Below are 137,118 nucleotides of genomic sequence, written 5' to 3'. Positions count from 1 at the left end.
TAAGACCTTGTATGTGATGAGCAGGATTTTGAATTCAATTCTGGACTTAACAGGAAGCCAATGAAGGGAAGCCAAAACAGGAGAAATATGCTCTCTCTTTCTAGTCCCTGTCAGTACTCTTGCTGCAGCATTTTGGATTAGCTGAAGGCTTTTCAGTGAGTTTTTTGGACATCCTGATAATAATGAATTACAGTAGTCCAGCCTGGAAGTAATAAATGCATGAACTAGTTTTTCAGCATCACTCTGAGACAGGATATTTCTAATTTTAGAGATGTTGCGCAAATGGAAGCAAGCAGTCTTACATATTTGTTTAATATGTGCGTTGAAGGACATGTTCTGGTCAAAAATGACTCCAGGGTTCTTCACAGTGTTACTGGAGGCCAAGGTAATGCCATCCAGAGTAAGAATCTGGTTAGATACCATATTTCTAAGATTTTCAGGGCCGAGTACAATAACCTCAGTTTTATCTGAATTAAGAAGCAGAAAGTTAGCGGCCATCCAGGTCTTTATGTCTTTAAGACATTCCTGCAGTTTAACTAATTGGTACACCAATTAGTATGTTATCTGGCTTCATGGACAGATAGAGCTGGGTGTCATCTCCATAGCAGTGAAAATTTATGCTATGTCTTCTAATGATGCTGCCTAGGGGAAGCATGTATAGTGTAAACAGAATTGGTCCTAGCACTGAACCCTGTGGAACTCCATAATTGACCTTAGTGTGTGAAAAGGACTCTCCATTTACATGAACAAATTGGAGTCTATTAGATAGATATGATACAAACCACTGCAGTACAGTACCTGTAATACCTACAGCATGTTCTAATCGCTCTAATAGGATATTATGGCCAACAGTATCGAACGCTGCACTAAGGTCTAGCAGGACAAGCACAGAGATGAGTCCACTGTCAGAGGCCATAAGAAGATCATTTGTAACCTTCACTAAAGCTGTTTCTGTGCTGTGCTGAGCTCTGAAACCTGACTGAAACTCTTCAAATAAGCCATTCCTCTGCAGATGATCTGTTAGCTGTTTGACAACTACTCTTTCAAGGATTTTTGATATGAAAGGAAGGTTGGAGATTGGCACATAATTAGCTAATCTCTAGACTGCTGGGTCTAGAGATGGCTTTTTGAGTAAAGGTTTAACTACAGCCAGCTTGAAGGCCTGTGGTACATAGCCGATTATTAGAGATAGGTTGATCATATTTAAGATCGAAGCATTAATTAACGGCAGGACTTCTTTGAGCAGTTTTGTAGGAATGGGGTCTAAAAGACACGTTGATGGTTTGGAGGAAGTAATTATTGAAGTTAACTCAGAAAGATCAACTGGAGAAAAAGAGTCTAACTTAACATCAATGGTACTAAAAGTAGCTGTAGATAATATTACATCTGTGGGATGATTATTGGTAATTTTTTCTCTAATGATAAAAATTTTATTTGTGAAGAAGTTCATGAAGTCAGGGATGGTTGGCTCAAAAGAGCTCTGACTTTTTGTCAGCCTGGCTACAGAGTGCTGAAGAGAAACCTGGGGTTGTTCTTATTTTCTTCAATCAGTGACGAATAGTAAGATGTTCTGGCTTTGCGGAGGGCTTTCTTATAAAGCAACAAACTATTTATCCAGGCTAAATGATGATCCTCTAAATTTGTGACAGAGGTTTGTATTTGTGTGACAGAAGAAGATGCAAGGAATAGGTTGAGATGGAAGCAGATGATCGTCTAAAGGGAGCCAGAAGACATCGAATAAGATTTGGACAACAACGAGAACATTTGAAGTATAAAAACGCAAGAAAAAGATTTGTGTACTCGAATTTTTATACGTTAGCTGAACAGAAGAAAACCTGGTGCTGCATCACTGTGGTCAAAGCAGCCGCCCCTAAACCAGGGGCATGAAAAGGGAAAAAAACAAACAAACAATGCTTGGACACTGCTAGCAGGGGCGCCTACACAAACGCAAAGCAGGAGATGAAGCATAGCTGAATATGTTTCCAAACCAACATCATTCTAAGCCAAAGACTAGAAAATATGGCGAAGCATATCTTCCCTTTGGCTTCACCTGCACAAGTGCCAAGGTAGGTCTCCCCTGCAGAATTGGTTTTCCCTTGGCCTGGAGCACCGCTGGGCTGTTTAAATCACAGACAAACAGTATCCCACATTCTTGATTTTTAGTTCACAAACAGTTGTTGTAATGACTAACTACTCCTGATGTTAGCTCTTTATACAGTAAAGTTACAGTGGGATACAAATAACATCAGGCTGATCCTGCCACGATTTGTTCCCCCTGTCTAAATCATGGACAAACAGTATCCTACAGCTGTTTATGTTTTTAAACCCATTTTGCACAGAGAGGCATTTTTTTTTGACAAATGTATTGATAGCAATGTTGAATATTATTACACAGGAAAAAAACAACTACATGTTAAATAATTACACCTTGATGCCTCTGCCTTTCTAAATGGAGGGACAGTAACTGCATGTTTATATGCAAGCATGTAAAACCTGAAGATAGAGACAAAATACTGTTAATCTGACTATCTGCCATTCTGCAATTCCTCTCATGTAAGCAATAACGTGGCGCACAGCTGACGTGAAAAAAGGCAAGTAGCTTTAACATTGCACGAAGAACTCTGTATTCCTTGTCCACAGTAAATGCAAAAAAATAGTTTTAAAAAATCTCCGTTTTTGGTGATTCGAAACGCCGTTTACGTGTGGACGAAACAGCTGTGTTTTCAAAAAATACCCGTGTAGGTGTGGACGTAGCGTAAAAGAGTTAGTTTATTTTATTACTACCTCCAGATTACTTGTATTTGCTTAATTGTTTACTAAATGTTTGAGGTGTGAAATAAACCGCAATTGAGCAAAATATGGGTGTGTGTGGTTGGAGGATGTGTTAGTGCGTGCGTGTGGGCGCGCGCGCGAGGCGTGGGCGCGAACATTTTTCTGTAAAACAAAGGGGGGCCCAGCGAAAAAGGTTTGGGAACCACTGATTTATGCAATCTGTATGAGTCCTGCTGTACAATGAAGATGATATCCTGAGTACAAATATATACTGAATACAAAAGGCTGTCTCCGTCTACCATGGAAAGGTGATTCCTGTATCACGGACCTGTGACAATATCATTCGAAAACATCACATTATTCTGTGAACAAACAAGACCAACGCACATATGATGTGCACAGCGCTCAAATTATCAAGAAAAAAAAATTAAATATCAAAAACATTTATTCTGGGTGCCAGCAGGATAGCGGTAATGAAGCTGGGACAGCAGGCGACGTACAGGTAACAAACGTCGCAGACCTCTTGGGCCCCTCCCATCCTCTGAGCAGCTGAGTTCACGGCGCAAGTGGAGAAATCTACACGTAACGAATATGGCTGCTGCAGTCGGGATGAGGACGTCGAGCTGTCCAACTAGAGGACTTAACTGTCCGTGGATGGTGTTTTCTGTAATTATACTCAACATTATCAATGGAGCTGTTGCAGCGCCAGAGTCAGGGCTTTGGACAATAACTGTTGTTAATGTGAGTATCTTCCTAAAAACGCTGAATACTCTGGATAACTGCAGCACCCTTAGCTAGCGTTAGCTACATTATCCTTGTTATGGTAACTCGCTGACAGCTGTGAATGTGGTGAGAGGCTTGTAACTCACACTAACGGTATCTCTTTAGCCTTTCTTAGCCAGTCTTTATAAACCGTGATAAACGAAAGAGCAGAGAAATGTTTTGCATAATTAGCCGTTAGCCATGCCAAGAACTGTTAATAATAATTAGGTACTTCAAGGGTAGCAGTCAACTAGCTGACTGGTTATAGTTTAACAGACTAAAGTGAAAATCCCAAAAGCTTATTTTCTTTTTGTCTGCCACTGTCTCTGGACTAAAACCTGCGAGTTTAGGTTGTGTGTGTTCAGGTTATGTCACACATTGTAACATATAAAAACATTCTTAAAGTCGATCTTCAGACAGGTGCTTGTACAGTTCACTCCCTCTTTTTGTTTATTAATGATAAGGCACAGCTCCTACAGTTAGCCCACAGAGACGTGTATAGCTCAATAATCAATAATTTACATGCTAAGACGTTTCAGTTTCCACTCTGTTATCCTCTTTCCAGTAGCAGTAAAACCTGCATTTGCAGGTTCATTCTGAATAGGTGACAGGTCAGACAGCTAGAAAAACACACTTATGGTTAATATTTCTTATATTAATAATATTTTTTATATTATAATATAAGGTTCTTTTTCCACTTTGCAAAGACACAGAGTCCAGCTTGTTTGGATCCGAGAGATCAAAAGAGTACCAATGATCAGTTAGTTTGCCTAACTAAATTGATCAGTATGAAAAATAATAATAAATAAATGTATTACTCCGTAGACCTCAAGAGCATTGCTGTTAAGGAAATCAATGTATAAAGACACTGATGTTGAACTAAAAGGTAAGTCATGACTTAAAAAAAAAATTACTCATAACCTGTTACCCAAAGTGCTTCCTTTTTTTTGTGTTACGTCATCACGTCTTCATGTTTCAGTCTGGCCATTTGACTGTCCTGAGGAGGTGGACGTCACTATTCACTGGCTTTTGAAATACTACCCCTGTCACAACGAATACAACAATATTGAAGTAAGCAAAAAATGCTTCCTGTCATACCATCTGCGTTGAGTTGATAGTTTCTTTTTTTAACTTTATTTTAATTATCCTTTTTTTTAAAAACGTATTTGTATACATGCGGAATAAAAGGGGACTCCTTCAAATTTTCAAGACATGCAGCACTAAATATTTACTTAAAAAATTCCATGTGGTACAGAAAACAAAGTACACTAAACAAAACCCCCCAAAAATGGGGGTATGGGCTGTCATAGTCAAAACATCAACGGAAAACAAAATGGGTCAACACTGCAGTGCAATGTATGTTTTCAATTTTTCCCAGAATGCACTACATTTTACTTTTTCATAGTCTTTAATCTGTATAAACATGTTTCTCTGTTGATATTAGTTGTATTTTAATTGTTGTATAGCGCTCTGTGTAAAGCACTGTATGAATTAACTATAGTTTCTTAAACTGTCGGTCAATTCTGTACACTCCAGATCTTGACTTATAGCCATCCATGGCCCCATAATGAGAGATTCTTTGCAAAGCCAATGCATTGTTATAGTCTAATTTGCCCCCATACGCTTTTTTTTTTTTAGTAAATATTTATAACATTTGGGTAATTTTAAATCCGTTTTTCCCTAGGTAGAAAGTCAGGCATATAGATTCAATATTGTGGCACAGAATCTCCCCCAGTGTACTGTGAACAGTGTCCCAGAACAGTTTAAGGATGGGACAGCTTCAGGATGCATGAAAGTGATTAAATCTCCACCATTATTTGAGTGGTGCACTGGTCTGTCTCGTGCCTTGCTTGTTTCTGATTGGTGAATTGTGACCGTCTTTGTCTGTAGGAGATGTATAAGAGGCCAGGCCTGATTCCTGAGAAGAATCTGGATCCAAACCCAAAGGTACCAGGGGAGCACATCGAACACAAACACGGTCCCATTGTATGTAGCAATGGGCTGCCCTTCCCGATGCTCAAAGTGGGTTTGCTATGTTGGTGTCACCACAGCCGTATTCTTAACGATGTTGTTGTTTTTAGTTCTTCAACATCCTGCAACTGTGTTTCTTTTCAGAAAGCAAAGGCAGATCCACATGTGTCCTCTGCGTTTGAAGTAAGAACCCGCAAATGATCTTTGATTTTAAGGTTAATTATTACATATGTTTTCATAAGTAATAAATGCTGAATTCCTTTAATCCTGCAGGATAAAAATGACATAAAATGGATTGCCGAGGAGTATGACACCAGCAGTGCTACGAAGAACAGCAGTGTGAAAATCAGAGACCACGTCATAGCCACCACTTGGAAGGATGGCCCTTACCTGCTAGTCGTTAAGATCGAGTCTAGTAAACCAGAAGCCAACTGGAGTTTAACAGGTGAGACTTTTTAAAACTACTAAATATGAGCATCTTGTAATTGTGGGCAGCTTGGGTAGGGTGGGTCATCTACCTGTCAGAGGGTCGGTGGACCAATTCTCTGGCTGCTCAAGCCTACATGTCATAGTATCTTTGGGCAAGACAGTGAAGGCCGAGTTGCCCCCGATACATCCATTGGAGTGTGTGTGAATTTTAGAAAGTGCTTAGGTACAGAATATAGTGCTTGTATGAATGTGTGTGAGACTGTGTGAATGCAGCTTATAGTAAAAAGCATTTACATTTTTTTTTTTACCTTTGCTTTTTTAAACTGCATTAATTCAGTCGCCCTCCTATCTCATACACGCAGAGCTTTTTAGCTGACACTGAAGTGTCAGATTTCAGGATCTGCAGCAACCACAAACAAATTCTTAAAGTGGCAGTTGATGTAATCCCAGGTGAATGCCGGATTTTGATCTCATATCCTGGAGCCTTTTCTACTGAGAGGTTCATATGTGTTTTAGTTTTACTTTCTATCGCGCTCTGTCTTTTTTTCCTTTTTCCTGCAGCAGGGCTCTTTGTTTTGTTTGCTAGAGTTTCTACAATCTCTCTTCTTGTTTTTCTTTGTGTCATTTGTGCTACCTGGAGAAAACTGCCGATAGCCACAGAGTGAGACGAAGGCGCTTGTCCTGTTTTGGCTGGACTGACGTAATTTTCCTGGGAAATTTTATTCCCATTGGTAGACATAAGTGCACAGGGAAAGTGAAGCTTTAAAGCAACCAGGCTGAAGACTGAGCCGCTACATTGTGCAATCAGAATTTAGATCATAATGAAAACTTGCCTTTTGTCTGTTTAATATGCTTGGGAAAAGTGTCTTGCATCATTAGTCTAATGTCTGGATTTTGGTTTTGCAGTTAATGTGGTAATGAAGGGCAGCCACGGCTACATTTCTGTCACAGAATGGCCTCTCATGATTGTAAGTAGATGACTTTAGAAATAAGTGATTGCAATTTATGTGATTTATTGGCCACTTGCTGACTTTACTCCCTTTAATAATATGTTCCCTTAATTATTTGCTGTCTCCAGTGGAATGATAAGACTCTTTTGTGTTTGTGTGTGTTTTAAATTAACTCATTATATACTCAGTTATTAGATGTAGTCTTATATTAAGATGACAGTTTAGGTAAACTGCAAGAAAACATGCAGAAACTCCTACAACCATTTCATTAAATGTGATTTTAAATCATTTGTTTTTTAAGATTTACAATCCTGAAGTGACCTAAAACTGACAGGCTTTAAAGGCTAATCCCTGAGTGTCTGTTTGCAGTTCTACATGGTGATGTGCGTCGTGTACATCCTGTACGCCCTGTTATGGTTTCTCTGGGCGGCCTGCTATTGGAAAGATCTCCTAAGGATCCAGTTTTGGATAGCAGGGGTCATATTCCTCGGCATGGTGGAGAAGGCCGTCTTCTGCGCCGAATACGAAAACACCAATACTGTCGGCTCCGCCTGTGAGTGTTTATAGACGGTCACAAGAGTTCTCTTCTTCTCTCATGTCAGACAGTAAGTTGTATTTTTTTTCAACATATTTACTTTACTTTAGCTCCAGGTTTGCTGATCTTTGCTGAGTTGGTCTCTGCCTTCAAGAGGACTTTGGCTCGTTTACTCGTCATTATCGTCAGCCTTGGCTATGGCATCGTGAAGTATGTTAAAATCTATACACACAGCAACTTGTAGAATAATTGAAACCCCTCCTTAAGTTAAATAAAATGGGGAAAAAAAACACCATTTTTGGGGGGGTTGTTTTTCTTTTAGACCTCGATTGGGGACAGTGATGCACAGAGTAGTTGGGCTTGGCATCCTCTACTTGGCCTTTGCTAGCATTGAGGGTGTCCTGAGGATTACAGGGGTGAGTTGTGATCTTTGATTACTTTGATTTAAGTCAGAATAGCCTTTGCAAACGCCAATAATAACATTTAGCAATTAGAAATTTAAAAGGTTTAAAGTCCTACATTTAAATTGTTTATTTTACCAAAGATATGAGCTGAGCTCGTACAGTTAACATTGTAATTTGCTCTCATGCTGTATTTTTTAATGAAGTAAACTTGTCGTCACAATTTCTGTATTTTCTTGTTGCGCACCAAATATCAAGGGTCGAGACAATGGCCGCGCTCTCATCACAGCAATTGTTCTGGCTATGTTTGACTCCTGCGCCATCTGGTTCATATCCTTCCAGTGTATTCCTCACCAGCACAAATATCAATAGCAACTGGACTGTCCCAACATAAGAAAATGGGCACGTTTGTTGGTGTATTTGAGTGATTTTGAATGTTCTTGGCTTGTTGGTTGGATTATTTATTTTCCCCTTTGCACTTGGGTGGATGGTTTTATGTTTCAGTTGCAGTGCTGCTTTCCTATCTGTAATTCCCCCCCCCCCCCCCCCCCCCCCCCTTCACATCTTTCTCCTCTTCCTTGTGTCCTCTGCTCCCGCTCTGTTATCCCTTCTAGGCAAAAGACTCTGACTTGGCTCTGCTGGCCAACATTCCCCTGGCTCTGCTTGACTCTTCTTTATGCTGGTGGATATCCTTTTGTGCACCTACAGCCTTTCCTCGTGCGGTTCTCCTCTGCTCCTCACTTCCTACACATGAACCAATATTAGATCAGGAAATTGTGGTCTCCCTCTGTCCTGTTCCTTCACCAGATCATTAGCAGCTGAAATACAGCTTCACACAAAGACGTCTTGGGTCTCAGTTGAAACAGCCCTGCTTTAATCATTCATTCTGTGGTGAAATTTGTAGCAATGCATTGTTTTCTGGTTGATGATTTAACTTCTTCTAAATCTTTACTGCTGCTTTCCTTGCATAATTAATGACAGTTTGTATTATTTACATTTTTCAACAGTCTCAGTCTACATTGGTAGAAATGATTGATTTTTGCATGCCCGTCCACCAGACTTTCCAGATTGTGCTGTTAAAAGGTTTTTATCAGCATGGGTGCAACTAGTGTGGGGGATAAAATCTGGATAAAATCATTTGTCATAACTCCTTGAGTGCTTTTTGTAAACACAAGAGTAGCCCACAAACCAGTCGCGGAGTGTCCTTTGTGCACTGCCTTTGTTGACAAGAGACACTCGCTGCAATTAGACAGGCTGACCACGGACTACCAGCAGACTGTCAACATGTTACCACTGCTGGACCATAATTTAAGCTTTAGTGAGAACAAAGCAGTCAGAGAAAGAAGTTAGTTTAGGATTGCCTCTATCATAAGACACGGCATCGGTGCTACATTGCACACTTGATCTTTTCCAGGGCGGCTCACAGATCCTAAAAAACATCCATGACATAACCTGTGGCATGTTTTCTCTCCTTTGGTGGTTATCGGATATGTTACATGGTCAGCAGTAGCATGCATATATGTCTTGCAGTATTTAAACAGGTGATATAGATCAGCTATTTGTAATGATTTTGAATTAAAGTGCATTAAAGTTTTGTGGTGTTTTGTTGGGGCTGAACAAGTTTTAGAGTCCCACCCTGTCACCCTGAACATTGTTATTGAGTGGAACATATATACCCACTGCTCAAACATTGCAGCCAAGAAATACAAATTTCTCAATGAACAGGAGTTATGAGTTAGAGGGAATATTTTGATATGGGTCTATAAAGGTTTTTGGAAAATTAATGGTATAGTATGGCGTTACATTTTTGTTTTTATGTGAAACAACTGATAAACTGTAAATGGGGAAAGCGAAAAACCCCACCAGAATTGCAGATCTGTCAAAACATTAGACACCTTCATAAATAAATAAACAACTTGACTCTTTAACTCTTTGTAAATTGGCTGCTAAAATCCAGGCACATTAAAACCGTTAACATCCTCTTCCACATCTTTGTGCTTAAAGATCTTTGCAAAATGCATTTTACAACAATGACGATTAATAGGCTTTTTTAAGCAGAGGCAAAATCTCACACTTTATCACAACCTTTCCTGTGCTTACGTCATATTAGCATCCAGGTGTACTCCACTGGCGGAACTGCATGTGATTGCAGCATGTAATCACTATTATCTAATGCGTGGTGTATTTGTACAGTTTCTGTGTAATGGCTGCCATGTGTTTACCTTGACTGCCACTAACATTTTTGTCAGCTTGGCACAAACCATCAAGACTCTGAAACTGAGGAGAAACCCTGTCAAGCTGTCACTCTACAGGCACTTTACAAACACATTAATATTTGCTGTCATTGGTAAGTCCTGCAGCTACATTTTCACTGCACCAGTTATTTGTATTTTCATCGACATGCCAAAGAGTTTCACACCTTGCCCTCTACACCCTCAGCTTCCATCATTTTCATGGGTTGGACGGCAAAAAAATTGCGATTAGTAGAATGCCAGTCTGTGAGTGTGGTTTGGATTACTGAGCAATAATAGCATTTTTTTTTTTTTTTAATGAATGTTTAATGTTGACATTTTATTGAAAACCGAGCCTGTTTTTGTCTAAAGGATTGGATTGAGTTGTGGGTAGAAGATGCTTTCTGGAGGTTCCTGTTCTCTGTCATTCTGCTCGTCATAATGTTCTTATGGAGACCGTCTGCAAACAACCAAAGGCAAGTAATTTATTAAGACTCTTCAATTCATCAACATAAACTAAACTGGGCATGCATTTAAAACTTTTAATTTCAATATCCACAGGTACGCTTTCACACCTCTCATAGATGACTCTGATGATGAGGAGATTGAGGAGTTTATCGCATCTACAAACCTTGGTAAAGTTAGATCATGAGGGCATTACTTGTAACCAGAAAACTGCACATCTCAGTCTATGTTTACTTTTTAAAAATGTTTTCTCCTTAGTATTTTTTTTTCTTTTCTTATTGGCAGCTGATGGTATAAAGTTGAGAGCGACTAAAAATGAGACAAATGGTACAGTGAAGCCTGCAGAAACAAACCCAGTAAGTAACACAGACAAGTTTTTGGTAATTGGTTAAATAATTATGTTTCATTCAACTTTTAATAAGAATACCTACCTCTGAGGAAATGCAGCTGACCAAATGTCACATTTGCAGAGGGCCTGCAGAGGGCAGTATTTCATTTCAATTCATTTCCATTTAAAAGTGCTTTGTTATTGGCGCCATAGTATCTTAAAACAATACTCCCAGAGCATTAAAAAACAATTTTTTAATAAACTAAAGAAACAAAAATAGAAGAATAAAATAACACAAAATCACTGAGTATTCTCAATAAATTAGCGTACGTTATGTGTATGTGTGTGTCCAGGTCATCCACTGCTTGTGGGACGTTTTTATCCTCCGTCTCCTAGGAGAGTTGTAATTTTAAGATATTGTTTAATTTAATGAAATTTGGAATTTATAGAACTGAACTAGGTAAAATCGGTGTTCCTTACCTTATTGAAAGATTTGCAGGAAGTTCATCTCGGCTTCAGCCTCACCTGTCAGGGATCACATGTTCTGTTTTCTTTCGGTTGCCATGACTTTTTGTGTCGACCTGTTTCTGTTGCCAGTTTGTGGTCACTGATCTGTCTCTGCTTTCTATCACTGACGGTCAACAGATATTTTGCCAATTCATAATCTCTGTTTTAGGCCAGATAGTGCTTTAATCTGCTTCAGCTTTTAGTTTCTTCTTTCCAATATTTCAGATAAGTTTCTTTGCAATGTGTTATAACTTGGTTTACTCTGACTGGTGTTTGGACAGCAGTGTTTCTGTGAAACTAATTAGGGTGTCTATCCTGGTCTCATCTGGTTTTGAAGGGAGGGTGTCTTGTGGGCTGGATTTAAGTTTGTTAATTATCAGTGAGTATCTGCCAAAATCAACAGGCTGTAAAATGTTGCTGCAGAAGTCTGCATGTAGAAATTCTGTTGGGTCTTCATCCCTCAGCTCAGTGGGTACAGCTCTAATGACTGAATGGACCTCATATGTCACTACCATACAACACAATGGGCAGTGTGACACTGTCAAATATTTTAAGCCAGATCTTAATTGGAATTTGAAGCTTATAAAATCGTACTGTAACACTGTAAATTGGTAAATCTAAATGTAAAGGTATAAAATATAAAAGGAAAAAAATCCAAGCTACATACATGTAAGAATACAAGAAAAACACATCTGTATAAACAACTGTTCAGGACCTTAGGAAATAAACATATGTGAATTTAGCAGTAGAAAACTAGTTTACATTCATGATTTCAGACATAAAAATAGCACAGCCCTAAATCTCCCAGAACTAATTTTGGTTAATGACATGCTCAATATCTTGTTGTTTCATTTGGTGTAATTTTTTCCCTAAATTTTCTTTCATGTTTATTTAAAATTTGATTATACTTGAGCCATAAGGTTGGCTTGTTTGGTTGGCAAGGCTTTTCATTTGGTATTTTTGTCTTTTTGGTGATAATTTGGTGCTTTATTAGGCTTTTGTTTTTGCTTTAAAAGGTCAGCTTTAACAGCTGCCTTATGAAAATATTGCATTGATATCATCAGTGGCCGTACATATACTGTCTGATCAAAATACCATAATGATTTTGGTCATACATTGATATGGCATTTATGAGATGAGGTTCAGCTTGATGAATTGGTCTCCACTGTTTGGGTTGCTTCTGTAAGGAGGGTTTAATTTATACAGCTTACTGGGCTCCCTTTACTTGTCACCCATTTAACCTGAGAGTCTAAAGAACCCCTTTATTTCCCTGTGGTCTGATAGTGGAGGGATCCGGGTTAGTGAGTTAAAGTGGTTTAGATGGGAGCTGGCTGATTTGCTAAACAGGCGAAACTGACCAAAAACAGTTACTTTCTTGCAGGTCAGAAGCGTCAGATTCACTTTACATTTACTTTGTTTAACTTTGTGCAGGATGAAGACTTGAAATGGGTCGAGGATAATATTCCTACCTCTCTAACTGATGTGTAAGTATCCAGTGAAACCTTTTCAAAGGTCTTTTCACTCACAGTGTGTTCTAAGAGGTTCTTTTTATCCTTTTATATCACAACAGAGCTCTACCGATCCTGCTCGACTCAGATGAGGTATGAACAACATGGATTTGTACAAAAGATGATTTACTTTTTTTTTTTAACCAGCGATGTGTTAGTCTAGATATATAGACCCTGTAGTTGAAATAAAGGGCCCACTGTTTGAAATGTGCTATGAATTTGGAGAAATATAGTTGAATGAGGTGCTTGACAGGCATAGGAGCGGTTGGTAAGAAAGGTGAGGCTCAGCAAAATGATAATGTACAAAAGCATGTTTTCTTTCAGGGGATTACTGTCTGAAAATGTCTAGTTTTTTTATCGAGTGTCTATTGTTTCTCAGGAAATCATGACAACCAAGTATGAAATGTCAAAGCTGGAATGAAGCACAGTGTTTCCAACCATCTGCTGACAAGGAAGGAAAACGGCAGCTGTACCTGACTGTGTAACAGGGTTTTACAACGTTTGGATGGTGGTGGAGTGCCATTTTCAGGGGATCCTCCTGATTGGCCGCTACCTCACAAGGTGGTGCAAGCCACAGTTTTAGGGGGACCTTGGCTGATTCCTGTCAGCTTCTTAAGGACTCTACCAGAGGAAAACCTACGTTTTTTTTTTTTTTTTGACTGAACACCCGGCTCACCATTTCCCTCATATAATCACTTTTTCCAAAGAGAACAGTTTCATGTTTTTCCTCCAGAGCTGTATTTATTTTTGCTATGTTTAAACACATTTGTTTTACCAATGGGCCTCATACATTAACATACACACAAATATATGTTAAGTCTTCCTGAGAACATCTAGTGTATTATTAGTGAGGTTTAAGAAGTCAGATAATTATATTTTAAAGAAAAGACACAAAGCTTTTTTTCAACAATTAACTAAGAAGGAAATACGTGAGCTATTATAAGCCAGAAGCAAGAAAATATATTGGGTAAGTGGATTATTTAAAGATAAAGATTAAATAAATTTGTTCATATGCACTTTTTAAGATCAATACCGTGCCTACATGTGGTTCTTGTATGAGGCCCTAGTAGCTTCCATTAATTGAGAACAGCATGTGTGAAAACAGTTGATGTCTTAAACTGAAATTGGCAGACATACAAAGTCCTCATGAATGAGTATGAGAGATGACGCACAAGCAAGTCCTTTGAATAATTTGAGTTAGATGTGAGTTATGACAATAGTGGGAAATTAGGGTTTAGTGTCATATTTTGATTCTACTGTACAGGTGTGGGTGGGCAGGTTCTATCTTTTGAATGGGAAGCAGTATGCTGCATGTATGCTTCTATGGAACTAAGTGATTTCATTATTTATTTGTGTTTCAAGTGGGCTTATATGTTAAAGTGTTTGTCCTGAAATCCTTCATGTTTACAATGTGTGCTTCCATTCCCCCCCCCCCCCCCCCTTTTTTTTTTTTTTTTTTTTTTTGTTTGGATTATTTGGATCTTGCACTATCTTAACATTTGCCTTCTTTGCTGATAAAATCATCTTCTTGGCTTCACAGACACCTTAATAACATTTGTGTTCTTTTATGTTTTGGTCTTAATATATTGATGTACTATATATTTTTTGAAAATGCCTGGCCTGATTTTGGCAGCGTCATTTTGAAGTTGGAGCACTGTCGTCTTAGTGTGTGCGTGCTGTGTCGAGTAGATGTAACAGCAGGATTTGTATTTTTGTCTTTCTAGGCCATTCCCATTATAACACAGCAGCTGAATTATGCACACACTGACCACCTCATTGGATTTATATTGTCACCGTTCCTTTTTTGTCCCTTTTGTATTGCCTGTAAACCTGGAATAATTGTGCTTATGAGGGCAAGCGAGCCTTCGGTTATATAAACCTGCAGACACCTGCAGTGGACCTTTGATTATTTGTACAGATGGCTTTTGGCTTATTCCTGTTATTTCATAATTCCACAGGTGGGGAGATGTCTGGATAATATGCTTCGCTTTTTTTTTTCTTTTTCTTTTAATGGGTATTAAGTATAACTTGAGCTTGAACTCTTCCAACCAGGGGTTTTCTTCTCACTTACTTTCCAAGAAGTACGTACACTTGGATCAAATCGGATTTAAATTTGGGATATTGTTTTCTGATCTATGACTTTCAGTGTTTGGCAATTAAAGGATTCAATTTTACAATTTCTGTGAGTTTGTTGCATCATATAAAATGTTTTTTTCTAGGCTGTTTTGAAAGTGTGTTATTAAAGAGGACCAGTGAGTATATGTTTAAATAGATAAATTTCTCTTTTAACAGGTCTTAAAAAGGAAAGCAATAAGTCTACTGTAGGTGCTGCTGCTTCTTTGGTAGATTGTTTGGGTTTCAAACAGCATGCACCTCAACTCCAGCGAGTAAAACCAGAGACAAATAGAGCATGTCCTCATCATATTAACAGCCAGGTGCAAGGGAACAGCCAAAATAACTGTCACTGACAGCATTACATCACTTCTATAACCCTGTTATGTTTTCTGTCTAAGTTATTTTAACACTGTTCTCTATGTTCAAGTCAGAAAAAGCACAGGGATCTTCAGTTTGCACATACACAGACAGACAGAAAGTGCACACTTTTTCAATTGTAAGGTTTCATGTAGTTAAAATGGTCTGAAATATAAATACATTTTAAATACACCATCAGATGAACTGCAAAACATGAAATACTCTGTCACTGTTGATTTAGCAAAAATTAAGATAAAATGTAGAAGCAGTGTGTATAAAAAAACTATAGCCCATGATTCAGTAGCTTGTCGAACCACTTTAGCAGCAATAACTTGAAGTTTCATTCTTTTTTACAACATTGCTTATGAATGCCTGCTAACTTCAGTTCATGAGGTTTGCAGCATTTTGATTCTTTTTCAGCCGTCCTGGTGGAGATTTGCTTCTGTGCTTGGAATCATTGTGCTGTTGCACAACCTAGTTAGAGCTGCGTTTTAGCTGTCGGACAGAAAGGCTCGCGTTTGACTCCAGAATACTCTGGTATACAAGTGAGTTCATAGTCGAGTCAATGACTGCAAGGTGCCCTGGTCCTGTGGCTTAAAAAATCATCACTCCTTCCCCACAGTGCATAACAATTGGTATGAAATGTTTGTCCTGATAAGCTGTTTTTGATACGACTTTGCAAACCTTAAGTCTGTTGACATGTTCCATTTAGAAAGAAGAGACTTTCTCCTGTTAACTCTTGCAAAAATTCTATATTTTGTTCAGTCTTTTTCTAATTGTACTGTCATGAAATTAAAGATTTAGCATGCTAACTGAGGACTGTAGAATCTGAGATGTAGCTCAGGGCTTGGAGTTTCTCAAATGTCTCTGATCAGTGAACAGTCTGAACTTAGGGTAAATATCCTGGGATGACCTCTCCTGTGAAGATTGGCTGCTGTCTTGGCACAGCTGAACGTGTTCTACTTGTGAGTGATGTTTCTCACTGTATAATGAAAGGCTTTGTTTGGAAATCGCCTTATAACCCTTCCGTGATTGATGGGCACCTACAATTGTTTGTTTAAGATCTAGGTGATGTCTTTCATCCTTGGCATCACGTTAACAAACGCCTGAATGCTCCAGACCTGCAAACTGCCAAAACTGACATTTTAATGGAGGTGCTCACACTTGATCAGTTAATCGAGTCTAGTTGATTTCCAGCACCTGGTTCTTTCTTACCTTCTTAATTCATATTGGAACAGTAAGACTTTGTTTAGTTTTTCATACACTGATCTGTGTTCCAGTTTATTTTTTGTTAAATAAATAATGAAAGTGTAATATGTCATATTTTTCTGTAGTTCATCTGAGGTTGTTCATCTGAGAATGTACCTGCTAAGGACCAGTTTATTTTCATTATACCCTCATACGTAAAACCTTAGAATTGAAAGAGGGTATATTTTCTTTTTACCGTGATTGTAAGTTATAGATTTACTCCCCAGATGAAAGATGGTGCAGGTGACACAAGTGACATTTCAGCTAACCTGTTAAAAAAAAAAAGTAGAGCAAAACACCTTTATGGATTGATCCACTATTAACATTTAATGTTTAATGTCCATTAAGCCATCCATCATTTACAGAGATGACTGCTAGTAAAGTGGTCGTTGTGAGAATTAATTTTATTTATATAGTGCCAATTCACAGCAACAGTTGCTTCAAGGCACTTTGTATTGGAAGTTAAAGACCCTACAGTAATGCAGAGAAAACCCTAACAATCAGATGACCCAAGTGCTTTGGTGACAGTGAGAAGGAAAAACGTCCTTTTATCAGGAAGAAACCTGCAGCAGAACGAGGCTCAGGGAGTGTCTGCCATCTGCTGTGACTAGTTAAGGGTGATGGGAGGAAGAACCAAAGAGAACTAAAGTCAACCTTTTTTTTCTGTGACTATATGAATGAACTCTCCATTCTGTCTGCCCCGGGGACCGTCCCCTTCTGTACATTTTTGATATTACTCTCCTGAAAATGGCTTGTAGCTCAGTGCTCTCCAGCTGTCTCTGGCAATATCCCTCTGCCGGAGAATGGATGAAACGTATAAACATCAAACAGCCTGAGCTCCACACTGAAACAAAGGCTGCAATGTAAGAGCTCCTGGTACATTACCAAAGGAAATTACGCCAGCTATTAAGGCGCATTGTCATTTTCAAAGCAGTGCGTATCATTGAGGCATGTGTTTTGAGTCTCACTATCCACTCCTGCCTCGAAGCATGTAGCCTAGCTTTTTTTGGCCCCTTTTATTGCGATGTCCTGGATGCAGACATAAGAGGAGGACAGGAGAAGTTAAGAGAACACATGTGGTAAGCATTAATCTTTTTTGTTTTGCTTTTCCTTTATCAAATAGACACACTGAGATGCATTTTGAAGATGTGACAGTTGCTGTTGCTTCTACTAAAGTCAAATAAAAACACTATGAGACTTCCTTTGTTTCTAAGACATGTTGGAAATACTTGTATGATGTGTACTGCCTGTGAACTTCTGCTCCAGGGGTTATGTTATTGAACACACATTCTTCTTCTCGAATCTTTCATCTCTTCATTCAGAAAGCGTTTTATAGCCATCCAAGCTTCATTTTTCAGCTATGTATGGGTTTGCCTTTCAGTGATTAAAACCCCCCACAATGGTTGTTGAATGAAAACAAGCACATTTGCAAAGCCATTTAAAAGCACTCTGCTCAGGATCAAGCGAGGTAGTCCTAACAAATACTGAAAAGTTGGACTGATTTTATTGCAGTTATGCCGAGGCAATTAAAATTCCAGATAAACTATGTATTACATTGGCAAGGTTGACAAATCATCATTGTTTTGGAGTATAATGAGAATACCTCTGGGTAACATACAGATTATGAGAAACAGGGGAAACAGACCAGGTACAGCACTGCAGCTACTGCTTAAAAATCTCCCTTAGTATTACAAAAGGTAAACAAAGCAAGCTAGTAAAAAAAAACCAATATACAGTATATGATTGAAGATAAACATGTGGCATACTGTTTCCTATATTGTAAAAAAAACTAAAAAAAACAGCAACAATTATCGCCAATAAATTAGAGCCACAGGAGCACTAATGTCAAAAAGGGATTTATCATCAGTTAAGCAAAGGCAGTGCATTAAATCTGCGGCCTGAGCTACACAAACATTAACTATAGTGGCCATACAGAAAGCAACAGCAATGACAGCTATGGATCCCTCATTCTGCATTCATTATGCTGTTATTTAGATCTTATAAATGTAAATGCACTGAGCCAAGTATTGTCAATCATAGGCATACTGATACTATCTAAAGATGCAGCTACATTATAATTCTCCATTAATTTTTGGATTTATAAAATAGAGATTAAAAATCAGCTTTGTCGCCTTCTCACTCTTTTGGTAATTTTGGCTGTGACTGCTAATTCAGACAAACTGATTTCTGAAATAGGTTGAAGTAAACTTCCTACAGTTTTCAGTCTCTTTATCTTCCTCCTTTGCTCAGAAATTGTAAGGTGAAACCAGAATGTGGACCTGGGCCACATGCTTGGCCTGAAAGGTGCGGTCGCTGTACTCGGACATGTCCACGTCAACACTGATCTCCTGTGGCCCGCGCAGCTGCTGGACCAGTATCAGCTCACCAGTCTGTCTGTCTGAGCGCTGCATAACAAAGATACTGCGTGAGTTTCCGCCCACTATGCCGAAACGCAGGCTGTCCGGGCCGGCGCGGCCGGGGACGGCAGCGGTCGCCATGCGGAAAAGCGTGGCGGGAGTCTTCAGGTTGGAGGGCAGAGACAGGTAGTGAAAGGACACAGTCTTGGGGGCCAGGTGGCAGGAACGGCTGTCCATGGGGCAGGGGTTTCTCTCACACTGACTGCAGGAAGGAAATACAGTAAATATTAAGAATTACTGGGCAAAGTGCTTTGGAGAAGTGAAACACACACATACATATACTCATTTCAATGTTTTTCTCTAGACATTGGCTGCATGTTTACTCCATTTCAGTCCAGTCCTTGTACCTGACCAAGCATAAAAAGGCTCCTAACTCCCAACTAAGTGTTGTGTCTACACATAACAGGCAACTTAGCAAAGAGACCATTTTAAATCTTTAGCTGCCCTGTCACCCTAGCAGCCTGTCACAAACCATTTCTTTAGCTGCATCTCCAAATTATGCCAAAGATAACGCAGTCTGGCAGGCATAACATAACATAGTATTTTTGCACCAACTAGGTGATTCCCAAAGAGCTGAAGTTTTGGCATATCTCAGCATGGTTCTTAAAGAGTTCTTAAAAAATCTGAGGAAAATGGACAAGAAGGGACAGAGCTTAAAAACCTAGATTTACAGTATATGAAAGCTGGTTCCTTAAGAAATCTGAGAGATCTGAGAAATGTATCTGGACTTTCAGTTTATTGAGATTATTGTATTTTCCAACATTTTGTTATATTATCTAAAAATTTCCAGAAGCTGTCTTATCAGTTGTTGGAGCTATGAGTGTCTATTTCCGCTATTCATTGCGCTGTGGGACCTAGCAACAATAACGTGGATTTAATATGCACGCTAACATCTGCACTTACACTGAATTCAATCTTTCATGAACCTAAAATGTGGTGAACATGAGCACGTAGAAAGGAACTGGGTCACAGCTACGCTCTCACTCGAATCTTTTCTTTTCTCTCTTGTTACAAGTATTTTCCTCAAACATTTCTCCTTCAGGTTTGCTGGCACCAGAGCACTATTTCACCACACTGATGGTTCAGTAGAAGCAAACAGAGCTTTGTTTCATGCACTTAAATGAAGCAGCTTGCTGATGGCTGGCAAATAAAACATATTGACATCCTACGTGGCTCCAAAGAAATAGGGAAAAAAATGGTGCGGTTCTGCTGAGTGTGCATTTTCTATGTCACGAGGGAATTCATCACTCGCAAAAAGTAGTATGTGGGAAAACAAGTGCATTATTACAGCAGTAAATCCTTTCACCAGATTATTGAAACCAGAGACAAGAATAAAAGATGGATGTCTCCAGGTCTGAAAAGTGAAATCCAGTGTGTGGAAGTGCATTAAACGTGCTTCTTTTTAATGGCCACCAGGGCGATGACTCATTTGGTTGCAAAAGTAAGCATGGTTTCAAATTAAAAGAATATAATACTCTTTTCATTTATTAACTCAGTAACCCTTTTTCCTGATGGTCTCAATTACTATTTTCACATCTTATTTAACCCAGTCTTCTGGTTATTTGGGAAACTTTGGTCTCATTTAGAGTAAAATAAGTAAAATGTAATGGACACAACCCTTCCATATGAGTGTACAGTATCCTTCAGTACTCAGCCAGATCCACCCTTAGAATTTAAAGCCCTTAAGATCGGCTTTACTAAATGGGGCAAAATAGCATCTGACGCAATCCCCAAATAGCGCTCATAGGTGTGGTTAGTTTTAGGGCTGATCTACAAAAGTTGCCCTGTTCTCTAAACATAGTCAGTACATTTCAATATTGAAAAATAGGTGCGAGAAATAAGAAGCACTTTTTTGTGTTAAATATCGGCCCAGGAGTAGATTATGCCTCACAAAAGTTAGAAAATCAGTTTGTGCCCCTGATTTAAATATTCTCCTTCCTATTTTTTGCACACTGAGTTCCTACCTCTTTACATGGAACCTTGTCACTGCGCTCTCTTTGTAATCTTTGTCGTTTTTTTATGCCAAAACCTAAGCATTAGTAAATCTGTCTCTAAAAGCCCATATTCCACAGACTGACATCACAGTGGCTATGTGCTTCTTCTCTGTACAGTCTATGGATAAAACTGAGTGAATGCATCCAGATGTTTCGCTCACTGGGACTACAGCAAGTACAGAAAGTCAAAGTTGGACCAGGAGGTTGGCTGGTAAACTGTGAACAGGCTTCGTATCCGTCTCACGGGCAGCCTTTAATTCATGTTCCCAAACTGTTTTTTAACTTGGCTGTTAGTGATGTGTCTGTGTTGCCAGACCTCAGCAGTTACCATAGAAATGTAATGTTATTTCTACCAATGGCAAACAGGTCCTGGACTGTATTAAAAGATGGCTGTTCTCGCTAAGACGTGACAGATGTTTGTTTTTTTTTAACTAGTCACTGAAAAAACAAAGAAGACTAGTGGTTCACATTAGGATGCATCTACTTACAAGGCAGATGTCTTGACGTAGCTGATGTCGCCGTGAGAGTGGGGACACTCTGGATTGACGCACTGAAAGCCTCCTCCCATGTTGATACAAGTTGTCCCTCGGCTACAGTTGTGCTGTTGGCTTAAACATTCATCCACATCTGGAGGCCAAAACAGCAAAGGCATGTAAGAATGAGAAGCAGGGAGAGAAGCTTGCCAGGCCGACACCCTGCTTCCTGGTTACCACGGTGTGAGCAGGGGGTGCTCTGCTATTGGGGTTTTTTGTTTTTTTAAAGTTTGACTACCAGAAATGTCCTAAATATCCCTTCTACTGGGAAGGGGTGAGGTCATTCATTCCTTTGGAAAGCACGGTTACCTTCAGGGGTAACAATAAAAGTAGCAACGCAGACAAACAATTCTACAGAAAAACTAAAATCTCTGCTGCTCCGTATCCTTCTAAATCACAGGTATTCCTATCTGAGCTACTTATCCAGTGAGATCTGCAGCCAGGGCCCTGTGAATAAGCCTTTGTCCTGCGTTCCCCCTTGTCACTCACCCTCACAGCTCCGCCCATCTAGAAGCAACTTGTAACCGCTGGGGCAAGCGCAGTGGTACGAGCCTGGGACATTTACACACTCGTGGACGCACAGTTTCCCTCCTTGGTCCAGCCGGTACACTTCACACTCATTTACATCTGTCAATAAACAGAAAATAAATGCATGTACACACTGACTTTAAAACATGCATCATATAACAAGGTCAAAGAAATGTGCCTGCAAAAGTAACTCAGATGGGAGGACCTATTTGGAACATAGGTAACAGTATATTTGATATGGCTCGATGAGGGTAACTAAGACCTAAAGAGATGCTAATCAGCTCGTGACCTCTCAAGAGGATTATTTTGTTTGTCACAGACTGGCTCTACAGATTACTCTCATTTGCAACTGTATTAATCACCAGAGGAGTGAAGGATTCAGGTACTTTGTGGTATTTTCATCAGTAAATTCCATATAACATCTCTTTATGCCCCACGGAGATATCGTAGAGCAGGTCAGCAGCTCAAGGGAACGGCTCTGCGGCTGACCTTACCTCCCTATGAGGTGGAGAAAAGGAGAATTTCCCAACAGGGATCAATTAAGGTAGCACATAATTACAGCTCACCCTGACAGATACTATTGTCAGAGGTGCCACTCATGTGAAAGCCCGCATCGCAGCTGCAGTGCTGGGCTTGGTTCACTTGGGCACAGCGAGGTCTCCGGCTGAACGCTGGATCGTTCATGACACTCCACTCAGGGGGCGCTGTGATAGAAAAAAATAAATTATGAAATCGTAATGCCACCTAGGGTAAAGTCCCGAGTGACATGCTAATACAAACAAACCAAGGGACTCAGACATTCCTTCCATGGTACTGACCTGTCTGTGTTTGGTGCTGGCAGTGGGAGCCACTCCAGTTTTGGGGGCAAGTGCATTTGTACTGGTTGACCCCTTCCACACAGGTACCTCCATTCTGGCAGGGATTACTTGCACATTCGCTTACATCTGTGGATATAGGAGAGTATTAAATTAACTACAGTCAACGTGTTGAGAAATGTGCAACGTCTTCACTAGCCTCTGATCATTTTCATGGAGAAAATCCTTTACAAATATTTCCGTGGCTTCATTGAAACATGCCCAAACTGGTACTGCTGCGAATGCCTCTGATTGTGAGTAAGACTATATCAGTGTCAGAAATGGCCATTAATATGAAAATCAAGGGGTGTGATTGGAGCCTGTCCCAGTTGAACATGAGATCAGGTACTGTACACCCTGGACAGGAAATCATTCTCTTACAAGGCTTACATGGAGAAACATCAATTAAGATTGGCTAATTTTGAACCTAACATGCTTGTCTCTGCACAGAAGTTGGAGTACCCAGAGAGAAACCACAGGGAGCACATCCAAACTCTGGTGGATGAAACCCAGAGTAGGAGATGGTGCTAACCCCTGCACCACTGTGCATGCTGAGCTACAAGCTGAGGATGCTTCAAAAACGTCCCAGCAGTTTAAATGTAGTCTTGAACCTGTATGATGTCAAAACAAGTGGATGCGTTACTCTGACTCTGTGTGATGTCAATAAAGTAATAAATACTAAAGGATATTGCGCATATGTTTGACAGAGTTAGCAGGATGGCATTGATTGTGGCGTTGTGACAGCACCACAATTTGCTCTGTCTCTTTAAATTAGGACACAAGTGGAAGATTGGCATGCCGTGCCTTATGAAGTCTAGTTGGCTCCGAAAGTTTTACAGATGTACACATTTTGAAGCAGACTGTGCTCTTTGAACCTCAGCACTGAGGCCACAGTATACAGGATAACAACCAGTTCCTCTAATTTTTATTTGGCTTGCCCAGGAGCAACCACAGGACCGTAACATGAAAAGGCCCACTGCACCATGCTAGATATTTTTAAACTCTTCTTAACTTTAAAGACTTTCAAACTCTATCAAGATCAATTTTTTGGTATGAGTATTTTAGGCATCAAATACGCTGGACTGAAAAGCACGAACTGGGATAATACTGTGCAGAGTTGGGCACTCTTGTGTTGTTTTAACCATGAATGTCAATAAACGTACGCACATGTTCAAATGTGCCACTTGGAATTTCTGGAGGAGAGCCACCGGTGCAGGCTGAAAGGGCTATCAAGAGCATGCTTGGCATACTTCTGTGCAATCAGACCATAGTGTGAGTATAATGACTGGACTTAACCCGGTGCAGTGGGGCTACTGTTGAAGAACCGAGGAAACATGAGCGAGGGCTGGGGGTGTCAACTTACAGTAGCCACACCAGTGCTGTCTGGCAATGATGGGTAGAAGCCTGCGGGGAAATGGACCCACAGTGGAATGTAGTACAGGTGTTTTTCTGTGTTCAGAGACATTTAATGCCATTTTAACGAGCGCTTCATTCAGCGTGCCGAGGAGCTCCACACACTCTGAAGAATGGCTCTTTTCTTTGCCTGTTATCTATGTGTACGAGGAACTCCATTGTGCTTTTTTCTTTCTGAGCTGATGTCTTTTTCAGCCAGTCATTCATACAATGCTAAGACAGGGTCACCCTAAATAGATTTTTGTGGACATTTTTGCTCAACAGTGAATAACAAAGCAAATAAAACACAAACGGGAACTGATGTTTTTATATGGAAGAAAGATAAAACCATCCTTTAGCTGAACCGCGATGGCATTCTGCACCTGAAACTGGTCTAACTGGGAATTTGTGGGTAATAAATATCTTCTAATCTTAAAAGTCTATAGGGAAAGTGAAGCTCACCTTTACAGGTTACGTCAGCGCCGGTCCAGGTGCCATTTTCCCGGCAAACTCGCGTCGCAGAACCCACAAGGTGGTAGCCTGGGGAACAAGTGAAATGGACCTCGTGGCCAACAAAATACTTTGACCCGAACTTGGTTCCATGAGCAGGAGCTTCCAGGGAGGGGCAGGTGGTGGGTGCTGTGGGAGAAAGAAAAAGGGAACAAGAGGAAGGCTGGTCACATGTGGAATAAGCCTTCCAACATCCTCTGGCATTCTCTGCCTGAGGATATACACGTGTCTCTGGGCAGTGCAGAAACTTCATGGGAAAAGATTGTTCAATGCCTCATTTACAGTCATCGGGCAAAGGAACAGCCATTTTTATGAGTCAGAAGTGTACCAGCACTCAGATGTTATGCTATGTATCGTGCTCTGGAAGGTATGATGTATAATACCCTAATAGTATATAATTACATTACATAATCATAGGAATGGATTACATTTTTAACTTTCATGAGTTATGTTCTTCTTAAAACTTGAGGAATTGTGGGAAAACTGTCTCCTTTTCTTTTTGTTCCTAAACTGAAAACATTTCAGTTTCTAAGTCACACTTGGTCAGACTGAGTTGTGTACAGATAATGATTGTATTATTACAACAGCTAGACCCCCCCCCATTGTGCTGTTTTCTGATCAGTTTCTGTGTGATATAGCACATAGGCATCACTCAGTGATGATGTTAACTCGATCCAGAATTTGACATTTTTTGGTTTTATCTCAGTCTAAGCATTTAAAGTTGGTGTTGTGATATTTCTTCCTTCCTTTTTTATTTTGCTGAACCTTTACTGCTGTAAATGCAAAACAGCTTCTTTCTGTCCTGCCAAGTATTCTTCACAGAGCTATGAACTGCGCTGGTCCATCACTAGCAAATTGGTGTCAGTGTCTGTTGCCAAATAACACAATTCCACAAATCCACTTCCCCTGTCAAGTACCCAGTGCTGTAACTGAGATGGCCTTGAAGTGCTAGAAGAAAAGTATAATTCCATAATACAAGAAAGTATGTCTGGCTCTCCACTGTCACTCACTCAAGAGGAAAAATCAAGTTAAAGAAAACAAACTTTCTAAAATGTTTGAAATTTGATACTCTGGAATTTTCTCCTGACTTTAACATAAAAGTGCGCTGCTGAATTATAAACAAAACAAAAAACATAACAACAGCAGTCATATCATGCATGCATATGAAACTTTATACAGCATGACATGCAAATGAAAGGACTTTAGTGGCATTATGGGATAAATGCTGCCCTACTTATAGTAACCAACCACATACCGTACTCTGTGTTTAAGTGGCTGGTGGGGCATTTGGACATCTTTCCTGTGGTTTAAACAGTCATTTATCAGGTATGTTAACTTTGAAGCATAATAGATGTGTAATAGTTGGTAAAAAAAAAAAGAAAAAAAAAAAAGAAAAAAAAAAAGAAAGAAATGCAAGTTTTATTAAATCTGTTTTGAGTCTGATTTTAATCAATTTCTAAGTACATAATTTTAATATCTGGCTCCTGATTTTAGTCAGTGTTGAGACTGGTAATTTGTTTACTGAACACAAATGTATATGTCTCAGATTTGGTTCAGTCTACTTCATTTACAAGCAATTCTTCAACAAGAGATATGAACACTTGCAATCCATGTAAAGATGGCACTGCCTGCAGCATGTCCAGAGGAGGCCGTCAGGTGAAAAAGGAAGGTTTCACAGGACTGTGAAGCCCTATGGAAAACTATGTACACCATTACTGCTACCATGGGAATTAAGAGGGTATTTGATCAGCCTATCAGATGTACTGATTAACCATGTGTGACCACCTATATAAAAGCAGAAGTTTTGGCAGCTTGCTGGTTTGGACCATTCAGCTATGTGTTAATACAATTCCACAATCTTACCAAGATTGAACATGCCAACAAACCCTTAGGTCAGACTGTGTAATGCTGAGAGAAACTGCAGAAAACCCAAGTGCTACAACTCATAAATTGGTTAGGATGTTTAGGAACAACCCACCAAGGCCCTGCCATGAACTGAAAACAACTGGAAGACCAGCATCAGTGTCCTCAGCGAAGCCAGTTTACACTGCTGCGGAATGAGACGTGCCAACCAACAAAGAAACCCCTGCTCCACAATTGACACATTCAAACTCAAGTGAAATTTGTAGCTGCCCACATGGACAAAACAAATGCCTTCTGGAGAAACGCTTTATGGTCCAACGAGAGAAAGATAGAACTATTTGGCCACAATGACAATAAGTGTGTTTGAAGGAGTAAAGTTGAGGCTTTCAAAACTGAGAACACTGTAACAACTGTCAAGCATGGTGGTGGTAGTATCATGCTTTGGGCCTGTTTTGGTGCTAGTGGCACTGGTACATGTTAACGGAGAAGGAGGAATACCTCCAAATTCTTCAACTTTACCTCAAATTAACAGCTACCCAGTAGAAACTTGGACAGAATTTGGTATTCCCAAACCCATGATCCTAAACACATCAAAACTGGGTTTGAAATGGATAGCAGGCTAACAGTAAGCCTCTGCAATGTCCTTTTCAAGTTCTGACCTCAACCTTATTGAAAATTTGTGGACTGTGTTTAAAAATCAGGTCCATGCCAGGATACCAACCAATTTAAATTAGCTGTACCACTTCTGCCAAGAAGAGTGGTCAAATATCCAGCCAGAATAACTCCAGAAGCTTACTGCTGGTCAAAAGCATTTGGTTGTGGTGCAATTCACTAAGGGACAGTTAAAAAAAATATTAATAGGTATGTATTTATACATATTTTTTATTTATATTTAATTTTTGTCTATGATAGAACAAAAAAAAACCACATTTGTAATAATGAATATTCGTTGGTTAAATTCCACTTAACTACTCCAATAAGAGGTCCCTGCATTGCCATGTCCAGCTGAATCGCTTGACTTTAGCTGAGCCATTGTTAACGTTATGATTTATAGTGCTTTTTTCTTCTATGTCTAAATGTTATGATGATGATTCTGCTAATTCTGATAGCACTGTTCCTGTTTATCACTCACCAGACGACTGGTCTGCTTGAGGTAACTTGGAGACAGAGTTCTGAAGCGCTGCCAGTTTTGACTTCATGATCCTCAGCCCCTCGTTAAACCGCATCTCCTGGCCTTTCAGAAACTTCTCCATCTGACGAAGCACCCCAACCACCTGGTGCTTATCCATGCATGTCTGTTAATAACGAATGAAGACTGTGAGCAGAATAAAGACTCCTGGAAAAATCCAATGACTTGCCAGCAAAAACTGAGTGCAGGATGAAAGGTTACTTCAGTTTAATGGTTATAAAACGTAATACCTGAGTGATGAATAAACATTATTGTGCAGCTGTGGAGAATGAAGTAATTTAGATTAAACCCATGTTATTGGTGGACAAACAGTTATTATAGTCACAAAGCATTTTCACGGATACTAAAATATGTTATGCAACACTATGAAAACATTTATTTGAGATATTTTTACTATACCTGATGATAAGCGCCAAACTGTTTTTTATTTCACCCAAAACTATTGCTTTCTACTAGAATATATTCACTTATACCTCACAGCACTCTCCCTCACCCCTTTTCACTCTTATAACACAACTCTAGAGAAAGACACAGCTGGGCTAAAGCTGTGTGGCAGATGTCAGTGGGACCTAAGTCCAAAATGCTGTTCCTCTGTATATTTTGCATGGCGGTAGGAAGGCACATGCTCATTGGATAATCCCGAATGGGCAGACTCAAAATAGCATGGGTGCCACAGGCTGTTACTTTGGAGGGAACACTTGTCAAGCCATTACAAAGTTCCCCACAGAAAGTGCCGCTAATCCTTTTAGGAGGGTTTATTAATCACATGCTTACATTGGAACACCTCTGGGCAGCATACCTTAAATTCCTGCACTGGAATTCACAGGGCTTCGTGCAATAACAACAAAGTTCAATACATTGAAATGCATGGTGTACAGAGCTCGGACCTGTGCAGCATTAAGACTGGCCCCTGCTCTGTTATGTGCCTCAGGCAGAAAACAGGGGAAATGCCACCAGCTGACAAGACATGAGAAGATTCAATTGATTTTTTTTCCCAATTAAAAAACACGACGTAGATTTAATATTACACTAAAATACACGGTGGTCGAAAACCTTCCAACCGCACAAACTAATAAGGAAAAAAAGAAAACAACAACAACATTTTTGTGTCATTGTATGGATAGTTAAATTTGATTCTAATCATTTTGTTTCTGAAAGATGTATGAAGATTTTTACAGCATTCAATGAGATTTTGCGATGGGATTATTGAACCAGTTTTCTCAGGCATAAAACTCTCAGCAAACTTCTGGACGCGCGTAAAGTAAATTGTTCCTACCTGAACGGTGCCATGACCACTGTGGATGGCTGTCAAACACAGCAAAAGCAAACACCTGCATCGGAAAGACAGTGCCATCGCAGAAACTGCAGCCAAGTTAACAGGCTACCGTTTCCTATTGCTGTTCTCAGATATTTAACAGGCTTCCTTTTAGGCTATTGGATGCCCCCAGAATAGTGGAGAAGTTCCGTCTACTCGTTTGAAGAGTGTGGAAGATGTTCATCAGGTGCCTGAGACAGAGATGCGCCCGCGTCTCTATATCTGGGGTCTTGGAAAGTTTCGCCTCTGAGCTCTGCACGCCACCTAGGCTTCCTGCAGCAGGAATCCCTCCCACCGAGACACAGCCAAACACTTTTCTTTCTTTACCTCTCTCATCCCATCATACAACATTATCTGTGCATTTGGCAAATTGCACGATCATAGTTAGACTTTTATATTTAGTTATAGCCTCGTAAAGATTATTTTTCCTACAACCTAACAATGAATAGCCTTTTCAGAATAATAATTCCATTAACAGCATATTTCTAATGGGTTTGTCAAATATCTGCATTATTAGGTTAATATGTTTACTTAACGTGCGACTTTTCCAGTCTTCTGTGAGTTTGCTGGCGATAATAACCGGACGCTCAGTATGTTTACTGGCTCGCATCTCTACGAGCAAACTCTTTAGTCTTTACGGGTCGATTTGTAGAGTTAAAGCGACATCTGCTGGTCGATGACGGGACTGCACACGCGCGTGAAGTCCCACTACGCGAGCCCGTTCGCGTAAAAAAAAAAATTAAACGACACAAGAAATGCGTTTGTGCTTATAAATCGACAGATATTTATGTTCAGGTGTTTTAATTTTGTTAAGCAGCGTAAGGTATGATGGTTATAAGTGCATAACACACGCGACAACAGTGAAAACAAAGGGAAAAGCGAAGTGCGATATGCATTTCATTGTTGCAGATGTTGAAAGTGACCGACACTGCGTTCAACCAATAAGAACGGCAGCTCTGCTTACCCGTGCTGGCTTTGACCAATTGCCGGGCAGAGTTTGCTGTGTCCATGTTAGATAGATCCCGACAGAAGTATAAAAACACAGAGAATACATAATCGAGGAATGTGCTGCAGAACTCAGAAGCCATTTTGAGATGATGTCCCTGTTGAGAAAGCCTATGAAGATGCTGAAATCAACGAACATGGTTACATTTCTGTCTGTTTCTCCCTCCGTCTCCTCTATTTCACCATGGCAGCTGTCAACCGACGGGACATTAGCAAAGCGGGGTATCAAGCTGCGCTCACAGAGTTAAAACGTCATTGATATGAAAGAGGAGAGTGTCTGTTTACTGTCTCTGTCGAGACATGTAACACCGTGAGTCTTTTCCAGTCTGAAATCTTCCAGCATCTCTCACAAACCAACGTCTCCTTGAGTGACTGAATTAATTCACTCTTGTACCGGGGAAAAGGGAGGCAGATCCGTTCTCCAATGGCTTCTGTGAGCCTTGTTTCCAGTCCCCCAGCCCCTGTTCTTGACAAAAACATGACAGACTCTGAGCTTGCAGGGGATGAAAGGTCGAGTAATATTCTTGTGCAATTATTAATACGCTCATCTGTGCGTTTCAATTTCAGTGCTGTGGGTCTACATGCTTGTGTTACTGTTTTCTCTTTTAACCACGAATTGCGGGATATAGAGACATTTCACTTCTTTCCCCCCCTCTCTTAACATATTTTTTGCATGCCTCTTTGGTGCAGTTGAATGGCGCTGTTCACACAGCCTCGATTACACATCACCGTGTCGATGAGACTCATTCATGATCATTTCCATGCAACATAGAGACCTCATCATTCTGTTGTTGTAGCTCAGGGATTCATGGCTTCATTGTTGCCATCTGCAGGAGACTATGCAAATGACTATGATGTAAATGCCACGCCCATCCTCATACTGTACTCCCCCTACTGGGCAACTACCGGTATTGCTGAAGCAGGGTTCACGCAGAGTTGAGATGATGTGCTTCTGCAGGATGTAGGCCATACCTGTGTCCTTGTGATTTGCTTTGCATTATGTTCAAAAACAAGACAAACAATTTGGTTTTCTGTTAAAAATCTTTGATCAAGTAATTTCACAGATTTTTTTCACTGTAGAAAACCAAGTGAACCAGTTGCTCATGTGTTAGGTTGGAAAAAAACTTGATGGCTCAACTTCTAGCCTGGACTTTGAGCATCTGTTACAGTTTTTAATTCTTAAAATGGGCAGAAACATAATTTCCAGTGTGGGCTTCGGGTATGATTGAAGCACCTAGTGTTGTTTATCACTGGAAAATGCACTTTAATGTAAATATTTAACATTTACATAGTTGTATTAGGTCCTTATAAACTGCCTTCTAACACTGATGCTACTATTTTTCATCATTTGCTTTTGGTCCTCAGTTAGATGTGCTGTACAGGCAGTTACAACAATAGAAAAAGGTGATTTGAAATAAAATATTTAGCCTGGCAGATGTTTTTCATTGAGGATGATGGTGACCTGTAAAGATTGTCCCCCACCTTTTGCTCTGCGACAGCTGAGACAGGATCCAACAGCCCTGTGGCCCTAAGCTGGATAAACCGTTAAGAAAATGGGTGGTTAGATGGATGTTTCTTGTTAAACCTGAGGCCTGTTCTGCTTCAATTAACTCAAAAGCCAACTTTACATACACAATGTTAGCTTTGGATTAATTCAGACTGAGGAAGAGGCAGCTAGTATCTGTAAAAACTGACCTAGATTGCTTTATTGGATCTGTTTCATAATGTTTTTGTTCCACCCTCCCACCAGCACTGTATTTCTAAATCACCTGGAATTATTTACAATGAAAAGATTGCCAACTCTGAAACATTTGCCAGGATTTTGTTTCATATTAAAAATTGATTAGAATATTTACTCTGTATTAGTATGTTTAATTTTAGTTGTAAATATGTGAATTACAGCAGATAAACATCAAATTTTTACATTTGGATGAGGTTGTATAAACTACTTTAGTGGTGCAACTAAATGTACTGTATTTACAAAAAGCCACATGTGTATGAAGTATAGCCTGGTCACGCTGAGTTATGAGTAATGCTCTGCAAACTAATAAGTGATCCTCTGATTGTAATGATAATCATCTGTTCCAACATAACATTTAATGCCTGATTTTTACATCAGGTGCCCTACATAACAAGACCCGCAGGGGAGTTGTGGCTCCTCCTGGGATCAAACCTGAGATCTTTTGGAAATTTGTAACAGAAAAAACAGCCGATTATTCCAAATCATTACTTTTTTGGTTTAACTATAGCTACAATTGATGTATTATTTGTAAACATTTAAAGTCTGTCCAAAATAGTGTCAATAGTGAGTATTTATATTGCTTTTATCTTTCCAGAGAGGATGGTGAACTGGAAGATGGAGAAATAGATGATGAAGGGATTGGAATTGAAGAGGACAACAAGGAGGCCGCGGAGGTGAATGAAGAGAAGGAGAAGGAAAAGGAGAAGGAGAAGATTAGAGAGAAAGAGGAAAAGGCTCACAGACACTCCAGGAAAAGATACAGAAAGACCCGAGAGAAGAGGAGGTCTAAAAGAAGGAGACGTGACAGACCGAAAGTAAGATGCTACTGTACAGCTTGTTGTTGCATTAAAATATCTCCTCCTGCTCTTGCAATTAGAGCATAAATGTGAACTAACCCATTTAAAATTAATGTTATGTTTCATTTTTCTTTATTTCTGTTTACCCTCACCTCAGCATCACTCCCCCTCAAGCAGCTCCAGCTCCGACAGCTACGACTCTGACTACGATCGACCGGAAAGGTCCAAAGGCAGAAAGGGCCTGGGATCTAATCGCGAGTCTGATGGCCAGTCCTCTCAGGTGAGTTCAGAACAGCTCGCAGTGTTTATATTCATGCAAACATTATTGTCTGACATAATTCACTCCCTCTGCTTTGACCACAAGCATTCAAAGGGAGGCAACTCACACAGGTCCCCACCGTACAAGAGCAGCGATTTCGACAAATACAGCGACTACAGCGACGACAAGTACGACTACGATGACGAGGAGGATGATTATGAAGACGACATGTCCGAGTATCAGCAGTCAAAAGATTCGTCGAGTCAGGGAAGGGGGCGGCACGCTAAAGACCAGATGAACAGAGGAAACATGAGGGGGATGAAGCAACAACAGTGTACGAATGCTTTTTAAATTATAAACACAACAATGTCATAGGCAGAGATGTATCGCAAACATCTTTAAGGGTGAAGAGAGTTTACTCATTTTTGTTAAAATGTAATTTCCAGACGGGCAGAGGGGAAGAGGCAGAGGGAGTGGACCGGGGAGAGGACGTGGGATGCTGAACAAGAACAAGAAGCTGAAGGGTAAACCCTGGGGAGGACGCGGACGAGGTCGAGGGGGAGAACAGGGGATGGAAGACATGGCGCAGGTATGTGAGCTGAATATTTCACTGTACTCTGCCATCGCTGGTTTAAATTGCACTGTGAATTAGCTGTTGCTAATTTTGTGTCACAGGAAGGAAAAAATTTGTCCGGTTTCCAGAAGAAGCGGCCAATAATGAGCAAGGAGTTTATCAATCAGCACACCGTTGAACATAACGGGAGGTACATCTGCAAGTATTTCCTGGAGGGTCGGTGCATCAAGGTACGGCAGCGTTAATGCCCTTTAATTTTTTTTTTATAACGTAAACCTGCTTTTAGTAAGGTAAATACTGTCCTAACTAACTTAAAAGATTAAAGAAAAAAACATTTTGTGATGTCTTCATACAGGGCGAGCAGTGCAAATTTGAACACGAGCTTGTTGTACCAGATAAGAAAAAGGAGCTTTGTAAGTTTTATCTTCAAGGATACTGCAGTAAAGGAGATAACTGCATTTACATGCACAATATCCTTCACTAATAGTTCTTAATTATATTCGTGTAATTGGATTGCATAAACTGCACCCTTTAATTATTTCTGTTCCTTAACCTGTGATTGCACATGAATACCCGTGCAAGTTCTTTCATACCGGAGCCAAATGCTATCAAGGAGACAACTGCAAATTCTCCCATGAGGCTTTGACTGACGTGACCAAGGAGCTGCTCGATAAGGTAAAACGAAATATAGTTGAAGCTCATCCTTAGTTCTGTCAGCGGTTATCTTATTTCTTCTTTCCCGTGTCTTTATTCAGATAATTAATACTGAAGAGGAGAATGCCAGGGAGGATGAGTTGGAGCTGGAGGATCTGAGAAAACAGGGTATTTCCCCACTTCCAAAGCCTCCTCCTGGGGTTGGGCTGCTGCCCACTCCTGGTCAGAGCAGTCCTACAGATAGCCAAGCAGGGAAGAAGATCCCCTCTCTTTTTGAAATCAAGGTTCAACCAACTGTAGACTTGGCACAAAAAATTGGTCTGAGGTAACTGGAGTAATCTGTAATCAAAACCAGGTCAGACTTTAAAATTTTTTTGATTTTCTCCTAAGCCTGAGTGCACTCTGTTTTTCAGTGGATCCAACTACCCTCAGAATCAAGGAGAATGCACAGGTGAGTTTACTGGAGGTTCAGAGGACACACAGAGCGGCAGCATGGTGCCTTCAGGCTCTTCTGCTCCTCCTGTTCCTCCCCCCGGATCACCCGTTCCCGTGGGTCACACCGCTGCACCACCGATGCCACAAAGCCCACCAGGGCAGCACCTGCCGCATGGATTTCCAATGCAGCCGCCGATCCCATCCAGTCAGCCGCCACCCTTCCATGGAAACCGACCTAATATCAACCCGCAGATGAATATACAGAGGCCTCCATTTCCCCCTATACCAGATCTAGAGATAGCACCAAATCTCTTCCCCTTTCCATCTGCGGGTCAGAACCCAGTAGACTTCCTTAGCAGCTTCCTCCGAAACCAGACCATTGGTCAACAAGGAGGTGAGTCATATAAGCATATAATTAATAAGCTGTTCTTATAGGTTAACTGCCTTTTACTTGTTACTGACTTTGCAAAACTTTGTGTCTTTGTTTTTTTTTCAATTTGGTAGACCCTAGTCTGGCTTTCATACAGAACCTCCAGCAACAGATTGGTGCAGAGTCACAGTTGCAGTCTTTACCACCAGCAGTACAGAAAGCCATCCTTTTACACCTGACACAGCAGCAGCAACAACAAGAGTCAAATCCACAAGGGAGTGAAGCACAGAGAGCAGATGGCCAGGATGAAAATGCAAGCAGAGGCAAGTGTCCATGGACAGCTTTATTGAGTTAATTAAGATTAAATGAAACAAAGGGAGCAAGATTGGAACAAAGTGACCTACACAACTCAGAATTATCTAAATAAGTGCTTATACACAGATAACACCAAAAAGACTCTCCTTTAAACTTTCTACCTCTACTGGTAGAAGCTAAAAAACAACATCCAGTTTTGGAGGACACTCCCTTTCTCATTGATAGGACGAGTGAACTCAATAAGGATGGTCTTTCTCCTGCAATATCTGTATTTGGTCCAAAATATCCCAATTTTCCTGCCCATAGCTTTCTTCAAAAAGCTGGATGCAATTATTATGCCGTTTATATGGAACTACAAAACACATAGAATAAAAAAGAACATCTTTGCAAACACGGATCCCTTGGAGGAGTTGCACTACCTAACTTTATGCATTATTACTGGGCATCAAATTTAAGAATAATTTCCCTCTTACTGGATGATACAGCGTTACTCCCCCATGGTCTGCAGATGGAGCGGGAGGACTGCCTTCCTTACTATGTTGGTGGAATATTACTTTCTCCTACTCCCTTGACAAGTGCATACTATAATTATAACCCAGTGATCCATACCATTTTGCGAATTTGGAAACAAATAATTAAGCACTTTAAACTGAAACCATTATCAATGAGTATGTCTGTTACAGCTAACCCCTCTTTCCTTCCATCATGTGCAGACGGTGCTTTCAACGTGTGGCATGAACTGGGAATTCGTAAATTAAAAGACTTGTATTCAAACGATACCTTCATGTCATTTCAACAATTAGGTAAAAGATAGATTTGGACTACCGCGCAGCCATTTTTTTAGAGATCTTCAACTACGAAATTATATCCGCACACATTTGCCGCAGTTTGAAAGCATGCCGTCTGACACCTTGGATAGATGCCTTAGTGATAGCTGGGGTTCGAACAGAGAATCTGATTGTTCTATAACTCACTACAGGAGATGAGTGTACCTTCAACTCATTCAATTAAAGAGGAGTGGGAAAAGGAATTTGGGATGTCCCTATCGGAAGATTTTTGGCAGGAAGTCTTACGCAACATAAATACGCTTTTTATTAATTCCCGTCGTTCCTTAATTCAGTATAAAATTGTACACAGGTTACATTACTCAAGGTAAAGACTTCACAAAATTTATCCAGACTGCTCTCCCCTCTGAAAAAAATGTATGACACATTAGTAGTTTTGCACTTTGTCCAAGGCTTCAGGGTTTTTGGTGTGACATTTTTACTTATCTATCTAATATTCTTAAAAACAAGATTGATCCAAATCCAACAGTAATTATCTTTGGGATCTCCAAAGAAACACAAAGCTTACAACATGCTCAAAAAAGGTTTATGTCATATGCGCTGATCATCGCAAAGAAACTGATCCTGCAGCTTTGGAAAGGCCTGTGTTAAAGATGTGGCTTGCAGAGCTTACAAATACACTTCACCTTGAAAAAATAAGATATACCATGAATGGCAATGTGAAAGATTTTGAACTAATTTGGCGTCCTTTACTTGCATATCTTGGGAAAATATAAGTTTTTGGCAGTCGGGGGGTCTTTTTGTTTTGTCTTGTTTTGTTTAGAGAAAAAGGGGGCACAAGTTCTATTAACTTGTAACAACTGTGATACTTGCTTCTAATAAAAGATATTTGAAACAGAAAAAAAAGACTCTCCTTTAAATCTGATTTATTTGTTTATTCATGTTTTTTTGCAGATGAAACTACAAACTGGTACTCGAGCGATGATGAGGATGGGAGCTGTGTTTCCTCCATTCTTAAATCTCTGAAGAGACAGAATGAGATGCAGCAGTCTCAGCCCAAGACCGCCCCGGTGGCTCCAGCACTGGGTGACCCCCGCCTCGTTAAGGAAAGGGCTCCACCCAGTGACCCACGTGTCAAGGCTGACCCTAGACAGCGACCCCCAGATATGAAAAAGGAGCCAGATGGCGCTTCGGATCCGCGGCTTTCCAGAGACCCCAGGAAAATGAGACCAGTGGAACCGAGCTCATATCGGCAGCAGAGCCATCCTGTTCATCAAAAGCCTCTTACAGGAGAGGAGGATGACGAAGGAGAGAGGGAACTCAGGGACAGGGCTGTTCTCATTCCTTTAGATGCCAGCCCAGGTGTGGTCCTGAGAGACCCTCGATGCCAGTTAAAGCAGTTTAGTCATATTCGTGTTGACATTCTGCTCCAGCGGCCTGCCTTTGCTCAGACAGTTGTGTGGACCCCTGAGGATCTCATCCCCTCCTTAGTGCCCAAACAGGAACACTCCATCAACCTGCCTCTTCCACCTCTAATTGCTGATGCTCAGATGAACCGAACAAGCCTGCCCGACCACCCCCCAGTCTCCAGCCCTCCGCTATCTGATCCCAGACTTGCAGCTGCACGTTTGAAGGAACGTATGAGCCGACTGCCCACTGGTTCTCTAGAGTCACGATCTTCTACAGAGAGACCTGTAGACCCACGCCAGCAAAAGTCTTTGGACCCCAGACTCAAACGTACAGCCAGTCTGGACTCCAAGCTGCTGGGTCCGAAAGAGCAGTCCTCTGGGGCAGGACTTTTGGACCCCAGGTTACAGAAGGCCAGTGCCAGTCCCTCTCCTCACGCTGCCCGAGCCAAGCCAGAGCCAGAGAAGCTTCCACCTTATGCTCCTCGACTGGCGTCCTCTGGTGGAGGGTTGGAGAGTCCCACTACGATCCTGGGAGGCATCAGCCTGTATGATCCTCGTTCCCAAACCGAGCAAGTTCAGAAGGAGCAGTTTGAGCCTCCTAAAAAGGCGGGGATTCTTAAACAGGCTGCTAAGAAAGACAGCACTCCAGCACCGTCTCTATCACCAACCCAACGAAGCGGCTCGTTCGAAGAGGCTAAAAGCACAGATGCTGCAGATCACACTCCAGCTTCCACTTCTCCCACTGTGCCTCCTGCCTCGCCTGTCAAACCCCCTGCTGTACATAATCTCCCCATCCAGGCTCTGGCTGGGCTAATCCGACCCCAGTACACTGACCCGAGGCAAGCTAAACAGGGAGGACAGGGCTCTACAGGAGCACAGGAAGAGGCAGAGGACAAGAAGGAGCAGGAAGAGGAGGCAGCTCCAGAGAAAGAACCGAAACAAGAAGATCCAGAGGAGGAGGAAGAGGAGGAGGCAGATGACAGGACACTTAAAGATGTGTTCAAGACTTTTGACCCCACCGCTTCCCCTTTCTGTCAGTAAACACTCAACTGTTGATTGCAACAGATATGTTTGTTGATGACACATTAATCTTTATTTAGCTTTACATAAATCGATTTATTTCTTTATATGATGCTGTAGAAAACCAAACACTACGCCACACATTTATCAGTAAGGAGATGATGCTGGATACAGACACAGAGTATAGTTCCCTGTAACTATGTCATATTAAAGCTCAGAGGCGTGTTTTGAATGTGTGTATGGTAAGGTTTCTATTGTGTCATTTTTACACACGTTCTAAACAATCAGAGGAAATAAAAAGATGTGAAAGTTTTACTAAAGCCTGACCCAGGTGTTGTTAAGTCAGCTTGGGGCTCGTTCCATTGAACGACCTGATAGTCACTTTCCACGCAGAGAGATTATACAAAGTAATCAAAAACACAATAATTTCCTGGGGGGGGATTTTTGTATTTACATATTTATTCACGGACACTTTCATATATTGAGATCTACTGTATATGTTGATGCCTGTCTTTATGATAAGGGATTTTTTTTAAACCATTTACATTTGTCATTTTTCAGTTGCTTATGCGTTCGGGTCAGATAATCAAAATTGAATATTTTCAATGTGAGTTTTCGATTACATTAGTCTAATTTTCCCTTTTCACACTTTTGAAACTCTACACCTAAGCTAGCTTGCAGAAGTCTTTGCACTAAAATAGACAACTTCCGTCTTTAGTGACTACATTGTTTTTTGGTTCAGGCGGTCTGAATCTTTTGAGGATGTTTTAACCTTTTCTAACAAACATCGCTGCTCCTCACATCTCTCGAAGAAGCTTGTAAGTAGCAGGGAAAATGTTACGTGTTTTCCAACACGCTGTCAGTCAGCATAAGAAATCGATAAAGTTTTCCAGTGTATTATACAGAAAAGTAGTACTATCTTAATAACACTGCAGTTGTATGTATATATGTTACAAATGTGACCTTGATGACTATTTTTACTGTTGAATTTTGTCGAATATGAACCTAAAAGAGGCTATAAATATACATGTGCTACAAAGACTGAAAGTTGTAGACGTAAGATGGAATATTGTTTGGTAATATTGGTTTGTTTAGGTCAGAGTTCTCCGTCTGTAATTTGAGGTATTCCTGTTTGACTGAAACTAAGCTATTTCCTTTTTTTTTTTTTAAAGTTCTTTTCATGATTCACATTGTAAATGCTTATTTTGTATCATGTGTACAGTGTGTTTTGGGGTGTTTTTTTATGTCAGCGTGGGTCGGTATGGTGGTTATGGTTGTCATAATATTGTCTGATATTTTTACAACACATGCCAGTCGTTTCAGTGAGTTTGTTACAAATATCTGGAATAAAGACAGGAAACAGCACCAGTTTTATTTCAGAACCACACACCAGTGTTGCAATGTGTCATTTTAGTGTGCGTGCTGTGCTTCTTCTTTTTTTAACCACCAGCTCTAATACAATTCATGCAGCTGATTTCTCGGAGTAGGACACACAGCTTATGCATGAAACATTATTTTCTTCCTTTTCAAAATACAGTTGTAGCTGTCTTATACATTAACCTGTGGGGCAAGACTTGGGGCTAAAGGGTGCGCCGACGTCTTCCTCAGTCCCAGCTCATCTGTATCTGGGTTAGAGGTCTGCTGGGCTCGATGGATCTCCAGGTTTCTCTTCCACTGGAAACACAAAGCTGTAGCCTCTGCACCATCCGAATTTGGCTCAGGCTGCTTCAGACCCTGAAATCAGAGTGCAAGTGTTCAGTTTTAAGGAAGCAATTCATAGGGCATAATAAAAAGATGCCACTGAATCATATATTTGTAGTCCAGAGTTGCTGCTTGTGCTTGTGGTGTTGGATTTACTTTAATGCATGCTGTTTCTGCAGCTCGAACCCCACGTAAGACTGTCTGGAGCAGATTTTGTGCATTCTTTACCAGGATCTCATCAGAAGATTTGCACCCAGGAGTCACAGCATTGACACTTTGCAGGCAGAAGAAAATACTCATATTACGTTTCTTTTTTTCCCCTTTCAACATTTCTTTTATTAGTTTTCGGTGTGTGATTTCTGCTTGAAATTTCCTGACCTGGAAATGATGCTGAGCTGATTTGTGATGGTGAGAATCTGCTCAACAATTAGCGAGAGTTCAACTGCACACTGCTTGTCGAGGCTGTGGTTGGCAATAACTCTGATAAACTGGGTAACTGACTGGCAGTTTGAGATCACATCTTTGGCTGCAGAAACAAAAGCCTCTTTATTCTAAAGAAAAAAGAAACAAGATTGTAGATTAGTTTGCCTGCAAATCTAGTTGACGGTTGTGGAGGGACCTTTAGTTGGCATTACCGCTATTGGGCCTTTCTTCTTCAGATACTGAGTCATGTAACATACTGTGTCGGCCATCTTCCTGGTCACCTGGACTATTCTGTTGTCCTTGGGATCCCAGCTGTTGCTTTCTTGCTTTAGAAAAAGGGAGGTGTAGGTCAGGGAAGAGACTTCTTGGCACAAGCCAGATGCAGCACTATCCTGCAGAGAAGAATTAGGACATGGTTTATTGCGACATGATGGATTTATTACACAATAAAATCTGATCAATTATGCGATACTTACATCCTTTTTAGTATTTCCAGGTCCATATTTGGCCCCAGATGCCATATTTATGTTACTTTTTGCAGCATCTACATTTTCTTTAATGCCTTTCTGGTTTGAATTTATTGTTGTGTCAGAGGTAAATTCCACTTCTTTGACTTTAGTTGGGATTTTAGCCAAAACTTTGCTAATATCCTCAGGTGCTCTCCCCTGTAGTCCAGCCTTTATGTACTCTTTAACCTCTTGGTGAATCCCTTCTTGCTTCCTGATCTCTTCCATCACGTAATGAGCTTTTGCTGACCAACAGCGTGTCTGCACATCCAGACTGAGTGTGTCACAAATGTAGTGAGTCTCTAGCATGAGCCTCGCCCTGCAGATTATATCTGAGATCTGAAAAGACAGGTGGTCATTAATGGACCTCAGATTGGAGCGAGTGCGTGGGTCATGGATGTAATTTAAGCTGTCCTCCACTCTTCTGGTAGCAGATTTTACATTTTCAATAAGCGTTTGTGCCGCATGTTCAAACCTTTGCTCTGCATCTTCTGCGTTGTTCTCTCTGAAGTGTTCAGCAGCGAAATGAGCAATTGTGAGAAGATTTTGAAATGTAGTATCATAGTCCTTATTCACTTTGCTTAAATGACCAAAAAGCACTCGAATTTTAATCAAAAGTTTTCTCTGGAAGAATTCCGATTTTGCAAGGTGCACCACGCCTGGCATTAAATCAAATTCTTCTGCAGCTTTAAGGTAGTCCTCAGTCAGGTTTTTCAGTTCATCCTGGTATCTGGTTAACTCCTTTGATTTATAAGCACTTCTGCAGTTTATGCTTGTGAGCCTGGTTGCCTCTTGGATTCGGAGCGAGTTCTCAGACAACACTGAGAGCTGTTTCTGAGGGTTCAAATGGTTCAGTGCAGTCGATGTTCCCAAAATCTTATCCAGAGAATTAAGCAAAATCTGAATGGAGAGACTCCAGAGGATACAAAGTGCCTCTAGCTGATCTGACTGTCCTTCATATGCGGAGGAAAACTCTATCAGTTGCCTTGTGTTGTTCTGTGCTTTGGTAAGCTTGCTGTGTAAAACCCTCAATGTTTCTTGACCATCACTTTGTGTGGTTAAATCTGAAGATGTCAAGAGTTGGACCACGTCAGCACATAAAGTCATTGCTTCATTGAGTTGCTGTGCAGAACTGGCTGGTATATTTGGTAGATTCCCTTGCAGCTCATTATAAACAGTGTGATACCAGGTCCCAGCTGCTGGCAGCAAAACCTTTCGAATGTTATTAATAAGGTCAGAAAACTGTGTGCTGTGCTTAAAGATGCTCTCCGTACTCATCGCTGAGCTCATCGCCGTCTCTTGAGCTGTCTGGACGAGCAGTGGAGTCAGGGATACCAGCTCGGCCCTAAAGATTTCCAAAGTCTGACAGTCAACTGCATCGACAATGACCAAGGCCTCCTTTGTAGCTTGGGCATAACAGTTTGACAGCTCAAGAACACTGGTGCAGGCCTGGTTGAGCAGTGTCACGTCTTTCCCTTTAGTCACAGTTACAACTTCATACAAGAGGGGTAAAAGGTCAAATTTGAGAGGCTTGAGAATCAGTTTAGGCTCATCTGAGACAGCTGGGAACGTTAAATCATCGCTGTCAACTTTATGGTCTGGTTCGGCTTTTATGGGTCCCTGATCTGTGTGCTTCTCCTCATGTTTGGTTTCTCTTTCCAAAACTTCAAAAAAAGGAATATCCGAGCCTCTTAACATATCGTCCACACTCAGTTCACAGCTGTCTTTGACTGGCAGACATGGCTGTGTGATTTCGAGCTGACGAGCCCCCTCTCGCAGCGGGCTCAGGAGATGCGGATGCTGTTGGCCATCCAATCCTGATCTAAGCACCTTAAAATGCTCAATGACGGTGGAAACGCTGTCACTAAATGTAGAATATGCCTCCACGTTCAGCGTGGATCCATTAAGCATGCTTCTGACTGACTCAGCTACTTTGGCTTGAGATGACTGAACCTGCTTCAGGAGGACCAAAAGGCCGTTCCTGTAGATGGGTTCGTCACTTCTATCCAAATGCCTCCTCACTGAGTGAATCGCCAGCTTCATGTGACCAATGAGGTTTGCTGCATGTTCATTAAACTGTTCATAGCTTTGTTCTCTGTATGCTGTGTCACATCCATGGCGATCACTCACCATCTCATTAACAGCTATACTGGTGAACTCCCTAATGTCCATCACATCACTGAAAGCATCCTGAAGCTGCTCAGTCTCCTCTTCCCATTTCTGACACACTTCACGAAGCTTCTGAGCAGTTTGCATTGAATTATCTGCCAGCTCCAGCGAAAGGGGAGCGATTCGAGCCCTGAGTCTCGAAAGGCATGCTCGGGAATTTTCCACATTCTCTAAACTCTTAGCATCGAGAGCCATAGCTGAGGTAAAATTGGCGACCTGGATTAGTCTGTCAGTGCAGGAAATTAAATCCTCAACTTCCGACTGAATAAAGTTCAGATCCAGCTTTGTAGAGGAATCTAAAAGCAAGATGTGTCCTAAAAGTTGCTCAGCTGTGGAGGAAGCCGCAAGAAGTGTGTCCATGACTTGATACAGAACTGTAATCATCAAAGTTTTGTCAAGCATTAGTATTTGCTGGAGCAGGAAAATGCAGGTCTTCTCAAAGCTCTGTGCAGAATCCTCAGAAGACTTTAAAATCCTTTTTATGTCAGACCAGAACTGCAGGATGTGACAACAGTGGAAAACCACTCTTTGCTGAAAGTCTCTGCGAGACATGTTTGCCACGACCATGCAATGAAACACAAGATCTCTGACCAAGCAGTCAAAGCTGCTGTCTTGAATTGAGGCGGTGGAGGGACTAGTGAGCAGTTGTAATAGACTGTTACTTTTCCAGGTATAATACCCACAAGGCCCCAGTGGTCCTCCGTGGCAGTCACTCTGGAGGGTTGCTGTAATGTCACCAACAGTATTCTGAACTTTGTCCAGAATGTACCTCTTGGCTTCTCGGGCTTGCTCATTGGTAGGGTGTTTGATGGTTGTACACATGGCTGTGTGCAGCATGGAGATGCACCTCCTCAGGGTGTCCAAGGAATCGAGGAGTTGTTTGGTTTGTCTGGGATCCCGTAAGGAATTTGCTCTCTCCATTGTCAGTCTGTTAAAGGCAAGAAGAGCCTCAGAAAACATTTGGAAAGATTTAAGAAGAGACTTGATATCTGAGGAGGAGCCAACTTCAGAGAGACACTCCAAAACCTGATCAGCAGCAGATATAACTTTCCTTACAGCAGCATCATCATCCACCAACAGAACCTAGGAGCAGAAGGCACAAGTCACTGTGTTACTGCTGCTCTACAGCTTACTGTACCTGTTTAAGAAGTATGAAAATACGGTGTCAGACTGTCAGTAAATCAATAAGTTAAAAGATTTTGGCCATGATCGAAATATTTCAACAGCTTTGACAGAATACGACAAAATGTAAACACATCCATCAGTGAACTGTATGAACAGCTGCCCTTTGGATCGCCATGTAATTTGGTTTCTGAGCTTCCAAACTGTGATTCAGATTCAATGCTAAAATCGTTATAATGCTCGGAATTATATGTTGCTATGCCAGCTCAGACTTTGAAAGTGAAACAGAGGAGAAAGTTTCTACATTGTCATGAAATTACAGATAAAGTCAGTGAGTAGCTAACAGGAAAGAATTACTGTACTTAAAAATTAACGATGGAAAAAAATGTTCTTTACACAACAGCACCATAAGGCTAAAGATGATGGCTGAGTTGCTGAGATTCTCCACATGTGAATTAAAAACAGACGGTGTGGGAGTCTTCTGTTGTTTTTAAATAATGTCAACATTTAAGAAACCTCTGAGAAAGTAAAAGCAGATGTAGCTGCCTAAGATGAATCTAATGAAACCTTTAAGTGCTTTAACCTTATTTGTTTTCTCTCTGCTTTAATTTGGGTATAATTTTTAGGACAGTTGCAGACAGCTTTTTCTTTTCTTTGTCTACTTTACCTTGACTATTCCGAGGAAAACGTTTTGTGTAGCAGTGACGAGCTCCTCTCTGTGTTCAGTTAAACTTGGCTGGATACTCAGTTTCTGAGCTGCCAGCAGGACATGCTGCCCACACACAGCGAATGACTCTAGCAGGGAGGACATCTCCATGTGAAAAACTTCATCCTCCGTCTCACGTATTTGCCTAGAAGTAAAGAGTCTGCTGTTCATCAGATAATATATACAAACACAATTCCAACCAAGCTGGGATGCTGTATAAACAGTAAATAAAAACAAAAGGCAATTATTTACAGAGCTCACAAACTCACATTTATTCATAATAGAAGACATAAAAAATAAAATGTTTAAGCTGAGACATGTTATGAAGGAATATGAGATTAGAGCTGTTCATGAATTATTAAATAATAATGAAATAAAATATTCATTTAACAAAGTATTTATGAAATAATTGTTAACTCTTCACTAATAATTACACCTTACTAAATGATTTAATAGACAACAAAAGGTAAGCTAATAATTCTAAATGAATTATTAAGCCATCAATAAATACTTGAAATGGAAAAAGAATTTAATTAAAAGGAACAGTGGAAATGAGCCATCTGATTGGTTATCCGGTTGTTCAGTCTGACGTCACTAGCCGTGTCTGGGTCTAAACTCCGCTGCAGGTCCATATATCAAACGATCACTGTGGCATTACTGAGAGTTGAAAAACTGTCTAAAGTCTTTCATCTTTAATAAAATGATCAGCGTTCTGCTCTACCAGGTGTAACAATTGAGTTTAACATCCAGGCATCCATGAAAACGGAATTTATGACATTTAACGGAGTTAGAAGTTAGCAGGGAGTTAGCTCGCTAGCTTCTATCTAAATACAATATAGCATGTCCTGACTGCGGGGTTTTGGAAACAAATTAAAACATACAGCTCTGTTATCACTTCCAGCATAAATGAAGACAGAAAACTAAACAGCAGTGACGTTTGTAGGGTTACTGAAGTTGGGCTAGCTGGTATATAATGATGTGCTACGTGACCGCTAGCGACATAGCTATGTTAGCATAATATAAACAAGCTAACTTTTTTTTCCACTCGATAAAAGTTAACGTGAGTGTTCTCGGTGGTCAGAAACAAATGTAATCGCATGGCAGGATGCTGTAAAAGGACCAAACTTCAGCCAGGAGAACAACTGAGATAATCCATCCACAATACGAGGTTAGTCATTCATATACTGCTGCATGGGCTGGGCTGTAGTTACATCGTAAGGTTTTAAAAACTGAGCTTAAATAAATGATTAGCGGTAATAAAAGCCGAGGGAGGTCAACAGGGATCACTGACTGTTTTAGGAGCTTTTTGAGATCAAATAGAAGAAAATACATAACATTAAACATGTTAACAACACAAAAGCCATATTAAACGCAGACTACTTTAGACCCGGAAGTAGGATTCGTCGCGTCATCACTGAACAACCGGATAGAGAAGGGCTAGCCACCTGGATTTCTCTGTGTTTGGCCCAGTAGTATTGCTACTGCTAAGGAGAGCTTTAAAGGAAATCTTGGTGGTACACAAGGACATTTTAACTTGATCTTCACTTCCTTAAAATGTCTTAGATGATTAAATTAGGTATAAGAAGAATATGACGGGACCTTAAATGAAGCCCTAATCCTCCACTAGCCTCTTGAAGCTAACAACGCTAACACTAGCATCACTGCCCCACACTTTAACGCTAAAAACAAATCTGCTGCCTTCATTAAAAAAAAAAAAACATAACAAAATAAAACAAATAAATAAAACAAAAATGACTCAAGTTGTCCAATCTTGTGTCTAAAGTCTAAAGTTGCAGTGCTGTGTTTGTAGAATACCCAGTATGAAGATCAGACTGGAGCAGATCTTTGAAGTCCTCATGTGGATCGTTAACACCTCCACCCAGTTCAAAAAGCCATTAACAGCTGCTATTTTCTGAGGTCCCCTCCTCCCTCTAAGAGTCACCAGAGGAGCCTGTGTTTCACTACCAGCAGACCAACATATTTATTTTCATTTTAATTGTTTTGTAATCACGCTTTTAAAAAACGAGTTAACACAAAAGACATTACTTTGTTGTTAAATGGTTTCTTCTTTAATTATGAAAGTGTTTAAATCACATAGCACGGTGTTTGTTGGGGTTAATTTGTCCACATTATTAGTCTACAAGTTGCTGCCTCTGCTATATTATTTTTATCCAAAGTTGGGAAACCCAGCCACTCTAAATCTGGCATTTTTACAAGATGAATTTAAGTGCTCAAATTAACTAAAATACATTTTCCCTTTTAAATAAACAAAACATATGCCTATTTATGTCACCAGCCTGTTGCCAGTTTATCTAATTAACTGTAAAATGTCCCTTGAGTACCACTTATTTTTCCAGTTTTGTTGCCTTCATCCCAGTTTTTTGAGACATGTTGCATCCATAAAATTCAAAATGAGCTAATGTTTTTCCTGAAATTGTACTTTTTCTCAGTTCAAACATTTAATTTGTGTTCTATGTTCTATTGTGAATAATGCCTGAGATTTGCAAATCTCTGCATTCTCTTACATAAGTATTCTAACTCTTCCCCAATTTGGGTTGTATTACACATTTGAGTTTCATACAGATTAAATAATTAAATTTGATTTTCCTATATCCTCCTGAGAGCCAGCTTATTCATTTAGATCCTGTGTAATGGACATTTGTCTATATCTTGTGACTTATTTGAGCTACCCGTCTAAGTCCTGATGTCCCCAATAGAGGACATCCTGGCCTTTCCATTGATATCTTATGTGTTTGGGTGGCCTCTTTTAGCTCCAAAGATGCAGGAAATTACAAGAAAAGGTTAAACTGAAAGATACTTTTTTCCTCTCTGCAGGCTATTGCTTCATTTGAAGTATTATACATTATGATTTTCATAACAGTACATACCTGGAAGCCACTGCTGCCATGTTCTCAGTAGCTTTAGCCACAGTCTGAGCTGCCCCCTCCAGCTGGCTGAATTGTTCAGGTTCCTCTGCGCTGTCACACAGCAACACCAGGCGGCATATATGAATTGCAATTGGTGCAACCACCTGCTCAACTGCTACAGTCCTGATCAACCCATGATCGAACAACGAGGACATAGTTAAGAGACTGATTCTCTCTGGTCAAAAGAAAGTGAGTACCATAAATGTTGTTGTATTCCTGCTGTATTTAGCGTGGTAGCTTTTTTAATAATTGATTTGCTCACCACAGCAGCTTGTGCTTGACTTCAGTGTTTCATAGCAACTGGTGTCACCTGATCAACAGCACGCAGCTTCATCAAGCTTTAATGTATTGACTGATTAGTTGCCATATTCTTTGAGATAATGCTTTGTTAGCAAACCTAAACCTAAATATACTATATGGTATTGAAGAGCCAGTATTGTTTATGTGACACTTCATCACAGGTGTGGTTGAACTTTTAAAGAGATTTTTACAGTTTTCTGGCACATGGTCAGTGAAAGTATAGTAGCAAATTATTAGGATCTTCAAGAAGATATGGGAAAACTCTTAGCAAAATAGAAAGAGGACATTAGAACATTGAATATTGTACATAACATGTTGTTTCTGACCAGGGTTCCTTTAAAATGCATTCACGTTATTTTCAGTGCTTAAGATATGAGCTAATTTGGATTTTTTTTATACTTTCAGGTTAAATGGTAGTCTTTTCTAAAACTCATGATATTACACCATCATACTGTATCAATACATTTGTATAAAAAGTCATCAGCACCCAACGAATCCACTGTAGCCCTTTAAAATAAAGATAAAGTTTTGTAGCCCAAAAGAACAAAAAAATCAATGATATTTAATTCCCAATGACACAAGATCAAAATATAAATATATATTTGCCATTTTGGGGATTTTTAGCTGATCAGAATGGTCATTTTCTGTGGACTGGTTGTTATTTCAGCTCTAATAATCTAAGAACATCTACTTATAAATGTACTTAGTGTAAATGATCAGTGAAAAGTTTATTAAAATATATTTTTAACAGTATTTCCCCCCAAATAGCATTTTCTAAAAACCTGAACAAGCAGTTTTGTGTTTTTCCCCATTGTTGAATTTTGTTTGGTGCGACTGAAGAAAAGCTGCCAGCAGAGAGCACCATTCACCACAAATAAGCAGCAAACACTGGAGCCACGTTGATAACAAGAGACTTCATTCTAAAATTCATCAACAGATAAATATACAGCTGGAACATGATTTTAAACATCAAACGTACAGCACACTATAATGGAAATGATATTCAGTGACAGTAGTATACTCAGAACAAAACCCCAAATAACGATGCGATTAAAGGTGACAAACATAAAAACAAAGTATAATCATCACAGTTAAACTTTACCAAAAAAAAAAAGAAAAAAAAAGTCAAGTGTTGGTTTCTCTGCATTAATACATAGCAACAGTTTAACAGATGCAGAGGGAAGGCGTGGATGTGTACAGTATACGCTGTATTACCAGTGGAAGTAAATGGTGTCAGAAGATCTATACAGCACATTTTAGAGCGAAGCAATCATAGTGATCAATAAAGTGACGATAAAGTTTTAGTTCTTTGGCATTGCACGTTTAAATCTGACTGGTCTACTAAAGAAATTACCAAAAGGTACTTTATACTTATATACTGCATATCTATTTTAATGTAAATCTTGTCACCCAATGCTGATTGTTAAAGCTTTTGACTCTTAAATTGAATTTTTTTTGGAGCATAATTGAAGTTTTTGGTTTTTTTTTTAAAGATTACATGAATTTATCTGTTTGTTCAGCTAGATAGGGTTGCAAATGTGCAAAGTACAGACACACAAAACTTTGCAGTTAACATCAAAACAAAGTTCAAAAATGGGTAGGGTATGACCTATGAGTACTGAGCAACAGGTGCCAGAAGTAGGGGGACCAAGGCACCAGCGATTCCCATATTACCACATTTTAATTTTCTCACTGTTTATATATTTGTGGGGAGCTTTAATACTGAATTTGCTAATGTCTTATTTCAATCACAATTAAATCTAGTATTTAAAAGAACCGACAAGCCTGCAGGGGGGAAAAAAGTTTTAGCAGAGAGGAGCTGTGGGTTCATATGGTGGCGGATTTTTCAGGGCACTGACATCCCTCAACCCTGGCTTAAAAGTAACTTTTCCCAGGAGCCCCAAAGAGCTTGTATACTGTATGTGTAGTGATTGAGTGCAGCATATTCTCACCTATTTTTAGGGCATTACTCATACCACGACAGTCTTTCATCTGGCTGTGTAGAGCAACAGTATCTCATATTTCACACTATAATCCAATGGCTGATAACATAACAGTAAACTTAAAAATGGAATGCTCCGGTAAAGTCTGAGAAGGTTTTGGAAATAAATCGTGATCAGGTATTTCAAGAACAATAGTTAATCCTTTTCTGCTGTATTTCAGTGAGAATTTACAAGACATTCAGCTAAACTATGTTCACTTGAGCCTGGGAGGTTTGGCCGTCCATTATAAAAGTCTCCTTGCATACCTGAGCAGTTTTTGCTCCTACCAAAAGCAGCTTTACGTCAGATTTGCTTGACTATACATTCCACTTTCAAAACTCATGGTATTTTGAAACATTTTAAAGAATAAAGATTTAAGTTTAATCTATGAAATAATAGCTTTTGTATATTATCATCTACCAGCGAATCAGCTGAAAGCCAGACCAGAACAAAAGGAATGATCTTTTAACCATCTTTTGCATTTTAGGCATGGTTAACAATGGAAACATGAAAAAAGCGGTCATCATGAAGACAGAGAGAGCCCTCACAGTGTGTCACAAATGGAAACACTAGTGCATTGCGTTGGGACAGGGTGCGGGTACTGTAGCATAGAATTAGCTCTGGCTGATTAGAAATGTGAGGGGATGGACAATCAGATGTGTAAAACAGATTTTCATCAGCCAGCAATAGTACAGAAAAGATACAATCTTTCACTCCCAGCATCTGGGATGAACTGAATATACAAATGATTCCAATCATGTACTCTACTGGACATATCTTTGGCACAAAAAGTAAATCTAAGGGGCCAAGGCATTCATTCTTATCAAACATCAGTGCTTTTAAGAAAACATACCGTAGATATAGTATGTTTATAATGGCATTCAAAACCCCAACTCTTTTCAAAGCTCACTTTTACACAATATGGCTTAAAGTATATGTATAAAAATAAATTTGCTATGTAACACAGCCCTGAGGGTTTTCTTGTCCACCAGTATTCATGCCGTCTCCACATCCCTGTACGGATGTGAGCCTCCATCAACAGCTCTGCTCTGCTGGCTGGGTGATACCTCCTTTGAGATTAGCTGAATTCCACAGCAAGTGTCCGCTGGCAAGCCACCTTGTCACCTCAGAAGCCTGTTTCCTGGACTCCCTCCCTCCTCCCCCCAAAAATATTAAGTCTCCAAAAAATATGGAGAATATTCTCCTCTTCCACATATGGAAGACTGAAGGGCCCAATGCCACAGGGGGCGGCTGGGCTGAGAGACCCTGTGCTATTGGATCTTTCGCAACCGAATCCCTAATCTCACTGGCTCCTCTGGGACTCCCGTTGTAAGTCTCAGTGGTCCTTATCCATCCAGTCCCAGCTTTCATCGCTGTCCTTTCTGTTCTTTTCAGCCTCAATGATCTCTCTGTAACGTCGACGGAAGAATCCCATCTGTCAAAGAGTGAGAGGAGTAAGAATTTAAGTTAATAAGCTGCATCTGTGGTTGTATCTGACTTGCAAAAGAAAATATTCATTTCAGTCAGCAATTACAGATCACATTCACTTTACATTGCTGCATAACATTTTCAGACACATACCAGAACTTTTTAGCATATACCTTTTCTCTCCAGAGATTGTCATTTTTCAAGCAAAACATAACATAGGTAATTCATAGCTGTGACCTAGAGTTACACCACTAGCTGATTTTATCGCTCCATATTAGCTTATCACGTACATATATTTTGGTACAGGCAAATATGTCTCAAATATAACATTTTTGTCATATCTGATACCCTTGCTTCCTCTCTGAGCAGAGAGGTGTGAAGATAACACTAATTTTTGTACTGTAAATACGTTTCCTGCTACTTTGACCTGCTAAGGCCGTTAAGCTAGGTATTATATTCTCCTGTGAAAGAAATATACCTGCTTAAGATACAATTTTACATTTCAGTTTTAACATGAAATAAATAAAAACATGTGTCTTAAAGTTGCTTTTAGATGACATGACGAGTGTCAGGTTAGCTTTTTCCTCTTGTTTTTAGTTTTTGCGTTAAGCTCACGCTGCTGATTTGTTAGCTTAGCGCAAAGTGTTGCTCAGTGTTGCTCTTTTTTTTAAAAAGGTAGTAACAGTTATATATTTGTTATGAATACATTTCAGGAATCTTTTTTTTTTTTAAACACTAGCTAGTTATTTTGCAGCTGTTTTTCAGTATCACCCTAAAAAAAGTATTTTGGCTGTAGCAGGAGAGGTTTGTGAGTGTGGACGCATGACACTGAGACAAACTGCAGCAGCCTTTTTTTAATGCTAGAAAATCAGGATTTGCGCAACACCATTGTCTTGCTTATCTGCTGGATTTGGTTTGACATATTACGTAATAGCAATGCAATTCACTGGCTAACTCTCAGGAGTGTCATTGGATGGGTGGCCAATTGGACAATTTATTTAGAACGGCTCTTTCTTTGAGCAGCACTTTTACAGAAATTACATAATTTTTGTTAAGCTAACAACTCAGACCTTGAGTTCACTGTGATGGATTATATATCTAAGTTACAGAAATGTGCAAGTTAATATTTTCTCCCACAGTGAAACAGATGGAAAATAATGAATCTATGAGGTGTGCAATTTATTTCAAATATAATGGATTGAAATATGGCCAACAGCAATGTAAGTAAAACCACATGAAACCACCACCAAGGTTTGACAAAACTCAAGCATTTACCTTACTGAAACATTTCTTTAGGAATGTAATACTGACTACCCATTTAAATTTCATGAAAGTATAAGATTCATTTACCAAGTGTAGTATGTATGAGATATGACAATGTGGTAAGACCAGTAGATTCTTGGTGTGTATCTAATCAAAGCAGCCACACTGGCTTGCTGCCTCTCTCCCTACGACTCCATTCATTTATCTGTATTTGGCTGCTGAAGTTTATTGATACAGACCTGTGCTCTCCTCAGGCATTTCCTGAAGAGAGCAATACAGGACATGTGCCGCTCTTGTAAGTGGGGTTTATTTTGGCTGGGTCTGAGGAACTGGGGATCGGGGGTGGGGGTTCAACATTTCAAGGCTTAGTTGTGGTATTCCCAGTGAAAGATGAAGCAGTGAAAAAGGAATGGAGTTTTCTGCTAAAGGGGCCTCTGGACAGCAGTGTAATTGCCATTCCCCCCTCTTTAGATTTTTCTTTCATGTGAGTGGTGTGGTGTTAATTATTGTCCACTGTGTGATTTGTCCTTTTCATGGACAATACAGAGTGGACAATACTGCGCTGGCATTCAAGTGGAGTGTTGTGACCAGTGCTGTAAGCTGAAAAGTCTCGATCTGTGTTTATGAGTTGGTTTACCTTCCAAAGCAGCACAGCTAACAGCAAAAAGATGAGGATTCCCACCAGCAAACTGATGGCGATGATCCAGCCGACTACGTAACCCCTTGGCTCCTGACTGTGGAGAGCCTCAAACACCAGCTAAAACACAACAACATCACAGTGAGTCACACTAAAATGCAACACACACAATGTACATTAAGTCATGTGCTGCTAATGATGCAATCCAGTGCAAAGCAGCAAGAGAGACACATCTGATTTCAGAGTGCTTTGGTTCCATGGTTTGATTCAAAGGACCAATGTTTAAAGCAAAAAAAAAAAAAAAAAAAAAAAATGCTTTCAAATAACAGGAAACTAGTACGAAGGCATTTTTCAGGACATAGATATTGGTTATACAAACAGGAAGCACAAGTCAGACTTAAATTAGATTCTAGGTTCATGGAGTGACCTTTGGTCCACATGGAACAAACATTATGAGCAGGTTTATTAATTTGTAACAGCTGATGCTCTCAAACATATCTGCAGTCATAAGTGAGCATTTTTGTACATCTCAGTTAGTCAGTCCTCTTTGGTCCAGACTAAATTATTTTGATAACCATACGATGGAGAACCATGACATTTATTGAGGATGTGATGAACCCAAGACTTTTAATGTAAGCAAAAAACCCCAAACAAACAAACATAAACAACTGATAAGATTCACATGAGCCTGTAAGGAACATTTCCATGCTAACGAGCTAAACTAAGATAGTGACTTTGATATATGATGGTAACGTTAAGCATCAGCAAGTATTTGTCTTATTAATCAGAGCAGATAAAAACAATGCATCATCTACTCCCTTTTTGAATTTTGTGTCATGCTTTTAGACTGGCTAATTCTGAGTTATTGCTATTCAGGGAGCCTTGGCAACTCTTAGCTTGGTTCTGGTGTGATTTAGAGGTATCTGAGCTTTTTCCCATGACATGGAGGAACGCTGACCAGCTGGATAATCTGTCACTGACAACAAATTCATGCTTATTTGAACCAGTGCACTCTGGCTTAAGTACAAAACATTTGAAGTGGTCCTAAGTGACAAATTTTGTATATACTGTAATTAAGTAAACACACTGCACTTCTTTTGATTCCCTTTCTAGCAGCAGTGCTAATGTTTATTTGAATTTGTAGCAATTACCATTACATTTAAAAGGCCATATTTCTACTTTGGACAAAAGTTGATTTGAAGCTATTAGATATCTCTTTACAGGAGCCTTGTCCAACAAACTGAGCTTGACAGGTTAAATTTACACTGTATTAACAGTGTTTTGACTGAGTGAAATATTCCATTACTCTGCATCACAGCAAAGCCTGCTGTAATATTAGCATTCTGGCTTTAAATGGAAAACAGCAGACTGCCCAATTGCAAAATCGATGGGTTTATTTACTTACTAATGTTCACAAACAAAGACAAATACTGTGTGTTCACACACAGTAGGCCGACCGAGGGACGCTGTGGCTTTAATGTCCAGCGTTGCACGGGATTTAAACACAAATGTGGCATGAAACACCAACTGTGAGCCAGCCAAAAAACAAAGTGGACAAGTGAAGAACAATCTCTCTGTTGAATAGTTTCACACATTAACACGTTCCCGTTACCCCAAGCTCTGGAATGTAACTGTTGTTATGCATGCCAAGGCGTTTGCGTGCACAAAAAAGATTAAACCTCTACTGGTCATTGCTCTCTGACGCTGAGTTTCTCAATTTAACTTTGGCAGTCCCTTAATGCGAAGTTCATTTACCGCTGTCCTCATTTTCTAAATTTGTAAGTTGCACACTTTCTTGCTTTAACAGCCTTATGTGTGCATTCTTAGTAAAAAAAAAAAAACCAACATGTGGATTTATGTGGATTTGTTTTTATTTCACGGGTGATAAAAAAGTCAAGCTTGTTGTCTCGCTGACAGCCAGAAGGCTTGCTGTGAACAGCACAGCCTGGGACCACAAATTATATTTGCATCGTGTTCTCTAGCTAGCTGGGATCCTGAGGGAAAAGGTAAAAATGTTCACTAAAATTCACTGGAGTACGTTTCACTGGAATGAGCACACTTGCAAAGTGCTGAAAGAGCAGCATGGCTTGGAGACATTTATACCAGGTCTGAATTTTCCGAGCACAACTGGAGCTCAGGGTCAGCAGGCCTGCAACCCAATCAGTGCTGTAATCTTTTCCAGGATCCCACTGCAAGCATGCTGGTTGCTAAACGCAATCAGCAAATCCGATCTGCTAGGCCATTTGATCACTCAGCGTACAACAATGGGGGGAGGGTCTGTCCTTGTGCACATCTAAGGGACCCCCAAAAGCAGCTAATAGAAATACCACTACACAGTAAACCCACAATGACCAGCTGTTCCCTGCACTCATGTCATTTGTGACAGATCTGGAGCACATCAGCAATTCAAGGGAATTGTGACCGAGCTTCTAAAGATGAACATGCTTTTTGATATATTTTTGCAGGGAAAGCACACAATCCTTCACCTGTAACCTCTGGATGGGTAGAATCTCCAATAAGCATCTGACCTGTGTGACTCCTTTTGAGCACATAGGTCAGCAGCAGCAGTTCTGTTCTGCCTGCCGCTTTTGGCAAGATGAAATGTGTGACGGCTATTAATCCAAAGTGAGACAACACGGACAAAGACACAAACAGTTCACTGAAATTTGCTAAAGTTTATAGATGGTAAATGGACTGGAACTTGTAAAAAATGTTTCTACTCTGATGGCTCAAAATGCTTTCTTTTTACATTTTTAAACAAGGTTAAACAAGTCTTATTCAAACATTCACATTTTTCTATACCTAAGGTCTTTATCTAAGATTCCTGTGCACACACATCAATAGATGCATCGGGGGCAACTCTGGTTTCAGTATCTTGCTCGAGGATACTTCGAATTTGAGTAGCCAACAACCTTCTGATTGGTAGATGACATGCTTTCCCTTCTGAGCTTTTGCCAAATTTTGGATTAATATAGAGGTTTTTAGATATTCTTCACTGACATGGTCACACAGTGAGGGTAAATTCATGGCATACTCACAGAAATGTCCTCTGGCAGGCCATTCGGCACCTCCACTGTCCTGTCATTTACTTGCACGTTGCCCCGTGTGACGAACTGGATCACAGAGGAAGAATCCTGTCGGTGGACAGATTATGGACTGCTTTAAGAATCACAGCAACCTGTGAATGAATTTATTACCCTCACGGCTTGAGCCTCACCGTCTTTAAGATTTCAGTGTTGAGTAAAACTTTTATATCTATGCTCAAAGCTTCTTCTTTTAACTGTGGACCCAGGCTGCAGGAGATCGTCATACAGGCTCTTCCAGGCCGATCACAATCCTGTTAAAAAAAAGATATTTGAAAAGCAGTGAGAAAAAAGAAGGACGTGTGATAAACAGATGTTACACTGACTAAAAGAAAATAAAAACAAGAATCCTCATAGGGGGTGACTCTCAGTGACCTCTGAAAAGTCAAAGTGCAACATGAGGGCTGTATATTTACCAAGACTTTCCGTCCTGATTTGGTGAAGAAGGCAAAGATGGAGTGAAAGATGCTCTCTTTGTCCTGGGGGATGGTGCATGGTGTTGGGTTCCTATGAGGAGTGCAGTTCCCTCGACCGTTGGCCACCTGAAGCACAGTTATTTAACAGGCATGTGTGACATGGGTGCAGAAGAAAGAAAGCATTTTTGCCAAGTTTATGCTGCAGACAGGTTTGGGAGTGACATCGAAAATGTTGACGCATGTACTTTTGTCACCTAAACTGGACCTATCTCGCTATTGTTAGGAGTCTCCAGGGCTCACAGGAAGTTCTTTCCAAGAACAAGTTGGAACCCCTCCCAGACTGTTTTCCCCATATGGAGTGATTTAGAGGTGTCTGGTTTAATGCCCAGCCCCAAGACAGCATTTCCCCTTTCCTCTCTCCTCAGCTGGACCTGAAGCTCTAGAGGTGGGGATCTGCTAGAGTACCACCCAGCATGTCTGAGCTTTTATTGCAGAATTTTCCAGTGTCCTGTGTTTCTGCTGCATTTGCTGGCATGAAGAGCCATAGGCTCCACCAGCAGCTGCACTAAGTTTGGCAGGATGGGAGATTTTGTGCAGAAAAACTGCAAAAGCCTGAAGCTTTTATATATCACGAACAAATGGAAATGTGTGTAAAATGTAAGAAAACCTGACTATAAAACATAACTGCGCTACTGTCCGATGTGCCACAGGCTGCATGCTTTGTTAACAGCTTTATGATATGTGGTTCCAGGCAAGGGATGGTACGGTGTAGTAGCCAGCCCCTTCAGGTGTCCCACTCCCATTTTGTGCAAGCCGTCTGAGTCCCCTAAAGTGATTCCAGATGGCTGTAGGAGGGTGGGATACAGTCAACTCTGTCTGCCCATTCACAGTCAATACAATTAATAGTTTGAGCACCCCCATGATCTACCTGTATGAAAAGCTTTGTGCAAGGGTTAAGAAAATATTTCAACCTGAAATAACACATATACACAATACTCCTGTATTGTGTTTCTTTGTCAAAATGCAAAATGTTGTGAAACAAAATGGGCGGCCAGCTTCAATAGCAATGTCAACATTTTTGCTTCAACTTTCACTGGTCCTGTGGTGCCCCACACTAAGCATACTGCCCATGTCCTGAACAAAAACCCAGAGGTATAGCAGCTCTCAGTACATAAAAGAATGCTTTGGAGTGGATACAAACAGCTGTGCCATGAGGAGCAAAACAAGCAAGAGTGATAGGCTTTTGCTGGATAAATGAGTTAAATATGTGGCTTCCTGCAAGTTAATAAACTAATAAATAACAATTTGGTCTGGATGAATAATGTAGATGGACTGCTGCTGGCATCCACCTGTGTTTCAATGATGTGGAACATCTCAGCTCCGTTGCCAGTCAGCCGGTTGGGAATCCTGATGTCCACTCTGGAGCCAGGCAACCTGCTGGGGCCCTTGTTTATAGCCTGGAAAGACATCACACAGAAAGAAAAGACGGATAAATATACAAAGAAGCATTTTAATACATATTTTGGTATCTATTCTCTTCCTATAGTACCTGAAAAGTGAGATTGAGAGGTTGAAAGTTGCAGTCCATGTCTTCTAATTGGACAAAGCGTGAGTCTTCAATGGAGTTTCCATACACAAAGGAGGTTGGTGTAATCACACTGCAGTTCAGGAAGGTGACGAAAGATAATTTATTTAAATGACAAGAGACAAAATTATGTTCTAAAAAGTTCCATAAAAATTTTCGGTTCGAGTCGGGCTCTGCTCGACAGAAGCTTTTCCTTTATCAGCAGACATATTTGTCCAGCTTTGTTCTAAGCCTCCCTTCACATTAAAGACAGCAGCCTTATCAGATGCCAGAGTTCTGGCAGATTCGGGCTGTTTTACATCTCTCTCTCCCTCCTCTGTGAAGCAGAGCTGTGATAAAGCATTTGCAGATAAGGCTTTTCAAGTTGATATCCTCCATACTGACAAACACTCCCTCGCTTCCTGTGAGCCAACTGATGGGCAACCAGCTCAAGTCGCTGAGATAGCTTTACATTTTGCAAAACAGTGACTACACTGTTGTGGAATTCATATTTGTCTCGTTCTTACCCAGTGATAGTGGTGTCGGTCTCGTGAATCAGAGGGATGGAGATATCCAAAAAGTTGTCATTGAGATTGTGCTCGGGATTGGCGCTAAAAGAAACAAAGATCAGTGAAAGTGAATATTTCGCTTACAATTATTTGTGTAGATCAATATTTACATTTGCAGTTATATTTGAGCTTCTCACCTTTTTGCTTGAACTAAGAACTGCAACGTGTCATCTTCTCCAGAGAGCCGAGTCGTGTCAAAAATCACTGCAAAATGATACTGCAAAGACAAAAAAAACCCAGAATAATATGGGGTGTCATATTCTCAACTATGAAAAGCTTTTTAATGCGATGAAGTATGTCTGTCTGTCTGACACTGAACTATTCCCAGCAGGAGGCTGGTTACAGAGGAGGTTAAAGCACGAGTACTGCATGCAGTTAATTCTACCTTAGTTTGAGCTACCTTAGTCTGCGCTCTCATGAAAGGAAATCCCACTCGGCACTGAAGGAAGTCCAACTCGACAAGCTCACAGGAAATACCCTTCTCTTCCTGCAAAAAAGAAAGATAGACAGAAAGAGTCAGTGGATGCGATAAAGACAGACTGACTGGAGACAGAGGGGGTGACACTCACGGTGACCAAAGACACAGCGAGGAAGGAGCACTAGGCAAGACGCAGAGCAACTGGTTCTGATAGTGGAAAAAAATCGGTAGTAGCTTTTGATGTTAAAACAATGGCGACTGGTGGACATACCTGCCAGCATTTGGGGTGTAGTCAAAGATTATTATTAAAAAATATAAACAAACCGACTCAAGATTAGGTTAAACAAAGAATGCACAAAGCAGTGATGGCACACACATCTTAGCGGGTGGGTAATTGGAAAATGTCCAGGCTGCGTGTTTGGAAGCTTGTCTAAACAATATAGAGCTTCACCGGCTGCGCTGTATAAACACTCAGGCCTTGACCCTTACGAGGAGTAAGAATTCCTTTAGCGAGAGTTCACCGAGAGGCTGTCAGCTGAGCTCATGTGCTGGGAGAATGAAAGAGGGCAGAGATGCTTCACAATTATAAATCTAAAAAAAGAGACAGCCTAGCGCTCCTGGAAAAGAGGCTTTGGGTAAGTCATACAAAGCATCTGCATGCACGGGCTGTTGTCCAGTTAGAGTCTGTGTTTATAACACTTTTCCAAATATGACAAAGGAAAGAAGTGTGAGGGTTGCCTGTGCTGACATATTAAAGTGTAGAAATCCATCCACGGTATCATCCCATTACCCCTTATTCAGCAGTTCTTAGTAGCAGCCCAGGGTGTGGTCGTGCCCTACATCTTCATTAAGTCAGCTTAAATAAGCAGCGCTGTGCTCTGCGATTGAGACTACGGTGACCCCGGGCAACTGGGGATGAGGACCCCAGCATAACTGCCAATGATGGAATTTCCTCTACTTCCTGTATTCCTCCGTGCTGCTGTGCAAACACTGCCTGTCCCGTGGGGCTGGGCAGGATTGGGAAAGTCAGCCTGTTTACCCATCACCCACCTGGCAGCCCTTGAGAGAGAACAGAGCATTCGGACATATTTTCAATTCTCTTCTCTTTCTCTGTCAGCAACACATACATGCTGGAGTTCTTGCAAATGGTAGGGTCATTAAACATCACCAGGACTGTTTACCCTGCTTTAGTGTCAGCTGAAGCATCTACTGGTGCAGTTCATCAATGTGGATGACAATACACAGGAGGCCTGTGTCCTGCATGTTCTGCGTGTCTCTTCATGTCTTCTTTGGTATTTAGACAACTGGATTTATATTGGTTTACTTTTTCCACACCAGTGTCATCACCTACTTTTTGCTTTCCACTCAGGTACGAAGATGAAGAGCTACAGTACCTCTGCTTTCACAGCATGTGTAAAGTGTCACTTCACTGCCAAGAAAATCGGTGATTCATATATTCTTGGGTCTGAGGGTCCACTGAAATTCACACATTTCTTTGCTGGAACTTCTGGGCTTTTCACCACAAAGCTGACTTGGTCCAACTGTTAAATAAGCCGAAACCCACCATGGCAGAAGCATTCAGATCCTTTCCTTTAATGAAAGCGGTCATAACTCTCAGAATGACAAATGTGTGCATTCAAAATAAATGAACGAACTGAACTTGAAGTGTTAAAGGTAAAAGCAGTAATTATGTAGAGTGGTTTATATTAAAACAGCAAACTCTTGGTGTATTCCCATATTACTGCTTACATGAAACAATGATTTTGATTACATTTTAATTAACCCATCATGTTTAAATTTTACTTCCAAACTCTACAACTGCAGCTTTTCATTTACACATGCGGACAGCTTTGATCATTCTTTGGTTATATTACGATGTACCGTTTCCAAATCTTATTCTACACAAACCCATAATTGGCACCCAGTCTAATCTCAATGTAGTAGTTTAATCTAACAAATCACAATTTCAGATGTAGTTCTGCTTTGTGTGCAAGGCTTTTTGTAAAGTAAGTAAAAAATTAGTAAGTTAAAAATGTAGCCGAGTCCTCTGAAAAATACAAAGACACGAGACATTTGTCACAGGTCCAGCTAAAACTGACTCCTTAAAATATTTCAATAAAAAAAGAAAAACAAAACAAAACAGAAGCCAGCAGAGCTCCTGAAACCAATTCAGCTCCACAGTTTTCTGACAGCTTGTGTTGCAAGAACAACAGAGCCATAACCCACTCCACTCTTAAATATGAGGGGAGTACAAGTTCACGCTTTGCTCACTGGAGAAAAAGCCTAAAGGGAGGGTTAGGAGCTGACCTTTACTTCACCAGAAAGGGGTCACATCATCACCTCAGACTTCTCCAGTAGTAATTAGAAGTGTGTGAAAGCGCATACAGCGGTAAATCTTCTCACCGGCCTCGTTGTCACCTGCACATACTGTTCGCTTCCTGCTCCCTTTGTGCAGCAGAGAACTTTGACTTATCAGGTTCCTGAACAAAATGAGGCTCTGGGGCTGCTGGTAATCTGACACTTAAAGTCAGTCGCTTTCATTACATTAACTTTGAAACCGAAACACACTCAGTGTTTTTCTAATATTTGCCTGCAGCGTATATTCTGTTTAAATTCAATTTTGCCATTGTCGGGGGTTTCAAATCCTGCCACAGGTTGTATCTTTTACCGTAATGGCCTCATCCATCACAGGGATGAAACAAACCATCCAACTGAAGATAAGCACAAGGTCCGTTTTTTTTTCTTTTTGGGGTGGGGGGGTGGGGGTGGGGGGGGCACAGAAACTCCTTCCTGATGAATGCTGTCAAAGTGCACCATCTGACGTGGCGTCACGCTCAGCTACAAGCAGCCTTTGTGACAACAAGTGTGCAAAAGGACGTGAGCAGAGGCAGAGGTGGACACTGTGAAATCAATCGGCAAGGAAAATCTCTCAGGTTTAATGTGGGATGGCAGTGGGTAGATATTTCTTTAACAGCGACAGAATGCTAAAATCATTAGAAGTCTATATGAGGAGCAGGTCTGATTATTCCCCATCCCCATGAAGGTCAGGAATAATCCACATATATCTAATTAAATGTGGCCCTGCGAGAGTAAGAATAAGTCAAGCTTGTGGAAATACAAATGTGTGTTGTGCCTTGTTCCCATGCATACAGCTCATTTGTTGATGACATGGTGTGTCTGTCTTAAATGAGTCAGAGGAGCGTTTGACAGCTCAGCCAGAGGAGCTGCCCCCTGACACGGGACAGCTGCTGCTGCTCCTCCTGCTGGGGCTCTCTGGGTTTTTATGCTTTCATCTTCACGTCTACCTACACAGCTCGGGCAAAGCTTTAAGCTCCCCAGTCGTCACGCAGATCTGGCTTTCCCACTGTTTAGACTGTGTTCCTGACATATAACCATATAGTCTTTTTAAATAAACATTCCTCGGGAAAATGTACATCACAGCAGAACACCAAGGCCATCCATCTAACACGTGTGTGCAAAATATGGTTTTGTAAATCATTACGGCCTCAGCTTCGCTTGTACGTTACTAAAGCAAAAAAACAAACTGTCAGATTTTAGATATAAATATGTGAACCAGAGTAAATAAATAGCAGATACTTCAAGAATCACAGACCTTCTGCCAGAAGTTGATGTAGAAAACTTCCCTGGAGAAGTTCAAGTAGATGTTTGTGTCATAGGCGTCATCGCCAGCGTTGGAGATGGTCAGGTTCAGAGAGACGTTCTTCACTCCTCCAAGGGCCAGATGGGGTTTGCTATGCAAGCTGGTGGGTGCACAGAGTAAACAGCGTACTTCAGCAATTAAAAACAATCACTTGAAGAGCAGTAAGTACAGCTTTGTATTAAGTAGCCTGCATTTTTCTTTGAAGTTTTTAGTGTACAAAGAGAAGTGCACCTGCAGGAGAATAGCTGTTTGTTTTTGGAGCACAACAAAGAATATATGCAGACAAATGAGTTGTTAGGATGACAGACATAAACTGTTGAGGAGAGAACAGGAGATAGATAATAATGGAAAGGGAACTCCCTAACTATGGAAAAAAAAAACCTATGGATCCTCTCCAAGCATGCGTCAGAGTTCCACTACCCACACCCTCATGGCCCATGATGTCAGCTTGCTTCCTTAGTACTGGAAGAAAAGAATGAATCTGAGCTACGAAGTAAAATGTTTTTACCCAGAAAGCAACAGTTTCCCATGAAGCCTCAGGTCCGCGGCACAGTCGTCTGACAGGCAGTTCTTCTCAAACCAAGTCTGAAAAGGAAACAGTACAGTACACAGTTCAGATGACCTCATGCCCTGAACACACCGACTCCACATTCAGGGGGCGGTGTTGCTTTGCTGTGTGAGCTGTCCAGTAGTTTTGCATCCACAAAGCTATCTTTCCCTTAATTAGTCAGAGGATGGGCTTTGGTTTAAATCATGAAGGGAAATTTAAGTCGAGCGTTAAAGTCTGATGCAAAGTAGATGAGTTTCAGATCAAACGGATTCTGTAGATGCTGAAATGCAACTGCCTCGCTCTTTCAAGAAGTGCATACACCGGGGGAAACACATGTGGTCCAGGTTAGAGGTGCTCACAAAGAAAATAAATGAATCAGTCTTTTTGGACTCCACTCAAGAAAAGCTAACACAGGCAATAATAAGCTGGTAACCAACACCAAATCATTACAACCCCACATTGGAGCCATTTCCTTCGTTCCTACTGTGGTTTGCAGGAAGACACTTCTGTCTTTTAATATCAGGTTTGGCGGGGGTCACTTTTAGTCAGGAAATGAAATATATCATAAATTGAGCTGGTAGGAATTAACTGTCAACCTTTTACAATAAGAGCAAGGCACACTTAAATAGACAGAACATCTTATAAGTAACATTTCACTGTATTTGTGTAATTTGTGAAAATAGAATGAAAATTACAGTGAATGTGGATTTAGTCTGAACATATTTATCGTACTGTTACACAAGATTTGATTTTAAGAATGACAAATCCTGTATTTCCTGCAATTTACTTTAATGATGGGATCGGCTTTCTTTTTTTTCCAAAGAAGTAACTCAGTCAGTTATTGGTTTTCCCTCAAGATCCTGCTTTAATCCTGCAAATATTTGAAAAACATGCAGTGAAATAGCTGTTCATGATCCTCAAAGACAGGCTACTTTAAATCCAACGGCTGATAATATTTCTCCATAAAGAGTCAGCATCAAACTTTATTAGGTGTTGCAGATACTGCTGTGAAAAACATGAATTTTACTCTTCAGGATTCGTTTTTAAAGCAATCCCCTTCACTTCACACTTAAAAAGCTCTCCGTACTTCATTCCTCGCTGCAATCTTCTTCCCTTTCCTCCATCGCAGCACTGGAGTGAGCGCGGGCAGGTCTCGCTCCTGGGGTCCTGTCAGCACGTGGGTCCCCAGGCTGTAAGCCACCTCGAATGTGATGGCTGTGAACACGTCCTTAACGTCCTTCTGTGGAGAGCAAAAACAAGGCTAATGCAGGGGAATCTGTCCAACCACAGACACACTAAAACTAAATGTAACCTCAGATATATAACTGTCATGCAGCTGTCTGGGTGATTGCAGTAATTTAACATCTTTCTCCGATTAACGCCTGGCGCAAAGACACATTACACTGCAGATTACCGGAAGATCACACAGTCTGAAAATGTCATATCGTAGTGATCAGTCTGCCAGGGCTGCACGCAGACACGAGTACACTGATAAAATCACGTGAATTGGTTTGTATGGATGGCTGACACATCTCATCAGCATCAATTCATCTTTGACCATCGTTAAAAAGCACGAGCACCAGTGCAGATTCTAAGCAAGGCACTTTTTTTTCTTTAAAAAAAACCTGCTGGCACTGCCTCTGAGAGATATATTGGCATTCCTGGCGACTCCATCTGAGACCATAAAAGAAGTGTTTGATTTGGCATCGGGTTTGGAAACGCAGACAGAAAGAAAACAGAGCTAAATGTGATCAAATCCTGCATCTTCATTAGATGACAGCACTGAAAGACATACATGGGAAAAGCTGATACTGATGTTGGTTTTTCATCTCTTTGTCTACTCAGCTCTTTGAAGGCAGCTTGTCGGGTCTAGTTTTGGTCTCGCTATCTAAAAGCCGCAGCAGAAAAACACACACACACACGAGCTCCAACTGCAACCGGTGTCCCAGTCCTTGACTGATGTCAGCTAACACGGAGCCAAGCCCACAATGTCAACACAAAGGGCTTCCCGGTGTCTTCCGGTGGCCACTCGTTCTTTTGCACTTTCTCTCTCTTTTTGTCCACCCACCCATCCTCTTTCCTCAGGCAGGCACAGGGCCAGTCTGGGCTTTGACATGAGGCATCACCAGTGCCAAACCCACCCAAATCATCAGCAATGAGAGAGTTATAGCAGGAAAGAGCAAACGTTAGTGCAGCACATGACAAAAACAGATGATTTAAGGCTCGTTTGGGAAACGGTGCTCATCACAGATAAAGACAGATAATATCTGAGCGTTTTTAATTAATTTCTGCCATTGTGTGCTTGGATCTCCTGCCCAAAACATAAATAAATCTGACTTTGATTTTATTTTCCAGATTAAAAAAAGCAATCATTTTCTTAATAATAATAAGTTACTCAGGTAGCAAAGCAAGATGGCGTCTTTAAAATCTTCATTCAGAAACAAGATTTTTCATCTCAAATCCACCGTTCAGCTCATTCCTCTCAGTGTTGTTCTACTGGCAGGTCACCTAAGCTGGGAGGTAACAAATTTGTGACACAATTAGTTATTGCAGGATATGTATGAAGCACTGGCAAAGCCCTCAGTGTTAGCGGCAATTAAAGCCGAATGCATGAAATGGCCCCTTTCCGCTGGCCTCTGAGTGAACTGACCCCCTGGGAGATAACTGCTTGGGTCTCCAGTCCCAAATTCCCACTGCTTATCTCGCATTTTCACAAGCCACAAGGGAACTGGAGGACGTAATGGCTAGAAATAAAAGTGGGGTATTTTTGTCCAATGTCCTGCCTAAAAGTGACCTCTGTGTGCATGTAAATATTAAGAAACATCCCAATGAGCTTGCTGTTGTCAATCATAACAGAGCATCTGTTTTTGTAGAGATGTAGGATCACTTAATCCTTGACGCACCGGACCGAAGACTGCTAATTGACTCGTGAGCTCCCAAGACTAACAGCGCACTCACATTAGAAGAACCAGACTCTGTTTGGTAACACTTGGCCTAAGCTTTTATTATCCCTGGATCAATGCCGCCAATTGCCCCACCCGGATCCGCACCCCTCGCTGGGCCATTTACTCCCACCTGATCCTTCTTTTAGTTTCTGTATTTATGGAACAGAGGAGCTCCTGAGGTCCAGCTGAAAAAGACAGTTGCTAGTGTTTACCGCCTGCTACCTATATTATTATGGAAATTGAAGCAATAACTGCTCCTTACATGCTGGTGAAGTTCAGAGGCAGACTTGTGAGAGGCCATTCTGCCACTCAACAGGCTTGCACTGTGTTAAGCCTCATTTAAACACAGAAGCCGCAGGGTGCGGCACGGGTCTCAGATCAGATAGGACAATGACATGAGTGGAATTTCTGATATTTGGAGGCCAGTAATTCGTGTTAAACATATAGCTCTGAATTAGCCCTAACACTAGTTGCTCAGAAACAGGGTCTAGCATTGTAATCATCAATGGCTACCACACAAATCCTCATTATATGGCTCATTATATGCAATATCTGTTTCTGTTGGACTAAAAATATTTTTGTCCCTTTCTATCTCCTGGTCTCGGTCTGTGGATGCTGTAGTGATTTTTTAAAATTTCCCATACAGATTTAAACCATGTGAAAAAAAATCCATCTCTGGAGAGAGAACTGCCAATAAAAAGGCGAAATATTCTGCACCGTCACTGAACAGAAGTCTGAAACTTTTGATCATCTCTGGGGCAAAATTACTCATTAAAGGTTCCAGTCAATACTGTGGAGATGCCAAAACTCAGCAGGAGGCAGCTGTTTTCCAGCAGTACCCACCTTAGCTGTAAATTATTGGCTGTAGGATGAAAAATCGGCACGTTAAAGCAGTTTGCTTCTTTTACAACAGGCTCGATACAAGTGCTTCCCGGTTTATTATTCATATGTATTGAATTCACAGGACACAGATCAGCTTGCTACGCCGCATGTTTTGAAAGAAAACAAGTTAAGCTGAACACTCCCTCGCTCTGGAACAAGACTTCTGCCAAAATACTATTTCTGTGCTCCGGTTCACACTCAGGACCCATTTATTTGGCACAACAGAGCATAACTCACACCTTTACCAACCACTCTTTTCCCTTGACATTCATTCCTGCTCCCCGAATGGATTTTTCCCACGCACCCATAACGTAAGCATAAAGTACAAAGCTTGCACGATTTTAATGAACATGGCTACCGTGTGAATTAATCTTAGCCTTAAATTCTAGTGCTAGAGCTAGACTTTCATATGTTAATCTGATCAACAAGATGGCAGTGCACCAAGCTGCCCCATTCATGCTCATGGAGCAGCTCCATCATGGTGGGTGCGGGGAGGGTGACGTCAGACTGCAAAAGGCTCTGATCTGCACTTTAAACGCCTCATGCTTGGCTGAGATGAAGAGCTCCGTTCTTAGCCAAACCATTCCCTCAGAAGCATATAGCTTAAGCCTGGTCATGGGAAGTCTTTATTAACTTGGGAGGGAAATGTGAATACAGCACTCCTTTTAAGGACAATAGATGTTTGGATGACTTACAGGTTGAGGCCGTTTTATTTGAGGGCTAAATGCCAGGGAACTTTTTTTTTTTAATGGAAAAACCTTTTTTTCCTCCTTATGTGATGAATGGATCCAACCTGTTAAAGGTTAGGAGTAAGGATGTATGCTGAGACACAAGGAGACAACGTGAAATTGAAAGTATTTATAGTAATGTCTGCAGCATATGGCAGGCATGCACTTACGCAGCTTATCCAAGCGTGTTCTTTAAAAAAGTCTAGAAATAAGACAATTACAGAAGGTTTTAGTGACAGAAGGTCAAAGTACAGCAGCTGCTCTGCTCAGAATAGGTTAGCAGATGTTGAAAGGCCTGGAATGAAATCAAATCACTCAAATCAAATCACTTTTTTATTGTCACATCACATGTGCAGGCACACTGGCACAGCACATGCGAGTGAAATTCTTGTGTGCGAGCCCCACAAGCAACAGAGATGTGCAAACACAACAACACAAACGAGCAAACTGAGTGGGAGTAGGGAAGAGCGTCGTCTGGTTGTTTCTGCTAGAAACCTTTGGAGGAGTCAAATAGGAGCAGCTTCAATCTGTCTGTGAAAATCATCCTCATGTGTCATGGCAGAAAGATTAGAGACTGGACCTGTGGAATCATCATAATTCCTTAAAAAGGCAGACCAGCAGTCTTCACTCTTAAACCGGAAGAGATTAAAATCACACATCTCTTACCGTATAACAAATTTGACAGGTCTTACTTGATTTATCTGCAATGAACTTCACTCACATCCACAAAAACCACCCTTTACATCCTGCTAAAATCCCCCAAACTCTTCAAATTGTCATTCCCAGAGGCAGGATATTCTTTAAAAATCTAAATAACTTCCTCCAAGGACATTGTGAAGGACTTTACAGTGGGAGTAACAGCAGACCGGTGAGGTTTCTCACCATTAAGCTTTTATTGTGGCTTTCCTCTAATTTTGTTACTTTAACTGTGCCTGAGGGCACCATTGTTCTCTCATTGTCTCGTCACACAGTTTCTATTTTCCTTTAAAGGAAATTTGTATGTTTTCTGCATTATTTTGAGAATGAATTGATTTTTAGAGTAGGCCAAAGAAACTGAAAAGTTGATACTGTGAAGATGTACATGGTGGTTGAATGCTCATCTAGTAGACCTGACCTACTAGGAGTGATGTTGAGTTGTGTTTCTGATCACACGGTGTCTAGAAAATCAAATGTGCCCTTTACCATTAACTATTGTGGTCCGCTAGGACAGTGATTATAGTGTTTGACATTTGGCCAGATACTGAGTCAGTGACATCATTTTCTTCAAAGACGTCACTACATATGGCCGACAATACAAAATATTATAATATAATAAAATGTCACCTTTTAGATGGCAGACCTAAAAGCTAATCTATGCAACAGTTGCAGCGCATTTTTATCACATAGTGTAGTTGCGTTTGCGCCCACTTGATTGAATTCAGACCAATATTCACTCAGTCTCAGCTCTGTGTTGTTCTTCAGTAATTCTTGCGGGAAAACTCTGTAAACGTAGCTGTTTAATGAGCCACTTCTGTCTGCTGGAACTGGTAGAGTACTGGTGGGTTTTCAAGCTTTTAAGCAGAAAGAAGCTGCCCACTCTGGCCAAAAGCAACACTATGAGTCTCAGTGAGAATAAACCAAAGCAATAAAATCATTGTCCTACCTGCGAAACAATGAACTGAAGCGAAACAGCTCTATAAAGCTGAGGGGAACTGCAGGTTGAGGTGATAAAGTTTTGTTGCAAGTGAACCCTTCGCATTGTTTTTTACATTCTTCCATTGATATATTGGATTTAAAAAAAAACTGTCGGCATGGCAGCTTTGAGCAAAAACGTGTCGTCTGAAATAACAATATGAATCTGTGAAACTAAACATGCTCTTTGTGGCCTGTATGGTTTACAAAACAGAAAATGCTCTTGGGCTGTAATACCATCAGTCTGTCCAAAACCAAATGATTCAGACTAATCTGAAAATGCCAGACTACCAGTCATTCAAAATGTATGCAGCAGGCCTTTGAAAACAGTTCCCATTCAAAATGAGCCATGTTTACGCCAACCAATGGAAAATATTTCACTCTGTCTGATGTTAGTTGTAGAGGCAGCGATTCTCAGATGCGAGTCCAGCTTCAGGCACCAACATGATTTATCGCACACTGCAAGTCCACAAGCTGTTTGACACCAAAAAGAAAGAAAATCCAAACTTGCGTCAGACTGATGACACAAGAGCAGCTCATCGTACTTATCTTCTAAGTAACTATGTAACGAGACAGAGATAGTCCTGCTTTTTAAGTCCATGATACAAACTAATGTGTGGATTGTGTAGTTCTGGTAATTAGGAGTAAATTGTGCTTTCAGTAAACAGGAGTGGCCTACTGTGAACCTCTGAGCAAATAAACTTCTACTGGTCACTGTGCCACTTGGACAACATGGAAAAATTATAACAGAAGTGAAATTTCCCATCAGAATCTGTGGTACTGTTAAGGTCCTAGACTCATGAAGTGTTCACTCTCACTCTCCACTTGTTTGATTTCATGTGTTCATGTTATGTTCAATGTCCAGTTTGTCAAACTCATTTCAAACGCCTGACAAATTTGCCCTGAGATTAGATCATCTTTCATTTCAACCCTGCTTTCACCCTCACAGTTTTAACAAACAGAACACTGAATCCTGAGCGCAAATTTTCTGTGAAAACATAAATGATCCAAATCCTATCCTTTAGCCAAGGCTGAGCGACCCTGTGGTGCATTGTAACGTCTCCCATGAGCAAACACGTATTTTCTCCAGGCTAAAACAGATAAATAGCATAACTGGCAGGAAACGTATACCATCTGTCCTGTCATGCGTGAAACCACATCACGAACAGCATCAAGACATACTTGTGCTGCTTTCATGACAGCGTGGAGACAGGAAACATTCATTTGCTTTGAAAATGCTGATCAGAATCCTTCTCTCACTAAGTAAAAAAAAAAAACTTCCCCTGAAACACTCACCTCTTTGCTCCAGACTTCCAGTAATTCAACTCCCTCCTAAATAAATAAAAAAACCCACGGGTAAGGAGCTGTAGATCTTGCCTTCAAGAATTCGAGAATTTATTGCTTTTTAAAGCAATGTTCACCTAAATACAAATTACAGAAAACTTTTATGCTCTCATATGCATCATGAAGAAGGCATTCAGCATTTGACCCTCAGACAGTTAAAGCCACAGCTGGGATTTATAAAGGAGGAGAGAAAGGTGCCTCGCTTCCCCTGTGGAAATTCGCAGATGGAATTGGTTTACTGCTCAAACATACCAAATTCATCAGCGTGTTATTTTTACTACATTCCATCAACAGCAACTTGATTTAATGCCAGCGCTAACTATAGCTGCATTAGAGTAATATCTGGATTTGAAATCTAGCCAGCCACCTATAAATACACAGATGTTTTCCCTCATATCTCGGTTCGTCCTTACTCGGCTCCCACACTGTGACACTCTTAACACATTTTTTTTTTGTTTCTGGTCTATTTTCAGCATCACTACTACATCTCATTTAAGCACTTCGCAACATTCTTGAAATGTTGGAAGCTGGAAGGCGATGCAGTGGAAAGTCAGCAGCTGACTGAGTAAATAAAAATGGAATAACGTGTACTGGTGTATAACTTCTTCATTTCTCTGCACAGAGCTCCTGTCACCATCATGTCCGATTATCTTTAATCCCTTGGCTGATGTCTATTGTAACCTGAGTGACATGTGCAGAGTCACCACAAGGACACGTCCTGAGAAGCAAAACAAACCTAGCTGAAAAAAGGAAAGAAAAATCCCAAGGAGATCCTTTTAAGGAAACACAAACGGTGTGTCCTTAGCTAGCTTTTAAGTCTGTACTGGAGAATATTAGTGATGCTAGTCACAATATGGAAAAAGAGAGCAAGATAAATATGAGTTTATCTCTATCCAAATGAGATAATACAAAGAAATACTGTTTTAAAATGTGGCTACTTGCATTTATATATCTGATATATTATCTGGAGGCAGATAACAGAGCGATAATAGAGATATTGAGAGGCATGAGCGGATTTTGTGAGCTGGTGATGCTGGTACGGTGTTAAATAGCTGTAATTAACATTAACATGTTTTTTTTTTTTTGCTACAATTGATTAAATAATTTGAAAGCTGTACAATATATGCCAGAACTGTGCAGAAGGTTGTGTTGCACAACCAAGCCAGTCATTTCGATGCTTTGGAGTTTGATACTGAACTATAAAAGCAACTCAGTTTGCGTGCAACATCACCAAAGTAAGGAAATCCCATGTGACTTCTCCAGTCTCTTTAAAATTGAGACTGAAGAACTCACTTGGATGACTGACAAAACATTTCTCGCACTGAAAGCGCAACATCCACATGAACAGCATCAACTTTCTGGGATGACACTAAACGTACAACAGAGAGAAGCATGGACAAAAAGTCCAAGTATTACTGTTCACATAAAAGTTTGGATGCTTTATTGTTCAAACAAGGCTGCTGACAAACGGACAAACCTATCAGATACAGGTGATAGTCACAATGAGAACTACAAAATTTGCTGGCTCTTACACAATTCTTGAAAAACTATTGTTTATATTTCGATTGTTGCTGTTAGATGTTAGCCCCCTTCCCCTAAAAGAGTGCATGAAGTGTTTCTACTTTATAGACGTGTTTAGAGCTGGATAATATCCAGACTTTGGCACAACACTCACACAGATGTATATGCGATCAATCAGGGTTGCAAACATAAAGACTGCCATGACTGATCTCGGCGGGGTTAGTAATGTTAAAATTATATTGACCATTTGCTCAACCCTGCTTCGTCCTAAGATTTTACATGGATTGTCATACAATTTTTAAGAGCTGTGCACTGTTTTCATTTCTATTTGTAAAACAATTGCATATATGTTTAAGAAGCAGGCTGCATTTAATTGCGTTATGTGTTTTCTTTTTACTTGAAGTTATTGTAAAGAAAACCAGTTTTCTAGTAAAGAAAACTGGTTTTCTTTACAAAAGCGATATTAATTTTAGTAAATTATTTTTAAATGACCTAGTACAAATTATATAATTAAGAATGTGTTTTTGATGTTTAAACTTTATGAAAAACTTCTTGCAGGAGTCCACTCTGAGTCACAGGAGAGGTGGAAAATAAATTTAACCTGGGTGTCTACTGTCTTGTGCAGTCTGGGAGATGATTGAATGTTAGGGTGGGTACAGTTTCCTCTGCGGTGGGGTCGGGTGGGCTGCCCCGGGTCCTGTGGGGATGGGCGGTCCTACTGCCGTAGGCCCCGGTCTGGATGGGCCTGGGCTCCCTTGCCTTGGTGGGTGCCGAAGGACGGGGGTGCCTACTGTGCACAGCTGGCTGCCGGCAGAGCCGGCGGGCACGCCACTGCTACCCCCTCTGGCTTCTGCTCCGTGGCTACTGGGTGACCCCTCATCTGGGGCTCTCCTCAGCTCTTCCCAGGAGGGTGGCATGGATGCCCCTCCTTGGGGTCTCGCACTCTGGGGCCTCTGGATGTCTGGAGCCTGGATCTCCTCCATGCCTGCTTCATGCCCTGGGGGACAGGGCTATGGCTGTCTACATCCTCTAGCAGACCGTTACATGGGGAAACCTTTTGAATACAAGCGGGCTGATCCACACAGCTGTGCACACGGGTGTTCACTGTTCATAGACATAAACTACACCTTTATTGGCTGCTATTTCCAAGCACATTGTGCGCTGTCGGTCCTGCTTGCTGCACAACAACATTCAATATTTAGTATTTACTGCTGTTTACACTTAGCTAGATTAACGTGATGGTGTTGTGTTTAGTATGTTGCTCTGTTTGTTTTTTGCTTGTTTTCTTTTTTTTTTCTCTCAACAGGTGATCCAGGAGATTTTTTTTCTCTTCTTTCTCTTTTTAAGTGCCCTTTCTCACTGTCTCTCTTCCCTTATGTTTTTCTTTTCCTTCATCTTTCTTTCTCCCTTTCCTATCCCTCAGTCATGTCTGTCCCGTCATTCATGAAAAAAAATTAGGTAACGTACAGAGAGATTAACGTCCTCCAAGATCCTGATTAATCTCCTTTGCGGACAAACAGGAAACGTGTTATCTGTATTCCTACGCATTTAATTAAATAAAGAGCACAACTGCTAAAAGGCTGAGGATTCGTTTTGCTAATTTGGGCATCATGTTACGACAGCCTAAAAGACACCACACTGTAATAATGGGTATTTATTGAAAAGGGCTGTTTCAGTCCCAGGAGAAAACATTGCTCTGATGGATGAGATGCCAGCAGGGTGGAGCAACTTAAAATGTGCTGTTTTTAAAACAGCAGTGTGTTTGAGAGTGCGTTTGAGTCTATCCCATCCTGGTGATAGAGGACATCTCCAGATGTTTCCTGCAGCTGATTTCATCACTGTGTTCAAATCTGGGGCATTTTTACTTCACTGTTATTGTTGGAACCATTGTTTTCTGACAAAGCCGCGATAAGACCACAGCACACACACACAAGTTTATCAAATCCACCTGATGGACGTACATTACAGTCTGCGCTGCATATAAACAACCGTCTTGAGTATATATTTGTTCCATTTCCTTTGTGGCAGATCCTGTCTGTTTACACAGGAAGGGGAATTTAATGTTGTCGCCACCAGATGTAAACAGACACTATTAGCAAACGGCAGGGAGAAATAATAATGGCAAACCTGCTGGGTTATTAAAAAAACAACAACAAAAAAAACGTCATTAAGACGTATCACAGCATCACAGGCTGCTCTTACGAAATACATAATCTATGTTTCCTCTGCAGTGAAGTCGGAAACATGGCAGGAGAAACTCGTTCATTGTGGTCAGACTTGGCCACCCATTATGTAGCCTTGCTGTGGCATCATGTGGCAGTAACCCGGCCAAAAGACTGCAGAAGCATTTTGCCCGGCGTGCTTAGCTGCCAAAATCAACAAATCATCAAATCTGCCCAACCTCTGGTCGCCTTGATATGAGTAACAACGATAGATTTACTATGGCAACAACACAGAGTAAGTGTAACAAGCAGCCATCCCAAAAATAATACCTCGCTTGAAACTCGCATACACACATATGAAAGGAAATTAACAAGAACTCTGACTTGTTTTATGGTAACAAACGTCTGCCGGCTGTGCTCTCACAAAACAGCCCTGCAGAAGACCTGTAATGTTCATACTGGCACAGCCATGTAGGGAAATCCTGAGGAAAACATTTCCCTGAGCTAAAATTATCCTGAACAGCTCTTCTATAGCATTCAGTAAATGCTATTATCATTCAGCTGAAATCATTTATATGATGCTGCCTATGACAATTTCTACTTGATTTATTGTTACTGCACACAGCTTCAGTGGTTTTTGATTTTTTTTCCATTATATACTTAATAAATAGGTGCTTGACTTGCTGCCAAGTGTAGCGGAACAGCTGGATTTGATTACTTTCCTGATATATGCTTCCATTGTATCAGCTCTCTTGGCCTGAGGTAAATGAAACGAGGAGACCAGTGTCAAGGGAATTACACATTTCTGTTGAACTTTAAAGGGGCAAACAAAGCAGGCAGTGTGGCTGCAGCTCTGAGTTTCCATGTGCCAAACTTTGACTTTGTCCTTCTGGACACTCTTTGAGATGCAGCCACAGGAGCTCCTGGTTTGTCTTACTGTGTTTGTCTGTGAAGAGCAGACTTGGGTCAAACAGTAGGTTCAGATGACTTCACAATTGTTTTGACTTACATTGATTTTATTGCTATCGTTAAATAGAATTAAGTAAGATGTCATTCACCCAAAGGTGTAATATACAAGTACTGTTACTTTCCAGGTCTTCTAGGATGCAGACTCATGTCTAGTAAAGCACACTTCAGTGTGTGTCTGGAACCAGATACAGTAAAGTAAACCGAGTGACTAAACACGCACATCAAGTAATACATCAAGTCAAAGTCTGCACTCAGGATCACTAATGAACCTCTAATACATTTCACTGCTTTTCATACAGTATCAATGATATTCTTGTTGGCTGCTGTTCACGTTCGATGTTGTCCTAAAGGCTGTTTGCTGAAATGACAGGCCTTTGGAATTTAGCCAAATGAGATATGAATGACGTATGATACAGCACTAACGAGCAGGTAAATGGACTTTTAATTCAATTCTGTGACTTCACTGACCACCATCAGTCCATCTACTTGCCCTTAAACAGTCACTGCGCACAACACGACCGTAGAGTCAGGATTATCATTCAGTCGACCGGAAAGGGCGTTGGAGCATTTAGCTTTGACAGAGAGATGGCTGTGCTTTAGATACCCCAATAATAGAAGCAGTCACAAGAATGTAGTTTGGCCGACGTTTAAATATTGTAGTGGTGCCGAGCAAATGTTACTGCAGGACATGAGATGTAGGACACGGTGTATATAGGCCAGAGGAGAGGAGGCCAGGCAGGATACTTTACAAGCTAAATTAAACAGACAACTGTTACAGGCAGGGCTTTAGTTGCCTATTTTAACTCCTCCTTGGAGCCTGTGATGCATCTCCAGTGCTACACAAAACCACTCATGACCACAAATGGAGCTGACTTTTGGCATGATTTCAAGGCTCACGTGTGCTCAACAGTAATGGGACTGCTGGAGTAAAAACATGCATGATGATGGATATACAGCCAACGATTTAAACAGTGAAGAACTGCACAAAATATAACAATGGAATAATTAAACTCATATATTAAAACAATCAATGAATCAAAGCCACTTGTGTATAGCCAAACACTATTTAACACAACCGATGGGCACTGATGGCTTCCATTCAACAAAGACATGTATTCACAGCATGCATGAGTTTAGTACTTTCTTAAATGATAATAGGAATTGATTAACCCATCATGTTTTACAAAGATATGCATGTCCTGACATTTTGTACAGATATTTGTGGTTTACAAATGTCATATCTTAATGATGTTGGTGATAAAATCATCCATCTATTCATCCACCCATTCTTTTCATCCTTATCAGGGTCGCAGGGTGGCTGGAAACCCGACAATCGTTTTGGTTTTCTAGCTGACCATTTTGAGAAGAATATTTTTTCTTTTCTGTTTGTTTGTTGAACCACTTAACGCTGATTTGTGAATCATTCAAGCATAAAAGAAGCACCCAAATCAAGGGATGAATACATAACAGACAATTTAGCAAACAAACAATTTTAAATTGTATCTTTAGGGACTTTGTTACTAGCAGCCTGTTGAAAAAACACAACTTGCTTCCATCTCCTTAGTTGATTCTATGAAAGATAACAGGAATAAAATCGCATAATTCCACCAACAATGTGATTCCCAAAGAGCTATTAGCCAAAAACTTAGCATATCTTGGCATGGTGTAAAAAACAAAAACAAAAGACTAACTACAGCACATGAATAGTATCCAAAAGTCATGTTGTTTAAAAACATTAACAGAGAACCCGACACAGGATGTCATCTGATCCTTCAGTTGATCGATCTACTGTTCACTGAAGGTTTATCAGAAATGGTCTTAGTCGAAAATTGACTGTCAACAAGCCATTCTTCAGTAAGGGAAGCAGAGAAAAATGGCTATGTCAATTCCAAACTACAAAAGAGCTGGACTGGAAATCAGTGGCAACACATCACACTGCCAAAAGCAGTAAAGGGTATACCTCGATAGAACAACACACAGTGGTGGACTGTCAGTCATTGATTGGCCTCCCCAGTGACTGGACCTCAACATTATTGAAGCAATGTGGGAGAACAGAACAAAAGCAACACCCAACATCCAAAGAGCTTTGAATGGCTTCTTGAAGACTACTTTTTAAATCTTTTTTAGTTTTTAGTCTTCATAAGTTCAGGCTGAGTTAAAGAATAAATGTGGTCATACCAAGCATTGACTTTCAACCTCATTAGAATTGTGCAAACTCTGTTTTTACACTGTTTAGTCCTGTTTTTCCTGTACTGCTAGTGGATGCTACAAGCTAGCACTGCTACCCTAGCAATTCAAAACTGGTTCCTTTGGGTTGAAAAAGAAGCAAGACACCAAAATGAGAAACCCATGGTTTGAAGGGAGCAGATGTGTTTGTCTTGCTTTTTAATGTATCTGAATGAAGAAACATACCTGTTTCCCAAGCATTTGCACTTATTGTTACAAAGGTTAAATGTGTGGGTGTCCATTTGTGAATAACACTCCAAACAAGCTATTCAAGCTATTTTACTACTTGGACTCTGTCTGTCACAATAGGCTGAGACTTTGTGCAGCAAATGTAATGTACCAAGTGAACATAATTGAACATCAAACTGAAGAATTTCTACTAAAAGTTGGTGGTTTGCTTGTTAAATGAATCATTTCCATCTCATGCACAGAACCTCTGGTCATGTGAACTTTCAATCACTCATCATGGCTGATTTCCCTCCCTAAATGTGAGGTACAACTCCAGCAAAAGTCAGGATGGAGTTTATTTAGCTAAAAATAACCAAACAAAGGCCATCTGGGGGGCTGGTATGTTGTTACTGATGCCAATGAAAACATGTTTAAAATGATCAAATTGAAAGTAAGAGGAATTATGCTTGAACAAGTTAGACACTGAACTATTTGCTTCTGTACTCTGCACCCTCTGAAGAACTCTTGTTATGCTCCTGTGTTCTCAGCATGTCATGATTTATTGAACACACTATGTCCAGCTTTTTTTAAACTTTACTTGACTTCAGATGGTCAAAGCTGAACGTGTGTGCTTCATGCACATTATGTGGAACTAAGACAACTTTAACAGTGTATTATTCAGTTTCTGAGCTCATTTAAAGGAATTTGATGTATAAAGTCAATAAATGGCTTCAGCACATGGTCAGCAGCTCTAAACGTGAGTGTATCTCGGAATAACTCGGGGCCTGCTTCCATCGGCTCTCATGCATCAGGGCTTGAGCAGCCAACCCCAACCTGAAGGTTTTCCATCAGGAGCACCAGCGTGCAGTTCCAGTTGACACAACAGCAGCCCAGCACCCTGCTGTGACGCTAGTCTCACTCTTGTGTTTTTACTGTACGTTTAAGCTGAAAGAAGGGTGGGGGCGCGCAAACCCTCCACCACCGAGGATACAGTTGAGGAACCAGCTGGTTTCCATTAGCATACCTCTTCTAGGGAATGGGAGGATTGGCTCATGTGGGCAGACACATGAGTAAGATAAACGATGCGATTGGTCAAGCACACTAGACCCTCTGTGAGAGCGGAGCCAGATCACCTCTGATTATGGTGATTCTTTAGCTCTTCTCCCAAACATATAATGTATGATGACAAAAACTCATGACAGATAGTTACCACGCTAAGTTCTAATCCGTGGGCCCCTTTACTTTTTATACATATTTAAGGTCATTTAGCCTGTAAACAGTCTAGCTAGGTTGCAATTTGTGCACCACACCTTCACAGTCCTGTGTGGCTTTTCACCTTTGGATAACTTCGGGGGTTTCTCTTGTGTGTTTTGCAACCAGGCAGGTGGAATCTGAGGCCATATTCATAAAATCTATAAATAAATAAACAAACCAAAGAGTGGAAGTCCTTTTACACCTCAGTCAAGCCAATCCAAATGCACCATATGTTACCCCAAAATACACTTTCCATCTACAAAGTTAAATATTTGCCAAACATTAAGATATTAAAGCATGAAAATGATTTGTCCTCTGGGCAGGAGTTAGAAGAGCAGAACAATACCACTCTTTGTGCAATGCTAGAACCAGAAGACATTTAAACAGGTGGAAACAGGTGGAAGCAGCTAGTCTGGTCCCCGGAAAGACTGCTAATGCTGTGATCAGACCAACATCAAAGTGCAGTTTTTATACAGCGCCTTTAATTCGCTGAGAGCTGCAAAATAGACGCCGTCCTTGAAGCAACATCTGGCCTGATGGATGGCACTTACACTACAAGTGTGTTTGTGTAACAGCTGAGAGATGGCAGAGATAAGTGACAGCCTTAGGTTAGAACTGAGTGATGATGCAGTCGCCCACCCACAAGAAGGTAAATGTCAGACTCAGTCTGGGCAGAAACACTATTTTATGACTCCTGTTAATGTTATGTGTGCTGAACCTTGGTTGAGGACAAGTGAAATTTTAGTTTGAAATGTTAAGATTCTCCTGTTTGCTAAACTATACAGGCTTTCTGAAGAGCTTGGATAAACACTGGGCTCACTTCACTGAGTAAACCCTGATAACTGTGATAAGGCTTTCTTTGGAAAAAAGACGAAAGTCTTGCTGCTACAACTCTTCGGTGTGCTGTACGCTCATTACAGTCTGACTAGTTAAAAGAATGAGAGGAAAGCGTGGTAATGACAACCTCCCTCAGTTGGCAGCTCGGCCTCCCACAGAGAAAACGCCTGGAGAGCACCATTAAGAGCGCCAGTGAAATTTACAGGCCTGCAGTGGGCCTCCGTATTAGTGGAGGTGAAACATGGATGGTGCCCTCAGGATGAGGACCCTCTTTGTGGATGTGAGACTAAATCACATGGGAACACAATAACGGGACTATGCGATGACAAAGGAGACTCTGTTTCCTGTTTCTGTCAGTTTCTGTAGACACACACTTGAGCCACATGGTTTCAGGAACCATCAAGCGACTGACTGTTACCTTTAACCTAACCCAGCAGGGTGACACAAATAGCTTCCCCGCAGATGCCCGTTGATCCGTGGCCTTAAGCTACAGCAGTAAATTTTCTCACTAAGAAGAGGCATGTGATGACCCTCACTTTATTACTTTATCTTGACACTTTATTATTTCTTTTTCTCTTTTTTTTGTTCGGTCTGTGCAAACATTTTAGCTGGAAATGTGTGGACATTGATGGCCTAACCGAAAACTACATAAATAAATAAAGACAGAGGAAAAATAGGCCACAAAAGCAAATCACTCATATCACAAATCAACACTACATGGTGGGAGTGTTCAGGGTCATGGGAACGTAACAGAGATCAGCCGAGGACACAAAGAGCAAGTGGACTGCCCAATCCAAACACAACCAGCAGCAGGACCACACATACAACCCAAACTTACCTTAACGTAGGCGGTGTAGCGCTGGCACTCCTCTCGGTTGATGTCCAGGCTGAGCTGGTGGCTCATTTGGCTGATCTGAGATCCACTCTGAGCAAAGTAGACCCTGGAAGGCTGGCCTTTCAGGCGCTTTTCCACATCAGCCGTCAAGTTATACAGGAACTCTGAGAGGAGGCAGAAAACACTGTAAACATAGCATCAGCTGACGATAAATAGAAAAACCAGAAGTATGCAGGGTTTGGTTTTCTGGTAACTGCCATTAAGACATGAGAAAGAAAGAAAAATGTTTATTGCAGTGAAATTAAGACAAGTAAGAGGGAAGATGGGAACATTTTTTGGTTAAATTATATGATGGTGCTTTAGCTTAACAACAGCACTTTGTTCAATGTTGTTTCAGTAGATTTAATGTGATTTGGAAAAATGGCTTGCTCCTGTGATAGAGCCTGACTAAGCACCGCCACTGAAGAAATCAGGAATCTCATCAGTCACGATTTAGATTTTGAACGTTCAATTTTTCATCCACAAGCCGGAAGATATTAATTGGAAGGTCTTTTATTAGTGTCGACTCATGTTAACAGGCTTTTGTGATGATATTTCAAGAGTTTACAGTCAACTGACATAAGAATTAATGAAAAAATGTTGAATTTTCCAGCTGGTGGGACGGTACTAATCTTATTATGAAAGAAAACCTAGTAATAGTTTTCCTGCTGATTCCACACCTGGCTTTGAGACACAGAACAACGTCAAATCTGTTTTGAAATCGTAACCTGACATCACCAGTGTTTCTGTTTCTTTGCCCTTTTAAATCCCTTCCTCTCAATGAATCAACTTCATTCTCTAGTAGTTTCGTGAAGACGGTGTCATACTGGTAAAAGAGTGGGCGGGGTGGCAAGCACACCCAAGTCGGACCAAAGCCTACTGTTTCCATCGTCCAGCAGAGGGGACGCCATGACCTCACTCCAGAGGAGGCGAATGAAAGTTTTGTTATAGGAGTCACCAAACACACGGTGCTGCACTTTCCATGGTGTTTCGCCAGACGAATAAACAGAGAGGCTTTATTCCTGCGAGCCAGGACATATTCATTATGTAACGGCAGGCTTCCTGTTCCCCGGGGGGGGGGCTGTAAATGACTACACCCAAACACTGGAACAGGACTGCACCTCAGCCGTCAACAGTCACCCCACCCAACAGCCAGTTAGCAAATGTTGAAGGGTAAGTCATAAGCCATAGTGACACTCAGCCTCGGCCAATGGATGTGATGCTCTAACTCAAAAAGATAAGACATTACATGATGGTATGTAATGTGTGGTATAAAGTGGTAAACACTTCCTGTCTTAGGAGTAGGTGTGGTTTGGAAATTTGTGTGATGTTATCCCCTCTCTGCAGAGATCAACTGACAAAGTTGTAATGTGGTTGTGCGTCATGTGATGCTACTGGCCAACACGTTCTCATCTAACATGTGGGATGAATAGCATGTGACAAATCGTAGGTATGTTGCGTGTTCGGAGGCATGAGAGCTGGATGGAGTGAATCTATACATGTAAATATCTTTTACGCTCTGATCATGAATTGCTTTGGAAAACTTTACGTGATAGGGTTAAGGTTATGGTTAGGTCTGGAATGGAGGGCTGGAGCTTCTGCTTGAAGCGTGTGTTACTGTCGTGAACGGCATTCAGTTGGATTCAATTGATAACCCAGAACGTCTGCCAGCCGGGAATGAGGCTGGCAGAGGTAACCAGGAACATACTTGTACCATACTGTCACGGCCGGGCGGATCGCACACAGTAATTCGGCGTGCCCGTGTGGCGTGCTGGCTAGACCCAAGCGCGGCGAAGGCTAGCGGTGGGTTTGGAGCAGACACGCAGTTATTCTAGTAATGACCTGAGCACGAAGCGTGGCTTCGGAACGGTCGTTACAGACAGAGAGCGAGCGGAGCCGGGAAGAGGAAAAGGATTGAAAGGGGTTGTAACTCACAGTTGCTGGATCAGGCGGAGACTGATGTCGCAGAGTTTCGGAGCTCGTGACACGAGGATACTGATGTCTGAGCGGCGAACAGGTGGGTGGCGTCTCTCTTTTAACCCCGGCCCCGTGATCAGCTGATCACAGCCGATCACCGGCTGACACATACCATACAAAGTCTGTGCTTCTAAGTAAATACTTGCCTCCAACAAAGTTAATGTTCTCCAGATTTGCTCTCCTGGAAAATTTGAAAGCTTGTTTTTACTGCTGAACGTTTTTCTTTGCCATTCATAAGTCTAAATGTCAGGTTATTATCCCAAAACTTTGAATTTGTATATCAAAATCTCTAGTTAGGTATCTGAAAGTTTTGAGTTACAATCATAACATTTCAAATTATTATGTTAACATTTCAATTTATCTCAAGATTTCAGGTTAGGTATCTAAAAGTTTTGACTTACTGACTTAAACTCCTGAGCAAATCAACATTTTGAGATACAAAACTTTAAAATTTGAGATAATAACTCAAAGTTTGGAGACGATAACTCGAAATTTCAACTTACTGACTGAAATTATGAGATACCTAACTCAAAATGTTGAGATAATAACACAAAATTGTGATCTCTGGATGGAAATAAAAAAGCCTAAACAGGTGAAGCTGGGGCAAAATCGATGTGACCAAAATACAGAACGATCTCTTGCTGTGTGGTGATCAGCATCGTCATTTTAATCAGCGTTCCATATTTGCATTGACGAATGTGAATTTCACTTTCGCAGTGATAAGAACATATCTGCAGGGATGTGAAACGGTCGTCACTAAGCAACAACAAAATACTGATATTACTTTGGCACATAACTCCCTTAAAACCACAATTTTATATTTTTATGACATTTGGCTTTGCAGACTTTTTTGTTTTTTACACTGACTACAGTAGTGCTCACATTCTTTAGGCTAAGCTAAGCACCTCTCATTCTTTGTGTACAGACGTGAGGAGACTATTAACCTTCACATGGATGTCTTTGATGGATCTCTTTCCTTATCTACCTTACTGTCCAGGTTAAATCATCTATGGAAAGGAGCGGCAGCTGTGCATGCTTCATCACATCATTACCTATTTGTCCAGGTAGCTGTCTTCCTCTGAAACGCATGCAGACTGTGACGTTGAAGCAGTTCAAGTTCTGCTGGCCCTCGTGGCACTGTGGCACAGTTATGTTGATAGAGACAGGCAAGAAGATGGAGACATCCACTGTAATCACAGGCCGCGACCTACGACCACAGATTCCAGCACAGGAACACAGTTTGGGATAGACTGACCATTAAAATGACTCTGAAGTAGGATAAAGTGGCACTCTGCTTCTCACAAATATTGCCATGTCAGAGAGAATTATCCCATTACTCACCTCAGGAGCACCACGCTATCCGCCATGAAAGCTCCGATAGTAACATCTGCAAGGCAATAAAACATAAAGAAGATATGGCATTAATGCAACATATGCTGACAGCGCTTTTGACACCTGCAAATCCACAACAATGCACAGAGCTCTTTAATTGTCACGCTGTCTCAGTCTGCATGTCAGCTGTGGAATGCAGTAAACAAGATGCCTCAGTCACAAGTCTGAAACTGTTACTGCGTGACAATAACAGGATAAAGCCACGATAAATATTTAAAAATGTCATCCTTTTTCACTTTATGTTTCTCATTTTGCTTTGATGTTCTCGTGTTGCTGAAAAGCTCTGTTATGACCATACCTGCGTATCCATTACCGTCCATGTCCACATTGCCAGAGATGGACTGGCCAAACATCTGCAGACCAGGGTTTACGCTGCGCCCAGACAGTTTCTGTAACACATGATACCAGCCTTTAAATAACACACGTGAGCCAACAAGGAAAAAATGAGCACTTCTGTTTTTTGTTTTTGTTTTTGTTATACTTAAATGAACCTTTCCTAACAGGTCTATAGCTGTGATTCATGAGGGTTGGGTAAATACGCCACCGTCAAGCCCATGAGGAAACGACTGTGTCTTATTTCTGGGTCTAAAAGTATTGTGAAACCTACACATATTGCACACATGCACACATTCAGTATGTGTTTTCATTACCATGCATTGATCAGGCTGTAAAGAAGCTAATTAATCTGGAGATGAGGAGAAAGCAGGTCACACAACGATGCTGCTTCACATCAGAGCAAATTATATTTGCGAGTCCTTACCATTGAGTATTTTTTGGTTATTCCTGTGGCGTCCCCATGGTAGATATAAACCGCTCCTCCATACTCATCCTCTTTGGGCGCTCCTATGGCTACATCTGAGGAGACAAAGAATGCACAAGAAGTGTTTCTGTGAAAATAAATGAATGAAGACATAAATAACTGAATGAGTGCACAAAAGCTTTCATTAATCATCTGTTTACTTTCTGCTAGCCAGTGCCTGGGAAACAAGCTTTAACTGTAAGACTCATGATAGACAATTAAGTGTTGTTAGTGGCCATAAAACTTGTGCGACCTCTGAGAAAGTGGAAACAAGGCTATAAAGTGCTGGCAAGCACTGAAACACCCTCCCATTAGCCCTTTTCAGCAGAAAATCAGATATAAACTTGCTTTTACAAACCAAAACACCTCTACGCCATGTGGTGCAGCACAGCGATGTAGAAATGGTAAAAGAATTTTTAAGGAAGCATTACAGAGATTGAATTCAAGTCTTGAAGTCGTCAGTGTGAGTCTACAGTAGTTCTTGCTAATTAAATGGCAGCAGTTAGGTTGTAAATAATCGCCCGCCAGGCAGCGAGTGTGTCTGTGGCGAGTGAGTGACGAGTTACAAGATGAGTTATGCTTCCCAGCTGCCATCTTTCTCGGCAGACTCACACATGCTGTGCCAGGCTGCAAGCCTCTGGGCATATCTCACACGGAGATGAAACCAGGCAGGCAGAAGCTTCCAGCTTGGAGTTGGAGATAGAAGCCAAGTGGAGCCCTTCAGAGCGGAGCCAAGCGAGGGAAGAGCAGACAGAATAAATGTATGTCTGCGTGCGTGTGGGTGATTCGGTTTGGGACTCCGTACCCAAAAGGGTAAGAGAGGGCAGTACTCTCTACTTGCCACAGCATATTAATAAAAAAAATGTGTGTGGAAATGAGGGGTTTTGTCACACCTACTGGGCGACCATCGCTCGCTTGTGAGCTGAAGGGAAGAGTATAAACAGTGTGACTTCATTATCCTTTACATGACAGGAGAAAAGGCTTTGTTTCATGACATCAGGGCAATGTCAGTGTAACTGCACCGCTGCCACTATGTGTTTGTCATTCTTCAAACTGCAGATTAATGGTCCACTGGAGAATTTTGTAAGGCCACAGCTTTGCTCTGATCTGTCAGCAGTGACAGATGAGAGGTCAGATATGTCTTCTTTGGTTGAGCCTCTGAGCTATTGTTTAAGCATTAAAAAGACTATGAAAGATTTTTATAAAAACAAAACAAAACAAACCCCAGATGTGAAGTTTCTCTTTCGTTTACAGCTTCACATGCCGTTGAGGCTCACCTAAAAGCTTCATATAATTAAATCTTTCATTTGCAAAGCAGAAAGCTTTAAAAACATTGCTTTGCACCGACCTTGATAGCCGTCGTCATCTATGTCTCCGATTGCGGCAATGCATTCTCCGAAGTGTGCATTGAAAGCGCTATCGCCAGTCAACACGCCATCCTCTTCCATGACCCCCTAAAAACAAAATCAGGCAAGAGAATAATTTATATCCAGATCCAGCAGAGGAAAAAAAGAAAGCTGCAGTTACACAATTGCAGCTTTTATTTGATTAAATTAATTGGCCACCACTGCAGATAGCAGCCTTTCACCCAAATGACTTAACCAAGAAGTCGCTCTTGTTGCAATAACGCTTACACATACAGTGTACAAACAGGAGCGGTTAAATAACACCACTGCTGAATCTCACCCCACTCCACTCCACTGTTTATTATATGATAACCACAGTCAGGAAATAATAATGGAAATATAATAAAACAAGTCTGCAAGCTATGCTCTCATGTTCCTGCTGACTCCAGTTTCCACTCACGTTCCCTCTGCTGAGGTACACAGACACCTGGCCCTCATCCCTGAGCTGGCTGTGCATTGGTGCCCCCACCAGCAGGTCCGACAGGCCGTCCTGGTTCAGATCAACTGCACACAATGAGGAGCCAAAGTAAGAGCCCATCTGGAACCAAGGTGAGCCACAAAGCAATGGGTCAGATCACAGAAACACGAACGGTTCATTCATTTCACACACAGCTCACATCTAAACAGGATTATTTCTGCTTTTATGGACCAATATTAAAGGAATAACAACACAGCTTCAAGCTGCCTCGAATTTCTTTTAGTTACTCTGAATGAAAAACATTAGCCCCCCCCCCCCCGGCTGTAGTTTGTGGCAAGCGTGCTCCTTTCTTTTTCAAACAGTGTATTTCTGGCAACAAAACAGTTAGAGCAGTGTGTCTGGAAGAGTCAATGATTCCTCAGGCACACTGGGACCACACATTCATGCTCATACCATTTTCCCTGAGGCTTGAAAACTCTTCACCAAAGATGCACCATCAATTTTAAAAATATAAACCTGAAAAAACAAAAAAACAGAATCACTTCAGCAACCGACACAAAAGGACTTCGAATGGCTGAAAATGAAGATGAAAGCACTACTTTTCCGCTGCTGCTGTGCTGAGGAGCCCCTGCAGCGATGTCTATTACATTAGGAGAGGAGAAGTGTCCAGCAGTCACAGCATAGCCTGGAGACAGAGACAATAATTTGTTGCAGCCGCCTCTGTCCTGATGTATGTCATTTAACATTATATTCTCATTAACCTGCTCTCACCAAGGTAGCTGTATCTGTGGGAGTCAATGTTGTCTTTGTTCAGGCTATAGAAGGAGTCAGAAGTCAGGTTGTACACCTTGACCGTCCCAGTCCAGTAGTATGACCCCGGTGCCCCCATTACCACCAGCTCCTGAAAATGAGACAGTCGCATTCATGCAGATAAAAGTGGCAGGGATTCACCCCCTGTGTGCACTGCAATAGCCTGCTGCAGAGAGGGGGAGGGAAAAAAAGGAAAACGCTGTCGGGTGAACATCTGGTTAACCAACAGCCACAGAATGGTTTTCACTATCTGTCCTTAAACACACATGCAGCAGTATCAGCTTTCCTTGCTGCGATGGAGACTTTCCTCCCTTGAAGGAAATCTAAAAGCTATGAAATGAAGTTGCTCAAAGATTTTTCTTGTAACGGTTCACGGATATTTAAGCTGACAACGGAACAGCAATAAAGATGCTCTGTTTGGACTACGCCTGAGTCGGTTGTAAAGGAGGATGTGAAGTTAGCACCGAGCGCGCTCCTTTTGTGCAAACAACATTAAAAACACAGTCAGGACCTTACTCAGCGGTATGCACTCTGTGCTGCGGTGTCAAACATCTGGGCACCACAAGGCGTACCGACCAAGGTTCAAACAAGGATAAAGGTTTAACGGTTGGACACCGTTTCTTTAAATTCTTCACATTCTTTGTAGGGGGTTCAAACACTTTAACAGATCCACACTCAGGTCGGTCATTCGTGAAAAAAAAAGGGTTTGATGATGAAGTCTCTTTGGTTTGGAAACACTAGGTTCATTGTGGAAACCAACATGGTGTCACTTAGAGCTCTCCTATGAGCAGCAGATAGCTGCTTTTTATCCAAATTATTTAACGTGGTATCATTCAGCATGGTATTATTACCCAGCTCTCCCGTGAGGTGCAGATAGCTGCCTTTTATCCAAATTATTTAACCAAGGAGTCACTCTTGTTGCAATAACTCTTAAATACAAAGTGCGCAAACAGAAGCAGTTAATCGCATCCTCCTCTCCATGCCCATGAGTTGGACAAAAGCATGTCACATACACTAAAATCTTTAGTTCCACTGAAGGCTCGCCACCTGTAGGGGTCTTTGAAGTTTATCTATGGCGATTTTACATTGGGGTTTACTTGAACAACGGAAAGATCCCCGAAACCATCTGTGAATCTGAGGCTCTGCAATGTGGCTCTGGAACACACATCTAAGAATCTGAAGCATGTGATGTTTTTGAGAACTGACAATACGGATATTGCTTGTTATTGTGTATTTGCGTGTGTGTGTGTGTGTGTGTGTGTGTGTGCAAATGAATTCAATTTAAAATCGATAATCAGGTACATTCTAGGCCTTCTTCTGTGTCTTTCTAAAGTTTTAAATTGCCAAAACTCACATATTTATCATGTAGTAATATAAACATTTCACTTTTCATAGTTATCCAAAATATTACAGGACCCCTAATGTGCAGTATAAATGAAAGAACAAACTTTAAAAAAAAAAACAAAGCCATGTGTTCTGCATGTGGTTTGACTGTGTTTGAGTCATTCGTGTGTATATATAAAAGCTAGTGCGCAAATTTAGAGTTCATGTTTATTTATTCATTTAAGCCTGTTAGATGGCAGCAAATAGTGGAAAATGTCCATCACATTTTTTCCATAATCCAAAGGTCTCTAGGTAATTTATTTTGCCTTTCCTAACAGGAGTAAATGGGAAAATCCTCACACTGGCAAACCTGAAAACGACTGGAGTTTAATAATAGTAACAGGCTACGCAGATGCTAAAATAATATTTTGCATAGCTAAAATAAAGGAGAAGTGCAAAAATGATATGAAATGAATTTCTTGCCAGTGAAAATGTTTGTTAGCCTAGGGCCACAGCTGTGCTCTGAGGACACATTTTAAGTCATGTATGGTCTACTGTACATTACTGTATGTTCCAAATTAAGCTTAACTGTAATCTGAGACATGAAAAGAACCTTTGAGGAACACATGGCTCACAGGAAAGACTTATCCTGCACATGCATTGAAAACAAGAGTCCTAAACTGGTTACAAAATACATTTTTCAATTTTTAATGAATCCCTCAAATGCATCTTTTCCCCTGTCACACTACAGTTCTGCTAAGATGCATGTAAGAGTTAATCTATTTGCACTTCCTCTCACCAACTCCACTCAGGCGCTTCACTGACTCAGTTCAATGGGGCAGCTGTGTGAAAGTGCAGCATCCACCAGTTGGAAGACCGGTGGATTGATTCCCCAGCTATACCAGTCTGCATCTTGAAGTATCCTTGGGCAAAATACTTAACCCCAAGTTGTTTCTGATAAATTGGAGCGTGTGTACAAATGTGACAAAGGTATAGAAAAGAACGCTTGTATGAATGTGAGTGTGACTGGGTGAAAGAGGTAATAAATTTGTAGGAAACTAAGCACTTTGAGAGCTCAGGTAGAATAGAAAAGATATGTTTGGGAGAACAATAGGTATTTGTAAGATACACAAAGGTAATACACGATCATGAATGGTATCGTGTCGATACAAAGCAAGGCAAGACAAGAGCATCAAAGCCACGGAGAAAAGGAAACTCATATTTTCTTTAACGTTTTATCTCGTGGAACCACACCAGAGGTCAGGTGAGGCCGCCACATCCTTCCCTACCTATCTGCTATCTCTGAAAACATTAGCTTACAATTGTCAGCAGAGCACTGGTGGTTTTGATACAAATATATTTATCTGAGTGTAGAATTTGGACCACACCAAAGTCTTCTATAAAGGAGGATGTGATGCTACTGCTGAGAAGGCTATACGCGATCATGGATGACATCCCGTGTCAATACAAAACAAGGCATCAAAGTGACAAAGAGGCGAGCGAAGGGAAAAAGATCATTCAAATAGCCTTTTAAACATGTGGTGATGCGATGAAATATAGAAATTTACCAAACAATGAGAAGAAACACTATCTCTGTGTCAACCTGACAGAAACCGGGGGACTTCACAAAGATGAACAAGCACTGTTACTGACCTCCGTAAAAACTCCCGCTATCCCAGCTTGGCACGAGCCATGCTCTTCCCCATACTTCTGCTTATAGTCTGTAAGAGAAAACAAACCACAAATTATTTCACTGTGTGCCTGAGCCAGCGTTTACTGGAGTTTTTCTTGCATTCCATATGGAGCTAGTCAAAGTCCCGGTCCCATCCAAGAAGAGTCTGGGGGCAGAAAGCAGACTGAAAGAAGGGGTGCAACACCACATTCAATGAAACGACCTCTCACATGCGCTCTCAGGTTACGAAAATATTGAGCTTGGATCGGCACAAAATGCACTGTAAATATGGTCCCATGCAAAGTGTGTCTGGCCTCTCTCCCTGCAACTGCTGGCAACATGAGTCACCAAAGGAAGTGATTTCCTGACCTGGGAGCATGATTAAGGTGTAAACTAGGCTTTCATAAGTAGCTCTGAGTCACATAACAAAACATGTGAAGAACACATTTACAAGAGTGGCCATTAAATGCTTTACAGCACATTATTTTTCAAATGGAACTTCATTTTTAGTGTTGTAGCGGGCGCCCGCACTAAAACAACCTGCAGGACAAATGGATTTGATTTACTGCAATCATAACAAAATTGAATTTCTCTAACTTGAGCAAATCTTTGCTTAAAAGCACCTGATTTCGGCGAAGTTAAGCCAAAATCTGCATCGTAAGACCACTTCAATAAATTTGCCAGCACTATACCTTTGTGAAAATAATTTTCTTTGGCTAAGTGGTGCAAAACGGAAGACAAACTCTGCACTTCCACAGGTCAAATGCTCGTATATTTGGCTTCGCAAACTGGGTGTCCTTTCGTAGCCGCAGCTGGCTCTTGCCAAAGTTGAACTTGAGGGAGAGAAATCACACTTTAGGGCTCGCCCACTACCGTTCCCCGGTGCCAGGACACCAATCAGAAATCAGAGGCAGACGTGGGGCTTTTACAGTGACGTTCCTGGCTACAGAAATAATGTGCCGTGAAAATATGTAAAAGGGAAAGGATGAACAAAACAAACCGGTTATTCCAAACCTGGGAGCCTGGGCCTCTTACAGAGTCCCACAGTCTGTGTGGATTATCTAAAGGGATGTTAAATTATTAAAGGGATCTGAAATAAAAACTAGAGAGTATCTCACTAGCTGTGGCACCACTGAGTTCTGCCGTCTCAGTGTCCCCTGGCACTCTATGGGTCAGACCTCACCAGTTTTTTATATAGACCTTGATTTTCATTTTAACTATAAGTGTATAAGCGTACCTTTACATGATTGACAGCTCAGAATATTCCATATTTAACTTATAGTAAGCCTCTGTGCAGCCTCTCTTTGAAACAAGCTCCCTTCTCTTTCCCTGTGAGCCACCTTTCCTTTGATTGGCTGCCCCTCACAAGCCCCTGATATAGGATTCCTCCCTCCTCTTTTTGTCATCATAAAGAGCCAAGAGTAAAAGTAAAGAGCAGTCTAAAACCATACTTGGACTTCATTATTAAACCTACATTTTATAAACTCAACCAAGAAGGTCATGTGCCTCCGCCATTGGTTGGTTAGTCATTTTTTCAGCAGGGTTATGAAAAGCTACCAATCTGATTTTCATGAAACTTGGAATGAAGCATTAGCTGAGGAGAAATGGGTTGATTGCTGGTGCAGATCCAGACTGTGTTGCAAAAATATCAAGACACTTATGCAGTTTTGGCAGCAGATTGGCAAAGGTCTGGCTTTCAGGGTTGTTTTTCTGGTACTTTCCAGACACAAAAAAATGATGGAACAAGCTAAGGTCATAACCAAAGTCTACGCTTTGATTTCAGATGGATTTAGTTGATTAAGCTTCTGGAATTCAGTGACAAGCTCTCTCGCCCCAATTCAGAATGATTTAAAATAAAGAAAAGCCCCAACAACATGAGTGCTGTGATTTTGCTTGTACTATACCTTCATAACAGGGGATAAGTGGTTTTGTCCCACGCTGGAGCGTTGGGGGAATGATGGAGCAGTATCCATGCGGAAGGATATGCTCTGACTCGTAGAAGACGTTTTTCCAGCGGTGAGCACAAGCCTGTGAGAGAAAAGCATTAGTGAACAACACATATGCATTTCCGTAAACACAAACAGCTCAAACTCCAGGCAGGCGTTGATCAGCAGTGACGACTGAAGCCCCCTTTTTCTCGCTGGCCTGGAGTCAGCGCGTCTCTGTGGCTGTCAAATGATCGTCAATGAGAGGGGGAATTAAAGCCCATCCATAACCCTGACCATAACAGCCATGGTCTGTGGTGTGAATATCTCGAGATCTGTCTTTCCCATGCAGCATTTGAACGCTCAAGCGAGAAAATGTTCACATCAATGACTGTTCGTTTTAAAAGTTTTAATTTCAGGACGGCTCCTCCGGGTTTTTGCGAGTGAGAGAGACAGGGAGGCCAAAAGTTCAGAAAAGCACACGCAGCGAAAAAATAAAGTGGATCAAAAGACAAAGAAGCAAACTTCTCCTGCATTAAACTGCTGTGGAAAAGTGGAGTGCATGAACGGTACAGGGGGTAATTCTCCAAACAATACTTTCCACTGTGTTTTTCAAAAATATAACAGCCAAGTGTTTGGTAAGCAAAAGGAATACAGAGCAGATTTTACAAATTTTGCACAAAAGAGGCCACATAAATGTGTAAATGTGGTAATAATTTAGGACCCTGGGGGGAATGGTGGTGGAGCCCCTGTGGCTCTGGGGACAGCTTTGGATGCCTCTGTGCACACAGAGTCCACTTCATTTCCCTCCCCAAAAGAACCCACCCTCCCTAACTCCAAAAACACACACACATAGCCAGTCTCAGTGAAAACAAGAGCTTGGCAGATTGTGGGCATACAAAACGCATCAGATGACTGTCTGGAAGCAAGATGCTACGTTGAAAAACCCTTGTGTTTCGAAGGAAAACTTGGCCAACAGAAGTAACAATATCAGTATAAACTCTCCCTCTTGAGTAGAAGCAGATTTTTTTTTCTTTTTTAAGATCCATCAGCTGATATAAACATAGCAAAAAGGCAGCTGACACGCTCCGCAGCAACTGAGAATTTCATGGTTGGAGTATGGAATCTGTGCTGTTGTCATGTTCCTGTTCAGTTTTAAAAGACCTCGCTGGTCACAAACAAAAAGGCCTCCACTGAAAGCGCAGATGAAATCACCACTGTACACATCTGCCAAACAGCCGTTTCCCTTCATGAGTTCATTCAGATGAGATTTTTAAAAAGAAGAAAAAAAGGAAAAAAAAGAGGCCCATCAACACGTGGCTCTGGAAAGCCACCACCTTTATTTTATCATAAGCCTCGACCTAATGGCCAGAGAGTGTGCAGCTACTCGGTGTGTTGTTATACAACGCTAAGCTCAAATTCCCAACGCTGACAGCTCCAAGAAGTCTTCACATTTTCACTGATGGGTAAAGCCAAAGGTATTGGTTTGAAAATTGTGCCAGTACATTCCAGTGAGGTATTAAAGAAATGGACCGGAGAGGTTTGGATGGATGAAAAGTTATCGGGATGTCTTTGAGCAACAGGTATTCAAACATGAGAGAGCTGCCCACCCACCTGACGCCTTCAAACTCTCCTGCATTGCCACTAGTTTCCGCGCTGCCCACCGCAGGAGGCGGGGGGTTAATATTTAATGAAAAGCCGCTCTTGGATGGGACCGCCGCAGAGGGGCTGAAGCCTAAACAAACTTTGCCAGCTGCCCTATGATCTTTGTGCAAACACTTAGCAAAGCGCCCCTGGGATTAGCACCATTTGAATCCTCTAAACCAGGTTCTCCTTTCTTTTGTTTTAACTAACAGTCTGCTTTTTTTATTTAAAAAAAAAAACCTGTTCCAGTGACTCTTCCAGCTCCACACACGAGGTGAATGTTTCACAGAATTATGTAACCACACAGTCGATTCCAGCTGATGTTACTCCACTTTTGAATAGAAAATCATTCCGATTCATTATTTAAATTCTTCGTTTTGTTTTTTTTTAATTTATGGCACTAAAAGTTAGTAAGAATGTAACAAGCACACAGAAAGAAGAAGTTGTCTTCTCTTAAGAAAGACCGCAGTGGTGAGAGCTGCTGTGGTGTAACAGTGTGGTTAATGGTGACACATTTGTTACAATGATGCTGGCATAATCGGGGCTGTTTTTAAAACATGGCTTGAATTAAGCAATTTGCAGAAACGACTGTTGTGTTCTGTCCCTCTGCTCACCAGGATTTTGCCGTTGGCGCTGTCCTGGCGGGCCAGGCTGACCCCCATCCACTCATCATCTCTGTCTCCTTGGCAAGTCTTCCCACACGACTCTCTCTGCCTGTTTCCTGAAAGACAATGGGAGGAGTTTTGAGTCACAGGAGGGAGGACCTTTTGGAGTGGGCGACTTGTCAAGTGTCAGCTTTTAGAGATCCGGTATTTACTCTTCACTTTCTGCAGATTCTGCAAGTGATTATCACACAGCTGACCGTTTCAAAAACTGGAGATGGAAAAAAAGTCTAAGTCTAGCATATTTAACGATGATTCCTCTACAGATAGTCAATGGCATTGAGTGTACCATTTTCATTATTTTCTTAATCGACCGGTAATGTTACAATACTCAAGGTCATTATGATGTGGAAACACAGACGGTAAACAAATCCTCAAATTTGCAGTGCTTGAACAATCAAATGATTAATTTGTCAACTGTTGCAGTTCAAATTCCTTTGAAGTGACTATCTGATCCATTGACTGCCGCAGCTCCAGATCTCTGAACGAGCTTTCTAACCAAGAAACAGTCATGTGCAAAGGTTTTTTGATTCTTATCCTTGGCTATCACTGGTGAGGTGTCAGATTGGTCCCAAATTCATTCTACAGCATGGCAACCGCAGACGTGCACTCAGAGTCACAAAGATCTGTCTTCACCAGCAACATCTACCAGCACATGGTATGGCCTCCACACGCCTCTGATCTCAACATCCCAAGTCAGCTTGGGATTACATGGATTTAGGCTGTCATGACGAGAAAGCCTAAATCCACAGAAGAGCTTTGGCGAGTCCTCTAAGATGTTCGGAACGACCCTCACTACTCAAAAACGCAAAAGTCTCAAGTCGTCCTTCTTCTTTTTTTCTTTTTTTTTACATTTTTATGAGGAAAATGAGAAATAGGTTCAACATTTATTGACACATTGAAACAAGTTATTAAAAGATACACTTTAAAATGGATTCTTTGATAAGCTGCATGCGATGTACAGACACAGCACTGATTCATCTCCTGAGTTACGTGCCTTTTGCTTGAGTGATTCATAGCTCAGTGTAAAGTGGTTCAACAAGTAAAAAAAACAAAAACACAGTCAGGTGCAAGAACTGAATGAAAATGAGTTAAAAAGCAAGTTAAAAAAGTAAAATAACTTGAGAAAGCCTTTTACCTCAAGTTTATTGAGGAGAGCTGGTGTTTTGCTTTAAAGTTAAAGACTGATCACAACCAGTACTGCTTGCTTTCATTTATTAATTATAACATGTTTACAAAATTCATTGACAATTTGGTCAGTCAGCAGTTAGCAGTTAGCAGGTTCAGGAACCATCAGCACAGAAATAGGAAATCAAACTTTGAATGGAAAAATCAAGAGGACATGCAGCTTAATATAAAAGCAAATGAGTTTATGATAAAAATAAATAAAATTTAAAATAAAAAAAACAGTAATCTGAATGCTTTATTGGTATTAGAGGTTTGAAATCCTGAACAAGCACATCGTAAGGATCATGGATCCAGGGTAAGCAAATTAAGATCAGCAGGAGAATAAAGTTACAAAAAGATAAATATCTATGTTGCATATCAGTTGTAAGCATCATTCTTCATTTCAACAATGAATCCAGTAAATTGGGAACACAGAAGAGTTTCTCTGTGTCACTGTGTTTCAGTCATATGTAGATATCTTTTGGTTACACAGTGACCAAGAATGGGGTTCATACTGAAGCCATGCATGCACCCCGTCTTTCTTAACCGCAGGAACAGAGCAGGAGGGGGGATAGGGGGGTGGGGGTCGAAGCCCCAGCTTTTGGCTCACTTGCTTGGAAAATATTAGCAAAGGCATAAATCATATTTATCAAAATATTTATACACCTCTGCACACAGAACCCACTTGTCTTTTTTTCATGTCTCGATATAGTAAGTTATGGGCTAAAAGTACAACAGCGCACAGTGTTAGCAGCAATATACGACTTCGTTATTCTGGTTAAACAAAACAGAGGCGTGGGGGAGTTTATGCAATAAATCAGTAGTAGCAGGAGGACAGCACCGGGTAGTGGTTTTTTAAAAAAATATATATATAAAATAAACGAATCTGTTATAACCTGTGTGTATGACCGAATGCATTGCCTGCTTCAGCATTGTGTGGTGTTTGTATGGATGCTGTGGGTTTGTGTGACTGACCTCTTCCCAGATCCATCTCTGTGCAGCGGCGATCAGGGTTGCTGTGAACTCGACACTTATATAGAGCTCCGGGAGACTGCACAGAGCTACTGTAGGAAGAGTTTGCCTTTGGTGCCCCGACTATTACCCTGCATCCACGACAAGAAATGAGAGGAAGGACACAGATATGCTTTTTTAAAACCCCCCCAGAACACTTTAACATACATCTCTTTAATACATTACTGACACCTAAAAATGGGAAATCCTATTGCAGGCAGTGAATTTGGAATGCAAATAGTGCGGGCTGTTACAAGTACTTTTAAGTATCTGGGTGTGGATGCAAGTTGGGCTCAAGAGACATTTAAACTTTGACGACAAAAACACAAATCCATTGCATCGCTGTCGGAAAATGCAAAATGGGACTCACCAGCGTGTGTTGTCGTGATAATGCTCCAGCACAGAATAGCCGAAAAAACTAGAATTTGGTCCGCGGAACACCAAAGGATGTTCTAAGTCTATGTTGTAAGAATAAGCCATTGAAATGGAGAGATAAACATAAAAAACATTCCGTACTCCCGTCCTGTATCTCCGCGGAGGAGCCATCCCTTTGCGCATCGTGCGTAATAACGCAGTAGTTTCCCCAAAAATAAAAATAAAAGTGAGGGACAGAAAAAGCCAATAAGGAGTAGTGAGCTATTCAGTGGGCAAACTGTTATAAGCTATCTTTCAAGTATTTTCCGGGTCTTGCAGAGCATGTAGACTGTGATGGCATGAGGAAAGAGTCGCAACGGAAAAGTTAACGTTCCGGTAAATAACGGTGCGTCAGCTTCTCTCCATTCTGTGTCAATCTGAGGAGGTTCTCGCTCGCAGGCTGGCTGTCGCTGAGATAAATGCAGTCAGCTGTCAAGTTAGTGAAAGATTTCATGGAAGTAAGGGAAGTTCTACTTAAAATAAGAGCATCGCTGTTTGGTTTAATCACCGTTCTGACGTTAGAAGAAAAGTCGAGGTTTTAGCGTGAAAGGAGCAGCCGGAATGAGTTTTTTTTTCTTATTGTGGTCCAGGGACGCTGGTAACGTGGTCACGGAGAAACGAGAATGGTTTAGAAAGCATCACATTTCACCCGTGGGCTCTGGGGGGCTTTGGATTCTCCAAAACCGAGGGATGAGGGCGCACTGCTGCCCCCTGACGTTTTCCCGTCACGTTGAACAGTGACAGCTTCATCATTTTTAAAAGTTACAGGTTTCATTTCCATCTTATTGACTGTTACTTATTGAGGATTCTTTATTAAAATCATTCAAACTCAAACTGAACTCAAAAGTCAAATAAAAGCAAAAGAAAACGCAAAGACTGAAGAATCATTTGGAAAAATCATTTTAACTTTTCTGCATTTCTTTCATTTATCAGTTTTATCTATACTAGTCTGGGAACTGCTGTTTTGCAGTGCATTACTTGTGCAACAGGCTTTTAGATACATATACTGATTAACAAATAGTATGTCCAATCAGCATATAAACTGATAAACTGACCTCTGTATCCAGCTGTTTGTTACAAGCTGGGTCTGTAAACTTGTTTTCTGCACTCTGCTCCTATTTTTATGTATTCACTGCTTTGCATGTTGAGAACTCTACACAACAAATCATGTGCAGTTTGCTGAAAGGCCAGTTGGAAAATCAGCTGATGTATTTGGAGATAATCTTCTGGGAATCATTAACTCTGACTTTAAACATACAGCATGTCATTTATGAGTTGCCAATTCCATTTGCAACATACATTTGGAGTTGGTGATATGCCATTTTTTAATTGAAGTTAAAAGTAAGCAATCTTTAAACACATTTCTAAAAGTGATTTAGGACATTTGCTCATGCCACATTTAATTTAATGTCTGTAAATGTATACATATAAGGAACAGGCAGATCCTTAAATGTGTCCATATACAGAATCAACAGCAAATTTCTTTCCGATTCTCATTACATGAAAGTGTCAGTGGTCTAATATACTTGTGTGTTGTCTGTACTTCTAATGTGGAGAAAAAGAATAAAGGTCAGGCAAAGTAGAGTGAGAGATCTGTAAACCCAGATTTGTTGTTTTCATTCAGTCTTTTTAACCAGGTGTTAACAGTCCTCAGTCAGACACTGGGACTAATGCAAAGACAGGTAATTAGATAAGCTACAAAACAAAAATCTGTATTGTGATGAGGATAAAGGAGTGACAAAAGTTGTTCTGTAAATAGGATTTAATGTTACTCTGAAAAAGAAAACTGTATAGCAAGTCATATAGCGCCTTATAGTACAGTTTTTATTATCATAATACAATTTACAGTTTTGTTTCTGTCAGTGTCAAAATATAAAGCATAGAAAAGCTGTGTTAAAGAGGTCCAGGGGCCTGTATCTTAATGTGGTGCGAGTGCACAGTTAAAGGGTCGTTTACAGTTTTACAGAGGAAGTGATTCAGACAACAGCACAACACAGAGATCTACAAATCAACTGACCGTCGGCATCCATGTGATGATAATATAATTTATTGCACAAGCCAATCTTTATAAACACATTCTAAAATAAAAGGAAACCCATTTACTCTCATCTAAAACTTGTAAATTAAACTTCAAAGAAAAACACGGTTTATGGAAAAAAAAAGTGTTTCTGTCAAATTCTCTTATTCCCTCATACCTGTTGAACATTCACACATAACGCACACACACGCTTTCTCTTTCTCAAACACACACATGAATAAAATGACAAGAAATGCAAACAGATAATGGCAGTCTTCCCCCTTCAGCAGCAGTAGCAGCAGATCCAGAAGTACCCGAATCATTCAAACACTCATCGTAACCAAGGCTGTGGAAGAGACGGATATGAAATTAGTTCAAATCCTGATACACATTTGACCTCATTTAAATATCCCCAAGTTGTAAAAAGATTCTTACAATTGGTTTCGAGTCTTCTTTGTCCAAAACCTTTTGAGCTTGGTCAGGAGGAAACTTGAGCATGGAGGTAATCACTTTGGCCATTGTCTGTGGAAAAAAGGGGAATTTTTCTGACTGACACCCTGATCGTCATCTTTTTAAGTCAGTTTACTTTCAAGGCAGGAGTCATCTGTGGTGTTAGTATAATCTCTGTTTTTCCCCCAGCTAACCTCTGCCTTTGACACCATCATCCAATCAAAATCAAGCTTGTTCTGAGACAACTGAAGCGCAAGAAAAGGCTCAACAAGAATGAAAATTATCTGCATAATCAACTCCAGGCCTATCTGCCAGGGAGCATGCATTTCCCTATAAACACAGAGGATAATCAGAAACAGGGCTCCTGGGCTGTGTAGGGAACCCAACTACTCAGCTAACACTAAACAAGGCCAGCATGCCTTTAAATGGCAAATCTGCATCATGCAAGATGTATGAGCTCGCGGGCAGCCTGCCGGACATCCTCCGCACGGGGGAGGTCTGCCATGTTGTTATAAAGAGTGTTTGTTGAGGAGCTGGGAAACTCCCGCTGACTTTAGGACCATGTCAACAGCACTGATAATTAGGGAGATCGCTGTTAATTACATCCAACAAGACTGGACACAACATGAGTTTTATATAGCTTCCTAAATGAGTAGCAGATGGAGGTCACCAGCTTTAAAAATAAAAATTATCAGCAACTTTTTTTTTATATGGTGGTTTTGAATCATCTCATCTAATAGACCATCAAAGCAGCAGCTAATGTTTTCTCAGCCAACTAAGATGGAGACATAAAAATGAGAAAAAGATTAATTATAAAAACTATTGGTTTTTTTTCTTCCTGTAGAATCTTTTTATAAAAAAATAAAAACCAGAACATACTTTTGTTTCCCGTCCCATCATGTATTCAAACAGCACCTTCCTCAGGTACTCCATCTCTGTGGGTTCTGAGAAGGCGTCGGAAATGTTGAGTCCAGGATCTGTAACAACAAGCAAAAACAACAAATCAAATATTTCACGATGACCACAACTGTCAAACTTCTCTTTCTTTAATGTCTTTCAAATCCCATTATTTCAACATCTGTAATGACCTCAAATGTATTAAATATGACTACACATCAGCTACTCTAGGTTGCCACTTTGCTTATATTTCCTTGGTTAAGGAGAAAAATCCAACCTCAATACAGTTACCACAAAAAAAACTAAAACACAGCTGTGAGAGCTGCATGTTAGTGTATGTAGGTCGTTTTTATGTCGTTTTAAAGTACAACAATCCTGGAAAACGCACACAAACCCCCCCCCCCCCAACTAACAGCATCAGGTTTATGTTGGCAAGCAAATTCAAAACCACCTTTTGCACAGTTTAAATTATGCACTAAAGCTGAGTACAGGAAAGAATGGTGAGACTCAGCATGAGCACTTTAATATCACACAAGTTTTTAGGTCTGCACCCAAAGCTATAACACAATTATCCCACTAAAAGCTATGAATGGAAACGACTGAGTTACAACTTGGACAGGGCTGCTAACACTTTCATGACTGAAGAAGAGCTTTATTATGGAACAACATCCAGTCGCTTTGTGCCTATTGGAAATAATCACTCAAACATCCTCAAATGTGCCTGAATGTGCCCAGAAGGACTGTGCGATTAGAGTACAGGAAAAGGTGATAGAGCAGTGCAAACAAGTCTTTGATCTCTGGTGTGGAGTAATGGGTCACCAATAAATCCCATGCCCTTTGTCCCCCTGACCCTGTGTTGCCCCACCTAGGACAACTTTCACATCAACCACACAGGAAAGCAGATTTCAACAGCTTTCTGATCAATTTCCTACCTAAAAATACAACTCAAGGTGGTTTACGTAAGCTCAACTGAGTCATCAGCGGCTTTAAATATGAATATGAGCAATATACATGTACTGGATAAGAAAGGTTCGAGAAATCTGCGTGCTGCAGTGTCCTGCATAGGAAACGTTTAGGCCACAATCTGCAAAATCCATTAAATCTAAGCATGGCTTCTTCACCGCCCCCCCGCTTATACAGCAGATTCTCTTTATTACAGCACCAGAGAAGGTCCGAGAGGACTCACTCAATCTCTCCAAATACTCTCACACAGATGAAACGCAGTTGGGCCGTGGTAGACTTGGAGACTGCACTGACTTACGGTCAATCTCCAGAGGTTTCCCTCAGCCTAAACCACACGTATACATATACACCCTCAACCCGTAGTCTAGCTTTAATTATAACCCCAGCTCTTATCTTTACCAGCAAGCCTAAAAATCCTGCTTTGCTAGCTAAACCATAATCAAAAGCATAGCTAAAGCAGTCCGGCACACACTGCTGAGGACCTGCACCTCCTGCCTGATCTCTGAAGCAGTGTGTTAACTGTCAGATTAGGCAGTGTCAAAACACCAACTGAGATCTTAAAGAGCAGCTACACTTTTACTGTAACTTTCACGTGTTGACACAAAATATAATCACATGGTCTGTCTTTAAAATCCTTTATTACACTAAAAAAGGTTAGGTGGCCCTTTTTCCGCCCCTACAGAGACCACACAACTTACGTTACGCTTTCCCATGAGACTGGGCTGCGCTCAAGCGTTACGCATGTCATCTCTGCTGTGAAAATCCATAAGGAAATTGGATCAAGAAGCAGAACTAAGTGATTCATGGTGTTACCTTTAAATGTGCTCCCGAGATGAGTTACAACAGTGTTTCGGTGGAAACATTTAATCTTGTCCTCGAGCGAGTGAATCTAGCGTGGAGAAACAAACAAGCATGCACACATTATTTAAAAACTCTTTAACCCAGTGGGTTAATTCTATGCATTAGAGTAATTGCTAAATAGGACATAAGCATTTTGGTGGCCATCCTCAGAGGAGGGCAGGATGCTTGTGAGAACGATGGTGTGTGTGAGAAAAGCTGTTGGAGGCGTTGTTGTGATTGTTTATGGGGTTAAACCAAATGTAAACAGATGTGCTGCGTAATTAAGTTGATGCAGCAGGAGAGCAGTAGCTGCTCTTGCTGGAGGCCACAGAATCCTGGGAATACACTGCGATGGATTTGGTGTCCTCAGAAAGAGCCACCAAGGGGGTCCGATACTCACTCTTTCAACAAACTGCTGCTCTCTCAGTCGAGCCTCGCTCAGCAACGTTGTTTTTTCAGCGAGCTGAGCCTGAGATCGAGAGGGACAGGAATCAGAAAATATGAAATGTGAACGTTATATTTTTGTTAGTATTCATGTTAGTAAATTTAATTGTACGCTAGGAACAGTGAAACCAGCATATAATGAACAAGTATACCTTTAGTTCTTCTGGGGTCATCTGTTCCTAAAATGAAAAAACAAAACAACAAAAAAACAAGAGAGAAAGAAGACACTGTGTGTTAGAACCAAACCTTAATTAAATCAACATTTCAACCTGATTAAAAAAAAAAAAAAAGGATGTAAAAACTACAGTAATGACACATTTAGTGCCGCCCCAGTATCCATATTATCTCAGACCTCTGTGCCGAGAAGCTCCACCGTCTTCTAAAAGCACAGAATTGCATTTACCGACATCAACAAAACTCAAATGTGTATTTATCCACTGCTGAAAATAGTTCCCGAACAATTTAGAATTGTTTGAATAACATTTTCTAAAGCTAAAGCGCTGAGAAATTACATGTATATATAATACACTCATGGATGACCAGTTTCACAGACTGATGTCTCCACTAGAAATAAATGTGCTTGGAGTTAAGAGCCACAGACACAAGTCAGAAGGTTTTAAAAGATGGACTAACAGCATTGTTTAAACACACTGTAGTCTACACAGACTAAAGTGTGCTTGTATTTAGTCTCCTCTCTCTGTGGAGGGACACACTGACCCACTGTGAGGCCCAAGAAAAGGCCTCCCTGAGCTGAACGCCATACAATCCACCCATAAAGTTATTACCTCACCTGGGAAAAATGCAGCAGAGAGAGCAGCATAATTCTTTGTCTTCGTGTGCATGCAGACATGTGCGCAAAAGGTAGAAGAATCACTGCAGGGGTCTCATGGCACCTCAACACCTGGCTAAAATGTCTCCCCGGAGTGCTTTCGTCTTATCTGGCTCCATTTCACTATGCACATGTTGCATGACAGTATCGCTGCAGAATAAATCTAATGTCTACAATCACCTCGCATGATATTAATTGAGAACAGGGACTGACGCTGGCCACTGCCTGACAATCTCCATTTTCTCCGGAGAACATTCCTGAGTGATTCAAACGAGCTTCGCAGCATCCGGCATGCTTTGGAGAGAGGCCACACGACTGGAGCGAGAGACTGATCAGAGAAAACTATGTAGGAAAACTGTCCCCGAGCTCCTAGACGGATATCTTCAATTATGAAGCAACCCAAAGAAAAAGCTGAACGATAACTGCCTAGTCTGTCAACCTGGATGTGAACTTTGTAATAGGCCATTTGAAAATGTTTATACAGACACAAAAATGCATCTGGATTAGGCTCATTCAGATGAGCCTAACTGCTTCCCTTAAACTCCAGCCTTTTCCCAGAAGGGAGCCGAAATGCTGTGATTTCATACAGCTAGAGTGAAGTGACATATGACTCCAACAGAATCACTACATAAATTTACTCCAAACCCCTCCCTCCATTTCAAAATGGACTACAACAGCTACAGGCATGAATTTCTACATCTGAGTACAAGCAAAATCATCCAAAGCACAGCCAGTTGTGACAGCTATAACAGATGTTTGGCCAGTGAAGAACAGTGGGTCAGCATTATTTGTACCTCCAAAGTGTCCTGCGTTCTTGCTTGCAACTCCTCCAGTTGTTTCTGAACTTGCCACACTCTGTCTCCCATCTCCTCTTCTCGACTCTGAAAAAAACAAACAAATAAAAAGGAACAACGACTGAGTCATTTCCCATGTATCATCTCAGCATCACAACTCAAGTATGCTGCAAATCACTCAGTGAGGGCACTGCGCTGTTTCAGACCTCAGATCCTCTTTGGAATTTAATTATTCTTTAAAGGCAGCCAGAGAGATATCACATATAAATCCAAACCGTAACAGTCGATGGATGGTGTCTACAAAGGAGTGCACCCTATAGTATAACCCCATTAAAACAAATAGGATGAGTTTTTAATAGTACCTGTATAACCTGTTCATATTTCTGAACAGTTTTGTGCAAGTCATCCTCTTTCTGGGAAATCACCTTCCTCAGCTGGCTCGCTTCTTCACGATGGCTACTGATGAGCTCTTCTTCAACACTCTGAGCTTTTACTGAATCAAGAAAAAAAAAGAAGAAGAAGCCAAGTGCATAAAAACACAACTTATATGTTCACTTGCCTCTAATTTTGGACTGGATTTTAACATGAAGGAAACATTTCTTCCACAAGCAGTAATCCCTTAATGCTCCCATTTGAGTCCAGAGTAAAAAGTACAGTGTCACAACACAGCCATCCCAAGAACATGAGTCATATTTACTTTGATCTTCTAGTTTAAGCCAGTCGTTTGTTTAAAACATAATCAAAGTGCAGTACTGAAAGATTCTGACCACAGCAAAAGTGAACAATTTCGACTGCTCATTTCCTTTGCTTGTAAATCTTGTTGGTTTAATTTGGTTGAGCATTATTCTCTTTTGCCTCACCGATGGCCTCCTTCACTGCTGTGTTGAGCTCCTTCTCTTTCAAAGACATCTGTGCGTTGAACTCCCTCATTATCTGCTTCATCGCAGAGTTGTGCTTCATTTCCAAATCTTCTAATTCCAGCCTATTAGAACAGAGAGCAAAGGAAATGTAATTAGCAACTATTAACAAAAAAAATCTAATATTATACAGACAAGGGATTTTTCACGATCATTTTTAAGCCTTACTTTAGCTTTTTCTCATTCTCCTCCAACAGCTCCTTCTTCATGTATTCTAGGTCGTGTTCATGCTCCTTCCTCAGTGACCGCATATCTTTCTGCAGCCTGACGAAGTCCTTGTGGATTTTCTCCTTCTCGTTCTTCACCTGGCTCAGTTTGTTCTTCAGAGACCGTAATGAGTCCTCATCGTGCACCTCTTGAGCAGGAGTATGGTTTTCCAGCTCGTTTTCCATCACACTCTTGGTTTGCTGCATACTGCTGCATTCCACCTTTACCTCAGTTTCTGATGGATTCTGGACCTCCCTAGCAGTCCCCTGATATTGCTCCAATTGGGCATCCTTCTTGCTAATTTCTGCTCTCAGGCGATTTATTTCTGCGAGAAGGTTTCCGTTCTGCTCCTCTGCTTCTTTTAGCTTTGCCTCGATTTCGTGTAATGTTGATTCAATGTCTTTGAGCTGCCCCTGTTGCACTGCGTCACTCTGAAGTGAGGTCAGCTTGTCTTCATACATGACTTTCAACTCCTCTAAAGACTTTTCTTTCTCAAGCCTCTCGTTCTGCAGAACTTGTTCAAGGTGTTTGGCCTGCTCTTCTTTAAGCTTGACGAGAGCATCCTCCAGCGATTTTGTTTTCTCTTCTAATGTTTCTGTGTGTTTTTGCACAGAAATTTCATTGTTCTTAAGTTCATCCAGGCTAGTCTGAAGAGTTGTAATCGTCTGCTCTTTTTCCTCAAGCTGTGACGTTAACTGTTTTGTAACCTGGCTGATTCTCTGCTCAGCTTTCTTTTTCAGCTCAGACATTTTCCGAGTGCTCTCAGACAAGCTCTCCTCAGTTTCCGTCTGACTCCCGTCCTTGCTCTTGATAATCTCGTTTTTCAACCTTTCAAATTCCTCCCTTTGACTTTCAAGCTTTTGTTTATACTGCTGGTTGCTTTCCTCGAGGGCCTGAAGTTTTTTGGCCATCTCTTGCTCTACATTACCTTTCTGGGTGCACTGCATCTGCAGCTGTTCAACCAACTCGCGCTTCTCATTCTCAATGATGCTGTGTTGCTGTTTGAGGTCAGAAGTGAGCTGTTCGCACTCTTTCGTCTTTAGGTCTAACTGCTCTTGAAGCTCACTAAGTCGACTGATGGAGCTCTCAAGCTCTACGGTAAGCCCACTGACTTTTTGCTCCTTCTCACTCAACAGTTGGTCCATCTCAGACTTGCTGACGGACTGATTGTCAATTGTTGCTGTCAGCCGCTGCAAAGCTTCATTCTTTTCGGCGATCTCTCGCTCCAGCTCTTCAAGCCGGGCCTGCAGAGATCCAGTAGTGTTGTCACTCTGTGTGAATTTCATCTCTAACTCAGACAGACTGGTCCTGAGTGTATCTGCCTGCTCTAAAGCAGACTGCCTCTCCTGCTCCAGTCCCTCCATTTGAGCAGCGGCCTTTTGCCTCTCCTCTTCATACTGCTGCGTCAGCTGATTTATGGCTTCCTCCTTCTCTTTTATGTTACTTGCTAGCTGATTTTTTAAGTCACCGACGACGCTTTCCAAGCCACTGATATGCAGCTCATTTGCTTTCAAAGTTTCTGATATGACTCTGTTTGCTTCGCTGAGCTCCTCAATCTTCTCTACATGTTCACTAATGGACTGAGAATGAGTCTCTCCCTCATGTGTTAAGGCTTTGATGTGCTCCATATGAGCATTTACCTGAGCAGTCATCTGTTCTAATGAAATGCATAGATTTTTATTCTCCTCGGTGTGCTGGCGAACACTCTCCTCTAAAGTGCAAATTTGATCTGCTTTAGTAAGGATAATGTTTTTAAGATGTCCCACCTTTTTCTGACCAGAGAGTAGTTTATCTTCCAGCTCTTTCAACCTACTCTCCACGTTTTGCTGAAGTTCATTAGATCCACACTCAACTTTCAACTGAACCTCCTTACAGTAATGGTTCAATTGGTTGCTCATCTTAATCATTTGCTGCTGTAACTCTGCTTCCTTGGCATTCAGTTGGATGGAAGTTTCCTCAAATTTACTCTGCAAGTCTGCACTTTCCTTAAATCTGGCACCTTCCAGCGCTTCAAGCTGTTTTTCCGCTTCATTCAACTTATCTGACCAAGCTTTCAGCTTCTCTCTGCTCTCTTCCTCTGTCTCGTTCAGCTTGTCTTGGAGGGCGTTTCTCTCACCGAGCGCCTGGTTAAGGTTCCTTTCCACTGACTCTATTTGTTCTTTTAGCAACGCTTCACTCTTTGCCAAACTTTCAAGTTTAAGTGCTGCTTCATTAAGCTCTTCTTGCAGCTTCTGCACAGTGGTTTCTCGGATCGCCAGGTCCTCCTTTAAACCCCTTATTTCACCCATTACTTGCTCAGTCTCCGCTCTGCTTCTGCTAAGCTGCTGAGACACTTCTTCCAGCTCCTGGATTTTCTCCTGCAGTATGACTGAATGTTTCTCCATTAATTCTTCCTCCTGCTGTCCTAACCGCTCCTGCCAACGGCGCTCCAGGTCTTCAATATCATGCTTATGAGTGGCATGTAGTTTCTCCACTTCCTCCTTATGGTTATCCTGCAGCTCTGACACTGCATTGCTGAGGCCTTGGGAACTTTTCTGGGCCATCTCTACGATTTTCTCCTGAACTTGTTGTTCTTTCTGCTGAAGCTCCTCTTCCTTCTTTGCAAGCTCCTTCTTCATGTTTTCTTCATTCTGCTGAAGCTTTTTCTTATATTTCTCTTGCATTTCTTTTGCCTTCTGTTTGAATTTTTCCATTTTGGCTTCCTGTGATTTCAGTTTACCTTCCATATCAGTTATAGTGTTTTTCAGCTTTGCTTCATTGGCAGCTTTTTCGTCATCCAGCTGTTTCTTGAGGCGTGTTTGTTCTTCCAGTTTAGTGTTCAGTTCTGATGTAAATGACTTCTCTTTCTCCAAGAGCGCTTTCCTGCTCTCTTCTAACTGATGCTCAGTTTCTTGAAGGGATTTCTCTTTTTGTTGGCATTCATTCTTTGCAGCTTCCAACTGATGCTCCACATCTGTCAGTTCTTTCTTGCACTTATCAAGATCTTCTGTTATCTTATTTAACTGTGCATTAGATTCCTTTAAACTCTCAATTTCAAGCTGGGATTCTGATAAAGTTTGCTGCAGCGCTTCCAATTCTTTAATCTTGCTTTCTAGGTCTTGTGCAGTGGAATGTGATTCCTCCTGTAGCGTTTTTTCTTTAAGCATGTATTGTTCGATTTCCTTCTCTTTTTCATTCAGAACAATTTTCAATGCATTAAGTTCCTCCTTCAGAGTTTTCTCTATTCCGCCAAGCGACTGATCATGCTCACGTTTGACATTTTCAAGCTCTTCGCTGTGCTTTGACACCCGATCTTGAAACCTCGTCTCGTGTTCCTGTAGCGCTAAACTATGAGCATCTTCAGCAGCCGACAGCTTCTCCTCCAAAAGCTGTTTACCTTTCAGCACCTCTGAAAGCTCAGCAGAGAGCGCCTCTAACTCTGCCTGCTTTGCATCCAGCTTCTCTAGAGTTTTCTGATTCATCTCTTCGACATGTGCTTGGAACTGCAGCTCCTTGTCTTTCAGAAGGGTTTCCATTTCGGCCCTGTGTGTTTCCTTGAGCTCCTCAAGGGCAGCATTATGCTGCTGGGTTAGGGTGCCCTTGTGCTTTTCCAGCTGCTCGTGGTGCTTTTCCTCTAATGCAGAGATTTGCTCTTTGTGTTCATTCTTCAGTTCCTCCAGCTGACTGGAAAGTTCATGGGAGAGACCCGCTTCTTCTTGTGAGATCTTGTTCACAGAGCTCTCCAGTTCCAATATCCGCTGCAATCACATACATGGAGGTGGTTAGATTCTTCCGCTAAGCTGCTACAGTTAATCATTCACAGAACTGACACAGCTATAAAAACACATTGACGGTTATTAAGATATTTTTTTAACAATAAAGCTGTGACACAGTTCAATTACTAGCAACTCTGTAAAAGCTTCAAGTACATAAGGATTTAATGCTTGACAGCATTACATATTAAATGTAGACTGTGAAAATATTTACACATTGAAAATTGCTCACTTTCAAGTTCAAGGTTCTTTATTTGTCACATGCATAGTTATACAACTATAACACACAGTGAAATGTAGCCTGACATGCTCCTCGACATGTGCAAAAATGGGGGGGGGGGGGGGTGTATATATATATATATATATATATATATAGTACTTCTGTGTGTGTGGCGTGTTACTGCAGAACCAAATAAACACAAGCATACTCAAGTTATTTTGCCAATTAATTAAATAAAACTGAACCTCAAAGCAATCGGTCAGTGATTAGCAGATTCAATATGAAAGAACAAGTTACATCCACAAAGATGCAATAAACAGGTAAAACCGAGGCTCTGCAGTGTGCCAGCTGTTGCTTTTCTCAATATTAAAAATAAACCAAAAAACCAAATAAACAAACAAACTCACAGTCCTTGCAGTTTCGAGCTCCAGCTGGATCTCCTTAACCTTATTATCAGCTTCTGTCCTTAAAGCAGTCTTCTGTAACTCTGCGTCCTCCAGAGCCAGAGCGGCCTGCTGTTCCCGTTCCTTAGCCAGCTGTGCAAACTCCTCTTTGCACTGCTCCTAAACAGCATTTTAAAAAAAATACAAATATTAAAGTTATATTTTTCTTATTTGATACAGTGGTTTTTTTGCTAAACTGAATAAGGGAAAACATTTTGCACCAACCACAGCTTTGTTGATTTTCTCTTTCATCTCTTCTTCTTTAACTGCCAAAGCTTCACTGTGGAGCTTTTCCATGTTGGCCACAGTTTCCTCTGATGATTTCTAATATTGGTTAAAAAAAAAGAAAAAGAAAAAAAAGAATGGTAAATATAAATACAGATGATCATAGCTCGTGAAACAAAGTGATATTACTGCTCTCCATGACAGCAGTGGAACATTTTATACACACTAAATTCTTTTTAATGTAAATGCTTACAATACTGAGTCAATGTTGGTACTTCTGTGGCTACAATATATCATTTTCAAAGAAGCCAACACTTTGGATAAAGCTAGAAATATGACTGCAGCAAATTACTTATTCGATCAATAGACAAATATTCAGGAGAAGTCCTTTCCTGACCTTCATGATGGTGACAACCTCCTGTTTGACTCGTGTGAGTTCCTGCTGCAGACTCTTCCTCTCTTGCTCACTGGCCCGTTCGATTTCTTTCACTTGCTCTTCCAGCTGAACCTGCAGCTGTTTTCGAGCCTCCTCTGCCCTCTGAGCTACACCCAGTGCTCGTTCAAGTTCCTCAAAAGCTATTGGAGGGGGGGAAAAAAAAAAAATCACAAACATATCTAGAAAAAACTGAACTTTTCTGTACATTACCTGACATGGACAGCACGTACCCGATTTCTCAGCCTTTTCTTTCTGTTCCTGTACTTCTTCTTTCTGGGCTATAGCTTGCTGGAGCCTGGACCGCAGCTGTGCAATCTCCTCTTCTTTCATTTCCAGTGTCTCGTGCATCTGCCGTTTGGTCTCAGCAATGACCATTCCCTGAAAAACAAAAAACCAGTACCCCATGAAAGAAAAATCATCCCTTTACCTGTATACCCTGAGCACAGGAATCAACACTAAAGCTTATGTTGCTCTGCTCTCCATGAACGAGGGCTGTAAAACTCAGCCCTGTGCTATTAATTGTGTTACGGCTTTAAGCGCTTTCAGCATTCCTCGCAGAACTGCTATCCATCCTGCAGTGCTGGGGTCAAAGTTTAAGCTAAACAATATGAGTCTGAAGCTACTCAACAGCAGAGTAAAAACACACACACGGCCACACACATACACATGTAACTGAAACGGAAGAACCTTCAATCCAGATCTCAAAGCTCCTCACTAACCTTGTCCTGCTCCAGCTGTTCAATGAGATTCTTGGCATCACGCAGCTGAGTGATCAGCTTAGTCTTCTCTGTTGTGTGTAGTTCCTTTAAAGACAAAACAATCGACAGAATTAAAAATAAAAAAAGTCACACGTGTCCTAATGGCATGAATGTCACTTCACAATGCACCGCTTCCTACATCCTGTATACGTGTTTGCTCTGATAACTTCCCAATCAGATGCTTTCTGTACCACCCAGGATGCCTCACCCACAAGCCAAACAACCAGTGTGTATACATGGCCAACTAAACCAACAAGTCAACCCAAATTACAGCTCACTCTTGCAACCGTGGCATGTAGTAGACATGTCTCTGTGGCACCGCACTTTAACAAGCAGTTACTAAACAGGAAATGTTGGGATATGTTTCTCTGTTGTTTGACACAAGTGTGCCAACGGCATGAGTATGTATGCAGCACTGTGATTAACAGAATGTTTTCATAATGTCAAAACGTATCATATGAATAAACAAAGAGACAAAGAAAGACCAAATAGCATACAATACTCAAGGACGGCAACACACAGTTAAAACATGAATTCAAAAATAGTTGAAGTTAGGGTCTGGAAAAGTAGACAGATGTTCTGCTTTATGGGATATTTGTCTGAAGCAAAGGAGAAGGACAGCCCAGCAGTTCCAGGATCCCTTCATGCTGTTTTAGGAGGGCTAAACGCCTGTTAACCTCTGCTTTCCCTGACAAAGGACAGGCCTCCATTCCCAAACAAGCTGCGGATTTATACAAAAAAAACAACCCCCCCCCCCAAAAAAAAAAAAATATTATGGCAATAAATGAAAGCAAGTCAATCAAGTGACGGCACATACAAGCTGTCTATTATTTCAATGGCTTTGTTACAACAACCACTTGTTATCATGCGCTGCAAAACATCAGAGCGACTAAGGACAAACTACACGAGCTGATCATACCACTGCAGCAAAATGTTTTGAAATCAATGAAAACAATGGCTCAGTCATGTCACGCTGACATGACATGAACCCTCACTCTGGAGCTCAGCCAGAGAATTTGGATGTTCGGACTCTGAGAACCACAGCGATCTGCTGTGTCACGAGATAATGGAGTCACATACTCAGCGGACCATAAAGACTCTGGCAGACAGTTTGCGGCACAGTATTAATTCCTCTAAACACACTGCTCAGTCCTTACCGTCCATCCCCACTTTAATCAAACCTCTTTATAATTATAGTTTACTACTTGGTTTATAGCAAGTGCTCATCTCTGGGAAATCAGTTTGAAATATCTGGGCACTTTAACTTATTGTTGCTGTAATTCTGTGTATATTTAATCCAAAATGTATAGTTTTGTTTGACTGAAAGCGTCCTAATATTACAGTATAACTACACTCCAACTCTTCTATCATTTCTGAAAAACACAGGGTAACCACCTTCATCTTCTCCAACTCATGCAGTCGCTCCTGCAGCTGCTCCTGCAGAGTTTCATTCTCACTGCTAAGCTGGGCGCTTCGCTCCTTGTGTGTACGCATGACTTCCTTGCACTTCTGCAGCAAGTTTTCTTGCCTCTTCACTCTCTTCTGCAGAGCCTCCATGAGTTTAGTTGGATCACTGTTGCCCTCTCCTGTCCAGAAATTAAAATTCACTGCTTAGAAAAAAAAAATTTGCTCACACAGTGTGACTCCTTACTACAGGCAACTAAATAACCATATATTTTAATAAATACACTTACCCTCAATGACTTCAGGCTCTACTTCGTTCTCCTTCAAAGGACTCTGTGTGGGAGAAGCAGAGACTTCAGCAGCTTCAGACTGAGGAACCTCTCCTTCAGGGGGCAGCGAGCCATCGGGGCCCACTTGGAGCCGTTTCTTCAACAGAGCAACCTTAGAGGAACAAAGATCAATAAATGAATCACAGTCCCTTTGGCAACTTGAGATAGATCTGTTATTGTTCCCCGCAATCGAACTCAGAGTTATAGTTATACAGATTCATTACTCCTGCCATGGAGGTTTTCTCCATTTGGCTGTTTGTTATCAAGACGACTAAAATTGTATGGACAAATCCGCATGATGTAGATATGCAGTCTCAAACAACTCTTGATTTTTACATGACTGTTTGTGCATTACATGGTTCTTTCAGCTTTTTGATTTCAGGTAACCTACTCATTTTCAAGGCAAGTGAAGCATTCCTGTTTGGTCTGAGAAACTTTTAAATACAAAACCTCTGCACTTCATTTGTCTCTGATTTTAAATAACGTCACATTTATTCAGAACTCAAGAACCATTTATACCAGAACATCACTGCAGTGATTATCATGCTTAAACTGAAAGGATTAATGTGAAATTATCATTAAAGCAGGTTTTAAAGTAAATTTTTTTAAAAGTTACATTTAAACTGGGTTTGGGTGTTTTGTTTTGTACGGTGTTTAAAATAAGCCATACTTATAAAGTTGTAATCCTAAACAGCAGAAAAGCTTTGGCTTATTTTCCCACCACCATCCACACACCTGTGTTTGTAGCACAGTGATCATCTGGTCTTTCTCCTCCAGCGCAGCATCAAACTCATCTTGCAGGTGTTTCTTGGCCTGTTGGTCCATCTGAAGCTCCTATACAGTAGATTATTCATTCATTTGTGCAGTTTATATTAATAAAAAAATGATTTTAATCTAAAGACACAAAAACATCCATAGCATATAGCCGTACCTCTCGTAGTTCCCCTATCCTGCGCAGTGCTTTATCTTGACTCTGACTGAGGATGGCCTGGGGAGAACAAAAATGTACATTGGATCAGTTCAGATGTTATTCTCTTTTTCCAAAAAACATCCGATGAGAAAAATACTGACAAAAAAAAAAAAAAAAAAAAGGATGTAAAATGTACCTGCGTTTTCTCTTTTTCTCGCTGTACGGTACGGTACGCAGTAACCAGCTGCATGACAAAGATGTAAAGATGAGCAGGAGTTATATTCATGTACAGACTTAACACTTTACTCTTCAAGCATCCTGTCTGTTTTCTCACCTCCGAATACTTCCCCCTGTACTTCCCCAGGCTCCTCTCTACTCTAAGCATTCGGTGTAACAACTGCTCTTTGGACAGAGACTCTACACTTCCTGGTGGCTCCTCGGCCTCGCTCTCAATGTCCGAGGGTGGATCATATGCCGGGGCACTGGGGGACTCGTTTTCTCCCAAAGGAGTCAGGGATTCGCGTGATGAAGTTCGGACCAGGTTGTCTTTAGATGGAGAGCGAAACAGATTTTCCGCCCGACTGGCTCCGCTACGAATCAATGACTCCATTGAGGGCACTTTCAGCTGTAGTTTCTGGGTAAATGACTGTGGCTCCTCTTTCTGTTACAAACCAAAACAAAAAACATAAAGATCTCAAACTCATTAATGAATGTGCAAAAACACTGAAATAATCACATTGAAAAGATTAAAGAGGAGGCTTGGTAATACTCTTACATGAGGAGAAGTACTTCCATCCCCATTGATGCTGCCTCTGGGAGACCTCAATGCACCTTTAGAGGCACTCTAAAGACCAAAAAATAAAGATGAGATTATGAGGAAAAGGGCAGCTGTATCAGCGAACTTGTCCTGGGCCAGTTAGTCATCCACACCCAGCGTGGCTCTCCCTGATTACTCTGGAGGGAGCAATATTAGTATTGCTGGGAGCAATGCAGGGGCAATGGGTACCCTCATGCAACTTGGAAAAAACAGAGGGGTTAAATACACAAAAGAAGGCATCTCTACTGTAGAATAAACAAAAAGGGGTTAAGACAAAACTACAAACAGCCATGAGGTCAGAACAAATAGTTAAAAGTCAAGTAGGAGAGCTGCGTTTGAATTAAAGATGCTTGGCAGTGCTGTGTGCAGCTGCATTACAGGAGGACAACGTCACAACTGATGTGAGGGAACATTTAGCAGCTTAGTTGGTTTAGTTGATTTGTTAGAAGCAGCATCAAAGTGAGCAACTCTTCTCCTCCCTTGTCCAGCTCCAAGCTACTCCTTCCTGTGGATTACTTGTTTCCGCTTCATTTTCACAGCTAGTCATGTGAACGCTTGCTTTCAACCAAGCCTGTCAAGAGCTTCGTGACCACTACCACTAGACGTTTTTTTTAAGTGGATCTATTTAGTTATTGTACATGTGTGTGAAGAACAAGAAGAATTTGGGTATAAAGCAAAGAGTCAGCAAAAGTAGTGGAAAAAAAAATGTCAGCATGTGAACAAACACAGCAGGCCTCAATCTTTTAAGAAATGTGACCTTCGCTAAAGTTTTACTGTCAAGACTTCAATGACATGCAAGGTGTCTGAGTGATTAGCAATAAAAAGGAACTTGTTTGTTTGTAAGACAACTCCATTAGCGCCTTTATATTTCGTCCTGTGTCCCTGTGCTCTTATTTCTCTGTTATTTCCCATCATCCCCAGATGGCCGCTCCTCGCCAAGACTGGTTTTGCTGGAGGTTAAAATAGAGTATTTATAGCATTACCTTTCACTATTATGCCCTTCATGCCTGCCTATTTTCAGTCATATAAAAAAAAAAAAAAAAATGGACAATGACTCATGGATAATTACTGCAGAACGGTACACCAAATGTAAACCTACCAAACCAGGGCACTTGAGTGCCTCTATTTCAGGACCACAAGATCAAACAAAATTCTCACAGGGACAAATCAGAAACCAAATTTAAAACAGATCATAGACCACAAAACGTGACTGAGAAGAGTTACTATCACCAACTCCACAAAGTACCATTTAAAATATAAAGAAAAATTATGACAGAAGCCTCCAGTCAACAGACAAACATTGCTAGCAGAACAAGTAAAAAAACAAAAACAAAAACAAAAAACAAATATAAAAAAATAAATAAATCTATGAAATGATTTCATGAGTAAATTTAAATATAATGAGATCCCAAAATCAAGACTATGTCACATCGCTAACATGTGAAAATGACTGTGATGGACATTTGTATCTGTGGCTTTAGCACATCAACACTCCTACAACTCTATACCAGGAATCTAATGATCCCTTCATGCAAATATCAAAGCAAAGGTTACATAAAAGAACGATGAAAAGGTCAAAGAGTAACTGCATCTTAATCAGTGTCATTAACCATACACATAATGAAGAGGCAACAGAATTTAAGGCTTCCCCTCTTTCCAAACTACAGATCATAAGCAGCATCTAGCAAGAGGTGAATCAGACAGATCAACCAAAGAAATCATTATGAGACGGTCAAGACATTGTTAATAAATTCTAAATATTCATGGGTCCACTTAAACACAGCCAAACTGCTGACAGATACCATCTCAGTTCAGTCTCTTGAGGTTCGTATTTTATTGCAGTTGAATTCATCAAACAGTTGCTTTCATTTGCATATTTTTCGTTTTGTTCTCCGATAACTGGCACAATAACACTACAAGTTGACTGGCAGTCATTCTGAAGCAGCTGTGCTGAAGTAATAAAGTCCTTGTTTTATAATCACTACATTATCTCACAATATCCACACAAATCCTGGTTAATGACAGCAGCTGGGGCGCGTACTGGGCTATGTTGGCATTTAAAATGAGCAAGCAGAGTTAAGAGACAATTAAACAATGTCTCTCAATTTTACTGACACATGACCCTCATACTGAGCTCCATTTACCTGCTACAAACCTAGTTACAAAGCAGACTTATGCAGTCTAGAAATTATTTTGAAGAGCTGTGTGTACAAATGTATGTATCTGAATACGGACGACCCATACGTTCTTACAATTGGTGCTTAGTATCTACTGACAATGTCAAAAAAAAATAGACCTTAACTTTAATAACAGTAATTAATAAGCAGTTACAAGCAATACCAACTTTCATTTGTCACATCAAATATATCTTAAATAAAGAAACAGCTATTTGGATGTGTTTGTTTACTTAGAGAGTTAGACAAAATCTTCAATTTTAATTTGTTAAAAACTTGTCCCATAAAGAAAAATCTCAACTCTCCAAATACACAGACTTTAGCGGAGACGGGACAAAGGCGATCAGGCAACATAACAGGATTTAAGGGTCCACAAGGGTCTCTAGGGCAAGCAGCAAAGATCACCTAAAGACAAATGGGCACTGTTCATTTCTTTGACACATCACAAACTGAAAGAAGGGACAACAAACAAACATGGGGCAGAACGCACAGAAGCTTCTATCCTACAGTGTAAACCACAACCTAGTAGATGCAAAATTAACCTACATATGAGATGCCTTCTTGCTACTAAATCCAAAGCAAACAGGAGACGGAGAGCAGGGAACAAGCTGTCCCTACTTGGGCAACAGTCCTCTACCGATTCCCCAAAGGCATGGAAGACGGGAGGAAGGAACGGGGCAAGAGGAGGAGGAAAAGAAGAAAGATGAAAGAGGCAGGAAGTGAGGACAAACTCACCACACTGGCTACCTGGGCCGTTTGGGGTCGTTTTGAATGGTCCAGAGCAAAGATAGTATACTCAGAGAGAAAAGCGGGCTCTGCTATCATCCCGGCCAGCACCTGACCCCCATCAGTGCAGTAACGGGACGAAAGGTGGGGAAAGGAGAGGAACACAGAGAGCAATGAGAAAAACAACAGCATGAGTGTGAAAAGGCCCTGAAGGAAGTGGCTGACCAGCCTGATGAGAGGAGGCTGGCGGAGAGAGAGAGAAAGACTGAGATGAATAAAAAAGAGAAAGCAGACAGTGAAACAGAGGGAGAGATACTACATAAGCTGGGAAAAAAAAAAATCTGAAAAACTGAAAAGCACTCAATCAACAGTAATGTTATGAGTAACAGTTTCACATCTCCTCATGTAATCTTCACAATTTTAACCAGGGCTAAATCTGCCTTCAGTCATGAAACAATGCTTTCAGAGATGTCAAAGTGTTAATGATTCGTGAGGTGAAGAAAAGATGCTGTGATGCTACACGAAGCTTCTACGCTGAGGCTGCCGAGCCACTTAACAGCAACACATGTGTGCTTCCAAAGGCACAAGTGGGGAGAGCAGTGCATAGAAACCTGACCAAAAGGGACGGTGCCACTACTCCAGTGAGCGTTCTGCAGTGTTGAAATGAAGGAAAAAGTGATTAAGATATATTTTTATCTGAAAAACAACGAAGACTGTAAACATCCATATCTAATCTCAACAGATGTAATAACAACATGTTGCATCATCAGTTGTAGAGTCACTGCCATTAAACCTATGCTTATCTACCTCTTTCTAATAGAGCATAGTCCTGCATTGAATTGACTTGTCAGTATCTATTGAGGCAAAATATGGCAACTAGTCACAGGAGACACAAAAAAACACTGAGGAGGATACATCAATTATTCATAGACATGCTGAAACACTGTCTGCTCTACACCATTAAAACGCCCTTTCCATTGTCTCTAAAGAAGGAGCTGCTCATTTGGTGGAACAGGGTCTTTTAAAAATGTAACAATAATAATGATAATAACAATAATAATAAGTGACTTCAGACACTTAAAATACCATACGAATGGAATCCAAGTACTGACTGCTCTGCAACATTAATGACCACAGTGTAAGCCTGGCTCATATGTTCCCATCTGGTGTTGGCTATTGTATGCACTGCAATATGTTTATGAGTCCAGGGTTCAATATGTCTAGATTGTTGGATTACTTTAAATAATTGGATCAAAGAAGTTTGCTAGTGACAACCAGAAGATTCTGAAAACCAACAGCACTAAGTGTTCACTTGTATGTTATAAAGCAGACATTATGCATAAACAAAGCATACAAAGCACATTTTTAAAGCCTAAGAGAAACAATCATTAGAATGTAAGCTGGGGAGGGACTTGGAAACCTCTGCAGGCTGTGGTCTGAACACAAGTATACATACATAAATAAAGATATGAATCACAGGCTGACACCATGCTCACCTCTCTGTCGCTGGGAGAAGGTGTGCCATCACTAAATGGGGGAGTTTGGCTGTTACGTCGGTCTCCACTGCTGATCTGTAAAATAAATAAGTAATAAGGAAAAAGAAGTAATAATAATAGTAATAAATTAATTGAAAAAAACATAGTCATAACAATAATATTGATTTTGTTGCCTGGCAGTAAATCAAACTTTAATACAGATGCTTGCTGGGTGTAAGTTCTCTTGTTACTGGATTTCACCTTTTGTATGCCTTCACCTTTGAGCCAAACTCAGTCTAAGATTGTGGTTTTACAGAAAGTCAGTGGGAATCATAAACTGCACACAAGCTCTGAATAACAAATGTAAATTTGTTCCTCAAAAACAGCCAATCTGCATAAGAACCAAGCCAATTCGAACAAGGTAATTTATCTATCCATCTTCCAAAGGGTTGCTGGATCTGCATATTGTATGCCAGATGCAGCCCTCTCATTTATCTGGATAGGGAACAAGCCCTAGCTTGTGAGCCCCGGAGTCTGGGTTTGGATCTCCTCCCAGAACTGAACTGGGGATCTTTTGCATGTAAGGCAAACAGAGAAATGCAGCGAAAATATCTACATTAACTTGGAACTGAACTATGATGGACCTCCAAACTATGACACATACCTTCAGTCCTTCACATATATTTAGGAGAGCTTAAAGAAACTTGCAGTTTCATATTTCAAAGAACATTTCGCATTTTTTAACAGAAGAGGAAAGCAAGGGATCTGATGAGGTTTCTAGCGCTTTTCCAATGACAAACTTCCAACTCGAAATCTGTGTGCTACTTCTGTATTGTTTTTAATAGAGGCGCCTGGGAGTAGTAGGATTTGCAAGGGTCAAATATAGCTTCCAGCTGACATCCACTGGCAGCTAATGCAAGAAGCATTAACTCAGACACGCCCATGTTGTCACTGGCGAGTATAAAAATGCGGGCTGGCATTTTGGCTACAAACAAATTGATGATTAGCTGTATGAAGTGAGACTTTTCTTCTACTCGGACAACGGGATTTACCAGTTCCAGCTGTTCCAACCGCTGACAGCTAAGTTAAGCTGCTAACTTAAGGACTTAGCACGGTGCTAATGTTTGCAAGACAGTAAAGGGACGAACTGACAATTCAAGTTAGCTTATTAAGCTGTCAGCTTGAGTTATCTTAATGAGAAATAACTAGACAACCACTTCCAAACCGTGAAGTCTTTGCAACAGACGTTAACTTAGCTAGTTAGCTCCGAGCACCACAACAACTAACCTGGGCCTGCTGAGGTGACTGCGCATTCCTCTGCGGAGACTGCTCCTCGTTTAGCTTCTGCTTGAGTTTTTTAAACATCTTGTCACGCCGATATAAACTGGTGACCAAGTGTCGACTTTCCGGCGGAGAGTTTTTTTGTTTTTATTCAGCCTATCATCCAGTACTCAGGGGCAGACTTCCTTGTTCGCTTCTAATTTTCTGCAGGTAGGCCTATCTGCGCATGTGCGGCCAACGTGGAGGAAATCTGAAACGTCAGACTTAAAGGGCCAGTCTGGGCTCAGTTAGCTACAGCGCCCCCTTAGATAGCAGCGTGCTTGGGATATATTACAGCCTAAGACAGTTGAAATGAGAAGACAGTTTAACACATGTGGTATACAGAAGCGCATACAAAACACATACAGTTCTTACACACACACTGGACTTTCTGGACTTTGGTTTTGCACAACACTGGTCACTATATTCTTCATTTCCGGTTAATACTTGTACAGCTGCTGTTATTGTGTATATATTTATTTATATTTAGATTTCTTCATACATTCTTATATAGTTCTATATTGTGTATTGTGTATTTTGTTGTACAGTTATTTTATTTTCAACTTTAATTTATATATTTATCTTTATCTTATTCTTCCCAGTTAAATTTACCCTTCATTCTAATTTGTGTTGTACAGTTATTTCATTTTTAACCTTAATTTATATTTTATTCCTTCCTAGTTAAATTTACCCTTTTTAATTTTTCATATTTATTTCCTATCTTATTCATAGCCTTTTCCTTTTTTGTTTTCTTTAGGTCACGAGCAGTTGTCCAAGCATTTCACTACATATCGTACTGTGTATGACTGTGTACGTGACAAATAAAAATTTGAATTTGAATTTGAATTTGAAAAAAAAAACAACAACAACACAACACAAGGAATCCTCACAAAGAGGGATAAAAACAAACAAACAAATAAGGCCGTATTTTAAAAATTACATTCCAAGATAGATGCAATAAACTCAGTCCTGCAATGTCAAATGCAATGTCAAAAAGGAACAATAACTTTAAGTCTAATAAGTATTTTATAGTACTCATATATTTACTAATTCATTCTTAAAAACAGAAAATAAAATTCAGAAACACCAAATTTGCATTTGTGGATGTGGTATTTTGCATCACTTCCTTAAAACACTGAATGAAAAATATACATGAATGAATTTAAAGATCTTTGTATGAGGAAAACAGATGGGAAACATCTTTATCTGAATTTCTTTTTTTAATGATAGACTGGTGATTTGTCCAGGGTGTACCCTGCCTCTCACTCTATGACAGCAGGGATAGGCAACAGCCACCCCACAACCAAGCGCAAAAGAAAGGATGGATGGACGAAATATTAACAAAATGTAGAAAGTGAAATCTATTTTCCTAAGTCTCTTCTTGAGCTCCATGTTAAATCTAGACTTAAATTTAAAATCCTTCTCCTCACATGCATGGTCCTTGGTTTAAAGATCTCATAGACCTCATTGCATGTCCTACTCTTCACTCCAAGTTTGCAGGTTTAGTTGTGGGTCCTGAAATTTCCAATGGGAGACAGAGTCTTCTGCTATCAGGCTCCTCTTCTGCGAAAGGAGCTCCCAGTTTGGGTTCAGGGCAGAGACACGCTGGCTATTAAAAGCTGTAACCTGTCAAAAGGTGCAGATAAATACAAAATCACAGTTTGGACTCAAGAGGGCACTCTTTAAGCATGTTTTACTGTGATTTTCCTTCAGGCCAATTGAAAACACAACTAACAAGACTTACATAAGATTTCGTCCTTTATGTTCTATCAGGTTTTCCGGCTGGTAGTATTTTGTCTCTGCTAGGAGAAGTTTAATTACTTTCCCTTTAATCTTTGGCAGCATACCTAAAAGTGAATGTCACAGCGGGGGAAAGCTGGAGCGTTACACATTGTTGCCAACATAGCTGCTTCTTGTGTTGTAATTAATGTCTTTGTGCTGCAGCAGCTGAAGCAGAGCCAGTTTTACCAGTGCAGTGCTGCTGAACCGAGCACAGAGGTCCGTACAATTGCCAGAGGATGACCTCTAACACAGCGGTTCTTTTGTCGGTGTGGCAGCGGCACTGAGCTGAAATGAGTTTTCTGTAGCAGTCTTTTCAAAATTTAATGCCTTCAATAACACAGACAAACATGACACCCTCAAAATGCTACCAGTGTTTTAAATTTATAAAATTTAAAGTATTTATTTTATATAAACCCATTCTAAGATCACCATGATTTACAACTATTAGCCTGCAGGTTAGCATCTGTCTTCCCAGTTGGAACAAGGCACACGAGAGGCATACAGTGAGCAACACAAACAGATGAACAACAGCTCAAATTTATTATTTATATGGTTCTCTGATTAGGTCACTCTTCTTCTGGGGTTGGTATTAATCTTAAAACTATGCATATCTAAAAAAGACACTGTATGTTTGCTCTTAATCTGAGTCATAATGTCTTGGGTAATGTAAACTGTAACAGACACTGAACCTGCTAGAAAAAAGTCTCACCATAGGCGTGAGTCATGGTTTAAATGTGTGGCGTTTTCCGTCTGTAGGGAACCGGCCTTGTGCAAATACCTGAAGAAAAAAAAGCATTTCTGAGTCAGACTTTGCTGTCTGCTGGAGAAAAAATGGAATTCGTTTAAGATCCAAAAGACTTTAAAATGAAAATGTGGCTGTGATTTGCATTTTTTCTGCATTCTTACTCTAATGCTTACGCGGGGCTTTTGATCTACGACGGGTGAGTAGAACGGTGGGTGGTTAAGACAGAGATGCAGCCCCTCTGTTCCATGTGGTGGTTAATGCTTTACCCCGAGGCGTGCGGCAGAGAGCACATGAACTCAAAACAAGAAGACTGGCTGTTGCAGATCTGCTAGCAATTTTGATTTGGACCACATGTTTGCATTTCTAGAATAGCTTAAGGCAAAAAGAAAACTCTTCTACAAGGCTGTGACAAAAAACTACAAATTTTACCCTTTGGTTAAATGTCAGCTCCTCGGTGCTATGACTGTTGATAAGTGTAGGGCAACAGTGTAACATTTACCTGAAAGCTATAGGGGAAAAAGATGATCTCTGCTGATTTAATGTACAATTTTATCCCCTTTGACTTTAAAAAGCTGTTTAAATAAAGTCATGTTTAAGGGAAAAATTTCTTTTTGATGGGCTCCAGAGATGATCTGACATTTAACATGCTCTTATCATATAAATCTTCCAAAACAATAAAAACCATTTATATCTGAAAATAAGAGGAGGTGATAAAATGGAAATGGTTATAGACACATTTTATAGGAATATCACCTTTTAGCTGGAACTAAAGCCACGCAAGGCCTGTAGGGGAAGAGGGCACGCCTTAGATTCACTGCAGATGACACGGTGGCCTTAGAAAAAAGATTTATGAGAAGAGGAATACTAAAAATCCCCTGTGGAGTTACGGCATCCAATAAAAAACGTAAGCTTCTGGCAGCGCTGGTGAACAATGAGAATCACCGTGACTTTACAGAAATGCTGAGCAGACTTAGTGCTTGAAAATCTGTAAGAGTAGCATTATGAGCTTTATAACTCTAATGTAAACTTCCAAGAGATGGTAGAGGTACAAGGTTATAGCATGAGAATATATTTTGTCATGGCATAAGTTTAAAACTTTTAGAAGCTGGCAGGCTTTAACAATGCAGGCGATTGTAAAAAAGTTGTGCTCAAATGTAAATGTACATGGGCCCAAACTTTCCTCAGACTTACACATAAACATACTTATTTCTCTGGAGGGATCCACACTGATTAAGAATTAATACAGTTCACCTCTGATGCTTGTAACACCTCCTACCTCCCACCCAAATATAAATCTTCACAATTCACACCAAATCCCAGCAGTACAAGTTTTTTTTGACACGCTGATGTCGTCTCTGATTCTGATGCCACTCTGATATTTTCCTCATCACTTCTCTTTTTTAACAACAACAAAAAAAAAAATCCACCAAGTAGAAAATTTAGTAAACCACTGCTTTGCTCTGCAAGGGGTAAAAATCAGGCTACGGGTGTGTTCAAATACATCAAATCCCCACCAGAATCTAAATGATTATCATTGTTATTCAACCCGCCAGTGCTACATGACTTGTTTCTCAGAGTTTGTGTGTAAAAACTGTTGTTTGACCATTTCAGTTTACAGAAAGAAACAAATTTACAAGAAGAAGTAGATAATGATGACTGTTTTAGTCAAACAATGATAGAATCACTTGTGTATATGTAACTGAGTGCGAAGATGGTTTATTTATATTATAATTCTAGCCTTAAAATAATCAGTCCTTTCATTAAAGGTTGAGTTAAAACTGTTTTCTATGCACTGACTGATGATTGAGGGTTGCTACACTAAGCAGCTCTAACCAACCAATTCCATCTCCCGTGGTGTCATCACCTGACTGTTTAGTATCCATGATTCACGTTGCAGGGAGGTGTCCCAGCATTGAAAGACTTTTCCAAAAGCAGTTTCTGGGCATGTGCATGTCACTGGCATGAAGATAAGCATTACACAGTCATCAGTTTTCGTGCCCAGTTCACCATCGATGCATGAAAATCTGCAAACCTTTTCATGAGATGTTGACCCAATGAAGGTGTGTTAAAGGCAGGCACCAAAATCAGCACTAACAACCTAAAAATATTAAAAAGCTCTTATTTTGCGAATGTTCTACGATTATATGCATTTAAACATTCTACACGGACATACAGTGCATATATTTATTCACGTTATAATAATGATCCCATTTATACACATGCATAGATTTGATTGTGAGTATGTGAATGGGAATTCTGAAAAGGGATCCCTCAGTTTTCTTCATTGTATTAGTTTTGCTTTAGCGAAGGTCGGATCCACAAGATGGAGCTACCCCTGCATGGCAACACACCCACCTTTCTCAGCGCAGGATAAGGTTTTGTGTGGGAAGAATAGTGAGAGACACTGCAGCTCTGTCAGTCTTATTGGACAGCCCATGATGATTAACTGGAGTCTGAAAAGACGGCTTATTAACTGTCCTGGGAGCGAACAATAACAGAGTGCGCTAAAATGACACAGAGCCTCACTTTTAGAAAAGTCACACTATACCACATCAATTAAAAAAGCCTAAAACAGAGTATTTATTGTACTCTTGCTTGCTTACTGACTTACCAGCTGCTGTCACCCATCTGTCTGAGTGAGTGCTCAGTGAAAGAGGCTGGTATTCAATTTATTTAACCAAATTTCATATATTTCAGTGGAATGCAGTCAGATCACTTAACAACATATTATTAGCTAATTAAGGATGTGCATTTCTGTTCCCTTTTAGTAAAGTAAATGCTGGCAAATTTGTGCTGGGAGTGGGTATTTATGTTAATCAGATATTTTTAATTTGCATCATCTCTTAAAACAGCAGATGTTCACATTTGTTTATAAATTAATGTCACCTTGCAGTCACTAAAAGCTGAATGTGACTTATCATACCATGTAGCTCTGTTCCACCTAGCTGACGAGTGATGTCAGTGCTATAAGTTGAACAGTTTTCACAGCAGACATTGTGAAAAAGAAAAAGCCCAGGTGATAGATGTGCTTTCCTCTACTGTGCTGGAATAACTGTAATTCACGCACCTTTCTCTGGTTTCCCACAGTGTGTGTTTTGTAGGTTTCTTCCTGTAAAAAGGGAGTTTTTCCTTCCCACTGTCGCCAACTACTTGCTTATAGGGAGTCATCTGAGTAGGATTTTCTCTGTATTTTTGTGTTATTTCCTTACAATAAAGCACCTTGAGGCGACTGTATGAATAAAATGACACTAGATAAATAAAATTAAATTGAGCTGAATAATTTGTTATATGTGTCATTAAAACTGGAGCCTTGCTGTGGCTAAACAGCAGGAAACTGTCTTTACTGTTTCACGAGGAACAAGTTTGCCCGTCTGTGCGGTTTAAGATTTACGTGGGCTTGCCCCTAAGTATCTGTTAGAGATGTTATAGCATCATACTTCATGTCAAATAGCTGGGTCAGCTTATCAGCAGCTGTTAATAGTGCCAAGCACCAGACTGTCCTCTACTGCCAGTTGGTCCTTTGAACCCTTTGAATAGCATCGAATAGCAGATCTGGTTTTCTGCTTTAATAACAGTTATCAAATCTCAAATCTGTCATAAAACATATTTCCTCTTTAGCCTTTTCAGTTTAGTGTTATTCTTTGAACAGCATTGGTTGTTTTTATAACTATGTTTTCATTTTGCTTTTAATTATGCTTTATGTTTTTCTCATTTTGTTATCTCACTGTTTTGTAATTTCATTTTTCCTAATTGTTTTATTGATTGTTGTGAAGCACTTCAGTCAGCGTTTGTTGTGCCATCAAAATCAATGTGACTTGACTCTTTTATATAGGACACACGCAGTCTGACCAATACTGCTGACACACTCTTCACTTCAAAATTGCTGCTAAAGAAGGCCAATGCTTCTCAACAGTTTGATGGGTTGTACGTGTTCAATAATTCAGATTGTTTTCAAAATGAATGCTTTCGGTTTTTTGCAAGGTGCTTAATAATTAAGGTAATCCCCCCAAAGACCACAGAAATGCTTTATGGCTAATAATTAATGTCAAATATATTGTGCTACACATGTGTGTGTTTGTTTTGGTGGGTTTTTTCTTAGAAAGGTAATAGAAAACACAGAAAAATCAGTGCTTTGGCCTTTTATGCCCACATGAAAGATATTCTGAGGCACTAAAAATTTGAGCTTTTGAAAAACTTTGAGGCTGAAGAGTTTCAAAAACTCCATTTTTGTGTTTATGTGTAAACAAATAAAACAAAGGTTGTCTGTAGCACTGTCGAAGGTATGCATCTTTCTCTTTTTTTCAATGTCATTGTATGTTATTGTTATTCTCAGGCTTGGTTGGCTCACATGTCCATTCAGTTAAGGCTATAACAACACCTGTTGCCTTGGCGTGCTCTTTACGGGACCATAGATATTTAGTTTGTATATTCATGTGGTGGCAAATATTTTTCAAAACAGAACGCCCGTGAAGAGAAAAGTGGTAAATCCCCATTTTAAGAAATAGGCAAGTATGTGTGGCTGCAGACTTGTTCTTCATCAGCTTCGAATCTTTCATTTGAATTTTTTTCCCTTTTCTCCAGTTGTTTGTTCCTCATGTATGACCTTTTGCTGTAGTTTGAACTTTGCCTTTTTGACTATTTGCTCTCATTGACAGCTCCCTCATGCATGAGCTCTACCTGGATAAAAGGGTTTTGAATTTTGGTCTCTCTGCCTTCTCTGTGCTGTTGGTTTTGGTCTTCTGTGTCTTTTACATGAGTACGTGTATTTTCACCTAGACCGGAAATCAGTTGAATCTTTGATTAAATTTAAGTGTGAAAACATTGATTCAAAAGGTACAATACATGCCACCACCATCAGTTCTCCTTCCTTTAATCAAAGCTTGCATAACACAGCATAGGCAAGACAATGGCTGCAATGTGTCTGGCATTGGAAACCCCCTTCAGATGAGAACAGTAGGTCTGTTCAGCTATATATAAAGGCGGTCAGGGATGGAAGTTTAGCTTCTAGTCTCAAGCTTTTAAACCCCAGGGTATTCACAATATTTGTAAGTGGTTGGCGTAAAAATTTAGGGCTCCAGTTTCAGAAATCACCTACAAATACAAATGAATAACCATTTTCCATCAAATGTAACATTCAAGAGAGTCAAGACTGCATACTTAAAGAGTGTGCTGGGAAAACAATTCTCAGTGATTTATTAGTATATGAGTTTCTATTGATCCAGTAAAATAGATATGGATGAATTTGCTTCTGACCGCCCCTTTTGTTTATTACACCCCTAAAACTTCCAGATGACCATCTCAGTTTGAGCATGCTTATTACATAATTCAAACATCTGGAGACCTTTGGCTTGCCCATAAAAATAAAAAAAGAAACTTTCCTTTTTAAAATATGCTTTCAGTTTTGCTGATCTCCTCATCCACATCATCTTCAAGGTATCAGAACTGTTGTGGCTGCTATTTTTGACTGCTTCACAAAAGTCCTGTTCTTCCCACTGACCCTGTGTGATTTCAGCACTTGCACAGATACCAAACATCATTTTCTGATTTAAAAACATCGGAACTGTGTGGAGGCTCACAGTTGAGTTCATGGCTTTGATCACCAACGATTACTGAGCAGTTTGATTATTAGTCGATGGGGAGCTGGAGCCTGCGGTACCCCCATGGTGAGATTTGGGGTAAAGTTATCAGTGGAATTCAATCCAGCCCAGTTTTATTTGTAATACATCAGTTCAAACAGTCAAACAGTCATCTTAAAAATCTTAAAATGCCACCAAACATCAGAAAGTACCAAACACGGCAATGTGATATGAGATCAAAATGTCCACACGAGTTTCAAGGGTTCACCGAAAGATCAGGGAGTCACGCCATTGTCAAAAGACCGACAACATAGCTATAAATAAAATATCAGTACCTGTCATGGTGCATTTTTAAGTTAACCACTGAAGGATATGAGATTTACAGCACAGGGGATTTGAGCTGTTGTGTCATTAACTGGCTGTGGCACAGAAGCTGAGCAGGCTACATCTAAACCTGAATAAATTGAATAAACCACAAGTTAAAAATTTTAAATGTTAGATTACAAAAATGACTGCTAATAGTTTGTTAATGTAGAGGGGGTTGCAAGAAATGTAAGGTAGTTTGTTGACCCTCAGAGACCACCAAACAGCCTGTTGGGCCATTTGTGTGTTAAAGATGATTTTGTAATATTTGAGCATTCACAGGGCATTCAGTGATTTATGTAATAATTACATTTTTATGAAACCTGGAGTTTTTAAATGGAAAGGAATCACCTGCTAACACTTACCAGATCACCTAACCCATTTATGGTTATGGGTAGGGTTAGGTTTACAGTATATTGCTATGGATTTTTGTATATTTGGTACACTAGGTCCAAAAATCATGTCTGAGAGAACTTTCCAAGTTAAAATCTGTAGTTTTTGAAAATGTGCTTTCTTCTTTTTTTTTTCTTTTTTTTTTTAGCATTTTGCTAAAACCCAGCCACACTTGTGATCTGGTAAATTCAATTAAAAGCAGTGCTTTGTTCCACCTGCTTAAATCATGATACATACAAATGATATAATATTATATATATGCTTTTTTTATATACACAAACTTGTCTGCAGACCATCAGAGTATCGTGTCCACATACTACAAAATGCTTAGGAACGCGTCATTGAAACACTTCCAGTGATGTATGTACGGTCTTTCAAAGCTGCATTTTATCAATTGCTTGTATAATTTCCCTTGGAAGTGTTATCCACATAGAATCCACTGACTTCTGCTGTCAATAGTCCATCCTGACTGTGAAGGGTCTGGTAAGTGTTATCTGACAGTTGTTAACTGACTACAAATGTATCATCCTTCATTTGTAAGTCATATCCAGGTTTTACAAATACCTATTTGTGAGTATGCTAGCATCTACTTAGGTTCAACTGAGGGTAAGCACAAGGCTGTGGAAATTCTTATTCCCTCCAGTTTGTTGAGGCTGTGTGGATCTGTCCAAGCAGATGTTACATTGCCTTTACTAATGGGCACCAGTCTTGTTCTCCAGGTGGACTCACTTCAACCTGTAGAATAATATAAGAATAATGACTCCTCTGTGTTGTGGGCAGATGTCCATGTGCATGTCTGTCCACTCAGGACGAAGTGTCACAAATCTTTTGATCTGGTGAGTGTTGTCATATGCAATCCCAACAGATTTAAAAAAGACAAATAACTTCTAGAAAAGCTGTCCAAGTGCACCATAGTGCTACCAAATAATGAGGTGATGCCACGCTCAGTAACACCCTACACTGTAAATTGTATAAACTGGCATTTGCAACTACCGCATAATCAGGTGTGAATGAACTCCCAAGTGTGAAAAATTAAGTACTCAAGGTTATATTCTTTCAAGGTTCAAGGTTCAAGGTTCTTTATTTGTCACATGCATAGTTATACAAGTATGACACACAGTGAAATTTCACACACACACACACACACACATATATATATATATATATATATATATATATATATACAGGAGGAACAATGCAGTTTTCGTCCTGGTCGCGGAACACTGGACCAGCTCTTTATCCTCTCCAGGATACTTGAGGGTGCATGGGAGTTTGCCCAACCAGTCTACATGTGTTTTGTGGACTTGGAGAAGGCATTCGACCGTGTCCCTCGGGGTGTCCTGTGGGAGGTGTTGCGGGAATATGGGGTGTCTGGCCCATTGCTACGGGCCATTCGATCCCTATACAACCGTTGCAAGAGCTTGGTTCGCATTGCCGGCAATAAGTCGGACTCGTTCCTGGTGGGTGATGGGCTCCGCCAGGGCTGCCCTTTGTCTCCGGTTCTGTTCATAATTTTTATGGACAGGATTTCTAGGCGCAGCCAAGTGGCGGAGGGCTTTCGCTTTGGTGGCCTCAGAATCTCATCTCTGATTTTTGCAGATGATGTGGTTCTGTTGGCTTCATCGGGTGAGGGCCTCCAGCTCGCACTGGAACGGTTCGCAGCCGAGTGTGAAGCAGCGGGAATGAGGATCAGCACCTCCAAATCTGAGGCCATGGTTCTCAGCCGGAAAAGGGTGGAGTGCCCACTCCGGGTCGGGGATGAGTTCCTGCCCCAAGTGGAGGAGTTCAAGTATCTCGGGGTCTTGTTCGCGAGTGATGGGAGAAGGGAGCCGGAGATCGACAGACGGATTGGGGCTGCAGCTGCAGTAATGCGGACGCTGCACCGGTCCGTCGTGGTGAAGAGGGAGCTGAGTGTAAAAGCGAAGCTCTCAATTTACCGGTCGATCAACGTCCCTACCCTCACCTATGGCCACGAGCTGTGGGTAGTGACCGAAAGAACGAGATCGCGGATACAAGCGGCAGAAATGAGCTTCCTCCGAAGGGTGGCTGGCCTCTCCCTTAGAGATAGGGTGAGAAGTTCGGCCATCCGGGAGGGGCTCAGAGTAGAGCAGCTGCTGCTCCACATCGAAAGGAGCCAGCTGAGGTGGTTCGGGCATCTGACAAGGATGCCCCCTGGGCGCCTCCTGGGTGAGGTGTTCCAGGCAAGTCCCACCGGGAGGAGGCCCCGGGGCAGACCCAGGACACGCTGGAGAGATTATATCTCTCGGCTGGCCTGGGAACGCCTTGGTATTCCCCCGGATAAGCTGGAGGAGGTGGCTGGGGAGAGGGAGGTCTGGGCCTCTTTGCTTAGGCTGCTGCCCCCGCGACCCGGCCCCGGACAAAGCGGATGAAGATGGTTGGAAAAAAAAACACCCAGCACGCCCCTGCGGGCGGTTTATCCTTCAAGCTCGGGTCCTCTACCAGAGGCCTGGGAGCTTGAGGGTCCTGCGCAGTTTTGCGCAAGTTGCAGTTTTGTCTCACTTTGCAGCAGCAGCAGGAAAAAATTGTTCCCTGTATGAAAGATTAGTTATCTGTATCATTGCTAATGCCAGTGGTAATAAAATGTTGCTTTGTGGCGGAGCATAAAGGCAACCCTGCTGCTAACTCCGATGGTTTCACCCCACACGCCGCCCTCTCCCTCTTCGGAGGAGGGGATCCGAAGAGAGAAAAAGTAATCTGATCATGTCCAATAGGGGCAAATGCTGCATCAGTCAACTGTGCCATAATCTAAAGCTTCTGCCTCGGAGCGAACATAAATTTCCCATTCTTTCTGTGTTCACCAGATGACATCTATGCGGTTTTTAGTCATCTTCATGATGCAGACACAAGATACTCACCTGACTGCAGAAGAACACATGGTTTAGCTCTCTGACTGCAGGCCTTTAAAATGTGGGCATGAGGAGATCCAAGATGATCCTACAGTTATTGATAATAATTTAGAGCGTGTGTAGTCTGTTTAAAATTGTTGCCAGTTTTGCTGCAATGCCCCATTGCACATCTGGCTGAGTGTAGAAGAACTGCACACTATTTACGGATCAATTTTTAATAAACCAGTAAATTCAGTCAAATTAGATAAAAAAAATTACAACAGCGGGGTGTTAAAGGCTTTAAATAGATTTCAGGTGTGTTGATTTAGGTTTCTGTAGCTCTTCTGGTTTAGACGTTTTACAGTACATGCACTTTTGAAGAATCTGATCATTTTTTTGTCATTTTATTTGCATTTTCCCATAAGACCTGACTACTTTGTAGTATATATCAACTACCATGTGAACTTTAACATCACCAGAGAGAACAATAGGATGAAAATAACAGTAAAGTTTTCATATTGCCATTATTTCACCCAGCACGCCCCTGCGGGCGGTTTTATCCTTCAAGCTCGGGTCCTCTACCAGAGGCCTGGGAGCTTGAGGGTCCTGCGCAGTATCTTAGCTGTTCCCAGGACTGCGCTCTTCTGGACAGAGATCTCCGCTGTTGTTCCCGGGATCTGCTGGAGCCACTCGCCTAGCTTGGGAGTCACCGCACCTAGTGCTCCGATTACCACGGGGACCACCGTTACCTTCACCCTCCACATCCTCTCGAGCTCTTCTATATATATATATATATATGTGTGTGTGTGTGTGTGAAATTTCACTGTGTGTCATATACATTGGGTGAATGTGCAGTAGTAGCAGCCAGCAGGTGAATTCTGTACATTAATATGAATAGACATCTGACTATTTTACAGGATAGACAATATAAACATATTTAAAATTAAAGGAATTTGAAATGTACATTGTTCCTTGGTTTAGTGTCTGGAAGAGAGTCCTGTCTCAGTCAATTATAGCTGATGTGAAATGATGTGAGCAGGCGGGTGTGTGTGTTTAGGGCCCGGATGGCTTGGGGATAGAAGCTCCTCTTGAGTCTCTCTGTTCTTGCCCGGATGATGCGGAACCTTCTACGAGATTGCAGAAGTTGGAACAGTTCAGTATCTGCGCTGCTCTAGTCCGGCATCTCCTGGTGTAGGTGTCCTGAAGTGGGGGGAGAGCAATCCTGCAGCAGTGTTCTGCTGTACGGATCACTCTCTGGAGAGCTTTTTGGTCCTTCACACAGCTGTTCCCGAACCACGATGTCATGTTCTGTGTGAGGATGCTCTCCACAGCACCTGTATAGAAAATCCTGAGGATCTTTGGAGAGACCCTGAACTTCCTCAGTTGTCGTAGGTGATACAGGCGCTGCCTAGCCTTTTTGGTCTGGACCTGAATGTGGGCAGCCCATGTCAGGTCTGAGGAGATGTGGACACCAAGATACTTGAAGGACTGCACCCTCTCCACTGGAGCTCCATTGATGATAATGGGCTTGTAGTCTCTGTGTTGATCCCTTCTGAAGTCCACCACCAGCTCCTTGGTCTTCAAATGGACAGGAGGGTGCAAGACCTTTGGTTCTTGAACTGTTGTTTTCACACATGCAATGTTTAGACCGTTTTAAATCAAACTCATTTTCTCGCTCAGTGCTGTTCACTTGTGCAAGTGTGAACACAATAATCATACTCTGGTGCAGAGCAAAACAACTGTACCAAGGTGGTTGGAGGAGATTTGGAAGAGGTGGTCTCGGTCTGGTTTCTAATGAGCCGCAGTGCCGTTTGTTTATGGTGTGAATGTCAGCCAATCTAAATCCAGGCGAGTGTAATGTCATGGTGGCCATGTCCATCTTTTACATACAGTCTTTTCAAAAAACAACTCTCTGTCAAATAACTGGTTGTTTAAATATAAGAATGACAAAAAAATATAATAGTAACTTTTTTCATTTATAATTACTACTTTCAACTAACCAGTTCAGTTTATTTAATGCAACATGTGACAATCAGAATCTGCTGCAAGTTTCACTGTGTTGGTAAGTTTTTTGCTTTTTTGACCCCATTCCAGTAAGTTTTTGTTTTCGTTAGTAATATCAACAAGAGTCCACACCAGAGTCCTTCATTGTGATGAACACCAGTCCCTGCAAAACACAAGCCATTAGAAGATGTTCCCCACAGTCAGGGAGTCACACAAAGCTACACATTCCCCGGAGGACATAATTATTTTTTGTTTCATCAGTTAGTACATCACTGCTTTGTCTGTAATTTCTGTGGGAAGAACGGGAAAATGAAACTTGCTCTTTGGGTGCATTGACTCCCTCGATGAAACACAGAAATAATAAACAAGAAAAGTGAACATTGGACGTCATTAAACAGTGGGTTGCAGTGAAAATGGGGGGGGGGGGGGGGGGGGGGGGGGGCAGGTGGATGTCTGGGGTTGTTTAAATGTGTTCTGGTAATTATTTCAACCTCAGGGGTTGGTTGTATTTACATTCATTACAGAAATCCTGAGGGGAGAAGAGTCCACCTGGATGAACATGTTTATGGAACAAGGGCAATATTTCCAGATGGAAACACTGGTCCCAGTACTGTAAACTCTCAAGCGGTTATATTTCATACATCATATCAGAACCACTGGCTATTCCAGACGGTATGAATACACCGGTGGATAAAGCAGTATATTTATCGTGTCCTTCTCTCATCTGTAAAGTTCATTAGTATTTACTTCCAGGTAGTTGTTCATGAAGGTGTAAAAATCCTGAAATGTACAGCCTACATCATGTCCTGTAGCACGCATGCTGTATTTTTATATCCTGCTCTAATTTAACTCAGACCACATGCTTAGTTTTTTAGCAACTTGGAGGTGCTGAAAACCGGCGTGGACTCTACACTTAGTATCTAAAATGAAGTGGATCACTTTGTGGCTTTTCAGCACTTGGTTTCTTTGTTTTTGGTGTAAAACAAAAAAATACACTGAATAATGTTAGATCAAAGAAATTAATAGACTGGATATTTTCTCATTATGAGAATTTCTATCTCTTAGTTTATATTCTGAATGTTTTCGTCACTCAGAATCAGTTTTTATACTTCAGCAGTTGCTATAATATGTACACCTATGTAGTGTCCAGTTTATTAAGTGAAGTTCAGTCTCAGGTAATCTAATACATCTGCTCCATCTACCTGTTTCTAATAACTCTGTATTAAAGATGTTACAATAAACTAAATGTTGCAAACCATGCATTTATGTGGCTGTAGCTCAGGAGGTGGAGCAGGTCATCATCTAATTGGACGGTTTGTCTTGGCTGCTACAGTCTGCATACCAAAGTATTCTTGGGGATGATACTACAAATACTTTTAGTTCTTTAAGTAAAAATGCTACAAGAACTAAAAGGTACTCTTACATACGCTCACCAAAGTTTGAATGTTAACAAGGCACTTGCTTTGATGTGCTTGCATGAATGTTTGTGAATGGATGACTAAGGCTTGCTGTATTAGAGTAGAAAGCTGCTGTATAAGAACCAGTCCATCCATGAGGATATTGGATAATTGGAATTCTTGCAAAGGTGAAGCTGAATGAGAAGGAGGAGCGACAGTGATAAAGTCTGATTTCTTTACTAAAACAATATTGAATTAATTTGATTTATCTGAAAACATTAACATTTCACATTTCAGACATTTTTTTACGCAGCTGCTCAACAAGTGTTTACCAAAGTTTCTTACTCAGTTCTCAAAGTTTTTTGTGAACTGAGGTCTCAAAGACTGCACCTTCAGTAATCATAAATTACATAAAATGGCATTCACGTGTCAATTTATTTAAAAAAATTAAACAATCAAAATATATTAAAGATTATCTGGAGGTGGTGATGGTGATTGTGG

The 137,118-nt window shown here is 40.8% G+C and overlaps 6 protein-coding genes across 12 annotated transcripts; 2 read left to right on the top strand and 4 right to left on the bottom strand.

The window, feature by feature from the left end:
• Positions 1-3,223: 3,223 nt before the first annotated feature.
• On the top strand, positions 3,224-15,040 carry tmem87b (transmembrane protein 87B). Of its 4 annotated transcripts, none has more exons than XM_085478024.1 (19): positions 3,224-3,513; positions 4,360-4,420; positions 4,514-4,605; positions 5,425-5,556; positions 5,650-5,688; positions 5,779-5,950; positions 6,841-6,902; positions 7,254-7,437; positions 7,530-7,629; positions 7,742-7,835; positions 8,435-8,508; positions 10,061-10,167; positions 10,260-10,318; positions 10,424-10,527; positions 10,613-10,686; positions 10,802-10,872; positions 12,783-12,835; positions 12,922-12,952; positions 13,239-15,040. In XM_085478024.1, the coding sequence occupies exons 1-19, from the start codon at positions 3,364-3,366 to the stop codon at positions 13,278-13,280; spliced, it is 1,701 nt and encodes a 566-aa protein (XP_085334150.1). In that variant the 5' UTR covers positions 3,224-3,363; the 3' UTR covers positions 13,281-15,040. The 4 variants fall into 4 exon arrangements, with proteins under 4 accessions (XP_085334150.1, XP_085334151.1, XP_085334149.1 ...); XM_085478025.1 differs by lacking the exon at positions 8,435-8,508 and adding an exon at positions 8,079-8,152 and having other exon boundaries at positions 3,225-3,513; positions 5,425-5,481; XM_085478023.1 differs by lacking the exon at positions 8,435-8,508 and adding an exon at positions 8,079-8,152 and having other exon boundaries at positions 3,225-3,513.
• A 3,024-nt stretch (positions 15,041-18,064) lies between these two features.
• fbln7 (fibulin 7) lies at positions 18,065-30,326 on the bottom strand. 2 transcript variants are annotated; one of them, XM_085478021.1, is made up of 8 exons: positions 30,139-30,326; positions 27,803-27,965; positions 24,760-24,936; positions 22,870-22,995; positions 22,618-22,755; positions 22,013-22,150; positions 21,479-21,617; positions 18,065-19,198 (listed from the first exon to the last, which is right to left on the bottom strand). In XM_085478021.1, exons 1-8 carry the CDS (start codon positions 30,316-30,318, stop codon positions 18,826-18,828), a joined length of 1,434 nt encoding a protein of 477 aa, XP_085334147.1. In that variant the 5' UTR covers positions 30,319-30,326; the 3' UTR covers positions 18,065-18,825. The 2 variants fall into 2 exon arrangements, with proteins under 2 accessions (XP_085334147.1, XP_085334148.1); XM_085478022.1 differs by lacking the exon at positions 30,139-30,326 and adding an exon at positions 29,136-29,405.
• A 252-nt stretch (positions 30,327-30,578) lies between these two features.
• On the top strand, positions 30,579-39,925 carry zc3h6 (zinc finger CCCH-type containing 6). The gene is made up of 12 exons (XM_085478020.1): positions 30,579-30,689; positions 32,516-32,735; positions 32,875-32,997; positions 33,082-33,310; positions 33,423-33,565; positions 33,652-33,780; positions 33,906-34,022; positions 34,118-34,225; positions 34,306-34,529; positions 34,618-35,033; positions 35,144-35,332; positions 37,064-39,925. Exons 1-12 carry the CDS (start codon positions 30,604-30,606, stop codon positions 38,557-38,559), a joined length of 3,480 nt encoding a protein of 1,159 aa, XP_085334146.1. The 5' UTR covers positions 30,579-30,603; the 3' UTR covers positions 38,560-39,925.
• LOC146695666 (uncharacterized) lies at positions 39,284-48,247 on the bottom strand. 2 transcript variants are annotated; one of them, XM_085478019.1, is made up of 7 exons: positions 48,054-48,247; positions 45,127-45,325; positions 41,139-44,420; positions 40,875-41,054; positions 40,618-40,790; positions 40,396-40,513; positions 39,284-40,272 (listed from the first exon to the last, which is right to left on the bottom strand). In XM_085478019.1, the coding sequence occupies exons 1-7, from the start codon at positions 48,245-48,247 to the stop codon at positions 40,087-40,089; spliced, it is 4,332 nt and encodes a 1,443-aa protein (XP_085334145.1). In that variant the 3' UTR covers positions 39,284-40,086. The 2 variants fall into 2 exon arrangements, with proteins under 2 accessions (XP_085334145.1, XP_085334144.1); XM_085478018.1 differs by lacking the exon at positions 48,054-48,247 and adding an exon at positions 46,981-47,090 and having other exon boundaries at positions 45,127-45,310.
• A 1,039-nt stretch (positions 48,248-49,286) lies between these two features.
• Positions 49,287-98,780, bottom strand: itga9 (integrin, alpha 9). Its single transcript, XM_085478016.1, has 28 exons — positions 98,121-98,780; positions 97,715-97,842; positions 95,525-95,631; positions 93,246-93,369; positions 91,323-91,390; positions 88,308-88,437; positions 88,136-88,221; positions 87,990-88,052; positions 87,519-87,656; positions 87,061-87,166; positions 85,674-85,768; positions 85,212-85,302; positions 84,863-84,908; positions 84,574-84,728; positions 81,509-81,669; positions 65,051-65,203; positions 63,922-63,998; positions 63,366-63,513; positions 59,735-59,821; positions 59,472-59,551; positions 59,293-59,376; positions 58,751-58,859; positions 58,551-58,658; positions 57,202-57,327; positions 56,920-57,039; positions 56,741-56,836; positions 53,703-53,822; positions 49,287-51,809 (listed from the first exon to the last, which is right to left on the bottom strand). Exons 1-28 carry the CDS (start codon positions 98,306-98,308, stop codon positions 51,711-51,713), a joined length of 3,093 nt encoding a protein of 1,030 aa, XP_085334142.1. The 5' UTR covers positions 98,309-98,780; the 3' UTR covers positions 49,287-51,710.
• Positions 98,781-100,195: 1,415 nt separating this feature from the next.
• Positions 100,196-121,701, bottom strand: golga4 (golgin A4). 2 transcript variants are annotated; one of them, XM_085478015.1, is made up of 24 exons: positions 121,479-121,701; positions 120,213-120,287; positions 115,775-115,843; positions 115,334-115,660; positions 115,196-115,243; positions 115,021-115,077; positions 114,825-114,923; positions 114,051-114,201; positions 113,752-113,942; positions 112,318-112,401; positions 111,829-111,976; positions 111,560-111,738; positions 111,163-111,261; positions 110,902-111,057; positions 106,484-110,259; positions 106,259-106,380; positions 105,761-105,891; positions 105,399-105,485; positions 103,928-103,954; positions 103,732-103,800; positions 103,305-103,380; positions 101,511-101,608; positions 100,617-100,703; positions 100,196-100,527 (listed from the first exon to the last, which is right to left on the bottom strand). In XM_085478015.1, exons 1-24 carry the CDS (start codon positions 121,554-121,556, stop codon positions 100,513-100,515), a joined length of 6,249 nt encoding a protein of 2,082 aa, XP_085334141.1. In that variant the 5' UTR covers positions 121,557-121,701; the 3' UTR covers positions 100,196-100,512. The 2 variants fall into 2 exon arrangements, with proteins under 2 accessions (XP_085334141.1, XP_085334140.1); XM_085478014.1 differs by lacking the exons at positions 120,213-120,287; positions 121,479-121,701 and adding an exon at positions 118,726-118,861.
• Positions 121,702-137,118: the final 15,417 nt, after the last annotated feature.

This window comes from Copadichromis virginalis, linkage group LG13, assembly GCF_057382275.1.
Source record: "Copadichromis virginalis isolate Kocher_CV1m ecotype Utaka linkage group LG13, C_Virginalis_male_GT1.1, whole genome shotgun sequence".
Classification (NCBI taxonomy): Eukaryota; Metazoa; Chordata; class Actinopteri; order Cichliformes; family Cichlidae; genus Copadichromis; species Copadichromis virginalis.
This window is presented reverse-complemented; position numbering and strand designations above follow the sequence as displayed.

Bases quoted from the DNA above. Each gene is read 5' to 3' on its own strand.
- zc3h6 (XM_085478020.1), top strand. From the start codon at position 30,604: ATGGCTTCTGTGAGCCTTGTTTCCAGTCCCCCAGCCCCTGTTCTTGAC. The intron at 33,311-33,422 runs GTACGAATGCTT...TGTAATTTCCAG, and splicing joins GGGGATGAAGCAACAACAGT to ACGGGCAGAGGGGAAGAGGC. The intron at 34,226-34,305 runs GTAAAACGAAAT...GTCTTTATTCAG, and splicing joins CCAAGGAGCTGCTCGATAAG to ATAATTAATACTGAAGAGGA.
- itga9 (XM_085478016.1), bottom strand. From the start codon at position 98,308: ATGCGCAAAGGGATGGCTCCTCCGCGGAGATACAGGACGGGAGTACGG. The intron at 88,222-88,307 runs GTGAGAGCAGGT...CTCTGTCTCCAG, and splicing joins CCACAGATACAGCTACCTTG to GCTATGCTGTGACTGCTGGA. The intron at 87,657-87,989 runs GTATGAGCATGA...CCTTGGTTCCAG, and splicing joins TTCAAGCCTCAGGGAAAATG to ATGGGCTCTTACTTTGGCTC.
- fbln7 (XM_085478021.1), bottom strand. From the start codon at position 30,318: ATGTTCGTTGATTTCAGCATCTTCATAGGCTTTCTCAACAGGGACATC. The intron at 22,756-22,869 runs GTCAGTACCATG...TTTCTATCACAG, and splicing joins CCAGCACCAAACACAGACAG to CGCCCCCTGAGTGGAGTGTC. The intron at 22,151-22,617 runs GTGAGCTGTAAT...GTTTATTGACAG, and splicing joins TGACAATAGTATCTGTCAGG to ATGTAAATGAGTGTGAAGTG.
- golga4 (XM_085478015.1), bottom strand. From the start codon at position 121,556: ATGTTTAAAAAACTCAAGCAGAAGCTAAACGAGGAGCAGTCTCCGCAG. The intron at 115,078-115,195 runs GTACATTTTACA...TGTTCTCCCCAG, and splicing joins GAGAAAAAGAGAAAACGCAG to GCCATCCTCAGTCAGAGTCA. The intron at 103,801-103,927 runs GTATACTTGTTC...TCTCGATCTCAG, and splicing joins TGACCCCAGAAGAACTAAAG to GCTCAGCTCGCTGAAAAAAC.
- LOC146695666 (XM_085478019.1), bottom strand. From the start codon at position 48,247: ATGTCCTCGTTGTTCGATCATGGGTTGATCAGGACTGTAGCAGTTGAG. The intron at 40,514-40,617 runs GTCAGGAAATTT...CTGCCTGCAAAG, and splicing joins CAGCTCAGCATCATTTCCAG to TGTCAATGCTGTGACTCCTG. The intron at 40,273-40,395 runs GTAAATCCAACA...CTCTGATTTCAG, and splicing joins CAGAAACAGCATGCATTAAA to GGTCTGAAGCAGCCTGAGCC.
- tmem87b (XM_085478024.1), top strand. From the start codon at position 3,364: ATGGCTGCTGCAGTCGGGATGAGGACGTCGAGCTGTCCAACTAGAGGA. The intron at 7,438-7,529 runs GTGAGTGTTTAT...ACTTTACTTTAG, and splicing joins CAATACTGTCGGCTCCGCCT to CTCCAGGTTTGCTGATCTTT. The intron at 10,873-12,782 runs GTAAGTAACACA...AACTTTGTGCAG, and splicing joins AGCCTGCAGAAACAAACCCA to GATGAAGACTTGAAATGGGT.